Raw genomic sequence first — 144,179 nt, 5'->3', positions numbered from 1 at the left:
CACTGTGCCAGTGCGTGGGGGAGAATTTCGCAGGGGCAGCCGAGAACGGGGAGCAGATTTACGGAGCGGCGGCTGCTGCCCGGGTGGTGGGAAACAGCGACAGCAGAAGAGAACCGCTGAGGTTTCGTTGCACATGAAGAACACTGTCCCCGCCCCAGCGCCGTGGTCTTTTGTAAAAGACAAACCAGCATTGGACTGGTTTGCTTATCATCCCTGCCTATTGCACACCGAGGTGCTTTTTTCCTTTTTTTGTTTTTTCTAAAGTATCTCTTAGAGGAGAGGACTCAGCCAAGTCCTGACAAAGTTTCTCCTTCATTTTGAACAGCAAAGTACTGCGGGGGGAAGGCCATTTGGCCTAAAAGATCTCAATTGATGCTGTTTTTGAGTGAGTCTAGAAATCACCTGGTGGAATCTAAGAAAAAAGCAGCAATACTGAATATACATTTAGTTGTTTGTTTTGGAGGTATCAGCTCACAGTGGCAATTGGTGATGTTGTCTACAGGACACCTTTTATAGATCTTTATAAATATTTAAATAGATCTTCACGTCTTTAAAAAACAAAATAGTACATGTTTATGGAGATCAAACATGAACACTAATAAGATTAATAAAAATAAAGACAAGAGATGTAACATCACACTAACAGGTACTTGCGCCTTGAGGTCATATTCCCAGTGACAACCTCATACTTGGAACCACAAGCCCGGATTTGCCAACTTAGATGGAAATAAAGAGGATGCTGTGGGAAATGATTAAAAGCGTGACTGTAGTCATGTTTTCAGTGATTTTTCTTATTGGGGGAAGTTGGGGATTTCTTTATATCTACATTTTTTTACCTGGAGACATATGGATAAATGTCTATTTCTTTTATGCTTTTCTTTGAATTGACATTGTACATGCACTAAGCCACATTGGGTCTCAGTTATATTCAGGTTTCACAATATATTCTCTAAGGCCTACCTAATACCACCAGCAAAAATAACCCTTTTGTCTAAATTTCATATATGTTTCAAGAGAAAAAAAAATATGGCATTGAGAACCTTGTTTTCCTTGCGAATACTTGTTTTTGTATTTCTTGATATGTGTAGACAATCTTAGAGAAATCTGGGAGATGCATTTAGAGAAAATGCAAGATGAAGTTTGAGCGTGGACAATCACCTATAAATGTGCTTCTTGAGGCTGGCACATGATTTTGTGATATTATTTTAAGTTTCTGAACGAGAGAGTAGAAAAGGAGCCAGAACAAACATTTCTTGACTCCTTGTGTTGATTTGGTCCAGAGGAGTGATGAGGAGTGGGATCCAGTTGTCTGTTGCCCTAGCACTGACCTGGAGGAGAAGTCATGGCCTGGCGCAGCGCGGGTCAGGTCTGACCCACAGACTTGCTTTGTTTGGCTTTGCACAATGTCTCTGGTTTGTTTTAAGTTTTAATCAGTTCCATTTAGAAGGGGTTCACCATAATCACCATATACCCTGCTTGCTTTAGTTACTGCCTTACTGGTCCCTGTGGACTTTTTATTTTATTTTGCAATCCTTGGTGAGAGTTTATAGAAATTAGTTCCATAAGTTGATCATAAAACCTACAAAGCAATTTGGTTATGCATCAGTTACCTTATCGCTTTCAGATTTACTACCAAGGGGCCTCATAAGAAAAGAGGGAGCATGTGGTTGGCTCTCCCTATGGCTTTCGTAATGTTATGCCTCTAGCTCTTTCATAACTTTGGACCTAAAAATAATATTGCTGCATCCTATTCACCCCTGATGGTATTGGATTATTCCCTCTGAACAAAAAGGCCTTAAGTGCTAGAGGATTATGAGATTCGGGTTCCCATGCTCACGAACATCACAGCTGAACTCCCAGAAAGAAAGTCTGTTTCAATAGTAGAGAAAGCCCGAATCAGGCTTTTCAAACCTTTCTTGAGGGCCTAATAAGAATCTATAGCATTTTTCACCTTCCAGTGTTCATTGTGTATTTCTCTGTCCCACTCTGTCCACTCAACAAGTAGGTTACGAAGAAAAGAGTTGATTCTGAAAAGGTCACGTCAATCCCATCAGCGTCTCCTTGAATGATATTCCTGTGTGTTAGAAGCCCTGAGCTAGTCTCCTTCTATTTTTCTAGAAGGAAAAAGAAAATCGGGGTAGCAACAACATGTGTTTAAAAATAACAGCCAGCTGCTCGTCACATTTTCACGGCTTCTTTGCGGGGCATCCAGGAAGCCAACTTTCCAGTTTTATTTCTTTTTAAAAATCTTCTATTGCAAGGCTATTTTCTGTGTAGATGGCTCTGGTGCCTGGAAGTGGGTATTTTAATGCCCTGTTTACCCCTCCCCAAATATAAAATATATTTATCCACTTAGCACATTATCTTGTCTCAGCACTTTTTAGATGAGGACGGACTGGACAACACATACCTTTTGGAATATTTGTGCTATTTCACCAATTAATAAAGCCATGTTGTAAGCAACCATGTTATCTTATTTTTTTTTTTTTTTAGGGGAAAATGTCTAAGAGAGTAGATGGGGTAGATTGATTGCAAAAATGGCCTCAATTCTCCACTTCTCCTCACATCCCAGTCCTTTATACAGTGATGTTTTAGCTCCTCCTGTCAAGAAGTCGATTCTCTTTCCCCGCTCTCGAACCTGGGCTGGTCTCGTGACTTTCTTTGGCCCCGTGGCAGAAGTAGTGATGTGCCACTTCTAAGTCTAGTCCTCCAGAGGCCTCATGCTTCATTCTGTCTTGGAACCTGCGCTGGGCAGCTGGAGGGTGAGAGACATGGAGCGGAACCAAGTCACCCCGCTGAGGCCATTCCAGACCGGGCAGCCCCGGCCGACCGGCCAGCTGGCCACCGGCGCATGAGAGACACCAGGAAACCCAGCCCACATTAGAGGAACTGCTCGGCCAACCCACAGACTCATGAAAACGAATGGAGCATTCTTCTTGAGCCACTACATTCTGGGGTGGTTTGTTAGGCTGCAATCGATTTAAGTGCTACTACAATGTAGTTTGGAATTTCGTATCAGATTCACCCTGTTCAAGTCCTAGCTTTATCACTCACAAAACGTGTGACAAGTTAATGCCTCTACAGTTAGTTTTCTCATTAAACTAGGGGAGACTAGTATATTCAAGGGCTATTGGAAGGATTAGAGATGATATACTTAAAGTACCTGGAAAATAGATGCTCCATAGATGAAAGTTACTGACAAGTTTATGTCTGTATGTCCAATGTTCTGTGACTTGCACCTAGTAAGTTTCACCTTCCTGGAGCCCACAGGTTACAAGTCATACCTGGATGACTGAGAATGGTCTCTCTACCTGGCGCTCACAGGAGGCCTGCCGAAACCCCAGCTCCTCTACGAACTTCCTTCTCCCAGCAGTATCTCAAGGCGGTTCTCCTTGGAGACCTGGGAATTACCTTCACCCTCCAGCCCATGGCATTCACTTCTCCTGGACGTCTGCTCTAGTTCAGGGCGATTGCACTGACGGTGACCCGCCTCCTGGTTTGTTGCTCTTGTTTGATTGCTCCTCCTCTGGTCTTCATGGCTGCGGGCTCACTGACATCATTGCTGTGCTTTAGCTTCTCCAGTCAACACCTCTGTCTTGTTACTCTCTTCATCAGTGCTTTGATTAGGTCCCCGTGGCAAAGACTGGCTAGAGTCCCACCAAGCCCCTTCCCTTTCTGGGTACATAGCTAAACTACATTCTCCAGCCCCTCATATCTGTTGGGGCCAGGTGACTAGATCTCAACCATGGAAATTTGTGGCAGAACTGGTATATAACTTCCAGGATGAAACAATTAAACGTGTGTGCACCTTCTCTATGCTGTATTTCACTCCTTGGTTGGCCGGCTGAAGAGGACAGCTCAGAGGACAGTGGTGGCCGAGGGTGAGAGAAGTCCCAGGAAGAGCCTGGGTCCCTGTGTTACCACCTGGAAGAGAGCCCCCTAGGAGAAGGACCCGACCAAGAACCTCTGCATTTGGCTTTGTAAAAGTTAGAGCTAAATTTTTATTGTGTTAAGTCTCTGAGATCTGAGGAATTGTTTGTTACCCCAGCATAGCCTAACACATCTGACTAATACAACCCCCAAATTTTGTAGCCCTGTTTTCTTTGCCTCTGAAAGTGCTCCTAGTGTAACAGCTATAATTTATCCCATTGCTTCTCACAGATCCTTTGCATCATTGAATCTGGGAAGTTCCCTAGAATTTGGGTGGAAAGAAAACATAAACTAACTCAACAAGGATTTATTGCATGCCTACCATGTGCCAGGTATAGGGCTAGGCTCTGAGGTTAGAGAGATGAAAGACAGAAATGACGTCATAGAGATCACTCAATGTTACACCTCCTAGGATTGAGTTCCCTCTGCTCCCAAGTGTAGACTCCCTACCTACAGTGGTGGGAGAGTCTTATCCCCTCTGCTACGCTCCACAGGCTCAGTGCTGAGGCGGCAGGGCATCTCTGCCATATCTCGTTACTCTTCCCACCTAGAAGATTCATTAAAGACCCCTGTAAAGACCCATTTTTGCCTTCCCTAACATGCCGGGACTTCAGAGGTGACTAGGAAAATTAGGCAACCCCCATAAACATCCTCACTGCAGACATAACATTTCAGTGTCACACTATTTTTGTTGTCGTTGTTCACCCTCTTGCATTGATGCCAAGAAGGATGGATCACAAGATTGTGAATCTGGCCCTGCCTGTGTGGCTCAGTGATCGAGCGTCAACCCAAGCACCAAGAGGTTGCCAGTTTGATTCCCGGTCACGGCACATGCCCAGGTTGTGGGCCCCATCCCCAGTCGAGGACATACAGGGAGTGGCCAATTGATGTTCTCTCTCATCAATGTTTCTCTCTCTCTTTCCCTCTCCCTTCCTCTCTCTCTAAAATCAATAAAAATAAAACAAACAAAACACAAAACAAAAAAACATTGTGAATTTGTGGTTTTCACCCTAACATTGTGTACCAGCTGGAATCTACCTGGTTATTTAAAATGAGGGGGAAAAGTAATTGGTAAAATGATGCATAGCTTTATTTTCCACGGAAAAAGATAAGACGCTTGGATAAAGAGATTCTATTTGAAGAGGAAAGATGAAGCTGATTTGAAAAATGTTTAAAACGTAGTCCCAGCAGTGATTCTTATTTCAATCACAACAAATTTATGTTCCCGGTTTAGTTTCATAGTTCTGCAACATTTCTCCTTCCCATGCTTTTTGGTTTTTCATTTGCTACTGAACATGTTGCTGGGTAATTAGAGAGTCACATTTGGGGTGTTTTCAAGGATCTCTGTGTGTTAGCCGGATGGCATTTGGGGCCAGGCAGGAAAGCAGTCCAGCAGATCATCAGATTGCATTTGCTTGTTATAAAATGTTAAAAGGGGTTTTTTGAATCGAGAGGTGTCTGCTGAGCCCAGAAAGAATCAGAGGAGCCACAACAGCTGGATGCTATGGACACCTCAGTATTGGAGCTCATCTTTTAATCATCTCGCCAACCGTACACAGAATATTCAGCAAAGGATGCTTGCCCTGGAACCATCTGCTTCCCAGTCCGCAGTCTGAGGTGGGCGCGATCGGCTGGCTTTGATACCGCGTGTCGGATGGAGGGAATTCACTCCCAGCCGGTGGAAGCGGCATTTCTGTTTCCCCTCTTTTCCAGTGTTCATCAGGCTCCCACGGGCCTTCCACTGAGCATGTGCACAGGACCACGCACATGCTCTCTCATATGCCGATTAAATCCCTTAGGCCAGAAGAAACCCCCTTCACAGACTTTAGATGGGGTTTTAAAAAAAGGAAACAGTGTTCTTCACTGAGCAGGAACAAAATTCTACTAACTCCTTGGTTCTCAGAGTGAATGCGACAGCTGTGGCGAATCTGGTGTTGATAATACTACACAATACAATGGAATTCTATGTTTAAAATAGTGCCAGTTGAGAACCATCCTTCCGTGGAAACCGTGCAGAAGGCACTTGCTGGAAGAGAAACCCTGTTTCCCGACTGGGCTGCAGTTGGCCCAGGATATTCCACCGATGCACTGGGTTTTCTCTCAGTGTTAAAATGAAAAAAAATGTTAGAAGCCTAGCAAAGATAGCAAGACTAACTTTATTTTTATAATTCTCTGACTATCGAGTTCAAGAACCTACTAGCTAGGAAAGAGCTGGTCACTCAACAAAGATTCGTTGAACTAAAATCTTTACATGTCTGCTCCGTGGAATTGTCTGTTGTAAAACAACTTTTATTTGTTTGGAATGTTCCTCTGGTAATAGTACTATATTCTGACATAGTTCTTTTTTTTTTTTTACTAAATTGAATTGCTGTTAGAGTTTTAGACTTTGAATATGCCCCAGGTGGGACATTTCAACTGCAGATAGCAGTCCTATGCCACTGAAAATTTTAAACTATGTGAAAGAGACATTTTTCTCTTACTTATTCTGGTGCAACCAGAATATTTTTTATCAGTGCCGAAGTGATCAATTTGACTTAATCGGTTGCTCGGATGATTTTTTGTGTTCGTAGTGCCTTTGTTTTTCTTGTAATCATTCTGAAATTCTTCTGTTTTTAACAGGAAAGAAAATGCAGAAGAATTTCCCCTTTGAATTAAAATTTTCATAAAGATAAATGAAAAGAAAGAGAAAATAGGAAATGAAGAGGAAAGAAATGACAAGATGCTGTGACATAGATCTAGCAAAGATCTTGGAGACTTCTATTCTCTGTGGGGTCCAGACATTCTGGCACATTGTTGAACTAGCAGGATGGGTAGGCAGGCCTTCCTGAGGCCGTGGGCATGATTGTTAAGAGTCTCCTGGAGCCCTGGCTGGTTTGGCTCAGCGGTTAAAGCGTCGGCCTGAGAGACCCGGGTTTGGTTCCCACTAAGGGCACGTACCTCGGTTGCAGTTTGTCCCCGGCCCTGGTTGGGTCGTGTGGGAAACAGCCACTCAGTCTCTCTTTCACGTCAATGTTTCTCTCTCTCTCTTCCTTTCTCTCCCTCCCACTCTGTACAAAGAATGGAAAAATGTCCTTGGGTGAGGATAAAAAAATAAATAATAATAAAAAAACACTGGAAAACCACCCAGTTCTGTCCATTGCTGGGATTCAGAAACACTGGACTCGGCTGCAGGCCAGGTGCGGGGCATAATGGAACCTGGGGGAGGCGAGGTTAGAGGGAGCTCATCCTACAGGAAGAACAACACGGAAAGAGACCGTTAAGTAGCCATTGGAGTGGATGGGGCCATGGTCTGAACATTTGCTTCTCCCCATTGAGTTCCTAACCCCCAACATGGTGGTATTAGGAGCTGAGGCTTTTGGGAGGTGATTCGGTCACGAGGGCAGAGCCCATGTGACTGGGATTCGTGCCATCGAAAGAAGCCCCACAGAGCTGCCTAGTCTCTTCTGCCATGTGAAGACCCAGAGAAGCCTGCCACCTGGGAACCAGAAAGAGGGACCCTGGAGAACCCCAGAATCTCCAGAACTGTGATAAAGACATTTCTGCTGTTCACAAGCATCCGGTTTGTGGTATTTCTGTTACAGACAGACGGAGACCCCGACTACAAGACAGGACTGTATCAGCTTCGATCCGTGTCTGAGTCTAAGAGGAAACAGCTGTGAATAAAAGCACAAGGAGCTGCTTTTCCAAACTAGAAAGGGCGACTGGGCGCAAGCTGCGTGGCTCGGGTCACGCCAACCAGGAGGGTCCCCCACTTGCCTACACATCGCTGTGTGACCTCAGTGCCTGGCCACTGTAAAAGTGGGCACTGATGTCCAGCAAAGCCACCAGAGCAGCGGCATGTCAGCTGGTGGGACAGTGAAGAGCAGAGTATGGTGGCCACAGGCAGAGAGGACACCAGTCCTGTGGGATGGAAGGAGGGCTGGCGAGTCAGCAGAGTCCCATGGTCAACGGGGCCACAGTGTACATGAAGGACACCTTCTGGGGACACCCAGTTGTAGTGAGTGGCAGGAGGGTGGCTTCTCAATGGACTAGTGGTTCAGCATGAGAAGGTAGAGGCAAAACATAGGTGTGGCTATGACGTGACCTCATTCATCGCCCAAAAGTGCTGAGGCCTAGAGACGCTTGGGACAGAGAAGAAGGGATCCTGAAGGAGACGTTCTATCAAATGAAACAGGTCAAAGAACATTTGGTTTAAAAAATTAGCAAAACCGATGTGAAGAATTGAAAACACACATGTATTAGGCACCCACCTGTGCCAGCCTCGCTGGGTGCTTTCCGGGCTGTGGTGCCCAGTCATAGCTCCCTCTAGGAAAGGGCATGCCCCGTCCATGTGGCACACGGTTTACAAAGAGCTCAAGGTATTTGAGAACAATGTTTTTTACGACCACAAAGCAAATAGTGGTGAAACCGTTCACTCTGTCAGACGTGTCCTGCTTAGAGCTGCTCCGAACGAGTCCTGGCTTCCCTGTGACTTCATACTGTCTGTGCACCTGGTGCCTCCCCGAAACTTGTGCTTTTTTTTGCCTTAGGGAAGCCAGAGCTGGTTTCTGCTTTTTGCAACCAAAAAAACTTAACTAGTACCAAAGCATAGCACGCAACTGTTGTGAACGCTTATATTAAGTTGCCTAAATGATGGAGTGCGTCTGAGAAATGAAAACTGTGACCTCGAAGGAAAGGTTTCAACGAAGAAAAGTAGTACTGAGATGTGGAGGTGATAACGGAGTATTTTACTGGATGCTACTCACCAGGACACAGGCTTTACATATAGAAACTCATTTCATTTTTACAAAGATGGGATCAGATCGGTGCTACGCTCCACCTCATTTCTCACTTGAGGATTTGGGAAGTGGCCACGCTGAGATTTTAATCTTGGTCTGTCTGATAATCTGGCCTGCTTTAGCCATCACTAAGAACTGCTTCAAACAAAATAATTAGTGTCCCATATTAACCCCCAGCCATAACCCCAAGCCTCTGATTCTCTCAAATAAAAACAAAACAAACAAACAAATGAAAAAAACAAGGAATAAAAATTCATTGGGTAAATAATGAAATAAAATCTGGGTGAAATTTTAAAAATTATATACTGATAATGTCAAGACACTTGAAAGCTATTTGAGCTGGGAATGATCTAATAGGAGAATGAAGAGCGGAGGTGATAGAGGCTCAGCCATTTGTGCTGGGAATGAATAGACTTGACCTGGCTTCCAGGTACCCCTCTGCACCCCTCCCCCCAGAGCTGACACAGGAGACCCCTCCATTTGTGGTCAGTCCAGCTCCAGGGCCACGCTTCTCGGTCTTGGCTGCACATTAGACCCACCTGGGAGCTTTCAAAAATCCTGGGAGCTTGGCCTGCCCCTCAGGCCAATTACATCAGACACCACAGGTGTCGGACTCAGGCTTTGGCAGTCATTACGTTCTCCAGGTGATTCCACTCGGCAGTCACAGCTGAGAACACAGCGCCAGGCTCTCTGCAGACCTCTGAAAGAAGGGCTGAAAGGAAGCCTTGCCCAGCACCGGGCCCTGGGGTCAGTGACGGCACAGAGGGTGTCTGCAGGGAGGGCCTGGCCTGGCCCCCACCAGTTAGGGCTGAGCCTCTGCCTTCCTGATGACAGCCGTGCTGGGGGACCTGGCCAGGCTGCCTATGTTTGCATGTGGGCCCACAGGTAAGAGGATTGCTTTTTCTGATGGATCCTTATAACACGGTTGGCTTCTGGGGAAATTGCAGATGGTCGTGTATATCTAACAGTGATATTCCGAGGTGCTTTTAGTCCGGTGGCTCTCGGTGTGAAGCCTCTGGGAAGGCATTTTGCCTCTTTTCCCTTTAAGCACTAACTGAGCTGCAAAAGGGCCAGTGATGATTCTATTTCTCTCCACCACAGGGTTCTGCTGACTGAGGATACTTTTTATTTTGTTCTAGTAAATATTCCTGAATGGTTAGAATGGCTGAAGCACACACAGAGTTGCACAGCTGGCTGCCGGCCAGCTCACCAGGGGCTCCGGCAGAAAGCTGGTCTTCTGCCTTTATCTCCAGACCCAGGCTCGGCTGGTGCCACGGCTTGAAGTACAGACCCTGCTCATCCCTGAGTCTGGGTTCCTGTTTCAAGAGCCTGCCTCACACTCCAATTCCTACGACTTTGGAGTTTCACCATGTCTCCTTCAACCAGAGTTCTACCGGAAACTTATCCAAGTGCCTGGAGCTTGCAATTCACAGACACTTCCTAAAGTCGTCATCCATTCCTACACCCTGTGCTGCGCTTTGCACACTGACCGCACACTCCTATTGGTGGTCATTAGCTGCCAGACTGGGTCATTATCCTCCTTGTTCTGGAGTTTTCCTAGTCCTGCACTGGGTGTACTCCGCTCCCACACTGTCATTTCCTCCCTGTCTCTCACCCCATGAACTTAGTGGAATCCTCTTGTGACCCAGCAGGAGCACTTATTAAAAGTAAGCAGTCATTGCTTGGCCGGTGTGGCTCAGTGGGTTGAGCATCATCCCATGGACTGAGAGGTCCCCATGAGAATCCTGGTCAGGGCACATGCCGGGGTTGTGGGCTCGATCCCCAGTAGGGGGCATGCAGGAGGCAGCCAGTGATGTTTCTCACATCAGTGTTTCTATCTCTCCTTCTCTATCTAAAACATCAATAAAAACATATTTTTTAAAAACATTGTTGATTTAAAAAATAAAAAAGTAAGCAGTCACTCCCTTTTAGGTATTAATGCATTTCATCCCCAAATAATCTAGTGATGCTTGAAATACTTTTTTAGAGTGTATATGTGTATATATAATTAACATATATATATACTTTACGGTGCTTATTACTCAACATATCAATAAGAGCATATCTATATTTTATATGATTAGAAACATGTTTATTCGTTGAATAAATATTTTTACCTGCCATGTGCAATTCTGGGGGTGTAAGATACAAGACAGACCAGATTCCAGCCCCATGGGACTTACATTCAGTAAGACAGACGTTAAACAAATAAAATATTATTGAGGAATGATAATTGTTATAAAGCAAATAGAATAGGAAGTGATAGAGCAACTCTAAATTGGGAAGTTAATGAAGGTAATTAATGCAGACGTGGTATTTGAACTAAGGCATGAATAACAAAGGTCTAGGCAGTGGTTCTCAACCTTCCTAATGAGCGACCCTTTAATACAGTTCCTCATGTTGTGGTGACCCCCAACCATAAAATTATTTTTGTTGCTGCTTCATAACTAATTTTGCTACTGTTATGTCTTAGGTGACCCCTGTGAAAGGGTCGTTCGACACCCAAAGGCGTTGCGACCCCCAGGTTGAGAACCGCTGGCTAGGGGACCGTGTTCTGGACAGAGTGATGAGGACCGACACCCCATGGTGGGAACAAGCTTGGTGTCCTTGGGGACCAGTAAGAAGACTGGGAAGTGGGTCTGGTGAGGAGAGTGGTAGGGAGTAAAATAAAAAAGGTTGGCACAATCAGATCAAGGTGAATCTAAAGCCAACACATCCGGAGTTTGGATTTTTCTCTAAGTCTTTACATTATAAGACATCACTCACATGTCCAGGCAAAGGTTATAAGAGGCAGGATGGAAGCAGGGAGGCCTGTTTAGAAAGAAAAATGTATCAATCCAGATGCATTTGGTTTGGCTTGAACTAATGGGTTATGATGTGAACAGAAAGAAATGGATGGACACCAAATCTATTTGGGGAGCAGAGTTGGTACCTGGAGGGGTCAGAGGTGTTAGGAAAGTGAAGAAGCGAGACTAACCTGTGAGCTGGAAGTTAAACAAATGGTTACTGGTAGCACCGTTTACGGAGATGGTGGAAACTGGGAGAAAAGAGTTGGTAGAAGAACCCAAAAGATCTGTAGACAAGTTAAGTTTAATATGCCTATTAGGCAGAGTCACTAGATAATTTGTTACACTCAATGTACTGGGCAATTAGACAGCAAATTAAAATGCATAGCAGCCCCACATTTTAAAAGATCTAAATAATGTTTGGTATGAACAACAGTATACTCAGGCTGTCGAATACGATTCTATTTTATTATCACTTTCAACAAATTGGCAAAAAATAACTTTTGACAGTCATTTGGTATTCAGCACTCATCTAACCTGGCGCCCATGTAATTGCAGAGTCTGCCCGTGGTAAACAGTGAGCAGAAGGAGCTGGGGAGCCTTCCTTGGGGGAGCCAAATGGGGCCTCTCACATTTCATCCTGGTTGCTGACTAATGTCTGTGTGTGGGGGAGAGTTTCTGCTGATGGTCTGCTCTCTTTGCACCCCTTACCTCGCACGTGGCCCTGGGAAGGCAGCGCCCTGACACAGGGGTTCTTCCAACCCTGAGGTATCAACTAAAACATGGACTTAATGCATTCACATCAGTGTTGAATTTAAACCACTGTAGGAAGTCGATTATTGCTATTTTTTTTTCCCTGAATTATTATTGTGGAAATTTTGGAGATTATGGTAAAGAAAATAAACATTATTCTTGCTAGCTTCAGCTCAGAGACACCCTTGACCTTTTGATGTATTTTTTTTTCAAACACACACATACACACCACACACACATGCCACACACCACACCATACACACACACGCACGCGCGCACGCACACACACATTTCGATTTTATAAAATTGGAGGTTTCCTGCTTTTTAATGTAAAAATATATGCGTTTTCTCACAGTATTACTTTTTAAAAACAGAATTGTTACTGCAACTATGTGATGTCCCATAATTTTTTAACCATCCCCTACTGATAGATATTAAGGTTCTTCTCCCCTTTTTGCTCATATAAATATGTTGTTATAAACATCCTTGAGCGTAAGTAAATCTTTGTTTATGTATTTACTTCATTTAAGAAGTTTAATTAAGATTATTGACTTCCAGAAATTTCCAAAAAAGTTAGGCCAAAAGGAAAGTATTTTAAGGCAGATTCCCTGCTCCCAACAGCCCAGGACGGCAGCTCTTTGCCCTGCGCTGCGCTGCCCTATGGGCACAAGGCTTTGTCACTGGGGGGGGGGGGGGGGGGCATTTAAAAATTTTAATTTAAAGGAATTTTTTGCATTATACTTTGAGTCTGAACACTTGGAGATGTCCTTTGGGCACTCTCGTGAATTGATGCATTCATAATTCGCCCATTGTTATATTAGAAGAGATTGTTATTGATTTATGGAGGCAATGAATGAAATTCTTTGAAAGCGATATAATTGTGAATCCTTTCCTAGATAATTCCTTGGCTTCTAATTTTTACCTTTTTTAAAAAAGAAAATATCATACTCTTTGAGAGAATTTTGCATCAGAATTAATAGCAGATATTTGAGAGTCAGATCTGGGATCAAATCCTGCCTCTTGCTAGCTGTGTTCTTTCGAATTATTTAACTTCTTTCATCTCAGTTTCCATATTTTTAAAGTAATGTAACACACCAATGTGATAAATTTATGGTAAAGGGTGAATAAAATAGTAATAATATTTATGTCAGGTATTACACACCCTTTACAGGGGTCGTCTCATTTAACCCTGACAGCACCTGATCAGGAAGTCTGACATTAGGCCAAATTACTTATGATAGAAAGTCCCAGTGGAAGACTCTGAGGAGGCCCCCAGTAAAGAAATCTGATAAGTTTTGTTTATTCCAGTGTCTGCCAATTTTTTTAATCATAGGACTCTATACCAAGTAGTACCATTCACTGGCATTTCAAGGACAAGCTTATTTTTAAGTTAAATTTTATTTTGAGATAATTTCAGATCCACATGCAGTTGTAAGAAATATAACACAGTCCTGGCATTTCAAGGACAAACTTATTCTTAAATTAAATTTTATTTTGAGATAATTGCAGATTCACATGCAGTTGTAAGAAATAATAGATGCCACGCGCCCTTCACCCCGTTTCCCCCAGTGGTAGCATCTTGTAAAGCAATAGGACAGTACCACAGCCTGGACCCGGGCACCGATACAGCCAGGACGCAGAGCCCGCCCCTCACCACGAGGATGCACCTGCTGGGCTTCCGCACACACCCGCTTCTCTGCCGCCCTCCCCCTCGTCACGCCAAACTGCTTTGCAGGTGTCTGCACCGTTTTATATTCTCAACAGCAATGTATGAGTGATCCATGCTCTCCACAGCCTCCCAACATTTGGTGTTGTCACTATTTTTTATTTTAGACATTTTAATAGGTATATACAGGCATTTCATTGTGGTTTAATTGACGGTTCCCAACGACTAATGATTTTAAACATCTTTTCATGGGCTTATTTGCCATCTGAATACCTTCTTCAGTACACTGTCTCTCCACGTGTTTTGCCCACATCCCAATTAGATTTTTTTAAAACTCAGACCTTGAGTTATTGATGTGTTCTTGATCCTGGTCCTTTGCTGAATATGTTACAAACAAGTTTCCATTCTGTAGTTTGTCTTTTCATACCCTTCGCAGGGCCTTTCATAGAACAAATGTTTTTAATTTTGATAGACAAATGTAGCAACACTATTTTGTCTAGGTTTAAGATTCTGGGTGACATTTCTTTGCTTTCAGCATTTGGAAAACAGTATTTCTGCCACCTTTCTGGCCTTGATTATTTCTGATAGGTCTCCCCTGTTATTCTACTTCCTTTAGAATAAGGTGCCATCTTTCTCTGATCTCAAGAGTTTTTTTCTGTGTCCATAGTTGTTAGTAGTGTCATCATGATGTGTCTTGGCATGGGTTTCTTTTGAGCGGATCCTTTCTGGGGTTTGCTCATAACCACCGGATAAGCTCATGAGAGAATGTCACATGCGTGAGTCACTGGTGATAGCAGAAGACAGTGGACAGCCGGTCAGGGTGATGGGCCTAAAATGCAAATGTCATCACGCCACTCATGAACGTAAGACTCTTGGTTTTTTTTATCCTCACCCAAGGACATTTTTCCATTTTTTGTTCAGATAGAGTGGGAAGGAGAGAGAGAGAGAGAAACATCAACGTGAAAGGGACACATCCAGTGGTTGCCACCCGCACAACCCAACCAGGGCCGGGGACAAACTGCAACTGAGGTACGTGCCCTTAGCGGGAACCGAACCCGGGTCTCTCTGGACCACAGGCCGAAGCTCTAACCGCTGAGCCAAACTGGCCAGGGAAAACATAAGACTCTTAAATGAGTTCCCCATGTCTACTAAGAAATCTAAACTCAGCAAAACACATAAGCTCACCTGTGAGCTCACCCACCTCCTTCCTACCTCACATTTTACATCCCAACACATGGATCTGCTCACGGTTCCCTTGAACCCCCTGTGTTATTCCTTTGCTCTACGCTTTGTGCTACTTCTTCTGCCTGCGGTACCCTTCCCCACCTGCTCCTCAACCTTCTTCTCAGTCTGGCTAGCTCCCTCTCCTCCTTCCAGACTTAGCATATGGGTATGGGCCATGACTTTGAGGCAGGCTTCTCTGGACACCCTTCCTGGATTCACTGACTCATCTCTGTGTTCAACTTCCCTCATGTATTGTGCTAACTGAGTACTTGTCATATTCTATTGAAATGTTCCCTTTCTAAGTCTGGTTTTCCCGCTGGACTGTGAGTTCCACCAAGAGAGAAAGCCCTTTCTTATCTCACTTTGTAGCTGCCACGCCAAGCACAGGGCATATAGTATTGAATAAATAACATGGCAGATGCTGGTGCTGCCCCATTCATACCTGGGGCCTCACCACGCCGCCCTGGGTGCAGCCTCCTCTGCTACAGGCTCATGGCAACTCTAGCTGTCCCTAAACGTGTTTGTTTCGTCAGACAAATGAGGGGCGGGGCAAAATGCCTTCTATTTGAACTTGATCTAGAAAGAAAATATAGTGGTTTGTATATGCCTGAACCAAATACAAAATGAATTTGTAATTGTTTATGAGGTGAGACTGCTTCAGTCTTAGTGATGAAGGACTCAGCTTTGGAATCAGAGCAATCTGTGTTCAAATCTCCTTTTGTTACATATTCAGCAGGGGCAGAGAACCCGGCCTCTTGGTGACTTCATCTATAAAATGGAACTAATATAACTGGGCTGTTGGGAGAATTCAATGACATAAGTCTTGCAGATGGCATAATACAGAAAACTGTTAGGATTGTTTTCATTAACAAAGGTTATGGCTGGAAACTTGCATATCTGTACAGAACCTGCAAAAAGAATTCTGCAGAGGTCACGGAGCGAGGGATCCCAAGCGCTTGCTGTAAACCTAGGAGTGTTCTCGCACAGAGGCACGGGAAGGTCAAGGTCTTCCATTTCAGAATGTCCGAGACACGGAGATCTCTGGCCCTTTTGCAAGTTAAAAGGATTAAGTGAAAGGGAGCAACTGATCTCTGGAGTTAGAGTTTGGTGGGGCCTCTACTGGAGCGTGTGCGCATTCGTGTTCTGTTCCGAAGCCCTGGAAACTTCTCTGGTCAATGCTCCGTCAACAAGCTCTGCTGGATGACCTGAACCAGCGGAAAACACGTGCCTGGAACCAGAACCGTTAGTGCTGCAGTTTTCCACCCTTTCTTTAGCCTCCTCTGTAAACAGATCCCAGCCAGGCTGCCCTGGCGGGAGAGGGCGCGCTTCCCCGTAACGTGCTCACCCTCTCCCCGCCATGTGGGCCAGGGAAACGGGGAGACCAGAGTCCCAGACCCAACTACCCCATTCCCTGGTTGTGTGTGACCTTGGACAAGTTCCAAACCTCTCTGTTCTCAATTCCCTCACCCATAGCACGAAGAGACACTGTGTTCCCTTCCTGTCTCTGATTTCTGAAGTCTTCCTACCAGTGATTTTCTGGAGCCTGTCTGAGCCACGAAAGCTCCGTTTGGCCTCCTCCTTTGGCAAAGATCATGCTGTTTTCCTTCCCCGATGAGGAGTCAGAATTTTCGAGGTAACTGAAGGATACTGTATCCGGCGCTGCAGATGAGATGATAGGCTATGCCTGCCCAAATCCACACTGTGGCTTGGGAGAGAGTTCAGGAGAAATAAACACTGGATGCGGCGAACGCTAAGAATGCAAAGGGGCAGGACTTCTGTGATGGCATTAAACAAACAATACGCCTATATAGGCAACAATCGGCACTAGTTATATTTGCATCCATGTCTCGACCACTGTTTGCTATAGTGTGAGAATGGTGATGCTCAATTTTGGTTCAGAATTTAAAATTCCCGAAGTCCGCCCACCCCCACCCCCTGTACACACAGGCATCCCTAATTCAGTTGATGCGGGTGGGGCCTCGTTTTCTGTGTTTGGGGAATTCTGAAGTCAGCCAAGGTTGAGAATCATGCATTTAGGGGATGTGCCTCTCTGCTCCTTCCTCCAGACAGATATTTCCACAAACCCATCAAAAGCAAATAGCAAAACTGATTTGCCTGACTAAACCCAGTGTTCAGTGGCTGTTATTGTCTCAGTAATACCTAACTCGGGCTTGGCATGCAACAGACAAAGTTAATATTAATACTGTTTACAAAACAGCTCAGGAAGTCCCGGAAGCGTGGCACACAGGAGAGAATGGGCTGCTTCGCCCTCTCGTCCGAATTCTCCGGTGGTGGTTCCAGGGTCTGTGTGACAGAGGTCAGGGGCTCGGGGCGCTGCAAGCTTCAGACTTTGCGAGTCCCAGATTATGGTTCCTCCTCTTCATGAATGTGCCTGTTTAGAAAAAAGAAGTCTGGGGGAGTGGAGGGTCTCGCTCCTGCCGGCTTGTTCCCTGGCCCTGTGACCTTGTTGACTTGCTCTGAGAGAACTGGCGTCCTGTCCCAGGCCTGTGCTCCTGCAGCTGTCCCGCGGTGATTAATGCGAGCAGGCGGATAAACCCGGGGCATTCCCACACCGCAGACTACCTGCAAGTTAATACTCGGGCTTAACGTTTGGCTGGGGTCGCAGATGTTCTCAAATGGGGGTCGTCTGACATCATCAAGGTGCTAAGGTGGTACTTAGTCTAAATGGTACCTGTCAGGGCAATTCAATCCCCTGTTTGCTTAAGTCAGTCAACAAGTCCTCATTTCCACATATTCCTCCTCAAAAGGCTCTTCAGAGTGGCTTTGGAAAGCGACTGCCTCTTTCTTCCCGGCCACCATGACAAAGAAAACCAAGTGTCAGAAATGGAGAATTTCAATGAAGGGCTCTACTAACTGGATCCTGTCTATGCAGGGTTTTCCATCAGACTCCATAGTGTGTCTTTGCTAAAACACATAATATCTTACAATTTTGAAAGAAGGAGCTCAGTGAATTATTTTTAAAGAAATAGAGATATTTGCCCTGGCTGGTGTGGCGTAGTGGTTGAATGTCCTCCAGGGCACCGAAAAGATGCTGGTTCCATTCCTGGTCAGGGCACATTGCCTGGGTTGCAGGCTCCATCCCCAGTGGGGAGCGTGCAGGAGACAGCTGATCAATGTTTCACTCTCACATTGATTTCTCTCTCTCTCTCCCCGCTCCCTCTCTAAAAATCAATGAAAACATTTTGTTAAAAAAGAAATAAAAATATTCATTCTCTTTGCCTCAATAATTCCACTCCTGGTGCTTTTTCTCTGAACCGCAGGCCGACACTCTAACCACTGAGCCAAACCGGCCAGGGTGCCTGGTGCTTTTTAATCTGCTTTCTTTTCCTCTTCCAACTAGAAGGAAGGAAGGGAAAGAGGGAGGGAGGGAGGGAGGAACGTGTTACTTAGAGTTAAGTAAATTGTGGTGTATCAACTTGATGGAGTACTATAAAATTATAATTATGAACAGTAAAGAATAACACAAAAATGCTAATGTTTATGTGAAAAAAGCAAAATCCAACAATACATCTATACTATGCCTTGTAAATGTGTGAATGTATATGAATAAGAATTATCAAGAAATATGGAAAATAAAAGGTTGATATTTGGTAGCTGTGGAATACTGGGCTTTGATTCATTTAAAACATTTTTGTTAATGCTGGTATAATCATGTTTGAAATAAAAAAGAAACATCAGCATGTCTTTTTTTCCTCTTATAAGTATGATCTAACTCTACAGTGTACTCCAAAGAGTAAAAACTCATTCTGTTCTGTGAAGACTTGAAGCTTTATTTCATGTATCTAACACTTAATATTTATAACATGAATAGAATATATATACCATTATCCCTTGTTTGATAGATGAAGGCTCAGAGGTGCTGGGACATGAATGGTTGGACCAAGGTTATATCATTTATCCACAATGAGTAGGAGTGGAAGGAAGAACACCATAAATCCCTGAGCACTAAAACTAAATCCAGTTCATGACCTGCACGTATTTTTCAAAGAGCCCAGCGGAGCACCGTGTACTCAATGCGAACTTGGTGAACACTGATTTTTGAAGTGCTGGGATGAGTCTAGTAAACGAGACTGTAAGCCAGTCTCTTCCTGACTCCAGCCTCACCTTTGTCTCATGCATCGTCCACACGCACCTGGGAGATGGATCCTGAAACGGAGCTTTCATCATGCCTGTCTCCCACCCGGTCATGATGACAAGTTCATGTGCAGACTGGCGCTGGCTGTGAGGGCCATTCCGAACTCCACTCCACTCCAGCTATACTTTTTGTTTGGAACTACCTGGGTTCTCTCTCTCTCTCTCTCTCTCTCTTCCTCTTCCTCCCTTCCTCTTTTCCTTTCCAACCAAGTTGTCTGCATGGTTGATAATCCCCTATTAGAGTTTTTAAATGTTGCATTTTCATGTTAACCTAAAAAAAATACTTTTTAAATTCTGGGTTCTTTGGATGACCCCTTATGATTGAGTGCTGACCCTCAGTGTCAATTCTGGATTTGTGTGTGCACTGAGGACCACGCTAGCATCAAGGAGAACATCTGTCACTGCTGTGGGCTGATGTATAAAGAGCAGAGGCAGGACCAGAGCACAGTGGTGACGTGCTAGCTCTATGTGGAGGCCTGAGTTTGCCCTGCACAGTGTAAGTGGAGGTTCCCGGTGGTTGGGATGGAGCAGTGTGGTGGGAGGGTTGAGTCTCCACGTGACACACACATGTCTGTCTGCTACACGAACGCTTACACTGTAGCATTTGCCTTTCAATGATGTAAGCATCAATTTGGCTACTGCAAAACATCATCCATCAGAATAAATTAACCCATTTGAGCTGAAAATGACTGGTTTTGTAGTTTTGTTATTTCATTTGTAAATTTGCCTTGTCTGATGAATGCTCTAGTGCTTTCGGTGGTTGTTTCAGTTACTATGGGTAACAGATTCCTCCCAAATGTAGTGGCTTAAAATAACATTTCATTATTATTATTTTATTGTTAGGGTTCTAATGGTTGATTGGGCTCAGCTAGGCAGTTGTCGCTTGGGGTCTCATACAGTTGCTGTCAAATGGTGGCTGGGACTGAAATTATCTGAAGGCTCACTGACATAGCTGATGCCACAGCTGGACATGGGGCCCCTTTGGCATGTGTTGCTGACTCCACGTGGTCTCCCCATGTGGTCTCCCCACGTGGTCCCACGGTGGCTTCAGAATAGCTTCTTACAAGGTAGCTCAGGACTCTGAAGGTGACAGATAGATGGATGGATCAATCAATATACCAGAGTGACAGACACTCTGTGTCACATTTTCTGACGTAGTAGCAGAAATCCCGCAGCCTCACTTTCACCGTATACTGGCCGCTGGAAGCAAGCCGCGAGGCCAGCCCACACTCAAGGGGAGGGAATTCTGACTTTCTTTCATGGGAGACATGTCCAAGAACTGGCAGACGTGTTTCGAACCACCACAGTTACAGTTACTTCTCTTTCCTACGTGCCGTCCAAGTCCCGCCATCCTTTGCAGCCGGGTCAAATGTTCCTGGGCCCCTGGAGACACTCCAGGCTGCTCCAGACCTCAGTCACTTCTCCTTTAATAAAAATCTCGCCGCCGATGGTCTGCACCATAGAGGTAACCCTTTCAGTGTGTTCTGCCTTCTATTGTTTTGTTTCTGATGATGGTAACAAAATATAACAGGCATTACACATACGTGATCAAACTAAATTAAAATCCTCCTGCTAGTTCTGTAAGGACTGTTTTATTAGCCCCATTTCACAGCTGAGTTTATTGCCCAAGGTCATTTCAGCTGGGCGAGGTCAGTGTGCCTGGAGCCCCTCGCAAGCACTGTGCTGTGTGCCGCTTCCTGTCACGTAAGGCAGAGTTGTGTGGTGTTACTGGGAAGCAGGAATGGCAAAAGGCAGAAAAGGAAAAAGCGGGAGGGAACAAATAAAAGAGACACACAGAGACTAATGTCAGAGGATCAGGGACTGCTCAGAGCCAGCACCTGTTAGCTACTCCCCCCTCGGCAGCCCGCAGCCTCCTCACTTTTGAACTAGCTGTGTGCCTGCAGCCACAGCGACCTTTGGAGGACAAAGGCACTTTGCAAATGTAAATGCCAAATCTGCAGGGTGGCTACTCAGGTAAAAGGTGAGTGAAGAGCTGAACTCTTCCCAGAAAGTGCCCGCCACTGATTTATCATTAAGTTCCTGCGGATGGTAATCCCCATATCCACCCCTGGGCACACACAACGTGGCTTTTCGCTCCTCACATTTGGTACAATCAACTTAATGTCGCCCATTTAAATATTTCTCTGAAAGAGGACCTTTGGAAATAGGATAGATTATCAGTGTTATCCTCAGCAAGTGAATTCACATAATATGCAGGACATTTCTGGAGGTTTGCAACGACTTAAATTAGAACTGATAAATACATTTCATACAGATTTATCGCCACTACTAGAATGCTTTACATTAGCAGGGATACTGCAAATTTGCTTTTCATTAACCTAATGAGCAGAATTCAGTAGTGGAACAGGACTTGGAAAGTGCCTGCCGATTAGGTGAGGCACCACAACTTTTTCATTTGGGATCTGCGGCCGATCCATTAGTAAGATTGCACAGTAATGAAAACGTATCTAAGTGTCCAGTCATGTCTTTGGTGATATTTATGACACGCAAACTGGGTTGCTCTGCCAGAAATCTGAGAACTGTCCAGTTCGTGACTGCCAGGGAGCTAAATTTAAAAGCTATTTTTTTAACCAAAGTTATTAAGAAAGATAGAGAGGGGTAAAGTGGGAGGGCGTAGAGGGCTGGAGGAAATACAGCACCGAGGCTAAGAGGGCAGCTTTGGGCATCTCTCTCTGCCCCTGACTAGGCGTAGGACATGGAGCTATAGGACTTCTCTAAATTCCAGTCTCTACATTTAAAAATTAAAGATACAATAGTGTGGGGAAGGCAGGAAGGAGGAGGGAGCGGGGAGGAAGGGTCAATGAGAAAAAAGGGGGATGTCTGTAATACATTCAATAATGAAGATAGGTTTAAAAATAAAAATATAAAATAAAAATTAAAGATATTAATAAGAGTTGGTTCGAAAACTCAATGAGAGTGTCTATGAAAGTGCTTAGAACAGTACCAACCACAAAATAAATGTTCAGTAAGTGATTGTTAATACGATCATCTGGGAATAAGTAAAAATGATGTTCCTTCTGTCTTCTCTTGGCAACAATGGGTTATTTCACCTCTTGTGATTTGCAAATCCCGTTAGGACTCTAACGGAAAACTGTAGTTTCTTTCTCTAGACGAGTGCACATGTGTACAGACTTAACATTTTGCATTTTCAGAGGTTCGAGGACTGTCTGGAGTCTAAAAAACTGTGCTCTCATCTATTTTTTTTCATTCTCTTTTCCTGTTATTTTTAAGTTCTGTGATGATATTTACAACTATGTTATTAGTTTTCCTTAACGGCAGCTTCTGAAAGTAAGAAAACCAACTTTAAAACTATTGGTGTTTATTGAGAACCCTTAAGATCAAGGTAATCAGTCCATCAGAAAGTTACAACTCAACGATAAGAAAATAGACAAATTAAAAAATGAACCAGAGACCTTAACAGATACCTCACCAAAGAAGACACACAGATGACAAATAAGCATATGGAAAGAGTCTCCACATCATATGTCATCAGGGAAATGCAAATTCAAACAGCAACGAGATACTGCTACACACCTGTCAGAACGGCCGAAATCCACACAGACAACACCAAATACTCACAAGGACGGAGCAACGGGAACGCTCACTCATTGCTGGAGGGAATGCAAAATGGTGCAGCCGCTTTGAAAGACAGTTTATAAAATGAAATATATTCTTACCATATGATCTGGTGATCACACTCATTGGAATTTACCAATAGGAGTTGAAAACTTATGTCCACACATAAACCTACACATGAATGCCCAAACTTTATCCATAACTGCCCAAACCCGGAAGAAACCAAGAATGGATGGATAAATACACTTGGCACATCCAGATAATGAACTATTATTCAGCATTAAGAAGAAATGGACTATGAAACCAAGAAAAGACATGGAGGGAAAATATTTTTAATGTTTCTATTCATATTTTAAAGAGAGAGAAACATTGATGTGAGAGAGAAACATCAATCGACTTCCTACTGGAGGCCCTCCCACTGGGGAATGAGTCCTAAACCTGGGCATGTGCCCTGACCAGGAATCAAACCAGGACCTCTCAGTCCATGGGAGGACACTCAATCCACTGAGCCACACCAGCCAGGTGACATGGAAGAAACTTAAATGCATATTACTAAGTAAAAGAAAACGATCTGAAAAGTCTATATACTATATGGTTCTAACTATATGACATCTGGAAAAGGCAAAACTATGGAGACATTACAAAGATCAGTGGAGCCCTGACTGGGTGGCTCAGTTGGAGCATCAACCCATACACCAAAAGGTGTGGGTTTGATTCTTGGTCAGGGCACATACCTAGGTTTTGGGTTCAATCTCTTGTTGGAGCATGTATGGGAGGCAGCCAATCAATGTTTCTTTCTCATATTGATCTCTCTCTCTCTTTTTCTCTTCCCTTCTTTCCCATCTCCTTCTCCCTCTTCTCTCCCTGTCCCTCCCTCTCTCTCCCTCTCCCCCTACCTCTTCCTCTAAAAAATCATGTTAGGATTGGAAAGAAAATGATCAATGGATGCCAGGGGTTGGGGGTAGGGGTAGGGAGAGACGAATAGGTAGAGCACGGAGCATTTTTAAGGTAGTGAAATTGTTCTTTATGATACTATAATGGTAGATACATATTATACATTTATCCAAATCCATAGAGCGTGAAACACCAAGTTCGAACCCTTAAGGTAAACTATGGACTTTGAGAGATTGTGATGTGTTAATGTAGGTTCATCAGTTGTAACCAATGTACTGCTCTGCTGGGGAATGTTCATAATGGGGAAGGCTATGAATGGGTAGATATAGGAAACCTCTCTACCTTCCACTCCTTTTGCTGTGAGCCTAAACTCCCTTAAAAAGTAAAGTCTATTTTAAAATTATAGATTGTTTTAAGCTTATTAGCTCTTTTCCAAAAACAGTGATTGTAAGTTGATAGTATAGAACTCAGAACACATTAGCCCCTACTAACTGTATTAAAAATGACAGTTCCATTAGCAGGACAGTGCTCAGAACACATTCGGCCTATGAGGTTGGTATTGAACCCATTATCTTCAACAAACTCAATCTGCTCTCTACATTTTCCATCTCGAATGGTTGGGTCAGTCATTAATTCATTTACCCATTCAGCAAGTAAGCTATGTCCCGGCAAGGTATAAAAGAACAAATCAGATCTTATCCTTAGGAGCTTGAAGTCTAGAGAAGAAAGATAGCTAAACAAATAAAGGGTTCTTTGGGCTAGACTGAAAAAATGTACCAGGTATTGTGTAGTGGGGTACCTTATATGATTTCCCCCAGGTATTCTGTCCTCTAGAAGGGATAAGCCTCCCTACATCACTGGTATTGGGTTTGGACATACAACTTGCTTTAGTCAATGAAATGTGAGCAGGCATGATGTATGTCACAAGTGAGCAGAAGTTTTAAATGCATCTGTGTGGCCCGGCCGGTTTGCTCAGTGGTTAGAGCATCGGCCCCAGAACCGAAGGGTTGTACATTTCCTGTTTGCTTATTCTATCGGTTGTTGAGAGTCATGGTGAAGTCCACAACTGTAACTGTGGAATGGTCTGTTCTCCTCTCAGTACTCTTAGTTTTGCTTCATATATTTTGCAGATCTGTTGTTTGGCACATACATGCATAGGATTGCTATGTCTTGGTAGATTGACCTTTTTATCATTATATAATATCCCTCTCTTCTTCTGGTAATTTTCTTTACTCTGGAGACTACTTTATCTGATATTAATATAGTTGCTCCTGCTTTCATTTGATTAATATTTGCATGGTCTGTCTTCTTTCATCCTTTTACATTTTACTGCCTATATTTTAATACTTGAAGTATGTGTCTTATGGACAGCATATGTTGGGTTGGGTTTTGAATCCACTGTGCCTATTTCTGCTTTTAATTGGTATATTTAGACTGTTTTCATTTAATGTCATTATTGATATATTGGGGCTTAAATTGGCCTAACACCAGGGAGTATTTCCTGTTATTGCTGGTTGGGGAGGGGAATTCTGGCTCCCCATGAGGTCTCTTCTGGCATTGTAGTGAGGACAGTTTCCTATTATTAAATGATGGTGGGAATCCTGACTCTCCGAGGCCGCTCCGTGGAGAGAGGCAGAGGAGCCTCGTCATTGCCGGGCAGAGACGGACACCAAGGTTCCCTAGATGGTCTCCACAGACACTGCAGGAAGAGTGTGCCTCCTACCGGTGGGAGATGAAAGCCCTGACCCTGTGCTTGGCTTCCTCTGACACCACCCAGTGCGGGTGAGCTGCCTTTGTGACGTGGGAGTCGAAGCTCCCACTTGGCCTTTGCTGGTGTGTGTGGGATGGGGTCACCATGCTGTTTCGCTGGCGTTTGGCTTGAGTAAAGCAGTGACTGTCTCAAAGCTTTGTCATGCTAGACGGCCTGACCTTTTCCTGCCCCTCTTAATAGTAGGGCAGGGGTTTGTTGGGACATTGTTATTATCATCATCATCATCATCATCATCATTATTATTATTGTCTGCTCCTGTTGGCATTTCCAGATGGCAGCTCCAATTCTGGCATAAATGAGGTGAAAGAAAACCCAGAAAACTCCCCACAAGGTCATTCCTGGGGTCCTGGGGTCCTTTACCAATCTGCTGTCCTCTCTCCACCTTCAGCGTCTTGTTATGTTGTTGTTATATATACTGTCTAGGCATTTTAGTTGAACTCGTGTATTAATCATTTTTAAAATTATCTACATAGTATGATGTTTTGATATTTTAAAAACAAAACATTTCTGACTAGGGCGAGACCGCCCCTCCCTGGGCTGGCCACTTCTCAGACAGCCAAGGACAGGAAGGGAACACGCCTTTCAAATGCAAACTAGCCGATCCGGAACCGTATCTCCCCTATCTTGCTTGAGCACCCCAAGAAGGAATATTTCTCTACCTTACTCATCCACGGCCAGGAGTCAGACAGCTAGAAACCACCTGTAAAGGCCAAACCTGCTGGAATTATCCGAACTAGCCAGTCCTAAACGGCTGACCCTGCCCTGCTGGCTGCGGCCTCAGAAAGGACTTCTGACCAAGCTGGTGCTCCTCCTGGGCCCTGCATGCGGGCCACGCCTCTTGTTTCAGGGCAACTGGGAGTAACATTACACTTTGCTTTCAATGGCGCTGACCACTCAGTGACCTCCGAGCTAAGACCAGGGCACAGAACAACTTGGTAGGAGCAAAGTGGCAAACTATGTTCATTCCACCTTCCCGGAAGCAGAAGGCTGAAGTGATTTTCAAGGCAACCAGCCTGACTTCTATAATCACTCCCTTGCAAACACCTTGCCCATTGTGCATCACTGTACTCGCGTGGCAAAACTGCATCATGGGCTCCATCCAACTCTCCACCTGCTCTGTGCCTCTGTGTGCATGCCGCTAAATCTGGCGGGAGTGGAACCAGAGCCACATGGACTGGCCTTATTTTATTTCATGACTACGTACAGTATTTCCTCTGCATCCTCAATACTGCCTGCACCCCTACTACGCTTCCCCAGGCCATTCCATCTGCTCCCTTCCTTGCCCAATACAACTCTGTCGCAACTTTTCCTTTCCCCTCAAACCTCCAGCACCTCCTGTCCCATCCCTACTCTCGGCTGTTGAGAGTAATCATGCTCACTCACATGGGTGTCGAGCCTACTTCCTGTGTGCCTGAGACCACTGAAGTAATCTGAGACGCTCCATAGCTTCCTTACTGCGCATGTACTCACCCACCGCAGCCTCTGTACTCCGTGCCGGTCTTCCTGCCTATTGCTGTCAGTGAACTGTGCACGCGTCCCGTCTGTGCTAGGCAGGTCTTGCTGCATTACAGGTTACCCCTAAACTTAGTGGCTTAAAACAACACACACATATTATCTCACAACGTCTGTGGGTTAGGAATTAAGGAGCCACTTAACTGGGTAGTTCTAGCTCAGAGCCTTCCATGAGTTAGTAGTCAAGTATCAACTCGGGCTGCAGAAATTTGAGGATTGGCAGGTTCTTGAGGATCTGCTTCTGAGATGGCTCTGTCACAAGGCTGTAGGTGGGAGACTCCAGCTCCTCACCACATGGGCCTCTCCACAGGGTTGTTTGAGAGTCTTCCCAGTATGGCAGCTGGCTTCCCCCAGAGTGAGTGATCCAAAGGAGGGCACGAGGGAAGCGACAATGTCTTTATGATCAAATCTCAGAAGTCACATGTCATCATTCTCTTTGTTAAAAGCAAGTCACTAAGTCCAGCCCATATTCAGGGGGAGGCAAAGTTAGGTTCCCCTTTTAAAGGGAGGTATGTCAAAATATTTGGGGACATGTTTTAAAATGACACTCTATAAAGTGAATCCCTTCCTTTATACTCAAAAGACATCACTCTAGCAGCTGTTCCCCTTTCTCCTACATCATCCATTTTTACATCTTTACTTGACCATCTCCATCATCATACAAACATTTGTTATTTTCCTACCTTAAAAAGAAACTCCCCAGATTCAGTGTAATTTTTTCTTGCCTTTGCACAAAACTCAAAGGAGCTGCCATTAATCTCCTCCTCCTCTCAAACCTATTCCAATCAGGCTTTTTCCCCAACAATTCATGAAGACTGTTTTTGTCAAGTCGCCAACAACCTCACTGTTGTTAAATCCATTGATCAGTTCTGAGTTCTCACTTTGACCATTAGGACCAGTGATCACTCTCTCTGTAACCCACTTTTTTCATGTGGCTTCCAGCTCCCCACAGTCTCTTGGGTTTCCTCCTACCTCATTGGCTGTACCTTCTCAATCCCCTCCACTGGTTCCTCTTTTCTCTGACTCATTAAAGGTATAACAGGTGAGTTCTAGGACCCTGATCCTTTTTGTTCTCTAATTACACTCATCCTCTTAGTGACCACATATCATCTCATGGCTTTAAAAACCATCTGTAGGCCATGACTCACCAACTTCTATCTGCTGTGCAGACCTGTCAAACTGAATTATTCAACATCATCTCTTCTGAAATGTTCGGTAGGTATCTAAAATTCAACATGTCTAAAACTGAGATGTCCATCTCCTACCACATCAGCCTTCCTCTGCTCAGCTGATGGCAACTCCATCCATCCTATCTCCACTATCACCCAGTCCTTCATGTCTCTTCCCAGATGCCACCTCATAGAAGCCTATCCTGACCACACTGTTGAAAATTGCACCTCTTGCTTCTGATCAACCTTACCTTGCTTTATTTCCCCTCCCCCCATAGCATACATCACCCTCTAAAATACTAGGTAATATACTTACTGATGTTTCTTCCCTGCATAGAGGTGAGGGGCTTTGCTTTGTTCACAGATGTGTCCCAACTTTGTTTGCTTTGTTCATTGATGTGTCTTGTAGCTGTGTGCATGTAATATGTGCTCAGTAAATATTTGGTTACTGAACAAATCTTGCCAATGTTTAAAAACAGAAAAGTTCTCTCCAGATATTGTGTGGCCATGATACTAGGTGGAGGTGGGGAGAAAAGGTATATCAGGACTGCTTTCATCCACATGTAATAGGAAAACAATATGATTACTTTGTATCAAAGAAGTAAGAGTTATTTTTACTGAGAATATGATAGCTGGAAGTGTGGCTTCTGTATCTAGTATATGAGAGCTAATGATTCTGTGATTCTGGTGCCTTGTCTGTCACGCTCACAGATAGCGGCAGCACCTCCAGCCATGGAATCTGCGTTCTCCACAAGGAGAGGAAGACAGGGAGGTGATGTTGTACCGGCCATCAGAGCACAGTTTAGGCAAAGGTGGAAATGGAGAAATGGAAACAGACTGACAAAAGTATTTTGGTTATAGATTGGGAAGGTGATAGAAAAAACTAATAATTGTTTTTCTGGGTTTTTTTGAGCAATTGTGTGAATGGTAGAGCCACGGTCTCCAACATGGACGTTCAGAGTTAGAGATGGTTGCCCACTATCTAGGCGTGGATGTCAAGTAGGCAGTTGGCTGTCCAAGTCGTGTAGCCACGGGCGACTTTGGGGCTGGATAGACACATCAGGAGCCATGAGCACGTGGATGGCATTTGAAGCCATTGTACTGGGTGAGATCACCAGGGAGTGTAGATGGAGAATGTCCAAAATTGAGCCATGGATGAAAGGGAGAAGGAGAAAGAGTTAGCAAAAAGGCTGAGAAGGAGAAGAAAAGGAAAAATCAGGAAAAATGTGTCATTGAAACATGAGAGCAGAACATTTTAAGAAGAAAATTTACGTAGCCTTTCAGAGTGCCTGCGTTCTCATCTACAAAATGAAGAGAATACAAGTAGCTATCTCCTAGGGCGATTATGAGAATGAGTAGAGTAGCTATCTCCTAGGGCGGTTATGAGGATGAGTAGAGTAGATATCTCCTAGGGCGATTATGAGAATGAGTAGAGTAGCTATCTCCTAGGGCGGTTATGAGGATGAGTAGAGTAGCTATCTCCTAGGGCGATTATGAGAATGAGTAGAGTAGCTATCTCCTAGGGCGGTTATGAGGATGAGTAGAGTAGCTATCTCCTAGGGCGGTTATGAGGATGAGTAGAGTAGCTATCTCCTAGGGCGGTTATGAGAATGAGTAGAGTAGCTATCTCCTAGGGCGGTTATGAGGATGAGTAGAGTAGCTATCTCCTAGGGCGATTATGAGAATGAGTAGAGTAGCTATCTCCTAGGGCGGTTATGAGGATGAGTAGAGTAGCTATCTCCTAGGGCGGTTATGAGGATGAGTAGAGTAGCTATCTCCTAGGGCGATTATGAGGATGAGTAGAGTAGCTATCTCCTAGGGCGATTATGAAAATGAGTAGAGTAGCTATCTCCTAGGGCAGTTATGAGGATGAGTAGAGTAGCTATCTCCTAGGGCGGTTATGAGGATGAGTAGAGTAGCTATCTCCTAGGGCGGTTATGAGGATGAGTAGAGTAGCTATCTCCTAGGGCGGTTATGAGAATGAGTAGAGTAGCTATCTCCTAGGGCGGTTATGAGGATGAGTAGAGTAGCTATCTCCTAGGGCGGTTATGAGGATGAGTAGAGTAGCTATCTCCTAGGGCGGTTATGAGAATGAGTAGAGTAGCTATCTCCTAGGGCGGTTATGAGGATGAGTAGAGTAGCTATCTCCTAGGGCGGTTATGAGGATGAGTAGAGTAGCTATCTCCTAGGGCGGTTATGAGAATGAGTAGAGTAGCTATCTCCTAGGGCGGTTATGAGGATGAGTAGAGTAGCTCTCTCCTAGGGCGGTTATGAGGATGAGTAGAGTAGCTATCTCCTAGGGCGGTTATGAGGATGAGTAGAGTAGCTATCTCCTAGGGCGGTTATGAGAATGAGTAGAGTAGCTATCTCCTAGGGCGGTTATGAGGATGAGTAGAGTAGCTATCTCCTAGGGCGGTTATGAGGATGAGTAGAGTAGCTATCTCCTAGGGCGGTTATGAGGATGAGTAGAGTAGCTATCTCCTAGGGCGGTTATGAGGATGTGTATAGAGTAGCTCTCTCCTAGGGCGGTTATGAGGATGAGTAGAGTAGCTATCTCCTAGGGCGGTTATGAGGATGAGTAGAGTAGCTATCTCCTAGGGCGGTTATGAGGATGTGTATAGAGTAGCTCTCTCCTAGGGCGGTTATGAGGATGAGTAGAGTAGCTCTCTCCTAGGGCAGTTATGAGGATGAGGCAGGAACGCAGGTAAACGCCTGGCATATGACTCACTCTGATAGGCACACATCCAAGGTCTGTGCCCTTCCCTTCTGCGGAGCCTCCTAGGCCACTGTACCAGACCCGTGGGAGGAGAAAACATTCCTAGGAACCTCCTTATACTCCAGCTGTGTGTCTTGACTCGATATGGTAAATAGCCACTTGTCTGGGGAAATATTTATGCAGGTCAAATCGAACAAATATTGATTTTGTTTTATCCTGGTATCTCTGCAACTCAAGGACAAGAGAAACTCAGAACATAAATTTTAGAAACAGTAAATGTGCTGATCATATCTTCAAGTCTGTATGCACACTGAATGAATTAACACTTGTTTGACAAATAAATGAAGGAAGGGATCACGTGACAGGGAATGACAATGCTTATTTCAGGGTGGCATTAAGATGTTTGTGAGTGCGCGTGTGTTAATTATCCGAAGGCGGTTGATGTCGTGGTTTCCGTAGCGGTGTTATAACATCAATACTGCGAGACAACTTCTTGCTCCAGCACCGCACACTGGACTATTGCCCACCCAGCAACGGGTCCGTGGTGAGCCCATCACCACTATAGGAAACAGTAAAAACTCAACTCAAAGCAGATGGACTCTGCCTTAGAGAATGAATTTAGAAGATGTACTTGACCTTCTAGAGAGTGAATATAGAATGTGCATCTTCTTTATATATTTAGGCCAGGATTAGCTACTGGGACCTCTGCATGTAGTTACACCTGCAAGTGTATTTGTGGGTATGTGCAAGGTAAATTCACGTCTTTGGATCTGAAGGGCAGCCTGCCTTGATATCAGGAAAGATTTACCCACTTACAGTCAAGTGAAGGGAAATTAGAATAGAAAAATAAGATTGCTACTTGAAGTGAGGACAGTATTGGGGTTTATATTATGAAAGTAATTCTGAGTTCTTGGAGTCAAACATTTTTTTCTCATCTTTTGGTGACATCTGGGGTGCCCACCCCTTTTTGCTCTCTGCAGCTTGCTTTGAAACCACTTTGGATAAACCAGTGGTAATAATAAAATGGAGGATTTAGATAAAATCTAAAACCAGTCTGATGTTTGGGGTGTCAGGTACCTGGGAACTAACTGTTCAGCAACACACAATATACCAACCTCCTTTTCCTGTCACTGGTGAGTGACTTATGTACAGACTTCAGGGGACATGGTCGAATGGTACAGGACCTAATTTGAACTTGTTTTGAAACAGCCCGAAATGTAGACCAGGCTGAAGAATCCATCTTGCAGCCGCCTACAGCCATTTTTACTTCATCACTCACGCAGCATCCCTGGAAAGCCACCCATTTACCCAACAGAGGGAGCACGGACTCCCACAAGGAAGCATTTCATTGCTCACCGAGCACATATTGGAAGCGCTGTTTTGTGGTTGGAAAATCTTCAATCTGTTGCACCCTTCAAATCCTGGCTGGTGAAGACGGGGCCTCGCAGATCGCATTCCCAGAGTTTTGCCGGCAGTTCCAGCAAAATGAAATAAAGAAGCCAGTGAAATAAAAGCCACACCGCTAGCACGTGGAGTTTGAGAAACTCTGGTCAAAAACGTTTGTTAAATGGAAAGGGAAATAAGAGTCTGTCCTCCAGGGCCTGCTAAACACTTAATGATTTTCCTGGCAGGCTTTGAAGAAAGGACAAATCATAGTTCCAGGTTCAATTTCATATGGCCCCTTGAGAAAAACACCTGAAGGCAGAAAAGAAAAACTCTGATCGGGAGCAAGGTGTGCAGCTGGTTCTCTCTTGAGCCAGTGGAACAACAGCTAATATTAACGTTTCCCCCCTCAGTGCCTGTGGGAGGCATTATGAGCCCAGGTGAGGTACCAAATGGCAAGGTGTGGCCATGAAAGTCACAGTGAAGCAGCAGACAGGTGCTGGAAGACAAGGCTGGCAGAGGCTAGGGTCGACGGTGTTGTTGGGCAGCCTGAATTGGAAATGGATTAGAAGAGAGTAGGTTCTATGGACCAGGGCAAGGTTTTGGGGTGGGGTGGGGGGATTATAATCAGACAATAAAGCTACGCACCAGGCATTATGCCAAGCACACTACACAGATTACTTTTATTTCATAGAGTTAGTTTATTGCTCTTGGTTTACAGATGAAGTAACTGAGGCTTTAATAGGTCGCGAGTCTTTTGCAAGGTTGTCCCACGGTAAGTGGGGGAGCCAGGGTTCCAATCCGAACGATGAGTCCAGAATTCATCATTTGCTGCTGAGTCCGACTTCTGCGACGCAGCTGAGTTCCACTGGGGTGTGACGATGGTATCCTCCTCCTCTTCCTCCTGCCTCACTTCCTCAGGCCTGGCCATCACCCAGGCTCAAATGCTGATGACGAGCAAAGCTAGAGGGACAGCAAAGAGAGACGAGAGAGATGGGCAGGGCAGCCCAGGGACAGGAAGAACATGACAGAGGACGGAAAGGAGGAAAACGCCCCATGTCCCACCCTCGGAAATCTGTTCGCTTTAGCTCCGAGAGACATTTAAACTCTTTCTTTACAGTTGGCAAATTGTATTTTCCAGAATCCAAAATAATGAAACTGGGGCAGAATAATAGCCAAATAGTGGATCAAAATCCACATTACAAAGTAGTATTTCTAAGAGTTTCATTTAAATGATCTTTCGACCATAGGAAGACAAAAGTTACAGTTGATATCATGTAGTATGATGCAAATATCAGAGGGTTTGAAGGGCTAGCCAGTGAACCAGGGAACTGACTGGCTCAGTGTGGCTGTCAAAGAGGCATGAGTTCCTATTAATGCTAACAGGACTGTTCATCACTGAGTGGCCACCCCCAGAAAGCAGAACAGGGGCCCTTCATCACAGGGCACAGCTTAGCAGAAACTAGATTACTGGGCAAAACTTGATTGCACATTACAGTCCCTAGGGAAGTTTTACAATGCTGATCCTGGAAATTGTAATTTAATTGATTTGAGGTGACCCTAGCATTGGGGTCCTTAGCAACTCCACTGATGATTCTGATGTGCAGCAAAGTCTGAGCTGGACCTCTCATCGGGGGTGCTGGGGAGGAGATTCCTGCTCTGCGTCCGTGGCTGGTCCAGGTTATGCCCCTTTCCATTCTAGGACCTTAATTTGCTAAGGAAGGCCCTTCACAGTGTGTTTGTTGTTTATGATGGCTATCAATAATTCTATGATCAGTTTTTAGTGAGAGAGGACTACAATTTTTAACGTGGGGGAAAGGAACAAGCTGTAAGTAACAAAAGGCCACATCCATTCTATTGGATTCCTGCCTCTTCAAAATTATGTTCAAGGAAAAGAAGCTAAGAGAATGCATGATAAATTTAGAAGGCTATTAATCCGAAACCACCCTGTTGCCTGGCCCTGTCCCCTGGCTCACGGTATGACGAGTTTCTGGAGACTAATAATAACCGTGCACACGGATATGCGTACATCCCGGACACCAGTCTCCCTGTTTCATGGGTATAATGATTTGGGATTTAGAAGAATTTTCCAGAGGCAAAAAGGACTGCCAGGTCTGGCTGCCAGTTGCAAAGCAGAGGAAGGGCCGTCTTGTTTCAGTCTTCACTTGATATTCCTACCACTTGCATCATTTTTCTCACTCCAAGATCTAAATATTGTATTTGGCAGTAACTGTCAGGATCCCTGCAAACCACAGTCTGAACTTCACACAGGGCCTGCACTAATCCCACAAAGGGACTTACCATCGTGATTGCCAGTAGACTATTTAAAGACAGAAAAGTACAGGACCGGAGTCAACACAACCCGGTCCAGTAGATGTGAAAAGGCTCCAGGAGTACTGCCTGGCGGCAAGCAGTTCTCGGTCTGATTTTAGCCCGCCCCAGTCCTGCAGCGTGACTTTGGACAAACTGTCCCCCTCGGCGTCTCAGTAACCTTAGAAGTTCAACAAGCACAGGCATGCTGACTCACTTCAGAGGGGGCATTGTGAAGGCCAGAAAGACTCCCGAAGGGGCCCTGCATCAGTAACACAAAAGGAAGCTAAACTGGGTTTTTCTGATCGTAGACTTTTAACTTGATAGAGTTTTGTGGTTGCTGCTGCAGGGAGGACTGTGGCAGACTGCAGCCAGAGTGGAGTTATTCAGCATTTGTCCACAGGAAAATCCCAAAGCTTGGTGTTTGGGATACTATCTTTCCTTAAAAAAAATAAATAAATAAGTATGGTAAACTGTTCTGTTCCTTTTTGGGTTAAGAGTTTAACATGTTATATTGATGAAAAATCTATTTCCAACTGTTCACGTTGGACTTGCTGAGCAGCTTTGGCAGGAGCAGGGAGCAGAAGGGATTGGCAGGCAGACAGCTTCCTCATGTGTGGGGGTAGAATGATCTAGAAATCACTGAGCTCAGATGGGAGAAGTATGCTGGGGGAAAAAGAGATAGAATCTGGGCTCTGAAATGTCCATTCGCATATGAAAGAAAATCTCTACGGCCCCTGAAACATGGACATCAGCTCCTCGGGCAGGTTAAATGAGTGATGATCAGCAAGAACAGAAGGCAATTGTTGATGAGCCCACCACCAGCCTGGGCACGTGAAACCAGGAATATTCTCAGAGAGAGACTGAATTTCATGCAGTGTATTTTCCTGAAAAACAACTGGGCTCCCAATGCACAGTCTTCACCTTTTCTAACTCACCCGTCACCCTGGGCAAGGAAACATCTTTGTGGAACACCTGTCACTCACTCGTGCCTGAAAGTGTCTTAATCTACTTGGCTCCATCCACCTTCACCTCTGCCCCACTTGAGCACCCCACTCTTGCAACCGCACTGGGATCTTGTAACCATCAACTACTCCATCCCTGAGACCTTGAACTCTGATCAGCAACTCCCCAGCTATATCGTATGCAGCTAATTCCCTCTCTCTCTCTCTGCTCCGACTGGACTTGCCTGCTCAGACCGTGTAAGACCTCAGCATAGGTAGCCTGAATCCACTCATTGTCCCAGGCTCATCAGGTATCTGGAAGCTCTACATCCTTTCCTGCAAAGCCTGAATCATATCATGACAGTTATCTAGTCAACCACTCCTCAGGGGCCCTCCTTCCTCACCACCCTTCCATCTCTCATGCTCCTCCCCCTAACCTCCTGCATCCGTGGCGCTATTCAGGAGAAGTTAACACAGACTGTAAATCACAGTCCCCAGTTTGTGGAGCTCAGCTTCTGCTGTGCCCTCAGTGCTGCTTGGTGAGTGTGCCCTGCCCTGGTCACCTCTCAGCAGCCATCTCACATCCACAATGCTCTTGTCAAGCTCCCCGACTCTACCTTAACCCCAACCCATCTCTTACCCACAGAAAACCTTACTCCCACCCCACAGAGACCAAGAGTCAAAATGATGTTAATTCCTTGTCACGTCAGCCTCATGATCCCATTTATCTCCATCTGCATACATCCTCGCCAGCTTCCCCCAGTCTGGAAGGAAGAAGGAACCGGCCTGGATGTTGGAAACCTTCGCCTCAGGTCTTGTCCCTCCCTTCCCCCTGGTTTCTTGCCCTCTATTTCACACATGTGCAATCTCCACTGTTCCAAAATAACAATAAACAACCAGGACCTTTCCTTCAATTCTGCAGTCCCCTCTGGTCATCCGACCTCTCTTCCTTCCTTTCCAGTCAATGTTCTTTAAAATTATTAGGATGTTCATTGCTTCCAGGTCCTTCCTTCAATCTGAAGCTTCGATCCATAGCAATGTGACTTCTGTTCTCTCCACTGAAACTGCTCTTGCTAAGATCATCAGTGACCAATTTCTATATCTGAGGGATAGTTTTCTCTCTTTGGTTAGTGGTTCTTATTTCAGTTAGTGAAGCCCCTTTCTCCCTTGACTTTGGTAACTTACCCTCTTGTGTTCTCCTCCTGTTCCCAAACTGCTCTTGTCCCTTAACTGATGTTTCCTTAACTGAGTTGCTGGATTCTCTCCTCTTTTCTATTTCCCCAAAGACTACCTCACTTTCACTAGTACGTACTTTTCATTTCTTCTCCCCAAACCACCACCATGGCCTTGCTTTTCCCAAAGCCAATCATGACATTACCCTACGGGCGCCTACCCACACCCACAGGGCTGTACACAGGTTCCATCCAGGTGACCTCTCCAGTTTCACATCTTTTTCAGCTCAAAGGCATCCTTTGCTGCAGCCTTTCTGAAAAATTTGCAAGATCCCCATTAAACAAGAACAAAATATGAATAAATATTAAGTCATATTCAATAAGAAGATAGTCTACCAGAAATGACTTACAGAGGGTTTGACTCATGTCTTCTCATCTTAATATTATTCAATATTTAAATGATTGTTTTCCTCCAGAAAAGCTTTCCATACCTCTTCATTTTTTGCAAAGCTGTTTCCTCTGCCTAGAGTGTCCTGTCCCACTTGGTGAATTCCTCAACCTTCAGAATCCAGCCCAAATGAACGTTCTGTCCTCTACAACTAGCCTTGCTCACCTGTTCCCTCTCCTGGTCCAGCAGAATCACAGGCTCTCTCTGTTATCCACAGCGTCTAGTGATACTTCCCCTCTGGCCCTTGTCCACCTGCACTGCAATGTTTTATTCAAGCATTCACTTCACTCCCTGGTCTGGGAGCTCTCTCTCCGAGGGCAGAAATAATGTCTTAATCATCTTTAATCCCTAGAACGGATCCATGCCTGCCATGCATTTTATTTGGTTAAACCATATGAGATTGCCATTTTATAGGTGATTAATTGTCAAATACCAGCAATTTCCTATGGTTCAACCTATTACTGTCAAAGACAACATTTGGTGTCTTTCTCCCTGCAGCCAAAAGCATCTTACAAGCACTGTGTAATTGATCCTAGGGAAATCCCTGTAGAACTTATGATTGTCATTTATAGATGGTTCAGTAGGTCAGTGGCAGAAGTAGAGATGGAAGCAGGTCTTCTTCCAGTCATTCCCCCATCCCAGGGTCCACAGGACGGGATTCATGAAATTCTGGAATGAGAAAGAAATTCGAAAAGTTATCTACCTGGCAGCTCCAGGCAGCAGGCACATAAATCATCCTTAATTGGTTTTCTTTTTTATCATGAGCCCAAAGTTGAAGATGATATGCTCTCCCACAATAATAATTTAATATTTTCCTCTCACACCATCACCAGGCAGTCCATTTCTAACCCATTTCTCTCTTGCTGCAAAATGTCAATTTCAGACTTTATGGAGATAAAGCAGCCATGATGTACCCAGCTTATAATAACCCTCCTACTACTTACAGCCTCTTGTCCTCCCCTCCGTTTTATTTTACTCCTTAAAATATCCCTTCTCTTTTAAATTCTATTCATAGTTCCTTCACCTCATTGTAATCAAAAGATTTCAGGGGCTTCTATAACATTTTCCATTTTCATTGGACCATGTTAAAATGGAATGCCCATTGACCTCCATCTGACCTAATGTTTGGTGGGATAAAATTTCGGAAACAGGGCTCCATGATGTTTGCACATTTCCTTTTTAAATATTAAGATAAGCCCGGCCAGTGTGGCTTAGTGGTTGAGCATTGACCCATGCACAAAGAGGTCGCTGGTTTGATTCCCGGTCAGGGCACATGCCCAGATTGTGGGCCCGATTCCCAGTGGGGGGCATGCAGGAGGTGGTCAATCCATGTTCTCTCTCATTGATGTCTCTTTCTCCCTCTCCCTTCCTCTCTCTCTAAAGTCAATAATGAAAAAAATGTATTTTTAATAAAAAATAAAAATAAATATTAAGATAAAAGCTAGAAGCACTCTCCTTTTAAGGGTATCATTTGTATCACATACAGTATAAAGATGATTTCTCTGCCTTGGCAAGGTCATATTACTGTTTACTTATTTATTATTGCAATTGTCTCTTTAAACACAGACTCATAATACTACCTTATACTTAGAGCACACTTATGCTTTTATAGTCTTGAATAATAATTGAGCTTTTATTTTCTGTCTTACATAGTAATTGAGTTTGGGTTTATTTATTGTGTATGCTGCCTTGATTGGGTTCTGACTATCATCCAATTTTTTTTCCTAATTTTTTTCTTATTACTTTACATTCCATCCTTCTAAAGGCTTCTAAACCACCCCATCCTGTCGCCACCCCCTACCCCTTCACCCTTTAAACTTGGGGTTACTACACAGATTGTATTAGGTTGCTTCCAAATATACTGCCTTTAAAGTTAATTTAATTTTAATTTTAAGTATTAAAGATCTTGGGTGGAAGCTTCCGCGGTGTTGACCGGACACTGCCACGCGTGGAACCCAGTGCTGGTGCTGGGCGGCTTTCTGACGCAGTCGCTGCGAAAGGGTTGTTCATCCGCACAAGCAGCTACCTACCAACAAGAGGTATTACGTGAGCCAAAGAATAAAGAAAAATAAAAAAGTAAGTGCTGTGCAAGTCATAAGAAGAAAGATGTCAAGATGGGACTTGATCTAGGATATGGCAGGTTAGGAGGATTTAGGCATTTAACAGGAATACAGGAGATAAGATGGGTCCCAGAAGCAACAGCAGATGCAGATGTGGACGTTAATGGCCTCTTGCTATGGGAGCCACACAACAGGCCCGTAAACCAGTTCCAGCCCATAGTACTCTGTGCGACCATTGCTCTGTGTGAGTCTGGCATCCTCACTGGTTTACGACTGCAGTGATGGCAGGGACCATGGTGACTTTGACCTTGTGTACCCGGTGATTTTAAGAGCCTGGCCTACAGTACGTCCTCAATAAGTATCATTTAGGGTTGTTTTTTTTCTTTAATTGGTTTGAGTTAAAAAGCAGGCTAAAATGGGGAATGGTGATTGAATTTAGGCTTCTTTGAGAGTGAGCCACTGAGGTCTAGGATAGAAATGACAAGATAATGCGGTGTGTAGGGGATTTACCTGGCAATGAATTAAAGGAGGAGAGGAGGAGCTGGAGGGGAAAGAGGAGTTATTGTTTCACTCTACCTATCACTCTCTCTCTCTCCCATCTCATTCAAGCTTCTAGAAAGATCTTTGACATCTCATTATCTTCAAGCCCCATTTACTTCCCAGCTTATTCTAACTTACCTTCTGTTCCCACTCCATAGTGTTTGACTACTCAATCCCTGCAGTATTTAACATCACAAACATTTTATTTTTTTGAAAACAGCTTTGTTTTTTGAAAATTTTATTAGACTTCTTTTCAGTTTCAGGTTCACAGCAAAACTGAGCAAAAGGAACAGAGAGTCCCCATGTACTCTCTGTCCCCAACATGCAGCTTTATTTTTTAATTACATAATTATTTAATTACATAACTATTATAATTACAAAAAATTTTAAGCAGTACTTAAAATGCAAAGGAGAGTGTAAAATTTGCCCCACATCTCCTCTTCCAGAGATAATCACCATTAACATTTTGGTGAACATTCTTGCAAACATCTCTCTGGTCTGTGCCTACATGTATAAACAGATGGCTATGTGTATAAAGATTTACATAAATTGGAACATGTAATACTTGTTTTTCAGTAACTTGCATGGATTTTCCTGAACAATAAGTATGAATGTCAGTAAGCATAAATCTGAGATTTTTGATAGGGGCATAGTACTCCCATGACTACGTATACCATTATTCATACAGCATCTTCTCTAGAGGATGAATGTCAAAGTTTGTTTCTAGTTTTTACTGTTATAAACAATGTTGTAGTAAACACTTTTGTATTTTTGGTCATTTTACCATTAGTTTTAATAACCCCCACCCCCACCCCCACCTTCTTAAAGTTCTTTGTTATACATTGTACCTTCTTATGATCCATCCGTATGGTCCATTGGCTCTAATTCCTCCTGGTTCCTCCACTTCTCGAATGGTTTCTTCTCAGCCTTCTTTATGGGCTCTTGCCCTGGTTTTCCCTTTAAACATGCATGTGTAACTGGCCTTTCTCCTCAGCTCCTTCTTCCCTTCCTTCTCCATCCTTTTCCCAACCACTCTCATTTACTCCCACAGTTTAGCAACCACTTCCAGATGAACAACTACAAGTTCAGGATCTCTATCCCTGACATCTTTCCTGAAATTCAGACGTATGTCTCTAGCTGCTGGACTCACACGCTCAGGTGACTCAGGACATCCTGTATCCTCACTCTAATTCTTATACACTCAGGCATTTAGACACTTCATACAAAACCCTGTGGTTGTTTCTTATTCTTCACTCTTTCTTATCACCCTACACACAGTCGATCATTCAGTCTGTGAATTCAGGCTCCTAAAAATGTCATGAACAATGCCTTCAGATATTTCTCAGGAAGCTATGGAAGATGCACTGCACCAAAAACAAGGGAGTCAAGCAAGCAGAGGAAGATTTGGAAGCCAGGAGGCAGGGACCCCAAGGTGGGAGAGAGGAGAAGGGAATCACAGGGCGATGGGCATGAGAAATTCCAGGGCAAGGGCTGCTCAACCAGCCCAGGGAAGAACCCACCCGAGGGGAGCAGGGTGACTAGGACTCCTTCCTGCAGGGATGCTGCGACCTGTGATGTGCTGGAACACAATGGGGATGGTATTCTAGTTTGGCAAAGGTTCTGAGATGAATTAGTGGCTGCTTCACAGAAAAATATGTTTATATATAATCTTACATTTATATACATATGGAAATGTAATCATTCAAACTTACATGGCTCAACTCTGAATAATAATTTCGTAATCATAATATTGTCAACACTGAATATTGATTTAGTTGGAAGTATGGCTCTAACTATACCAGAAAGATGGGATAGAGGAAAGTGGTTTGGGTGTATATCAGGGAGGGGGAAGTCCAAGAGAGCCTATTTCTTATCTTTCATTTTAGAATATGAATAAATTACATCTAAAATTGAAAAAAAATTAAAAAATGGCACTTAAAAAAACAGAAACCAGAATTGATGGGAGTCTCCTGAGAGAAGAGGGAGAAGTGGGACAGAAAATTCCTGTTTTTCATCATAAGCCCAATCATGGTTTGTTTGCTTTTTTCTCCAATTTTTATTAATTTATTTTTGTTACAGATGTTTCTTCTTTTTTCTTCCTAGAACCTCCCCCAGCATTGTTGTCTATGTCCACTGGTTATGTATACATGCATATAAGTTCTTTTGGTTCATCTCATGTGATAGTGTTTTTAATTTAAGCACAAGTTGATGAGAAATATGCATTTCTCTGATTTGGAAAAATAACAAAGGAAAAAAAAGAGAGGAGAAAAGTTTAGAAGAATCCAAACATTCATCAATAGATAAATAGTTCAATAAATAAAGTTTAATTTCTATACTAGAACATATGCCACTTTTCAAAAAAATAAGGTAGATCTATGGGAAAATGCAAAAGTGTCCAAAATACATTAAAAATGAAAAAAGCGAGTTGCGAATAGGTATTACCTGATTTTCACCCCACCCCAATATGAATGTGTCATTTACACACTGAAACAAATTAAAGTCATAGCAACCCAGTCATTAATGATCTGGAGGATAACATTTCATTTTCCATATTTGTGTTAAAGTAATATTTGAATTTTGTATAAAGAAAATGGTTTATTTCATTCTGGTTACGGAATTATAACCAAACAGATATTTCTCATGTCCACTATGTCCTCTTCATTCCTAATATCTTTGCCCCAAAAGCCCTTAAGTGGCTTATTGGCAGGCCCAGAATAAAGTCCAAGCTCCTTAGGGTGGCATTTAAGGCTTTCTAGGGAGGGCCCCTGATGATGTGTCCAGCCTCAGCCACTTTTTGTCTTACAATATGGGGACTTCATACACGCCACTCTCGGTCTCACCCTGCTTCTCCTTGGGAGCTCGGTTTCTACACTGCTGTCCCTCCACTGACCCGCTCCTGTCCCCCTCAGCCTCCAGCGCAGTCTGGGCATCACCTGCTGCAGAGCCTCTCCTTAACCCTGAGCTGGGCTGGAGTTCCACCTCCATAACCCAAGGCAGCTTATGCATGACTTACCATACGACTTACCGCATTGTACAGAAATTATTTTCTGCGCCATTCCCCTGTTGCTAAACTATCAGCTCCAGAGAGGCTATGTTTTATTCATTTCTACATCCTCAGCATAGTCTCTGGCATCTAATAAACATTCAGTACATGTTTAAGTTAATTGAATAATTTAAGCACAAGTTGATGAGAATCTGTTATGTGTCCACTTGGATTAAACATCACTATTAATCTCTACTTTAAGGGCCAGAACACTTTGAAAAGCATCTATGCACTGGCATTCGAGATGTGGGAGAATGAGAAGAGAGTGGGTACCACTGTCTTTGTGCCAACCTGCATGTGAACACTGCAGCAGTCACGTGCCAGTTGGTAGACAGGGTGTGGTCAGGCCACCCTGATTGCAAGTGGCCATAACCACTGTTACCTATCACTTTTCTCAGACCCTCTCCTCATGGCATCTTTGCCACACACACAGGACATGCTCCAGAGGGCTATTCTGCCCACTGGGCCAATGTCTGAACCTGTTGTGAATCCACTCCATGGTGATCTGACACGGCACGGGTAGGCATAACTTCTGGTTATGGTTGTGGGGGCAGAACAAATGTCCTCCCTTTGGTCCAGGAAGACCTCATCGGTATCCATAGTTCTTCGACCTTCACAAATCTGTGGACTCAAATAGGGTCACAGTAATGGCAATGATCCAAATCTCATGGACTCTCATGCCTACCTTGACAGACGACAAAGTGTGTCCCCCTACGCCAGGTGGCATGTGGAGTCTGCAGGGTGGTCCAGAGCACCCACGTGTCTTTCCTCTGCTCTGTTCTGGACTGCCTCTTCAACACCACATCCCCGCCAGGCCCTGCCAGCTGCAGGCTCTGCCATCTCCAGGCCCTGCCAGCTGCAGGCTCTGCCATCTCCAGGCCCTGCCAGCTGCAGGCTCTGCCATCTCCAGGCCCTGCCAGCTGCAGGCTCTGCCATCTGCAGGCCCTGCCAGCTGCAGGCTCTGCCATCTCCAGGCTCTGCCATCTCCAGGCCCTACCAGCTGCAGGCTCTGCCATCTCCAGGCCCTGCCAGCTGCAGGCTCTGCCATCTCCAGGCTCTGCCATCTCCAGGCCCTGCCAGCTGCAGGCTCTGCCATCTCCAGGCCCTGCCAGCTGCAGGCTCTGCCATCTCCAGGCTCTGCCATCTCCAGGCCCTACCAGCTGCAGGCTCTGCCATCTCCAGGCCCTGCCAGCTGCAGGCTCTGCCATCTGCAGGCCCTGCCAGCTGCAGGCTCTGCCATCTCCAGGCTCTGCCATCTCCAGGCCCTGCCAGCTGCAGGCTCTGCCATCTGCAGGCCCTGCCAGCTGCAGGCTCTGCCAGCTGCAGGCTCTGCCATCTCCAGGCCCTGCCAGCTGCAGGCTCTGCCATCTGCAGCCCTGCCAGCTGCAGGCTCTGTCATCTCCAGGCCCTGCCAGCTGCAGGCTCTGCCATCTGCAGGCCCTGCCAGCTGCAGGCTCTGTCATCTCCAAGCAGACAGGCCATGTCACAGGGACCCCTTTAAGTGTTACATGCATAGAAAGACCCCAGATCAGGGCTACTTGAGCTGCAATGTCTTAGAGAGGTTTTGGTAAAAATCAGTCATTTTTTTCCCCCTGTTCTACCTCCTCCCCATCTATAAATGGCCCTGGGTCCTTCTTACCTTGAGATGAAGTTGCTCCCAAAAAGCTTTATATTCAAAATATGTCCAGAATCCAACCACTTCTCACACCCTGAATGACTGTCACTCTTGTGCAAGTAATCTCCTCTCCCTAGATCACTAGCTTCCTAACTGGTCTTCTTTCTGTGTCCACCTCCCCGCCCCCACCCCAACCCCAATTTAGTCTCAGCACACCAGCCTGGAGGTCTGATTAAAAATTGAAGTCAGACCCCAGTGCTCCTTTTTCGGAACCTTCAATGCCTCCCAGCTCACTCTGTGTGAAAGCCAAGTTCCTCTCATGTGATTTCACCAGCCTCATCTCATGCTGCTCTCGCCCCTTCTCATTCTGCAGCCATATGGAGCCTCTCTCCTTTGTGACAAATCTGGTGGAACTGTATCCCAGAATGTAGTAATTCCTAAGGTATGAATATTTTATATTGGGGAATATTTTTATTTTATAACTTCTTGGTAAAAATAAAATGTACTCAATCACTAAAATACTAGATTTAAATAATGGATTAAAATGAATACCTATAATGTACTAAGATAGAAAGAATGGGGATAGAAGTTAACTTTTAAAATATATATCTTGCACCCTGCCAGTGTGGCTCAGTGGATTGAGCATCCTTCCATGGACTGAGAGGTCCCGGTTTGATTTCTGGTCAGAGCACATGCCTGGGTTGCAGGCTCAATTCCCAGTGGGGGACTTACAGGAGGCAGCTGATCGGTGTATTTCTCTCACATCGATGTTTCTAACTCTCTCTCCCTTGCTTTGATTTGATTTTTGGACCATGTAAATATTTTACAGAATTATAAAACTTTTTTTTTAATACCTATAAATAAAAATAAAATAAAACAATGAAATTTAATTAGGAGTCTAATTGGTGGCATAACCACAAAGAGAAGAAACTCTCCATGTGGTTTTAAACATAGTAATTTTATTGTACATACCGGTCTAGTGGAATATATCCTAAAAACAAAAGAAAAAAATTTTAAACGGTGTTTAGTGTTGTTATTTTTGGTATAGCATTGGTGTTCCTATTCTGAGACTGTCATATATTATGGAGTTTAAAAAGGGAGAAATTATATTGGTATAATGAAGAACTAATTATTTGTGATATTAAGTAAAAGGAGAAACAGATGTAAGATTCATGAGATTAAGTAAAAAAAACAACCACACAATAGTCCTAAAATTGAATTCCAAGTATTAGTATGAACTCAAAATATTTTGCCATATATATATTTGGTAGCTGTGTCCATTGAAAACAACAAATCTGGTGGCAATGAGCACCTCTAGTATCCAGATTGTTGTCTCTAAATACCATTTCCCAATAAAGAAACCAAGGTTCTTTGGAGGAATGGCTAATTCCAGGCCTGACGTAGGACTAAAATGATTCTGGAACATCTTGTCATAACAGATCATTCAGAATCTGTTGATGACTGTCAGGGTCATAGCAAAAGGTATTAGGAGCCAATTTCAATAGGAAAGTAAGTGCAGTGAATTCAAACACATCAAGTATATTTTAAATTAATGAGTTCAAAATTATACTAAAAGAAGAAAAATTTTATTGGTCACTTTGTAGGATACTAGAGAGCCAACTCATTGCTTGGAAAACTGATAAATAAGGAAAGTAAGCATTTATTAATACTTTTCTATGAGAGCTGTACCTTGGGAAAACTAAATAATTAATGAGAGGACATTACTTTGTTTGGAACTATTTTAGTTAATAAATGAAGGAAGAATAATGGAATTAGAATATCTCCATTTTGCAAATTTGAATGAGTTGATGGATCTAGTCAATAATAATCATAAAAAGACAACCAGTTATTAAGCATTGACCAGTGGAAAAACACAACACCATCTATATTATAGATTCTATAAATTAGTCTTGGCAAAAAAATTAAAATCTAAATCTGATCAAGCATCTAAATCCAATTATAAATTTGTGGGGGTTTTTAACTATTTTTTTTCTCTATTGATTTTAGAGAGAGAGGAAGGGAGAAGGAGAGAGAGATAGAAACATTGATGAGAGAGAATATAGATTGGCCGCCTCCTGCATGCCCCCCACTGGGGATCTGGCCCACAACCTGGGCATGTGCCCTGACCAGAAATCGAACCGGTGACTTCCTGGTGCATGGGTCAACACTCAACCACTGAGCCACACTGGTTGGGCCCAATTATCAGTTTGTAAGAAACTGAGGACAACATTAAATGAACCACAGGATATAATTAGCAAAATCTAAAGTCTGGAAAACTCATCAGAATTTTTTTAAAAAATACAACTTCTTTAAGGAAATTTCAAGAAAAGAAAAAAGACAGGGGCAATATATAGATAAAAGGAAATGAGATATATGAACCGATCACAATGTATAGACTGTCTGAATTCCAATTCAAACAAACTATTTAATTTTTTAAAGATAATAGATAATATGAACACTTACTGGATTATTAATGATAATGAGGAATTGTTAATTTTTAGTGTGAAATTGGTATTATAGCTTTACCTTTAAAAAGAACCCCCCCCTTTTTTTGAGATACATTCTGAAATATTAACAGATAAAATTATATGATGTGTGGAATTTGCTTCAAATATAATCCAGTAAGTGTTATGGGTAGAGATGTAAGTGAAACATGACAATAAACTACAAGTTGATAACAGGTAAAGCTGAGTGACGGGTATTCTGAGCTTCATTATACTATTCTCTCTACTTTTTCATGTTTGAAATTTTCCATGACAAACATTTTTTTAAAAAATAGGTAAACCCTGGCCGGTTTGCTAAGTGGTTAGAGCGTCGGCCTGCGGTCCAGAGAGACACGGGTTCGGTTCCCGCTAAGGGCACATACCTGGGTTGCAGTTTGTCCCCGGCCCCGGTTGGTCGTGCAGGTGGCAGCCACTCGATGTGTCCCTTTCACGTCCATGTTTCTCTCTCTCTCTCTGTTCCTCTCTCTCCCTCCCACTCTACCTGAACAAAAAATGGGAAAATGTCCTTGGGTGAGGATTAAAAAAAAAAAAAAGGTAAGTATGTTATCAAAAACAATGAATCTGTTCTCAAAGAGGTATTTGTACATCCATATTTACATCAGCATTATTTACAACAGCCAAAAGGTAGAAGCAACATAAATGTCCACCTATGGATGAATAAATAAGCAAAATGTGGTGTAAACACATACAATTAAGTATTATTCAGCCTTTAAAAGGAAGGAAATTCTGACACATGCTACAATATAGATGAACCTTGAGAACATTATACTAAGTGAAACAAGCCAGTCACAAAAAGACAACTACTGTATAATTTCATTTATGAGAGCTGTCTGGAGTGGTCTAACTCACAGAGACAGAAAGTAGAAGGGCGCTGGCCAGGAGTGGGAGGGAGTGGTGAGGGGGAGTTGCAGTTTAAGGGGTACAAAGTTCCACTTTTGCAAGATAAAAACATTCTGGAGATTGTTGCGCACCGATGTGTATGTACTTAATGCTACTGAACTGTATGCTTTTAAATGATTGGGTTCGTGAACTTTATGTTATATATACTTTGCCACAATTTAAACTATTTTTTAAAGAACGAGTCTGGGTCAGAAAGGTTCTAGAAGAGCAGGCATGATAAAAAAGAATAAATTATATAAAAAGGCAGTTCTAGGATCATGTAATAGAGGAAGAAACTTAGATGGAATGTGGGTGTTTGAAAGGGGGAAAACGCTGGCGGTCCATGGAAAAGCAGCGGAGTTATGGGGGTGGGAGAGAGGGGGGTCCAAGAAGCCTGTGGGCTCTAGAACTCCTTCAAGTCTGCACTGGTGTGCGTGGGGACCAGAGCAAACAAGCCATGTGTTCTAGGAACCATAATACCTCACTGGTCCTGACCTTGTGGGGCCTGGAGGACCTTTGTAGGTCGTTCTCCTGGGGACCGTTGTAGGTTGATAAGGACTGATGGCCACCGAGCCGGCAAAATCCCTTAATCCTTCTCCCAACCTCTTGCTGTCACAAATAAGCCTCAAGACTCCCGGAAGTGGCAGACTAGGTAAGACAGAAAAGAAAGGGAATTGAAAATTGCCTTTAAAGTTGCTGGTTTCATTTTAATATCCTACTGGGAGATTGTACATGAGCTTCAAGACTGAAATTTCTCCCAAAAGTTAATAAATAAACTTTTATATGTACTTACTGTTTAAAAAATGCCAAGCATTCTTTGAAAACATAAATATTAAGGCCAAGAAAAGGGTGCTTTATATAATTGGAAAAAGCAGACTATCATACAACACTAATTAACATCTTTTAAGACTGATGTGTAGTAACTTTTTATACAATGTAATTAAAAGGAAAAAATAAAGCATTAGGACTAAAAAGTATTAGCACTTCTTTACAAAACATCATGGTGTACTCTATGTTCAGAACAAGTGTGTAAAACGAATAAACAAATATGCATGCAAAGAGATTTGGTAGCTGAGAAGGTTGAAAATGAATTCTGAGTTATTCCAGTTCTAGGTCATCTCTGTCATGGTCCTAATGAAATTAAATTGTGCAACTAAAATAGTAATTTTCATTGGATGACTGGAGGATTATTTTCTAAGTGTACCTTTGCTGCTATAGTAGTTAACTAGGCTAAAAAAGAGAAGGGGTTGATTAAGGAAAAATGAGACAGAAACAGAATACCAAAAATGATAGATGCTGACTAAAAATTTGGGGGAGTCATATCTATCTTTAATATATTGTTAATGGAATGTCTTTACTATGAGCAGTCGTTCATGTTTACACTGAATCTCTACCCCTGTGGCGTTTTTCTGCCAGTGCCAGGACTATGGGAGGCGACAGGACAGGACAGGACAGGCAAGGTGCTGCCTCAGGGCAGGTCTCACAAGTCAGGGCCGCAGGAGGGTCCAGGACAAGTTCTAACGATCAATGCCGAGGCAGGAGTAGGAACGTAGCCTATTAATACAAGTGACAGCTGCTTTCTTTGTATCCCGCTGGTACGCTGGAGAAAACCACGAAGACTGCCCTGAAGGACACTGTATCACAGTTATTGATTTACCTGCTCACTGCCTCTAAAGAGTATAAGCTTCTGAAGAATTGTTCCCTTGCCCGGCCGGTGTGGCTCAGTGACTGAGCATTGCCCCATGGGCTGAGAGGTCCTGGTTCGATTCCCGGTCAGGGCACATGCCTGGATTGCAGGCTCGATCCCTTGGGAAGGGTCATGCAGGAGGCAACCAGTCAATCTTTCTCTCTCACATCAATGTTTCTATATCTCTCCCCCCTTCCTCTCTTTCTCTAAAAAATCAATAAAAACATGTTTTTAAAAAAAGAATTGTCTCTGTAATTTATTCCACTTTGTGATTCTAGCCCCCGATTCAATGTCTTGCATGCAATAGGCGTTAAATAATGGCTTCTTACATATCTAATTGAAAGATTAACTCAATAACATGTAGCTGTCTTCCAAACTACATTCTTAGGTCCTGATTTTTACTTGTGAGTGTTAGACCCGAATTTCCAGCTGGGGTTGGGATGTATGACTTGCCTGCCCCAGTGGCATTTCACACAGTGAATACAAAATCAAATTCACCATCCTTCCCACCCCAACCCATGTAAACCTGTTCTTCCCCATCTTCCCATCCACTCCTTACGTGAGTCCTGAAGATTCAAGCCAGCAGAGTTTAGGAGCGATAACCGGCATCCATGGAAGAAATGTGCTTTTCTGGCCTTCAAATGGAACACATTGACAGTGCAGAAGTGAAGGGACCTCTACACAATCTCAGTCGTTGCTAAGAAAATGGGGTGGGTGCGTGTGGGAGTTTCTCCCTGGCTTTCCTTCCTTGAGCGACCTGTGCTGTCCGAGGCCAGGAGGTTCTGTTGGGGCCGCCTTTGTAGGTCTTCTCTCCTCTTGATCACACTGCCAATCCGTGTCACTGCCTGGACACGGCACATGGACCAAAGACACACAGGCAGCAGTCGAAGCTGAGTCACTCAGTAAGCCGAGCATTTCTCTAAATTCCCAGAGCTGGCCTGAGTCCTGCTCTTCCCAACCCTGAGGGGACCCTCCTTACCCTTCTTTCCTTATGTCTGTGAGCCCCACAGATTTCTTTCAGTGAAACCCACTTTCTTCCTTCGGTCCATTTCTGCAACTGAGAATCAAAGAACCCTGCGACAGAGAAGAGCTGAAGCGTACTCATCGAGTGTGTGCACTGATCATTTGAGTTGTTTTCAAAATCTTCAGAAGAGATAGCTATGAAAGTTTTATAATGAAACTCAACCAGATATGATAAAAGGAAACAATCATCTCACAAAAAGTGGAGAATTCAAGGAAAGAAGTTTCTCTCTGTCTCTCTCTCTTTGTCTCTGTCTCTCCCCCGCCCCTACACACACAATCTAAAAGAGAAAGAAAGGAGAAAACATACATTGAAGATGCTGTGAATATCAAAGTTTTGGGAGTTCTTATTTTTAAAAGATGTGCAAAATGGAAGAAGGGGTCAGCGTCAAGGCCAAATGCAGACCCTGTGTGAATACGATGCCAAAGCGCAGACCAAGGTGAAGCCTGTGAAAACGCTGATGTTTGTAGGGGTGCTTGGAAGGCGGCAAGGAGAATGGAAAGGGGTAGAAGAAACCACTGAGCACTTACTGTGTGCCAGCCTCTGTACCAGCATTTTACTTAGACTGACTCGTTTGTTGTTTTTCTAAAAAAAAAGGCCGGGGAAAGTTCAGGTTTAGGGATGCCAATGGTCAAGTCCACATTTGAGGAAATTAGTGGACCCCTAATAGGGGGACTCCTCTGAACTAGAGGCGCTGTAATGTCTTATCTGTATCCTGACACTCATCGGCTGAGTAAATGCATATAAATGGAAGCCATTTACCATGGCTAAATATTTAAAAGCTGTAAGTTATAAATATTTAAAAGGGAAGCTTTGCTCCTGCCCAGCTCATTTCCACCCCGTGCCCCACAGTCATCCTTGGGGATTGCCCGTGAGACCATGAAACCCGAAGGTGAATAGAGTCCCACCTGGGCCAGGACCCCAGGGTAAGTACTAGGTAGGATGTTGAGGGGCCTGGTCACCCCAGTTGCCACCTCTGCAGTGAGCCCAGCAGTCTACTTCCCTAATCCCAGGGTCCAGCCCTTGCTTTTCTGACTGAGACAGGCTACGTGCTTCCCCAAATTCCTCTGCAAATGAGTGCATCATCTGGGAAACCCAGGGGCCTAGACACCTGCTTTGGAGGAGTTTAAGGGGGTTGGACTGACTAACATTAATCAGCGTAGCCCAGTTCTGTTTCTGGTTTCCAGACAGAGGCTGTGTTTTTGTTCTAACCAAGACCCCCTCTCATACCCATTGCTCCCCCATGATCTCAGCCCAGCACCCCCATCCTCAGGTAGAACTGGGACAGGGTCCAGTTCTGCATGTGTGTCCTTTTCCCCAAATTCCCATTTGACCAATCAATTCGGAACTTTTCAAAAATTTTCTTAGGAGACATGAAGGAAAAAAATGTATTTCTGTATTGGTGTTTGTGACGTGTGGGCCCCTCTCGCCGGCTGTCATGGTGGTAGAGTTTGTATCCATAAACCTCTTAAAATGTAGCATGCAAAGCTGAACACGCCACGAAAATGTCATCTGACCAATGCAGAATATTCTGGGGCAGAATATGTAAGTGTTTCTGTGATCTTGACACTGTTCTAGCTGTGCGGTCCAAGATGATTCACTTTTTTTTAGCAGTCACATCACATTATTGGCTCAGACTAAGTTAAAAATTAGTTTAAACTCTTAGGTCTCTTTCCCAGGAGCTCCTACCAAGCCAGTTCTCTCCAGTTCTATAACTGACGTTCTTTTAATCTAAATACAGGATTTTACATGGGTTGTTTATTACATCCCACCATGTTAGCTTTGCATTTTCTGTATGTCCTTGTGGTGTTCACTGTCCCTCATTTACTTCTACTAGGGGGGAAATGGTACGCTCCTTCCTTACCCTCGCTCAGGTGTTTGATTAAAGCAGTAAGTGGGGTGAACAGCAATTACAGAACCCACGGGGAAGCTTAGAGAGGGCAGGTTTCCACTCAGCTTTTTAGAAATGTTGTTTCTATCAATTAGTTTTCTGACAATGGAATGAACTTCTCAGGAAGATATGAGAAGAATTCAAGCAAAAGCCAGATGATCCTGAGTGATGGAGGCTATAGAATTTTTAATATGTAGACTTCTGAGGACTTCTAATTCTATGATTTCATGATCACATGATTCTAAGTCCAGAGTTAATGGGGGGGTGTCTCAGCATTCCCTCAACCCATGTTAAATTCCTGTAGAAAACCTTCCAGTGCCCCTAGGCTGATGTGAGGACCCCTCTATAAGATGCCCCCTCCACTCCATTCCATTTACTGTTCTTATTAGAGCCTACCTCTGGTTATAGTTGTTGGCATCATGGTCTCACTTTGCCATTAGAATCTTGCATTCAAACACTACATTTTGTTTATCTTTGTTTCTCCTGCACCCATAGAACCCCATTTGTACTGAGCAGGTATTAAACTGCAGGTAGGGGAAAAAAAGGGGAGGGGAGTAGGTTGGAGTTTTGAATCCAGGAGACAGATTGAGCCCCAGCAGCAAGGGACACTGGATTGTGGTCTGCCCTGACGGGCACACCATGACAGCAGGGAACATGCCCCTCTGCCCACTTCTCAGATGCAGCTCAGTGTTTAACCCGCGGCAGGCATTCAGCGAGTGTTTGTGAAATGAAGCTGAGCTGACAATTTCTCCGAGAAGGAGTCCCTTGAATGTGTTTTCTGCTAGGGCTACAAGAGCAGGACGATTGGGGGAGGGACACTGAAGGGTAGAAGCTGACACCGTTTGAAAGCACAACGCAGGCACCGAGGCCAGATTGTCCTCATGGTTCTAGGAGCTCATCCCCAGTCCTGACTTAAGACTCTCCAACTCAGAATAATCCTCTGATTGAACAGCCCTGATCTCTACTGTCTTCCTTCTACTCCCCTTCAGGTCACATCCCTATTTCTAGATTAGGCTTACCAGATTTAGCAAATAAAAGCAAGGCCTCCAGTTAAATTTGAATTTCAGATGGACAACAGTTATTTATTTTTATTTTTAGGATAAGGATATTCCATGCAACATTTAGGATATACTTGTGCTAAGAAAATATTCATCATCTGCAAACTTCGAATTTAACTGTGTGTCCCGTATTTTATCTGTCAATCCTATATTGAAGGCACACTCTGGATTTGCTTTCCATACAAATTGCCTTTTCCTAAATTGTCACCAGCCACATGGCCTCAGCCTCATCCTCTTGCATGTCCTTAAATCCAGGCCTGTGCTTATTATTGTGGAAATGACGGCAAATGTCAAAGCCTCATTTATTAGCAGTCACACAGTATTTGCTGAAACTTCTGATCCGATGTAGCCCTAGCCCTCAGGTTAGAGAGGTAACAGAAAGAAATTGAGTTCCTTCCCCCCATTTGCACAGCATGCAATCATCAGAGCCAGAATTATAATCTAAGATTCTGAATTTGGAGGCTCGCTCGGTTATATTGCCTCTCTCCCTGTGCTGAGGATTTTTTTCTCTTATGCAGTCCTTCATCTCTTCTGAGCCTTCAAATCCCGTGGAAAGCACCTGGGGGGATGCAGCTAGAGTAGAGAAGGCAGGAGGAATGGTGCGGTTAAAAGGAAAGCATCTATTAGACATGAATTTTTCAGTAGACACTTCCTATGACCTGAGACCTCTGATTCTGGAGGGAGCCCACCTTGGCATCAGTAGGCTAACTCCAAGATGTTCCTTTAGACAGCACCTGAGACAAGAGGACGAGTGGCTTTCTCACTGTCTGCTTGTGTGTGTCTCTGTCTTGTTCTTGGCCTTACAGAGATTCCAAAAAAGGAGGAAGAAACAACAAGCCCCTTGGTTGACCTCCCCCCCACACACACACACACACCTCCAGGTCTCTTAAACACTCGAAGTAAAACTCACAAATGACTTAATTTTTTTCAAGTTGCTTTTCTGCTAAAAGGTTGGATGTTTGATGTCTCAACCCTGCAGCTCACTCTCTTCAGCCCAGCCAGGATTAAAATCCTCTTTCAGTAAAACCATCTGGTCTTTAAAACATTTGTATGTCTTAAAATATACAAAATTCAAGACTGGCCTTCTCATCTAGACTCTGAATACATCCTCTTTGGGCTGTGTTCCTTGCAGAGGATGATTCATAAAATATTGCTTCCTATTTTGAAGCAGGTCTGCGGTTGGTCCAATTATATCCTTTGCCTGGCTCATCATTCTAAAACACACAGTTATGGAAACAGGGTATTAGCTTCTTAAGCTTCTAGCTATAATATTGTGCAGAAGTCATTGCATTTCATAGGAAAGACTTTGCTGTAAACTTGTCTGGAAACACCTCCTTCCTTTAACAGCCAAGGTGCACTGACGGACCCTGTGGAATACACCAGGCATCGTGGTAGAGTGATGAGAGCAGTATTTGAAGCCCAGCCTGACATCTTCACATTTCTGCCAGGAAAGCAGCCAAGATCTGAGAAGCCTGACTTCCCAGCTGAGAAGCCCTCTCTCCAATCAGGGACTTTTTGGGGTCAAGGTCCTGCCAGCATTTGCGTCTCAGAGTTTAAAAAAAAAAACAAAAAAAAAACCCACATCTGAACAGTCTTAGACCTTATTCTATTTCGGAAATAGATGAACATTTGATGTTATTGAGGAAGAATTTAAGACTTCCTTAATATAGAGGTACCTGGAGCCTCAGATGTAGACAATGTAGGCTTCTGAGAGCTGTGATGGGCACGGCTGCAGGCAGCGAAGAACGTGTTTGTGAATGAGCCTTGGCAGAGGAAGACTTTCTGTTCAACAGCCCGCTGGGGCCAGAGGTGCAGGCAGAAACTGCAGGATAAGCTCCAGATCTCTTTTCTGCAGTCTTCGGGGGCAGAAGAGAGCAAAGTCAGGGTTGCCGAGGCTGCTATGCTTTCAACAAATGAGCTCCAAATGGATCCTCTAGTGACAGCCCTGTCACAGAAGAACAATCAGATACACTTAAAAATAAACATCTCTGCTCACATTTGGGGGGTGATGCCAAACCTGTTCTGTTCCTGTCCACAGATCAGCAAACTTGAGGGAGGGCCCTCAAGATAAGAGGCAGTTACATTTTTGAAAGGCAGTGACGGCGGGTTCGTATGTGCCTGTGCGATCTGGTTTGCAGAGCACGGCTCGGCTGGTGTGCAGGACGAACACTGAATACAGATGTGGGGCCGAGGACAGCCGGGGAGCGCGGGGCGCTGACATCACCTCCAGAAAGGAAAACCTTGGCAGCATTCTTTATGGCCTTATGTTTACACAGCTCAGCTCAGGGCATATTGATTTTTTCTCTCTTTTTTGTAGTTATACTAAGCAGTTCGGGGAATTTAAAATCCAGACAGCACAAAAATCCCCTTCTGGGTAAGATGTTTTAGTTTGCAAATTGCTGTGAGACAGGCTCAAGCAGAACCCAGTCTTCTGATGTTGTCGGGGTTAATGCCCCACGCTGCCTCTTGATCTCCTTCTAAATGTCGGCTCCCAGCGAGGCTGGAGGAAGGTCTGCCTGCTGAGGCTCTGCGGCCGGGCTGGAAGCGGGCTTAGGCAGGATCGGCGTCTGGGAACCGCACCCCGTGTTTGTGTGAGATGCACTGATCTCTCCTGCAGCCAGGGCTCCGTCTTAAGCGGAAGATTTCCCTCACGTTGCTATTCTGTCTTTGCCAAGACAAATGCTGAATTGTTTGTTCTCTTCGAATGGTACCCTGAGTGCTCAAAACTCCAAGATGAAAACAGATTCCCCCTATTCTGGATTCAGCTCACACACAGCAAGTTGTGCAATCTCTTGGGACCATTACACTTGCCAACAGAAAATTAAAACCAATTTGGCTAGATAATAAGGAGCCAAGAACATAACTCTTTTTTCTTAATTTGCCAGGAATCTGATGCTCCCGCAGGGATGAAAGTGAAGCGTTCAGAGGCTTTTGAATTGAGGGGGGAAGGTATCCTCTTCATTCTCTTCTCCCTGAACAATTGCAACACTTAATTGAGAACTACAGCAAAAAAGATACGTGGACTGAGGAGGTGCAAGTTGTACTTGCTACAAACACACACACCCATAGTGCTGAATTCGCAAAAAAGAGTATTTCAGTGGAGCTGAGGAGACATAGAAGTCCTACCTAACCCTAGGAAATACTTTGAGCTGTAAAGTGATTTTTGTTGCAACATTTTTTTTTAAAGTCTATAATGAAGATGACTGAATGAATGTCAAATGGCAGCAATTCGAATTTGGGAGTAATTGTTTATATTTATTGAGTGCTCCCTATTTGCCATATGTGTTCTAAATGCTTTGTTTGTATTTGGTATAGAAATTCCACTTTACAGACACAGAAATGGAAGATCAGAGAGGTGTGTAACTTGCCCAAGGCCACACAGTTAACAAGTGGCAAAGTCAGAATTTGAACCCATGCAGCTTGGCACCAAAACCTTTGCTCTTAACTTCTAGACTTTACCGCCTCTCAGAAGCCCTTAATCTTGTTTTTTGTTTTTGTTTCTGTTTTTCCACGCTGGCAGATATAATATCATGAGATAAGCATACAAAGCATAGCATTTTGAGGTGTTCCCATTTTTCTACACCTCCTCCTGATTTTATAGTGAAATAAAGCAAATAGTGCCACACACTGTTGTTTTTAACATGCACCTATTAAAATACTTATATGTGAGCAATGAAATCAGCCATTTAAAGTTTTCCAATGATAAATATACCTAATATAACTATTTAATTGAACATTTTTCTCTAGACCGCCATTCCCAAGTTAATCAGTGAATACCACTAAAGAATAAAGATTGAGACACTGCTTCTATTGTTAAAAATAAAAAATTAAAACAACCATTTTAATGTTAATATGAGTAATGTTATTGCAAATTTTACTTGTATCATTGCTCAGCCTTTGAGTCTGTGATCATAACACATGTCATTATTAACGGATATGTTCACAGCATCATTCTTGCTCTCATACATTGTAGACATAGATGTGCTTTATGTATGCCCTCATCTACCCTTGACTTCTTGCTTGTTAAAAAAGTATTTATGGGTAAAATTTAAAAATAAACAGAAGTAGCTAAGAGCACAAGTTGCGCAGCCATTTGCGAGTGTAACTATAACGGCACATCAGGGACTAGCAAAAGAAATCATATTAGAATAGGTGCAGTGATATCATTACAGACATAACCTTGAATCAGCTCCCTGATTTCTTTTAAAAAATAATTTCCCTGGCTGGTGTTGCTTAGTGGTTAGAGTGTTGGCCACACTCTGGAAGTTCTCGGGTTCAATTCCCCATCCAGGGCACATACCTGGGTAGCAGGTTGGATCTCTGCCCCAGTTGGGGTGTGTGTATGGGAGGCAACCAATCGATGTGTCTTTCTCACACTGATGTTTCTCTCTTTCTTTCTCCCCTCCTCCCTCAGTCTCCCTCTCCCTCTCCTCCCTCATTCTCCCTCCCTTCTATTCTTTCTAAAAATCAGAGGAAAAAATATCCTCAGGTGAGGATTAACAAAAATAAAATGAAAAAAAAGAAAAACTCCAGAACCCCAATATTTTATCATTATTAACCAATTAGTTGCTCTATTGTTTGTAACTTGTCACAAGTGTTGTGACTGTACAGTTAAGAACAGCCCAGTTGGATGAATTTTGACACAGTCCAGTTCAGCTATTCATTCATTTTTTCATTCATTCAACAAATGTTTACTGAGTGTCTCCAGTGTGTCAGACTGTGTGTCTCTTGGAGGCAAGCTCATCAGAAATTGAGTTCCTTACACCTTGTGCATTTGTATTATGCTCTGTGTATGGATTGATATAATTTTTATTACATACTTTGGGCTTTTCTGCCTTCTAGCTTTCTATTCTCTACCTGGCAGCCTCCCAACCAAATAAGGGGCTTTCTCTAAGACAGTGATTTTCAACCTTTTTCATCTCATGGCACACACCAACCAGTTACTGATCTTCTGTGGCACACCAAAAACTACATTTTTTGCCTATCTGACAAAAAAAAAAAAAAAAAAAAAAAAGGTCTAATTTTGATTCATTCACACTGGACAGCTATTATTGTGTTGGCTGTTGTCATTGTTGTTTTAATTTGACAGTCTAAGGGAAAAGAGGTCAGTGCTCCTGACTAAATAGTCTGGTACTGCATGGTTTAAAAATTCTTGCAGCACACCGTTTAAAACCACTGCCCCGGGAGATCACAATGGAAGTTCAGGACTTTCATCTTAGTACAAAGCAGCCTCTATGGATTTTGTTTCCCTCCTGAGTAAATTGGAGCTTAATAATTTCAAAATCTCAGTGATAAGGCATCATGAGGCTGCCGCTCATTGTCCCCTGTCCCTGCCGTCTGTTATCAGCACCCCTGAAAACCGGACCGTCTCGTCTGCCATTGTTGGGAAGCAGATGGGGCAGAAACGAGCGGGGATGGTGGCCTTCGTGGAAGGACTGGTCACTCCTAGTGAGAGACAGGCTGCTTAAGAAATGACTGAAGGGTTTTTCACTCAAAAATGTGATTAATAAGTGGCTGTTGACTTCTGACTCTGAGGCTGATTTTGGCAATGGGAAAGTCAAAGTCAGTACAGCAGGGGAAAGTCAAGGCGGTGAACCCTGAGAAAAAAATTATACAGTAGTTCTATCTGACTATATTCCAAGTATCATAATTAGAAACCTCTGAAAACCTCTCTCTCCAGCTATGAATATCAAAAATATGATGGATTTATTCAGCTAGGAAATAACATTCTTAAGAATTAAAGACCCTTGGGAAATCCTAGAACAGGAAATTATCCAACCTCCTCTACAAGGCAATTAGCAGTCAATCAAAGTATATTTATTTGCATTTCATAAAAAAAGACTTCATTGTTTTCGTGGGTGCACTGAATTTTTATGAAGCCCATGATAGAAACTTCCTGACTCATCGACAGAGCTTGCATTTATTCAGAAAATGCTGTAATAAAACCTCAGCTGGGTATTGGTCTTCTCATAGCAGAAGACTTGAGTAGCTCTTTAAAGCAAACCTTGGAAGCACAGTCTATCATTCCAGAGTTTGTTTTTAGCGATCCTGAATTTAGGTCTTCTCCTATAGTTAATCATTTAATGGCATTCTTCACTCTGCCTTGAAATAACAAATAGGCAACAATGCAAATCACAGCTGCAACATTTGTTTGACAAACAAAGAGGAGCGAGTGAATCACAGGACTGTTCGGAGACGGGTTTTTAACTTGTTACAGAAGCACAGGGCAAGACTCGCGTCTAAGCCAGCAGCATTTTTCTTTCACAGATGTGAATGTGGTGCAGGAACTGGTTTGGTCCCATTCAAAGTCACCTGATGTCCTGTTTGAAGTGTGTTAAGGCAATTAGTTTCAATTCCACAAACACTTACAGAGCTACCTCATGCAAGGAGGTCTGTGTGCTAGAGGCAATGGGAGCCACTATGATGCTGAGACAATAGCACACCACCTCTGGATTTAGAAAGCTGGCTCCCAGCAGCAGCAGGTTACAATCTTCTTCCTAATTGGCTTACACCATCCTCTGAAATACTAGGTATTGAACTACCTTGAAATCTAAACAGTTTACTTCCTGGAACTTCTGAGACCCATATATTCCTGATCAAAACTGGGAAAGAAGTCAAGCATTCAATGCACATTTCACATTGGAAGCCCTTTTCTCACATGTCAGGTTTTAGAGCCACGTGATTTGTAGGCCAGTGCATTTTCTCTGTGATAAAAATTGACTAAGTGTTATGAAACTTTAGATTCATTTAGACTAAGTGAATTGTATTTTTAACCTAATAGTTCCAAGTTTTAATTAGAACCTTAAAGTTTTCATTTAATTTAATATCTCTCATAATGTTTTCAAAGCCTAGTAGCTAACATTTACACTTGTTCTGAGACCAGAACAATACAGAGCATTTTGATACATTACATCATCTAACCCTTATTATAACCCTATGAGGTGGATATGATTCTTATCCCACTTTTACAAGTGATAAAATTGAGATTTAGTGAAACAAAGTAACTTGCCTGAAATCGTATAGCCACTGAGCAGCCAAACTGGATGTTAGCTTATTTTTCTTACTCCCCAATTCACTCCTTCCACATTATCCACCTGGTACATTCTCCAGACGCTCAGGCTTCAGATTTATTTGCTTCCTATATACTCCTGTCTCCATATGAACCAACCCGCAGAGCCCTTCCCTGGACTCTGTGAGTCTCAAGCTTCTGCCCAATTCTGAAGTCTCCATCCTCATTCCAGACAACAGTTTATTATCGTCTGCATTAGTAGTTCTTGACTAGGGATAATGTTGCCACGCTGGGAACATTTGGCAGTGTCTGGAGACATTTCTGGTTGAGGGCCAGAAGGTGCTACTGGCCTCTGGGAGGGGGAAGCTAGGGATGCTGCTGAGCATCCTAACAATGCACAGAACAGGTCCCCACAACAAAGAATTCTCTAGTCCCTAATATCAACTTTGTAAGTCTGAAAAAATCCTGATCTGCATGATACACTGAGGTTTAAAATAGGCTCTCTTCACCCTGGCCAGTTTGGCTTAGTGGTTAGAGTGTCAGCCCACCAACCAAAGAGTCTTGAGTTCAGTTCTGGTCAAGAGCACGTACCTCAGTTGTGGTAGGTCCCTGGCCCTGGTTGGGGTCACATAGGAGACAACCAGTCAACGTGTCTCTCTCATGTTGATGTTTCTCTCTTTCTCCCTCACTCCCACTCAGTCTGAAGATAAATGGAAAAATATCCTTGGGTGAGGATTTAAAAAAAAAAAAAAAGTAAAATAGGCTCTCTTCTTTTGTGAATTGTATGTTTTTGACAACCTGTTTCACTAACCAGCTTATCCATAGGAGCTAATGCAATGCTTCTGTATCCCCAGTGGCCAAGCACAATGCCTTGTCCAGAATAGGTGCTTAATGACTGCATCAGTAACAGTGGGCCACTCAGCTTCATTCACTCACTTCCTTCACTGTTCCACAGATATTTGCTAAATATCTATCTGTGGCGGGTGCCAAGCTGGCACTGGGAGTAGGATGTGAGCAGTATAAACACACCTTTACCTTCGAGAAGCTTACATACAGTCCACAGGGAAACTCTAAGCACAGAGCACGTGCTGGGGTGGGAGACATGGCGGTGGGGAGCTGGGGTTGGGGGGTGCACAGCAGGGCAGAGGCCGGCTTGGCAGGGTGGTGAGAGAGGCCTCCTGCAGGAGTGACAATTAACAGATGCCTGAAGGATGAGGAGGAATTTAAACACATGAAAAGAGAAAGCGTTCTAGACTGGAGAAAGAGCGTGCACGAGGGCCAAGGGAAGAGAAAGGAATACAAGTACGGGGGCACCCAGGGGTGAGAAGAAGGAAAGGAAGGGCCTCGAAGCCATGTACAAACATTTGAGTTTTGTATCAGGGATAACAGGAAACTATGGAAAGGCTTTATGCAAAAGAGTGATAGGATCTCATTTGGTTTTTAAAGAATCCTTCTATCTGCACACCCTGTGTCATCAGGGAAATGCAAACTAAAACAACGAGATATCACTACAGGCTATTAAATGGCCAAAATCTAGAATGCTGACCACACCAAAGGCTGGTGAGGATGGAGCAACAGAACTCATTTGTTGCTAGTGGGAATGCAAAATGGTGCAGCCACTTTGGAAAACAGTGTGGGTTTTGTTTGTTTTGTTTTGTTTTTACAAAGCTAAACATATTCAAACCATATGATCCAGCAATCTCACTCCTTGTTTCCCCAAAGGAGCTGAAAATGTATGTCCACAAAAAACTTGAACGTGGATGCTTATAGCAGCTTGATTCATAATCGCAATACCTGGAAGCAACCAAACTATCCTTCAGTCAGTGAGTGGATAAATAAACTGTGATGCAACTGGATTGCAGAATATTATTCAACCCTAAAAAGAAATGAGCTATCAAGCCATGAAAGAACATGGAAGAGCCCAGTCGGTGTGGCTCAGAGGTTGAGCATTGACCTTTGCACCAGGAGGTCCCCGGTTTGATTCCCCGTCAGGGCACATGCCCAGGTTGTGGGCTTGATCCCCAGTAGGGGGCGTGCAGGAGGCAGCCAATTGATGTCTTCCTCATCACTGATGTTTCTATCTCTCTCTCTCTCTGAATCAATAAAAATATATATTTTTAAAAAGACATGGAAGATACTTAAATGCATTTTGCTAAGAGTCAGAAGCCAATCTGAAAAGGCTGCCTACTGTGTGGTTCCAACTATTTGACATTCTGGAAATGGAAAGGCTGTGGAAGATAGTAAAAAGATAAGTGGTTGCCAGGGGTTGGGGAGAGAGAGGGATGAATAGGCAGAGCACAGAGGATTTCTAGGGCACTGAAACTACTATGTATGATCCCATGAAGATAGATCCATGTGTTACACATTTGTTCAAGCCTATAGAATGTACAACCCCAAAGGTGAACCCTAATGTAAACTATGGGCTTTGGGAGATAATGATATGTCATTTTAGGATCATCAGTTGTAACAAATGTATCACTCTGGTGGGGGGTGGGTTGCTGAAAGTGTTGGTAATAGGAGAGGCAATACATTTATGGGGGAAGTGGGTACTTGGAAATCTCTACCTTCCATTGAATTTTGCTATAAAAATTCTCTAAAAAATAAAAGCTATTAAAAAGTTCAAAGAAATCATTCTGGATACTGTGCAGAGAATGGGCTGGGAGAGTAACAGTTATGACAAACACAGGGAAGAATTTCTTTGGGGCAACAAAATGCCCCGACCATTTGATGTTAAGCTTTTGAAGTGAGCGAGGGATAACTGAGGAATCCTCTAAATCAGCGGTTCTCAACCTGTGGGTCGCGATCCCTTTGAGGGGTCGGATGACCCTTTTGCTGGGGTGGCCTAAGACCATCAGAAAACACATATTTCCGATGGTCTTAAGAACCGAGACACAGCTTCTCTATCGGTCTCCAGGTGGGTCTACCCACATGCAGATACGCCCACATACAACATGAGGACCTGTGTTACAGGGTCGCAGCATTAGGAAAGTTGAGAACCACTGCTCTAAATCCTAATCAAGGAAGGTGATCGAAATACACAAAAGTTGAAATCTTTTCAATGGCATTACACTCAGTATGAAGAAAGACTGCATTACTACAAGAGCGTGCCGGCCTCGGGGCTAGAACAGTAGGAGCAGAAAGAGTGAGCATTTAGCAGAGTGTCTACGGTAGCAGCATCCAGGCTTGGAGGTGCAGCCCAGCGGTATAACTGAGTATATTAGTCTGTCATAACTCGATGACACCAGCTGTTAATTTCATCCTGCCTAGTAGACGTTCAATAAATATTTGTTTGCAGCGAATCGGATTAAATTGGATTCCATGCTCACCAAGCAACTTTCTGATCACAATTTGGCTTCCTGTGAATCTTTTCTGTAAGCAGAAAATGTACTGATTAGCTGACACACTCTTTCTAGTCTGGTTTACATTTCTATTTTCGCCACAAATGATGAAGTTGGCCTTATGATTCCCATATCTGTCTCCTTTGTTTGGTTGGTATGATGGACAGTTGTGGCTGTTTTCCGGCCTCTGTCTCCCCTTCTCCCTTCCAGTCAGTAAACCTTTTCCTATTTAATTGCCCCTCACTCCACTATGTTGTCCCTGTGCTTCTGGGCTAATGAGCCCCACCTCCAGCTCCAGGTGGGCCATGACTATCTTATGCCAATCATCATGTCTGACCACCACCACAGTGACTGATTCAGACGTTGGCATGTGACCCCAACTAGTCTACCCCAAACAAAATTCAAGTATCTTTCATAGAAAACAGGTACAGGGACAAAGATGACCTCATTCTTGATGGGAAAGAGGGAATCATGTAGCACCTGGCTGCTGCTGGATGCCACTTTGCTACAATGATGGTTAATTTTATGTGTCAGTAAGGCAAGGCTACAGTGTCCAGTTGCTCGGTCAAACACCAATACAGATGTTGCTGTGAAGGTATGTTTAGATGTGATAAACATTTAAATTTGCAGACTCTGAGTAAAGAAGGTTGCCTTCCAAATGTGGGTGGGCCTCATCCAACCAGTTGAAGACCCTAAAAGAAAATACTGAAGTACCTCAAAGAGGAAGGAATTCTGTCTCCAGACAGCCTTTGGACTCAAGACGGCAACACCCACTCTTCTTTAAGTCTTCAGCCTGCCAGCTTGCCCTGCAAATTTTGGACTTGCCAGCTCATAGAGACAAATCCTTGGGAGGGAGAGAGATTGAGATTGAGATTTCCCATTGGTTCTGCTTCTGTGGAAAACCCCAATAACCCCAATACAGCTATCATCGGGGCACAAACCAGCCATGCAAAGAGAGCCGCACTTATACTGTTACAAGGGACACAGCCAGAGCCTGGATTGAAGCCCGCCTGTGTCAACCAGGGTGATTTCGAAAACAGAAAACCCAACTGCCTTAAACAATGTGGAAATGTTTCTACTTACAAAGTAGAAATCCCAGGGGAAGCATGTTCCTTCCTTTTCTCTGCTCCACTATCCATGGTGCTTCATCCCAAATCTGATACTCTCATACTTATTGGGTAACCGTGATAACAATCAGGGCTACCCACTTCCTCCTTCACATCCAGGAGGAGAGATTGGATTTCCATGTTTCTGTCTCTCAAAAGTGAGGATGATTCTTCTTTCATATCACATTAGTGCAGACTGGGGTAGGTTTGCCACTCATTGTCATTGTCAAGGGAGCAGAAGAAGGGGGAGTCTCGTGATTGGCTTAAATTAATCAAGACCAACCCCCAAAGACTTGTCAGCCCCTCAACTTGCACTGCTGCTACCCAGTGAGGAGTGCTGTGGTGGACGTTAGGCAGGCAACAATAATATCCCCTACAGAGCCCAACTGCTGCATTTTCAGACACAGACGTCCACAAATTGCCTATTTAAGCCGTTTTGAATTGGATTTTTAGAGATTTACTACAAAAGTTATCCTGTTAGAGCAGTCAGTGAACCCATCCTCAAGATCTGGTGGCCCCTGCATACCTTGACAAAATCAACTCCCTGAGTCTTCAGGGTTAAAGAGCAGCCCCTAAATGGAGGTAAGCTCTCTGGGCTAGTCTACATGTCTGCACTACCTGCACCTTCTCATAACCTGTTCCACACTTCAATCTCCCAGGGTCTGTCACTCCCCAGGCTCATTAGCACCCTCTGGATACTAGACTCCATACTTTACCACCACAGGGCGTCCTTTGCTCCCTGACTCTTGACCTCTGTCATGCCTTGTGCACATTCTGTCATGTCAGGATTATACCCATTACTTGCTTCCCTTGCTGCTACTATGGGCTCTGAGAGGAAAAATAGTAACTTGTATCTGTTACCTGACTTAGCACTGGGTGAGATGCTTTCTAATTTAAATCTCATAATAATCTTGAAAAGGTATTCAAATCCTTATTCACAAATGAGAAAACTGACCCAGGAACATCAAGTAACATGACCAGAGTCACACTGTTAGGAAGGAATTTACACCATGGTCGGTCTTCTCCTGAGCTTGCACTGTTTCTGAGGCACCACAGAAAATCATATTGGTCTCATCTGCAATCGAATCTTGTAACCCAGTTTGGATTTGAAACGACTATGCTACAGTCCTTCCAATTCATCTTTGATTGTCTTCCTATCACACCATTCATAGCTGTTTTTCTAGACTTTCACTCATTCCTTATGAACCTAACTACCATGTCTATAATCATGTCTGTATCCCTGACCTAGAGGTGACACCTCTACTTCATGGTGAAATTTAAGCTCATCTGACCGTAAACTCTTTTATGTATCATGCCTTCACCTCAACCCATCACAGCTTTCTTCCCAACCTTCTCCGCAGCCTCAGAGGTTGAGCTGCATCTTCCCTGTAGGGCGGTCTTATTTTTGGACCCACCTCTTTCCACTTCCTGCAGTTATCCACTCTTTACCTGCTGTCTTTAATTCTCAGTCATGTGGCCCTTTCCTTTGCCCTGTTAAATATTCTCAGTTCTCCCCCATTTAAAAAGCTAACAAAGTATTGATTGATCCTCTTGTACCCTTCTGGTTATCAGTTCTCTCTTCTGACTTTTGCTGCAAAACTGGATTTACCCATTCTTATATTTATCTCTCAATATCTGATTTATTTTCCATCTTCTACTCCTCCTCACCACTAACATCCTCACACATAATGAAACAACTCTCAAGGAAGATAAAAATGACCTGCACTGGAGGTAGATGAAAATAAAGGTTAGAGATGCACTTTAGGAACCAACACAGGCATGAGATTGGAGACTAACATTAGATGCACTTTCCCATTGAGGGAGTGACAAGGGTATGGGGCAGGCGGTCAGATTCTGTAGGAGAGGGAGATGGTAAGGAGGCTGAAATGGACCTGACAAGAGAGGAAGCCAATGAGCAGTAAGAGAGATGGAAGAAAAACCAGGAAGCAACACTTACAGAAACCACTGGAGACCAAATTTCAAAGAGTGGGTGGACCATAGTGTTGAATGCTGCAGATGAGTTGAAGAAGATGAAGTACTAGAAATAAAACCATAAGGTTTGAGCAGGAGGAGGTCATTTTTAACTTCCTATTCAAGAACATCTACAATCCCCCTTGCCCACCACAGCAAGCATAACACCTGCTGTCAGAAGTCTCTCTGATGAGGTCCCACAAATCACTATTCTCCAGTTGGGTCTGTCTTTCTGGATCTTACATCCCAAACTGACATTACACTGTGTAAAGACTGCTAGTTCTGCAAATGAGCTGTGTAGGGCTACCAAACAACTTCATCGCAAATATTAAAGGTTTTTAAAATTTTTGCATTTAGCAACTGGCATTTATTGTATTTCTCTGTGTTTCCAAATGCTATGAGAGGCAGGGAGAAGTAGAAAACACTCCTGTGCTCGAGCAATTCACCATCTAGTAGGAGAGCTAAAGGTAAGCACATGTAGATAATAATCACACCATCAAGAAGAGTGGTTTTTAAAAATTAATCACACAGAAGCAGAAATTATTCATCACAAAGGTTATATATGCATATGGTACACATAGGTTTTGATTATCCAAACATTAAACATTACAGAAGTATATAAAATAAATAGGGAAATACCCCTGCTGTTTTGCCTCCTTAATTCTTGTTAAAGTTATATGTTAACAGATAATATATAATGTATATGTGCATATATATGTATATATATGCACATATACACACTTTTGCTTACCTTTAACAAAAAAATAGCATCGTACTGTACATATTAGTCTGCAAAATTTGCTCACTTGATAATAATCTCCTTCAATGATATATCTGATTTTTTTCATGTCTGCATAGTATTCTTTTGAATTCAACAGTCCCCTATAGATAATCACTTAGTCCTCCTATCTTCCTCTATCCCAAACAATGTTTCAATAAGCATTCATTCACACATTTTCAATGGTATTCTGATAAATGTTTTGGTTCTGTGTATTTAAAAAAATTATCAGACTGCTTTGTAACATTTGCCTATTTCCATGGTGTAAATACTCCCACTACTGGTGATTTCCAGTTGCCCTTGTGATACAACTTAAGGTAGAGATGGGAAGAGAGGTGTTCAGGCAGCTCTCTAGAGCTGATCAGTCAGCTCTGGAATACCACTGTATATTTTATTGTGCACATACTTTTGAATGTTTACCACATAGGAAAGCAAGATATTAAAAGGCAATTATCACTTTGCCAGACAGGGGAAACGTTACTAGCTTATTAGCTGTAGTAAAGTTGAACCATGAATTCAGTGCACTCCTTTGGATTCTAAAGAAGGCCCTTTATCTGTTACCTTAAATAGATTCTGTTTAAAAGCTAAGGAAATTTCAAAGTGTTTCTTTTTATTTTGCCACCTGAGAAAATCACTTAAGGAAAGTAGACAAGATGTATGACTAAATATGTTTTAATAATTCAATAGAAGTGCTATTAAATTTACCAATTAGTATATTCAGGCACAAATCCATGTATGAGGGGAGGATGCTGACCTCTCTTCCCTGGGATGCTCATGTTAACAGGGCTGAGTCATACACAAGTGCATAAAAATAGCTACCTCAAACTTGAGGGTGCATCAGAATCACCTGGAAGGCTCTCGCCCACACAATTTCTGATTCCATGGGCCTAGGGAGGGTGGGGCCAAGAATCTGTATGTCGATCAAGTTCCCAGCTAATGCTGCTGCTGTTCAAAGACCTCACTTGAAGAAACACCGCTGTACATGAACTCTGGGCCCAAAGCCCAGAGGATCATCGCCCATGCTCTGGTATTGTGTCAGTTTCTACCATTAGATCAGATTCCTTCACCTACAGACTTTCTCCTGTTAGACCACAGATACATTTAGAAATATAGTAAGTTAAGTTCTTATCAATGATCAAAGCATTTGAGAACAGGTTTAGTACAGAAGAGGGGGGGCACAAATCCTTGTTGCAAAGCATCATGACCTTTGTTTTCTGAACATGAAAGGCATGATTAATGATTACTCTTACAGCCAATAAAAAGGCTAAACTTTCAGAGGAATATCATTGGTTAAGGAGCTCCAAGTTCTCATTCACAGCTGTGGCCACACTGACATCTGGGTGTGAGTGCTGTCCTGCCACTTCACCGACTGTGTCAACTTGAGCAATTTATTTCATCTCTCTGTGACTCAGTTTACTCATCCGTAAAATGGGGATGAGTGCAGTAACGGATAACTCATGGGGTTATTGAGAGGATGCAGTGGGTACAGAACCTGACCTGTGAGAAGCACTCAGTGAATATTGGCTGTTATAAATTGGAACTCCAGTTTTGTACTGAGAAGAAAGCATTTTCTAGGCAACTAAATTTGGGACATATTGAATTAAACAAAGTAAAAGTTTCTTTGTTCCTGCCGGCCGTCTGGGGCTGGCTGACACACGGTTATAAAGTCTTTGGCTTTTACTCTGAGGTGAAAAGCGAGTGGAGGTTTGGGCAGAAGAGTAATACAGTCTGACATGTTTTAAAAGGATTGTTCGGAGTGCAATGTTGAGACTAGACTCTGAAGGGACGGAGAGCAAAGGAGAACAGTGAGAAGGCTCAAGAATTCAAGTGAGGTCAACAATAGAGACACATTTTAAAAAATGAATCCAAGTGAGAGATTATGAAGGCTTGGACCCAGATGGCAATGGTAAAGGTAGTGAGACGTGGTCGGATTCTTCTAGAAGAATTCCTGATGGATTGAATTGGGAATTGGGGAAAAAGGAGAGTCAAAGAGGACCTGACCTGACTGTGCATTCGTTTGCCTTCTGCTGTATCCTTGCACCAGAACTATCCCTCCCCGTGGAAACTCATAGGATTTGGAGGGGGGCTGCCAGGGTACCGACAGAATCCACCCCAAGGATGGATCTAAGTCTTGAGTGCTCAGAGTGGCTGGACTTGGAAATTAAGTGCAAAAGAAGAGAAAGACTGTGGGGAAAAGGCAGGCCTGTGCGTCTGGATCCCACTGCATTGCATGAGCCTTGAGAACTGCCTGCTACACAGGAGAGCGCTCGGTACATATTTGTGTCAGTTGAATGAGGTTGGATGAGTGGAGGCCTCTGCTCAGGTCTCTGGCTTGGTCTAGTATTTTCCCTCCCCTGAGAAAGGGGCAATATGAGCAGAATCGCTTGTACAGACAGGGTTTTGAACAGCACTGCTCAGCTGTTTGCTTTCAAAGAGACTACACAAGTATTCACAATGACATTCTATCGACAGAAAGAAAAACAGCATGAGTGCGTGTGAAGTATTGTCACTGAGCTGTACCTGATTGAGTGTTTATATTGACATTTTAATCATTTGAATTGAACCAGTGATTTTCATTGGAATTATTTCCCTGATTGATTTCAGTTTCTAGTAAAGACAAGATAGGATCTTGGATGGGCTGTGTCTGAATGTTGTGGCTGGAAATTGCCATCATCATCATCATCATCACCATCATCACCATCTCACTTCTCTTAGAGGGGAAGAATTACGGAGATTCTCTACAAACCTCTCTACGATGACCAGTTATATATCTTTCTATTTAAAAAGTGTAACACACAGGGTTTCCATTTGGGGTGATGAAAAAGTTCTGGAATTAGTGGTGATAGTTGCACAACATTGTAAATGTACTGAATGCCACTGAATTGTATACCTTAAAACTGTTACAATGGTAAATTTTAGGCTATCTTTCACCACACACCACACACCACACACACACACACACACACACACACACACACACAAATTTAACAGAAACATATGTTCCCCAGAATTAAAAGAGTTTGACCACTGTCTGCAGCTCAGGTATTTTAGAAATGTGAAAAGCTTCACTCCGCTTCTGAAAAGCACGGCAGTGCAATGCCGTGGAGATTTTTTTCTGCCGAGAAGATGTGGAGCTCAGCGTCTGACAAAGGAATGAAATTCAGGTCATGTGTGACATGACTTTGAAAGTAAGAAGGAGTCTAAGTAACAGCAGAAAACAATCACTTCCCAGGTCTGTATGGGACAAGGGCTGTCTTGACTCTCTCCCCATCTAATTCTGTTTGCTTCTTAAGAGTTGTCTTTGCCCTGGCTGGTTTTGCTCAGTGGTTAGAGCATTGGCCCACAGACCAGAGTCGAGAGTTCAATTCCGGTCAAAGGCACATACCTCGGTTGAGGTTAGGTCCCTGGTCCTGGTTGGGGTCGTATGGGAGGCAACCAGTCGATGTGTCTCTCTCACATGGATGTTTCTCTCTCTTTCTCCCCATCTTTTCCTCCCACTCTATCTGAAGATAAATGGAAAAATATCCTCAGGTAAGATAAAAAAAAAAAAAAAAAAAAAAAAGAGTTGTCTTCATAGAGAATGTAAACTCCCAACGCTATTCAAGGATGTGGTCTATACAATAGTTTTCAGCTTTGTGATTGATAAGAACATGTTTATTGCCCGGCCAGTGTGGCTCGGTGGTTGAGCAGTCAACCCATGCACCAAGAGGGCAGGGCACGTGCCCAGGTTGCGGGCCCAATTTCCACTGGGGGAAATGCAGGAGGCAGCCAATCGATGTTCTCTCTTATCGATGTTTCTATCTCTCGCTCCCTCTCCCTTCCTCTCTCTCTGAAATCAATTAAGAAAAATAAATAAATAAAAAAGAAAAGAACACATTTATTTATTATTTTCCTGCAAGGATTGAGTGTTTTATTGATTATTATTATTTTTAAATGTTTATTTATTTTTGTTACAGGTGTTTCTCATTTTCCCCCCATTGACACCCTCCTTCTAATCCTGTCCCCACCTGCGGCATTACTGTCTATGTCCTTGCTTACGCATACATGCATATAAGTCCTGTGGTTTAGCTCTTCCCTCCCCTCCTTCATTCACCTCTTCTGAGCTTTGTCAATCTGTACCTCACTTCCATGTCTCTGGGTCTATTTTGTTTCTCAGCTTGTTTTGTTCATTATATTCCACAAATAAGTGAGATTATGTGATATTTGTCTTTCTCTGATTGACTTGTTACGCTTAGGATAATACTCTCCATGTCCCTCCATGTCGTCTTAAAGGATAAGAGATCTATCTTTCTTACAGCTGCATAGTATTGCATAGTATATATGTACCACAGCTTTTTTATCCACTCAATTATTGATGGATACTTGGGCTGTTTCCAGATCTTAGTGATTGTAAATAGTGTTGCTATGAACATAGGGGTACATATATTCTTTCTGATTGGTGTTTCAGGCTTTTTAGGGTATATTCCTAGAAGTGTGATCACTGGGTCAAATGGCAGTTCAATTTTTAACTTTTTGAGATAACACCATAGTGTTTTCCACAGTGGCTGCACCAGTCTGCATTCCCACCAGCAGTGAACTAGAGTCCCCTTTTCTCCACACCCTCGCCAGCACTTGTTTGATGATTTGCTGATGGCAGCCGTTCTGACAGGTGTGAGGTGATATCTCATAGTCATTTTAATTTGCATTTCTCTGATGATTAGCGATGTTGAGCATTTCTTCGTATGTCTCTTGGCCATTTGTATGTCCTATTTGGAGAGGTATCCATTTAGGTCCTCTGCCCATTTTTTTTTTTTTTTTCATCTTCACCTGAGGACATTTTTCCATTTTGTTTCAGATAGAGTGAGAGGGGGAGAGAGAGAGAGAGAGAGAGAGAGAGAGAGAGAGAGAGAGAGAGAGATATCTACATGAAAGGAACACATCAAGTGACTGCCGTTCACATGACCCATCCGGGGCCAGGGACAAACTGCAACTGAGGTATGTGCCCTTAGCAGAACCAAAACTGGGTCTCTCTGGAATGCCAGCTGATGCTCTAACCGCTGAGCCAAACCAGCCAGGGCCCATTTTTTAATTGGATTCTTTGTCTTCCTTTTGTTGAGTTGTATGAGTACTCTATATATTTTGGAAATTAGCCCCTTATCTGATGTCTCATTGGCAATTATGCTCTCCAATATAGTGGGTTCCCTTTTCATTTTGATGGTTGTTTCTTTTGCTGTGCAGCTTTTTAGTTTGATGTAGTGTGTTCATTTTTTCCTTTGTTTCTCTTGCCGTAGGCATTGTATCACTGAAAATTCTGCTGCATGTGATGTCTCAAATTTTGTTGCCTACATTTTCTTCCAGGATTTTTATGGATTCACAAGTCACATTTAAGTCTGTTATCCATTTTGAGTTTATTCTTGTGTAGGGTGTAAGTTGGTGGTCTAGCTTCATTTGGTTGCATGTAGCTGTCCAATTTTCCCAACACTATTTTTTGAAGAGGCTGTCTTTACTCCACTGTATACTCTTGCCACCTTTGTCAAATATTAATTGAGCATAATGACCTGGGTGAATTTCTGGGTTCTCTGTTCTGTTCCATTGATCTATATGCCTGTTCTTGTACTAGTACCAGGCTGTTTGGATTACTATAGCTTTGTAGTATAACCTGATATTCGGTATTGTGATCCCTCCTACTTTCTTCTTTTCTTTCAGGATTACTGTAGCCATTCAGGGTTTGTTTGTTTTTTTTTGTTCCGTATAAACTTTTTTTTTTTTATCCTCACCCGAGGACATTTTTCCATTTTTTGTTCAGGTAGAGTGGGAGGGAGAGAGAGGAACAGAGAGAGAGAGAGAGACATCGATGTGAAAGGAACACATCGAGTGGCTGCCACCCGCACAACCGGGGACAAACTGCAGCCGAGGTACGTGCCCTTAGCGGGAACCGAACCCGGGTCTCTCAGGACCGCAGGCCGACGCTCTAACCGCTGAGCCAAACCGGCCAGGGCTGTTCCGTATAAACTTTTGAAGTACTTGTTCTAATTCTGTGAAGTATGCTGTTGGTATTTTGATGGGGATTGCATTGAATCTATAGATTGCTTTGGGCAATATGGATATTTTAATGATGTTAATTCTTACAATCCATGAACAGGGTATGTGCTTCCACTTTTTTTTATTACTTCCTCTATTTCTTTTTTCAATGACCTGTAGTTTTCTGCAAATAGGTCCTTTATTTCTTTGGTTAAGTTTATTTAAAGGTATCTTAATTTTTTTTGCCGCAATGGTAACTAAGATTGTTTTCTCGGTTTCTCTTTCTGTGAGTTCATCATTGGTATATAAGAATGCCATCAATTTCTTGACATTAATTTTGTATCCTGCTACTTTGCCAAATTCACTTATTAAGTCTAGTAAATTTTTGATGGAGTCTTTGGGGTTTTCTACATATAGTATCATGTCATCTGCAAATAATGACAGTTTCACTTCCTCCTTTCCAATTTGGATCCCTTTTATTTTTTCTTCCTGTCTGATTGCTGTGGCTAAGACTTCCAGTACTATGTTAAATAAGAGTGGCGAAAGTGGGCATCCTTGCCTAGTTCCTGTTCTTAAGGAAAATGCTTTTAGTTTTTGCCCATTGAGTATGATTCTGGCTATAAGTCTTTCATATATGGCCTTTATTATGTTGAGATATGATCCCTCTATTCCCACATTGCTGAGCGTTTTTATCAGAAATGGATGCTGGATTTTGTCGAAGGCTTTTTGGCATCTATTGATATGATCATGTGGTTTTTATTCTTCATTTTATTTATGTGGTGTATCACGTTTATTGATTTGCAAATTTTGTACTAGCCTTGGATCCCTGCGATGAATATCTCTTGGTCATGGTGGATAATTTTTTTGGTGCATTGCTGGATCCGATTTGCTAGTATTTTGTTCAGGATTTTGGCGTCTATGTTCATCAGGGATATTGGCCTGTAGTTTTCTTTCTTTGTAGTGTCTTTTTCTGGTTTTGAAATTAGAATTATGCTGGCCTCATAAAACAAGTTTGGAAGGCTTCCTTCTTCTTGAATTTTTTGAAATAGTTTGAGAAGAATGGGTGTTAGTTCTTCTTTGAATGTTCGTAAAACTCCCCCATGAGCCATCTAGACCTGGGTTTTTGATTGCTGGGAGAGTCTTGATTATATCTTCAATTTCTTCTCTTGTTATTGGTCTGTTCAAGTTTTCTATCTCTTCCTGGTCCAGTTTTGGGAGATTATGTGTTTCAAGAAATTTGTCCATTTTGCTTACATTGTCGAATTTGTTGCCATATAATTGTTCATAGTAGTTGTTAATGATCTTTTGTATTTCTGTGGTGTCAGTTATTACTTCTCCTCTTTCATTTCTGATTTTGTGTATTTGGGTTCTCTATCTTTGTTTCTTGATGAGTCTAGCTAAGGGTCCATCAATCTTGTTTATCTTTTCAAAAACCCAGCTCTTTGTTTCATTGATCCTTTGAATTATTTTTTTGGAATCTATGTTGTTTATTTCTGCTCTGATCTTTACTATTTCCTTCCTTCTACTTGCTCTGGGGTTTTCTTTTTGTTTGCTCTCTAGTTCTTTAAGTTGTGAGGTTAGATAGTCTATTAGAGATTTTTCTTGTTTTTTGAGGTAGGCCTGTAGTGCTATGAACTTCCCTCTCAGAACTGTTTTCGCTGCATCCCATAGATTTTGTGTTGTTGTTTGTTCATTTTCATTGGTTTCCAGGAAGTTTTTAATTTTTGCCTTGATTTCCTCGGTAACCCATTCATTGTTTAATAACATGCTATTTAGCTTCCATGTGTTCAAATGTCTTTGTATGATCTTCTTGCAATTGATTTCTAGTTTCATGCTACTGTGATCTGAGAAGATGCTTTGTAGGATTTCAGTCTTCTTGAACTTGTAGAGACTTAGTTTGTGCCCTAACATGTGTTCTATCTTTGAGAATGTCCCATGTGCACTTGAAAAGAATGTGAATTCTGCAGTTTTGGGGTGTAATTCTCTGTAGACATCTATTAAATCCATTTTGTCTAGTGCTTCATTTAGAGTCTCTGTTTCCTTGCTAATTTTTTGTCTAGAGGATCTATCCAGTGATGTCAGCAGGGTGTTGAAGTCCCCTGCTATGATTGTATTGCTATCAATTTCTCTTTTGAAGGCCTCCAGAATATTTTTGATATATTTTGGTGCTCCTATATTGGGTGCATATATGTTTATCAAGGTTATATCTTCCTGTTGGATAGATTCTTTCAATATTATGCAGTGGCTTTCTTTGTCTCTAGTTATGGCCTTCATTTTGAAATCTATTTTATCAGATATGAGTATTGTTACCCCAGCTTTTTTTTCCTTTCCATTTGCTTGGAAGATTTTTTCCATCCCTTCGCTTTCAACCTATGTGAGTCTTTTGTTGTGAGGTGGGTCTCTTGTAAACAACATATAGATGAGTCATGCTTTCTTATCCAATCAGCTACTCTGTGTCTTTTTATGGGAGCATTCAATCCATTTACATTTAAGGTGATTATTGATATGTACTTATTTATTGCCATTTTTGTTTAGTGTGGTCATATTTTTCTTCCTATTTCTCCTGCTAATTACTGCAGTCCTTTTAACATTTCTTGGAGTGCTGGTTTGGTGCTAGTGTATTCCCTTAGCCTTTTTTTTTGTCTGAGAAGCTCTTTATTTGACCTTCTATTTTGAATGATAGCCTTGCTGGGTAGAGTAGTCTTGGATTCAGATTCTTGTTTTTCATGACCTGATTACCTCATGCCATTCCCTTCTGGCCTGTAGTGTTTCTGTTGAGAATTCAGCTGAGAACCTTATGGGGTTTCCTTTGTAGGTAACCTGTTGCTTCTCTCTTGCTGCTTTTAGGATTCTCTCTTTGTCTTGAATTTTTGCCATTTTGATTACTATGTGTCTTGGTGTGGGCTTGTTTGGGTTCTTCTTACTTGGGGCTCTCTGTGCTTCTGGAACTTGAATGCCTTCTTCCTTCACCAAATTAGGGAAGTTTTCTGTCACTATTTCTTCAAATATATTCTCTAACCCTTGCTCATTTTCTTCTTCTTCGGGGACTCCTATGATGTGAATGTTATTACGTTTCCAGTTGTCCCACAGTTCTCTTAAGTTGTTTTCATGTTTTTTAGTTATTTTTTCCTTTTGGTTTTCTGATTGGTTCATTTTTTCTACCCTATCTTCTAATTCACTGATCCGGTCCTCAGCTTCCTCTACTCTGCTGTTTAGACTTCCATTGTGTTTTTTATTTCTGATATGTCATTCTTCATTTCTCCTTGGTGGTTTTTAATTTCCAACTGGTTAATTTTCAACATTTCTATGTCTTTGCTCATGGTGCTCATGTACTTACACATGCTGTTGAGCTTCCTCAAGATCTTGGCTCTGAATTCTAGTTCTGTTAACTTGTTTAACTGAACCTCAATTATCTCATCTTTGGTAGAGGTCTCTTGTTCTTTCATTTGGCTTTTGTTTCTGTGTTTCACCATTTTGGCTATCACAGTGGGCTTTGGAATCTGCCAAATTTTCCCTGGGGTGTTGGTGTTCTGCTGTTTGTGGCTCCCTCTCCTTGGTTTGGATGAGTTTAACGGGAGGACCCACCTTAAACACCACTGTCAAGTCTTAACTTTCCTGGTTAGAGTTGCTAGCCCAGGGAACGGTAGTTATCCTCGCTTTTTTGCCTGGAGGCTATTAGTAGTGGTCACCTGAAGAACCTTGGTTTCTGAGTTGACTGAAAAACTCACTCAGGTGCTCAGTGTAAGAGGATTTCCTGAGGGTGGGGCAGATGCTGGTTATTAATGGGTCTCAATTAGTATTTCAATGGTCACAGGTGGGGTTGAATCTCCAAGGGAGGGGCCACCACCGCCTCTCCCCAGGGCCCTGGGAAGGAGTAAGATGACCACAGTCCTGAGTGGCTGCACTCAACAAAAGCTCTGAGTACCCTCCAAATCCTGCGTGTCCTCACATAGTTCCAGTCCAGTCTGCCCTCCCTCTGCTAGAGCCCAAGGTGAGTAGCTGCTGCCAATTTAGCCTCTGTCCAGGCTCTGTGCTGTGGAGCCGCCTGGGACTTTAACCTGAGGGCTCTGCTCCCAGCTAAGGGCTGTCGAGGCTGAGGCAGCCCCCAGCCGAGGGTGCAGCTTCCAGCTGAGGCCTCTGGTCCCAGCCGAGGGCGTAGCACCCAGCCGAGGCTGCAGTACCCAGCCGAGGCGGCCACTGGTCCCAGCCGAGGCCGCCACTGGTCCCAGCCGAGGCCACAGAATCCAGTCGAGGGCGCAGCTTCCAATCAAGTCCACTGGTCCCAGCCCAGGCCTCTGCGGACCGAGGGCTCCCGGTCCCCTCTCGCATCCTCGCAAGCCTACCAGGATTGAGAAGCCTACCAGGATTGAGTCAGTGGGACACTGGTTATGTGGTCCTCCAAGCTGCCTTTCGATTGCCCCTTCCTGACGATTTGTCTTTATTTTCATTGTAATTCCAGTTTGGTCCTGGGAGATGGTCTGTGTAGCTTCCATTCACTCTGCCGCCATTTTTTCTCTCCAATGTTTAACATTTTAATTATGACGTGTCTAGCTGTGGGTCTTTTTTGTTGTTGTTGTTCAGGTAGAGTGGGAGGGAGAGAGAGGCAGAGAGAGAGAGAAACATCAATGTAAAAGGGACACATCGAGTGGCTGCCACCCGCACGACCCAACCAGGGCCGGGGACAAACTGCAACCGAGGTACGTGCCCTTAGCGGGAACCAAACCCGGGTCTCTCTGGACCGCAGGCCGATGCTCTAACTGCTGAGCAAAACCGGCCAGGGCGTAGCTGTGGGTCTTTTTTAGTTCATCTTGCTTGGGACTCTCATTGTTTCCTGGACTTGTGAGACTTTTTCCTTTACCAAATTGGGGAAGTTTTTTCTTATTATTTCTTCAAACAGGTTCTCTATCCCTTTCTCTGATTCTTCTCCTATTGGTACCCCTATGATGCAAATGTTGTTACATTTTGTATTGTCCCAAAGCTTCCTTAAATTCTCCTCCTGATTTTTAATTTTTTTTTCCATTTGCTGCTCTATTTGGGCGTTTTTTCCTACCTTGTCTTCTAACTCACTGATTCAGTCTTCAGCTTCTTCTAATCTACTATTGAATCCTTCTAAGGTATTTTTCATATCAGCTTTGTCATTCCTTATTTTCTCTTGATTTTTATTCATAGCTTCTACCTCTTTTTTTAAGCTGTTGTAGTTCCCACTGAGCCTTTATAATTCTTATTAAGTTGCTTATAGTTTTCACTGCGTTGTTTGAGCACCCTTAAAATCATTGCTTTGAATTCTTTATCTGACAAATTGCTTTCTTCCATTTTATGTAGCCCCTTTTCTGGTGATTCCTCCTTTTCTTTCATTTGGGTGTTGTTTCTTTGTCTTCCCATTTTAGCAGTCTAGGCCTCGTGCAGGACATTGGGATATATAGGCAGGTCGGTGTGTATCAAGTAAGGCTGCTGTGCCTCCCAGACTGTTTTGGTGTATGGCACCTGTTGCCTGCTATGGGTCCTAGAAGGTTGACAACTGGCAGCTAGTATAAGTCTGTTGTGTTAGGTGCCGCTGCCTGGGTATACATACAGGACCCTGCCACTGGGGTTCTGCTGGGGCATGTGCGGGTCCCTGCTGGTGGGACTCAGCTCCTGATTAGGTGCTGTTAGTGCTGCTGGGGGCAAGTGTAAGGTCCCGGTTTGTGCTGCTACTGCTGCTGCCATTGCCAAGGGGTGCTCTCAGCACCCAATCCTCTGCTGCTGTTGGGGGCTGAGGATGCTCAGCTCCTGAGTCTTAGCTGCTGTTGGGGATGGGGTCCACTCCAACCCAGTCACTGCTGCTGTGGGGGAAGGTGCTCAGCTCCCAGCAGATTGTGGCTTCCGCAGCCGGCACCTTGACAGTGCTGCCACTGTGCGCTGGTCTGCATTGACACAGTGGCGTCCACTGGTCCAATGGTGCAAGGCACCCTAGTGGACTCAGGTCACTTGGCCCTAGCAGCTCCCACTGCCTCCTCCCAGAGAAGACCCAGGATCTTCCAAAATGGCGGGGCCTCCTGCCCGCACAGGGAGAAGCGCCCTGACAGGCTGCTTACTGTGGTAGCCAGCTGTTCCCGTCCATACAGGTACCCTCTGCCCCACGTTTCTGCACCGCTCAAGGTTGCTCATCTACTCTCATGTCCACTCACTCTCTCTCACACTTGCTCACACTCTCACACACTCACCCTTGCTCTGAGCCTGCCCACCGCCATCTTTTCTTGACTGACCTGGATGGAATGTTTCTTTTTTTATCCTCACCAGAGGACACCTTTCCATTTATCTTACAATAGAGCGGGAGGGAGAGAGGGGAGAGAGAGAGAGAGAGAGAGAGAGAGAGAGAGAGACATCGATGCGAGAGAGACACATTGAGTGGCCACCACGCACATGACCCCAACTGGGGCCAGGGACAAACTGCAACTGAGGTACATGCCCTTAGCAGGAACCAAACCCAGGACTTTCTGGTCCACAGGCTGATGTTCTAACCACTGAGCCAAACCGGCCAGGGCTGAATTGAATGTTTTAAACGGTAATGTCAACTAAATAATATCTAACAAACTGCCCTTATTGAATAAATGGATTCCTTTTCTATTTTCTAATGATTAGTTATACAATACATACATACCCACGCATTGTGTCTGATTAACATAAGGTAGACAGTATTATTAAGCTCATTTGATATAACTTCAGATAAAAGCAAAGAATTGACTTGCAGGTTTATCTTTCAGCTTTTTTTTTTTTTTTTTTTTTTAACTATCAATGCCTTTAGATATTTTAAAACAATAAAAATGCATGAAGTTTTTAGACGATCTGAAAAGAACTTGGATACCTTCATTGCTACTTTCCAGGGTCTCTAAGGAATCACCACTCCAGTCGTCAGTGTTCATATCTGTATCTCAACATAGAGGAGACCACCTTAATCAGGCTTATCAGAATCACGTCAGGTACTTTTCCAAGCCACACACTTCCCTGAGCCTCTGCAGAGAAATTGGTACACCTCCGGGTAAGGGCGGTGGGGGAAGGGGGGCAGATTTTTTTCTCTCTCTTGAGTAGTATGACTGCTATAGCGAGCCACTCTTACTGATTAGAGTGTATTGTAACTTTCAAGTGTATTGGGGTCAAGAGAAGGGTGAGAACCAAACTTTGATTTATATAACCCTTGTGCGAGGCTGTCACAGCAAGACAAATTTCTAATGGCAAGACATTGTCTCATTACCTGGACTGAATAACACAGACTAAAAAACTATATACAAAGTGCTCTAATGAACTGATGAGAAAAAATGTTAAAGTTACCATCGAAATGAGCATCGATAATAAACCGTTCGCAGGAGGAGAAACCAAGGTTGCAAACAAATGTAGGAGCAAACTGTTTCAACCTGACTGTGAGCTGAGAAGGGGAAAATGTCCCTGTGAGCTTGACTTCTGCTTCCACCCCAGATGGAGTTACAATGACCAGATTCATCCTTATACCCGAAACAACTGAAAAATGGACAAACTATAGGAAATAGTGGTTTCAAGACACTGGACATTAATCACTGAAGATGGCGATCCTGTGAGAGGGGAAAATGAGGGGAGTCACATGATTGCCCAGCTTCTGCCTCGAGTGTGGGAGGGGGACTCGGGCAGAGCCTGCAGCTCCCTGGGTTGAAAAGATAGAACAATCTAGGGAGGCCAGGGCATCTATAGTTTGGAGGTAGAGTAATGAGGAGACAGCTACACATGGAGAAACTCCCCGAGGGTCCCTGTGCTGTCTTTATCTGAGTGCATGCATGTGAGAAAACCATCAGAGGCCAGAGAAAGAACCCTGTGGAAGGACTGAAGTAGGCAGTGCCGGGCACGCACACAGGGCCTGTCCCATCAGCCAGACTGGAAAACCTCATGATTCACAGGAGAAGGTGAAGTGTTCAGAAGGGTCTTGCCTCACGAGTAGGGAATTAGTCCTTGATTGAGCACTGCCCTGATCCCACCTAACAAATCTTAGATGCAACACCAAAAGGATCAGATTGTTTCCAAGTAATGTAACTGCATTTTAGAACAAAGCACAAGACCATTAGGTGAATACAAAAATATTCAGCACCCAGCAAAACACACACACACACACACACACACAAACAATCTCTATAATCCAATAAAAAATAATGTAAGAGGCACACAAAAAAGAAAGAAAATAAAACTTGTAATGAGGAGATAAATTCATCACAGGGGTTTTTGATCTAATACGGGTGTTAGAATTAGCAACTAAAGACAATAAAAAAGTTATCATAACTCTACTTTATGTATTTAAAAAGTTAGAGACCTAGAAGACATACACAAGACCCATATCAAACTTGTATAGATAAAAACTACAATGTGTGGGAATATAAATACACTAGATGAGATTAACATCAGAAGAAAGGAGAAGAAGAAGAATAGTGAATTTTGAAGACGAAACAATGGAAGTATCCCAAATATAACAAGAGAAAAGAACATTTAAAAAAATAAAAATTTTTAAATCAGCTGGAGATAAAACATATATCACATACAGAAGAAAAGTACTATGACAGCAGACATGTCCCTGGGGAAAAATGCAATTAAGAAGAGAGGATAGCAATATCTTCAGAGTATTGAAAGAAAAAAACTATTAACCTAGAATTCTATACCCAGAGAAAATAGCTCTCAAAAACAAAGGCAAGCCCTAGCTGGGTTTGTTCAGTGGTTAGAGCATCAGCCCACAGGCCAAAGAGTTGTGTGTTCGATTCCGGTCAAGGGCACGTACCTCAGTTGCGGTTTGTGCAGGAGGCAGCCAGTTGATGTGTCTCTCTCACATCGGTGTCTCTCTCTCTCTCTCTCCCTCCCACCCACTCTGTCTTAAAATAAATGGAAAAATATCCTTGGATGAGGATACAAAAACAAAAAGAGCCAAAAAACAAAGACTATTTTAGACATGCGAAGAAATAAAATAAATAAATGAGTTAATCCATAGCAGACCTAAACTACAAGAAATGTGAAGAAAGTCCTCATACAGAAAGAAAATGGTACCAGATTGAAATACAATGGAATGAAGAGATAAAAAATGCAAGCTATGTGGTAAATGTAAAAGATTTTTTTCCACTATTAAATCTCTTTAAAAACTATAGGCTGTTTAAACAAAAATGATAACCATGAACTATGGACTGTATAGTGTTTACACAAGTAAAATGCACGACAATAGCACAGAAGTTGGAAGGCGAGAAATGGAACTATAATACTGTGGTTGGGTCAGAAAAGTTTCAAGTTAACAGCTACTATTATGTCCCCAAGACATGTGGCTGCCCACAGACACTTAGAACCTACTGTGGAGTGTGGGCATTTATGCCAGATTCTTTCTTTCATCAGGTGGCTCTCTCTCAGGAACCTTCAGTCACACACTTAGTCTGGCTTGTTCTAGCTATCCCAGAGTCACCACCTGAGTGAATTCTGAATGCCACTTGCAGAAACCCTTTGGATTCTTCCCCTAGCGGCTTGCCCAGTCCCCTTGCATCGACAGGACTAGATAACTACCAGAAATCTGGAGTGGAGGGGGGATCTCCTTGTTCCATCCACCAGCTCTGTCTCTCTCTCAGCTATGGTCCAACCAGGGAACAAGTTTATCCTATAGCAAAAAATGCAGACTACAGACCAAATCTTAATAATAGACATCTCTGGGTGGTGAAACGTAGGGTGACTTTTTTCTACTTTCTTATTTTCATTTTCTAAGTTTTTTTCTCAGAGACTATAATTACTTGTATAAGAAATTTCATAAGAAGAAATAAGTACTGCTATGATCAACAGAAAGGGTGGGTGGGTACTGGGAGGGTGGAGAAACAAGCTCACATTACTGGGAAGGGAGTGACCTTTCTTTAAAGGCTGTTTGGCAATATCAGTCAAATCTTTATTTACCACGCTCAGTGACCATCAATTTATCCTGCAGATATATTCCCTTAGAACTATACAGATAAATGCATAAGAATATTTAAGGCAGCACCATTTGCAACAGCAAATAACTGCAAACATCTTAAATATTCATTAAAGAGGAATGATTAAGTAGATTTTGATACATCCATATTAGGGCTGTGGTACTTAAAATGATGAAATAGATCTCTACCTACTGATTTGTATTGCATCTAAGATGTATCAAGAAGAGGCAGGTTATAGAATAATTATGTTTAGTGATCCACTTGAGGAGAAAGATGAATAGGTAATTTGAAAATACATCACAAATGTCTGGAAGAATTTGGTGGAATGCTGTGACCTTTCACCTATTATCTTGGACTATTTATACTCTAACCTTATTTGCACTCACCCCATGAATCCTGAGCTCAGGCCAATGTTCCCCCAGACACCAGGCCCTTTAAGGAACCCTTGCACACGTGTTTCTTCTGTATGGAATGCCTCCTCTCTCCTCCTTCCTCGCACAAATTCCTGTTTTTGCCAGGGTTCTAGTTCAGTGTTTCCTCCTCAAGATGCTCTCTGCATAGCTCCTACTCTGCTTTCACTACTTGTCAGCACTTTCCACACACTTCAGTGTCTTTTTTTTTTTTTTTAATGAGCCTACTTCTTTCCCTAAAAGGGAAGCTTTTTTAAACAGAAAAATATGACTTTTATTTGTATTTCAGAATCAAAAGCTAGATCTGACACCTAATAAACACCTGCTAAATGTTTGCTATTCAAAAAAAAAGGGAATGACCTTTCTAAATGTGAAAGTCTAACCTAGAAAAATGAAATTAGCATCAGCACCCTACTCTGTTTATAAATCTGGAATTTCTTTTAAAATAGATTCCTGTTTAACGGGGAGGGGGCCTAGAAATCAGGAAGATATTGAGGCCCAATGTTATTGAAATAAGGTTTAATCAAAATGAATGCTTTGAATTAAGCGAATATCTTGAGTAAATGTGCAGACTCAGGCATTACTTCAAAGAAAATATTCCACATTAAATCTTAAGAATCATTTCCCATTTCAGCTCATTTGTTAACTTTTATTTATACAAGAAAATGATACAAATGCCTGAATTTTATTGGCATTTGTTAGTTCTAATTACAGATTTTTTTAAAGCATATGATCAAAGTGTTGGTTAAAGCTCATATATCCTGTGATCCTTTTTTTATGGTGAAACATCTATCGTCTTGTTCTCTAGTACATTTCAGACATGAGGAAAGGAGGAAAATTTGATTGGTGGCAAACACGAGTGTAAACCAACCCTCCCCAAAGAGACTATGGTGGAATGTGGATAATGATATCAATCATAATAGAAAGTGAAAACCAGTCAGCTTCCACATAGGGCTTGTGCGGCTTGGTTTCCTGAACGCAGGAAGTAGTAGGATGATTGACAGGCATGTGTTGTGCAGATCAAAGTGGAGTGTCTCCCTCACCACGGAGTCCTTTTGTAATGCTGACAATACAGTGATACAGATAAATGACAGTGTGTCCTAGAATTCCACGGGCTGTGTGATTTCATATAGTTTGTCCTATTGTCTCATGAATATACCTTTTATACCATATGCCCCAACTTTTATTTATGAGAACATGGCTTATTAGAGTTACAGACTACTTGTTATGTAAATAATTTATGGAAAATATTGCTTTGTTTGAGGGGGTCAAGATCAGATCTATTAAGTCCTTCAAATAAACTGTGGGACTCTTCTGTAATAAAAAGTGACTCACTTGGAACAGGTGGGCTCTCTACGGACGACTGTGGTTCCCCATCTTTGCATGTGCCCCTTAGTGTTTAGTACCATTCCTTACACAACATAGACTTTAAACAGGTATTAGTTGAATTAATTAAAAGATTGAAATTAAAGAGAAATGTCTTTAAGCCACAAAGAGAAATTAATCCTCTCTTCTTATTCTTCTAAATTGGCATTTGCCTAAGGTTGTGATTTTCTGGGGTGTTGTCACATCCACAAGGACTTAAGCATTAGATCCTGCTCAACCTATTTCAAAGCCGACAGAGAAGTGCCTGGATTTTCTGCATACCACCACCCACAGACTCTGCCCACCCTACTCACTGGGCCTCAGATAATTTCTTCTGCACTCCATTTGTTTGCTTTTGTGGCATTTGTTCTAAAAATTTAAAAGGGTCTTTGTTCATATTTTTATTGGACTTCAAAATTCAGATGTCTGGAATGAGGAAAAATATTGCTGAAAACAAACTTTCTATGCTTTGTCCCTAAATAACCCAGTGATTAAATAGGATCAGTTGAATGTGGAATTTTACTTATCCTTTCTTATAAAGAAATGTTCAGCTTCCTATGAGTTGCGGAAATTAAGAAAATTGTGAATTAAAGATGTGTAATTGAATTTTTTAAAATGTTCTGTCATGATATGCAAATTTGAAAAGTTTTCCACATAGTAGCCACAGGGATCTCTTTAAAAATCTGATCACAGCCCTCCACTGCTTAAACATTTTCAGTGGTTTCCCAGGGACGCCACAATAGCCTAAACTTCTCACCATAGTCTTTAAAGCCTTGTCTGTCCCATCCCCACTGCATTCCTCAGTCTCACCTTGTAGCCTTTCTCCCCAGCCCTGCACCCAGCTGGGTGAACTTCCTGCTGTTAGCCTTCCCTGCACTGGGACCTGCTTCTGTGCTTCTCTCCAGCCTGCAACACTTCCTTCCGGCCAACACCACCCCTCCCCCCACCTCCCACCGCCTCACCTGTGGCTACTCAACCTTCAGGTTTCCGCATAAACCTCTCGCTTGTTTCCATAGGTTAGCGGTTCCCATGGCATCTAGCAGTTTCCCTTCACACCGATTTCTGTAATGTCTGGCTTCCTCGCTGAATTGGACGTTGTCTGAGAGTGTGGACCCTGTCTAACCTTGACACTGATGTATCTTTAACTCACACGCAGTGCTCAGCACATAGTACTGGAACAATGACTGAGGCAACATGATTGCAGATAAAACGCTAGAAATGATCAGGGTTCAAATGTAACATGCCTATTTTTTAATCTAGATCTAAAGGAGGGACAGACACTGAGTACTTTTTTCCATCTGCCCATGACTCAGTGCTTAAGTCATAATGAAGGGCCTTCAGCTATAAAAAAAAAAAAAAAAAAAAAAAAAAAAGAAAGAAAGAAAGAAAGAAAAAGAAAAGAAACAGAGATAAAAGAATAAAATCCTCCCTTTAAAAAATTTGCCCATTTCCCTGGCCGGTTTGGCTCAGCGGTTAGAGCGTCGGCCTGCGGTACAGAGAGACCCGGGTTCGGTTCCCACTAAGGGCGCATAACTCAGTTGCAGTTTGTCCCAGGCCCTGGTTGGGTTGTGTGGGTGGCGACCACTGGATGTGTCTCTCTCATGTCGATGTTTTTTTCTCTCTCTCTCTCTCCCCCTCCCACTCTACCTGAACAAAAGATGGAAAGGTGTCCTTGGGTGAGGATAAAAAAAAAAAAAAAAAAAATGCCCATTGTCTACTTGCTGAGAACCCATGGATTTCAGCATTTTTTTTTAGTTTTTGTTTAAGTTTATGATGAGCTTAGACACTTTACAACATATTGATATTTCAGGGATGAAGAATAGAAGGACGGAAGTAAGACTCCTCACAGTGACTGCTGAGTCTGACTCACTTTTTTTTTTTTATTCTCACCCGAAGACATTTTTCCATATTTTGTTCAGATAGAGTGGGGAGAGAGAGAGAGAGAGAGAGAGAGAGAAAGAGAGAGAGAATCATCAATGTGAAAGGGACACATTGAGTGGTTGCCACCTGCACGACCCAACCAGGGCTGGGGACAAACTGCAACCGAGATACGTGCCCTTAGCAGGAACCGAACCTGGGTCTCTCTGGACCACAGGCTGACGCTCTAACCGCTGAGCAAACTGGCCAGGGTGATTCTGACTCACTTTTAAGTGAAGTTTAGGGACACAGAAGCCGAGGTCTATCTGTTGGATAGGGCTTATCCATGGCTCCCACAGAAGGCCATAAATCAACCCACTGAAGTGCTCTCTGGGTGCAGAGAGAGTGGTCTGTATATCCACAGCACTATCCAGGAAGCATATGGCAAATGTTTGGAAAACACTTTTACTGTACTTTATATCAGTTTTATTAATATAAAAAGAATATATAATTTGTGTAATGTTTAAAGTATATATATATGTGTGTGTGTGTATACCTTATACAGATAAAAGAACAGCTTAAGCTATAACTCACAAACTACCATTGATCTATTTAAGTATATACAATCATGCTCTACTTAATGATGGGATATGCCCTGAGAAATGCATCATTAGGCTATTTCTCGTAGTGTGAACATCATAAAGTGTACTAATGGAAACCTAGATGGAACAGCCTACTAGGATATATGGTGCAGCCTAGGCTACTAGGCTATAAGCCTGTACGGCATCTTACTGTACAAAACAACATGAGATTAAATCAAGCACAAGAGTTGCAGTAAATACAAGATTATGAGGCTGCTCCCAGCATAACATGGCATACTGTTTTACAGCAAACTATTTTCTAGTAACTGGGAAGAGGACACTCTAAAATAATAATAAAAAGTACAGTAAATACATAAAACAGTAACACAGTCATTTATTATCACTGTCAAGTATTATGTACAGTATATAATTATACTGCTATATTTTCATACAGCTAGCAGTACAATAGGTTTGTTTACACCAGCATCATCTACATCAATGCCTTGCACTACTACATCAGGACATTTCCACGGCTACAACTAGGCAATTGGAATTTTTCAGCTCCTTTATAATCTTATGAGACCACCATCATATATGCAGTATGTTGTGAACCAAAACATCATTATTCAGCATGACTAATTCAAAGGTTTTTAGTATCTTCATAGAGTTGTACCACCATCAACATAATCAATTTTAGAACACTTTCATCACCCTACGAAGCAACCCTGCGCAGATTAGCAGGCACTCCCCATTAACCTCCCATCCTCCAGCTGCAGGCAACCATTCACTGACTTTCCGTCTCTTCAGATTTGCTCATTCTGGACATTTTATATAAATGGATTCATATAATATGTGACTGGCTTCTTTCACTGAGCATAGTGTTTCAGGATCCATCCATGTAGTAGCAGACATCAGTACTTTATTCTTTTTAGAGCTGAATAATACTGCTTTGCATATATATGTCACAATCTATGTATTCATTCATCAGTTTGGGGCTGTTCTACTTTTTGGCTATTATAAACTATACTGCTCTGAACATTCATATACTGTCCATGTTTTTGTGCAGATATATGTTTGTATTATCTCTTGGACGCAGGCCTAAGAGTAGAATTGCTGGGTAATGTGGTAACTCTCTGCTTAACTTTTTGAATAACTGCCAGACTTTTCCAAAGAGGCTGCACCATTTTACAGTCTCACCAGCAGTGCACAAAGGGCTCCGATTTTTCTGTATCCTCACCAACACTGGTTATTGGTTGTCTTTTTATTATAACCAGCCTAGTAAGTATGAAGTAGTATCTCATTGTGATTTTGATTGTTTTTTCCTGATGACTAATGATGTTGAGCATCCTTTAGTTTATTGGCATATTTGCATATCTATTCAGATTCATTGCCTGTTTTTTAATTAGGTAGTCTTTTTAAAAAATTATCTTTGTTGTTAGAAGTAAGTAGGTAGTCTTTATATTATTGGAATTTAAGTGTTCTTTATAGATTCCGGATATAAGTCCCTTATCAGCTACGTTATTTGCAAATATTTTCTCCCATTCTTTTTACTTTCTTGACAGTATGTTTCGAAGCAAAAAAAAGTGTGTGTGTGTGGGGGGGTGGTAATTAATGAAGGCCAATTTATCTAGTTTTTCTTTTGTTACTTGTGCTTTTGTTGTCATAGTTAAGAATACTTTACCTGACCCAAGTTCACAAAGTTTTACTGCTAGATTTCCTTCTGAGAGTTTTATATATATATATATATATATATATATATATATTTTTTATCCTCACTTGAGGACATTTTTCCATTTTTTGTTCAGATAGAGTGGGAGGGAGAGAGAGAGAGAAACATCGATGTGAAAGGGACACATCAAGTGGCTGCCACCCACATGACCCAACCAGGGCCGGGGACAAACTGCAACCGAGGTACGTGCCCTTAGCGGGAACTGAACCCCGGTCTCTCGGGACCACAAGCTGACGCTCTAACCACTAAGCAACCTGCCAAGGCTGAGAGTTTTATATTGTTAGCCTTGCATGTAGGTCTTTATTTCATTTGGAGTTCATTTTTGTGCATGGTGTAAGGAAGGGGTATGACTTTGTTCTTTTACATGCAGACATCCAGTTTTCCTAGTACCATTTTTTACCGGTTGCATTATCTTGGTATCCTTGTTGTAAGTGAATTGGTCATAAACCTGAGGGTTTATTCAACACTCTCAATTCTATTTCATTGATCTATATGTCTTTCCTGATGCCAGTACCTCAGTGTCTTAATTGCTGTAGCCTTGTACTAAGTTTTGAAACCAGGGAGTGTGAGTCCTTCAACTTTATTCTCCTTTGTCAAGATTGTTTTGGCCATTCTGGTTCCCTTGCATTTTCATGTGAATTTTAGGATCAGTTTTCAATTTCTACAAAAGGTAATCTTTCATTTCAAGAGGAATTATGCAGACTCTGCAAATCGATTTGGGAATGTTGCCATTTTACCAACATTAAATCTGGGGGCTCTAAGAACGTGGAATGTCTTTCCACTTATTTAGGTCTATTTCTATTTTAACAATATTTTGTAGTTTTCAGCATTTCAGATATATACTTCTTTGTTAAACTTATTCCTAAGTATTATATTCTTTTTGATACTATTATAGAGGAAATGGTTTTCTTACTGTTGTTTTTGTTTGCTTGTTTTTTTCAACTATTGGTTATACTGAGATATATAGCTAAGAGTGGAATGGTGTTAGAGTCCTTATAAAATTATATGATCTTTTTAGTATCCAAAAATGTATGCCCTCATAAAAAAAATGAAAATAAAACCCCCTGGAACTAAATATATTACTCAATGAGAGGGACATAACCACCAGAAAAGACCAGTCTTTTTATTATCAGATAAGATCCTAGAGTTCTAACAACCGTTTTCCAAAAATTAAAAGAGTCCATGAACTAATGGCTCAAAGAGAGAATGGACCACTTCAGGGATGATGACTCAGAATGTTTAGAGACAATAAGTCTTTTTCAAAATTTCTAGATTCTACCCGATTCCTTAGCATGACCTGAACAAGTACCTAATTTCTCTGGACCCTGGTTAATTCATCTGCAAAATAAGAGGATTGGACCAGGTGATCACTAAAGTTTTTTTCTAATCATGTTGGCTATTATTTTATTAAATTTAATGACAAATAGTAATTTCCCTCCCTAAATGGGCACACTTTTCTGAAGAAAACACTGTCTACAAAGGGTTTTGTCTCTCTCAAGGTTATATGCTAATACTTTCCCATTGCTGATGATGCATATGGTCAAGATCTATAAATATACTTTGGCCTTGTTTCCTAATTTTTCTCTATTGTCTGCAAATTCCATGTATTTATTTTGAGCACGAATGTTATATCCTCTTCCTTATCATTTTAGTAGTTAAATACCTTTGGTGTCTAATTTGGCCCCTGACTGTTTTTCAGTTCAGAACATCCTTAGGGGAAGGCAGGGTGGAGTACTGCCTAAGCCGCGCACTGTGGTTTCTAGCAGCTGGAGAGTCTCTGTGGTCCCTAATGTCCCTTACTGCTGCCCAATTCCAGAAAAGTCTTTATCAAAGACTGAGATGACATTGTGTATAAACAAGAAACATTTTTTACTTCAAATTTATAAATCAACAGATTTTTGAAAAATGCGTTGGTGTGGAATTCTTAAAACTGTAGTCTAGTCTGGCTGGTGTGGCTCAGAGGTCACTGGTTCGATTCCCAGTTGGGACACATGCCCAGGCTGTGGGCCCGATACCCAGTAGGGGGCAAGCAGGAGGTGGCCAATCAATGTTCTCTCTCATGGAGGTTTCTATCTCTCTCTCCCTCTCCCTTCCTCTCTCTCTAAAATCAATACAGGAAAAAAAAAAAAAAGAGGCAATTCTCTATTAAAATAAAATAACTGTAGTCTAATAAAAATAGTTATTAAAGTATAAAATTATAATAAAACATAATTTCTAACCATTAAAGGTAGAGGCATTGACTATCTGACATGGCAGGTAGTGAAAATAAATAGCAAAGAGAAGGCAAAATGGACACCTGTGTTATGGGCAGTTAGAAGAAACTTGAAAAAGATATACTCAGGCCCTGAAGATAATCTTTGACCAAGAAACCAAATTCCCTAGGAGACAGAGAGAGAGAGAGAGAGAGAGAGAGAGAGAGAGAGAGAATCTCCTAGGCAAATTGGTTTATATTTTATTATATTAATTATATTATATTAATTTGAATGACAGTAGGAACTATGGAGACCTTTCCTTGGGTACTATATATATAATATCAACACACATCTGCATGTATATGTATATATACATACATATATGCATACACATATATACACACATGTGTATCACCAAGATCATATAAGTATTATTCATTATTCCCGAAGATAGTATTTATAAATGTTTGCTATATGCCAGGCACTATTCCTGACCCTGGGGCTATAGTGGTAAACAGAGCAGAGAGGCTGTATTCTAGTGGAAGTACTGTGATGTTAGAGTTTACTGACCACAGCACCTAGCACGGTGAGAAGCACAAAGGGTACACTTAACGTCTTCTGATTGTAATGTGGAACATTATCTGTATCATTCAGGGTTTGGAGAGTGGAGCACAGCTCCCTGTGTATTATGGAAGAAGGGGCTTCTTCTAGAATTGACCTCACACAGTTGTGAGGAGCTGGGGAATGAGGTCTTAGCGTGGAGCTGGAGTCATTAGCTGGTCAGTGTCAGAAACCGAACTCCCAGCCAAGACGGAGCTGAGAGGAGGGTGACAGGAAGCTGTTGCCTTTGTGCAGCTGTGGCCTCTGTAGGTTTCAGTCTCTGGTGGTGGCCTGGGGCAGCTGCTGGTCAGCAGCGGGGAAGAGGAGCTGGGCAGGGACCAGCTGGAACTGGCCAGGCCCCTCTGCATCTGTTCATCACTGATCTGACCGTGACAACCAGTAGAGACTAATGACCACTTTGTCACTTCTGCCTTCCAATCTCATGTAGCTTAACCAGGTGGACACAGCACAAAACTCCATGTCTGCCCTCAAGACAACAATAGGCTGTGTGGACAGACCGTAGGATGGTCCTCAAGGTTCCTGCCCTCAGGTGTCCACATCTTTGTATAATATCCTCACCTGAGTGCAGGTGGAACCTGTGACTTGCTTCTAATCAGTAGAATACAGCAAAGGTGATGGATGTCACTTGTGTGGCTAGATTGTGCTATATAAGAGACAGTCTTAGCAGACTGGAACAAGAGAGATTCTCCGACTGGCCTTGAAGAAGCAATTAGCTATGTTGTGAACTGCCCACATCTCCATATCATGGAAGAAGATCAATCACAGGCATCCAGGATTCTTGCTTCCAGCACCTAATCACACCTTTTCCTGTTTCATCCTAGTTCAGGGCTTCTCAACCCCGATGCTGTTGACATTTCAGGCTGGATAAACTTGTGTGTGGGGAGCTGTCCTGTTCATTGTAGGAGGTTTAGCAGAATCTCTGGCCTCTACCTACTAAACACTATTATCACTCTCACTACTCTCGCCAGGATGCAGCCACAAAAATGGCTCCAGACATTGCCATCTGTACCCTGAGCGGTACGCTTGCTTGGCTTGAGAATCACTATTCTAGTGTAAGAGCTATGGCAGCACCAAGTTCTGTGTAGCCGAAGGGAAATCTAAAAAAGAGAAACGTAAGTCCTGGGCACAGTTAATTTGCACAGTAAAACATCTGTGGTCTAACCACACCCGAAAAGTCAGAGCTGGCGTTTGCAGCCTGAAATGCAATGGCTTTTTTCAGTTTGCTCACCAGCTAATAATAAAGAAAGTACTTATATGAACACATCGCAGGTACAATTTTGGGGGGGAGAAAAAAAGCGTTTCTTTAACATTGCACGTAGAAGCATTTGACTCAATCGTTAAATAGCAGAGTATAGATGAAAGTCCTGTTCAAACAGCTCCTATTCTGTGGGGGAATCTATAAAAAGACAGACCTTGGAAAACTCTTTGTCAATGACTAAGTAAGCATACAGTAGATATTTCTAAAATATTTGCTTGGGGTCCCAGAGCCTGTTCTCATTATCTTTTGGCATGAGCTGCCATGCTGCATAAAAGGTTGCCGCCCAGGTGATGTTATGGGATATTAACGCTGATGGGAAATCCTCTAAGTGCAACAATTAAGCACAGAATTATTTTGAAACAGATGTCGTGGATACAATGCTACTAGCAAAACACGTTCTCAGGTAACAGAGCTTTTTAAAGTAAAGTTGACCAAAATATGAATGAACGAGTGAGTGAATTCATTCTTGCAACCTGTCTTCATTGAGAAACTACTCCTGTGGTTGCTAGAGTACAGTAGGTAAGGGGGAAAATGTAATGGCTAGGGTTACAGAAAAGGCAGGGTCCTTGCTAAATGAAAGAGAGAAGAACAGATGAATAAATAGGTGTCCGGATGGTGCTAGTGTCATGCACAGGGCATTGTGGGAGCAGAGAGAGAAGGCAGCTAACTCAGTGTGCAAATCAGTGAAGCGCCCCCATCAGAAGCAGAGGACGCATTTCCGTCTCTCTAGTCAAGAAGCCGGAAAAGTGTGCTCTAAGCAGAAAGAATGACAGGAGCGAAGTGGAGGACTCTGACCCAGGTAAGACTGAAGGAGAGAACAGGTGTATCCAGTGGTAGGAAGTGAGGCTGCTGCCAGACGATGATGACATGCTAAGAAATTTTCACTGTACCCTGAAAGTGATGGGAACCACTCTGGGTTTCATGCAGGGCTGTGACAGGGTTGGATTTGCATTTCCAGATGAGCAGGACTCCGCATGGAGCGCAGACTGGACCTGGAGGCAGGAAGACCGTTAGGTGGCTACTGCACAGGAGTTAGAAGAATTTATCCAAGACTGCATGGAGACAGCAGAGATGCAGAGAAGATGACAGAAGGTTCGGGCAAGTTCTCACATCCTCAGAGCTGGGTCTGTAAAGGCTCTCAGAGCCTGACTTTCCGAAAGGTTAGAAAGGCAGCAAGAATCAGCCTGCTTGGGTTCTGCAGGAGGCAATATATATCTAGAACACATTCCTAAATGTCTACGTAAGTACTTATGTGATACAGAGTACAGATTTACTGCCCCCATAAGAAAGGACGTTGTCTGGAACACATATTCATTAAAAGGGAATTATACTTCACAAATCTGTCTGTGATTGTCAAATCATGCCCTTCGCATCTCTGAGGAAAATCACTGATGTAGATGGGCATGTAAATCACACTTCATTTTTCTCAACTACGTCTAGTTTGTAGCCTCCGTATAGCAAACAATAAGTAATCTAGTTTATACATTTTTGCCAAATAAAAACCACTGAATTCAATTATATTTCAAGAGGCAGAGCAATAATAGCCCATAAGCACAGAAAGTCGCAAGATGTTCAAATTAGGGACGTGAGATAACTTTTCGGGAATATATTTATCGTGGATGTCAGTCAAGGTGTTCTGCTGTGATGAAAGTGTTGCTTAGGTGTACTGTGCTACAGACGACACCCTTTTGTCATCTTAAGCAAAGGCTTATTCCTTATCCATTTCAGGCCCAACTAATGGAGTAATTTTTTTGTTTGTTTGTTTTCTTTTTTCCCCCTTCATATTTATTATTGTTATTCTACAAATCAGTACTCATATATATTCCTCTCTCTGTTATAATTATCTGCATGCATAAATATGCATATATATATTCAAATACATACAATTGTATCTAAACAGGATTATACAAATGAATTTTTCAATTTTTGTATTTTATACAGGCAGTCTCGATGTGGTTTCTTTTTCCTTTTTGATTTTAGAGAAGAAGGAAAAGGGGGAGAGAGAAACATGCATGTGAGAGAGAAACATTAATTGCTTGGATCCCACATGCACCCTGACTGGGGAGCGAACCTGAAACCTGGGCATGTGTCCTGACTGGGAATTGAACTGGTGACCTTTCAGTGCACGAAATGGCATTCAACCAATTGAGCCACACTGGCCAGGGTGATGTGGCTTCTTTTCTACATCCTTACTTACATGATTTCTGTTCAGCTAGTCTTCAGATGGTTCCACAATTAAGTTGTCATTTTGATGTGGTCATGGGAGGAGGCTAGTGCAGTGTTTACCTTCTCCACCACCTTGACCAGAGCGTGCTCTAATGGGGTGGTTTTTAAATGATGGGAAGCAGAGATAGAACGAGATAGTTCTTATGTAAATACAGCCCTGAAAGACTCAAGAATTTAGAGTTCATTTGCCTAAAAACCTTTAGAACTGTACTTATTGAAGCCTACATCATTCAAAACGGAATGCACTCTAGATCAAGCCTGAACTGGCAGAATTGCTCCAATTGTTTCTATTTCCAAGTTATCTAGGCTGATCTAAAGTTTAAATACATTTTCAAGCTTAATTAAATGAAACACTTAATTTATACAAGCATTTAATACTTAGTTGGAAATTGAAAAACAGATACCATGAAATCCCTAGGTAAAAAGAAAAATCAAGCAACATCTGCTTGTTCCACTTGGGATGGATGTGTTTATAAAAACCCAAATGTTTAAATAACCAAATGCCTCTAAAATGATTTCTTACAACTTTTTGCATGGTACTGCTGATTGGTGGAAAAGCCTGGAAAGATGTTGCTGAGCAATGTTTCGTGAAGGCATCGGGAAGAAGCAGACCCACCACAGGGTTTCCCATGGTACTTCTTGAAACCTGAAAACTCTGGGAAGGGAGAAGAGAACCTACCTCCTGACTGGGGCTGTGCCAGGATCCAAAGAGCGCTTACTATTTCTGTATGAGTTTTACAGTGATCTATTTATAAAGATTTTTCTCCCTGACCTTTAGTGGTGCTGTTTTATAGTGATAAAAAAGAAAGTAATTTTAATAAGTTATGGAAAAATTATAGCACAGTGTCTTACACATACTCGATACACACTGCTGAATGAATTAATTAATAAGAGCACTCCCATGCCCAAGTAAAGCATTAGAAACAGAATTCTAAACTATAAGAAGTCTTAAAGCTCATCCATCTTTGTATCTCAAGGTACCTACACACACCCAATTTTAGAGATGACTAAACGAAGACCCAGGGACATTAAATAATTTGCCCAAGCTCATGCACTTAATCTAGTAGAGAGAACTAGAGATGCAACACAAATAAGAGGATAGTATTCACTTACTAGAGAGCCTGCTAACTTATTTATATTTGTGTATCAATAGGGCCTCCCTTTAGCTGGCATATGATAGGTACTCAATAAATATCTGAAACTCATTCACTCTAAATACCTGCTCTCTGCCAGGCATCTGGTATATCATCATTTGGATCATTTTCTCCTTCAAATAAGATGTATTAGAATCAAATACTTGTGTTCATTTCTTGAGTAAGAATTAACATTCCTATATCAAATCGCATCATTCGCCCGTCTAGTACTACAGTCCGCCGCCAGCAGGATTCTCCAGCTGTGGTTCTCGTGGGCAGGTTGAACATCCCCGTCCAAAGCTTATTTATGCTGGTATGCAGTGCTGCACATGACCATGAGGTCCTTGACTGAGTGACAAGCTCAGGCTGTCAGTTAATGTGCTGTTTCATGAGATTTGACTACCCTTGTTATGGTAGTTGACATAACCACAGATGTCCCTGATAACTGCAGAGGGATTCAGCTCATTCAAAATGGCTATAGCGTTAACTCATGAACAGCTCACTGAACTCCATGTTGAGCATAACATAGAATGCTTCTGTTTACCCTCATGTTACTTATGACAGGTGCTCTTTATCATCATTACTTCTTTTCTTTTACCCGCCTCCGTCATAATTTGATAAGTTTTCATCCCTGTCCAGTTTCTACTTTTCAAAGATCAGATTAGCCTAATTTAACACTTTATCATCATACATATTATTATTATTTTTTTAAATCCTCACCTGAGGATATTTTCCATTGAATTATTTTAGTGAGAGTAGAAGGGAGGGAGGGGGATAGAGAACAAGAGATAGACAGAAACATCAATGTGAGAGAGACACATGAATCGGTTGCCTCCTGCATGTGCCAGACCAGGGCCAGGGATGGAACCTGCCACCCAGGTAAGTGACCCTGAGACCCTTTGATGCACAGGCTGATGTTCTATCCACCAAGCCACACCAGCCAGGGCTCATCATACATATTCCTGTTTAAAGCAACACATTTTTTTATTTTAAACATTACTAAATACTTTTCATTTGTCACCATAGCATTATACACTGGATCCTTGTAAGATTACTGAAAGCAAAGAGGTATTGTACTTCTCTGTCCTGAGTCATAGGCTTCATACAGATTAACTTGCTGAATCAATACAGCAGATCCTCCAATAACATCATTTCATTCAACATGTCATTATAACATTGATGAAAAGAATAGATTCCTGGCCAGGGCCACTGTCTGTGTGGGGTCTGCACATTGTCCCCATGTCTGTGTGGGTTTTCTCCAGGGACTCCAGTTTTCCCCCACATCCCAAAGATGTGCACACGAGGTGAGTTGACACGTCTAAATCACCCCAGTCTGAGTGAGTGCATGCGTGAGTGTGAGCGGCCCTGCAAGGGGAGGGTGTCCTGTCTAGGGTGGGCTCCTGCTTTGGGCCCTGACCTGCCAGGAGAGGCTTTGGCCACCCTGACCCTGAATTGAAATCAGTGGGGTAGAAAATAATTATCTTACTTGTTTTTATTCATCTTTCTTAAATGTATGAATAACTCACATCTATTTAAATGTTTTGTATTTGAAGTGTTTGGAGCCTTAGTTTAGAAGTTCGGTGATGTTTTTGTGACCGGAAATATGCGATAGGAACTTAACTTTTGTTTATATCAATGAGCCTATGGTAAAATTGGTTTTATTACATGTTGTTTGCTTAAAGTCGGTTTCCAAGAACCTATCAATGATGCCGTGAGGACTCACTGTATAGCTTACTACATTCTATAAAAGAACTCTAGGTCTGTCGAGAGGGCATTAATCACTATGCTTTCCTATTAACCAGTGGTTCTCAAATTTAATCTTATATGAGGGCTTGCTAAAACACAGATTGCCGGGTAGAAACAACCCTAACATCCATCAGTAGATGAATGGAGCAACAAAACGCAATATGTACATTCAATGGAATATTATTCAGCCTTAAAAAGGAAGGAAATTATGGCACATGCTGCAACATGGATGAAGCTTGAGGACTTTATGCTGAATGAAATAAGCCAATTACAATCACAATCCACTTATAGGCGATACTTGGAGTAATCAAATATTCATAGAATTTGAAAGTAGACTGGTGGTTTCCAGGGGCTGAGGGGAAGTAAAATAGAGCTTTGTTGTTCAATGGGTATAGAGTTGCAGTTTTGTAAGATAAAAGGAGTCCTGGAGATGGATGTTGGTGATGGCTTCATGCATTATGAATGTACTTAACACTGCTGAACTGGATGCTTAAAATTGGTTACGATGGCCCTGGCAAGTTTGGCTCAGCACTTAGAGTGTCGCCCATGGATCAAAGAGTCTCGGGTTCGATTCTGGTCAAGGGCACGTACCTCAGTTGTGGTTCAGTCCCCGGCCCAGTTGGGGTTGTGCAGGAGGCAACCAATCATTGTGTCTCTCTCACATCGATGTTTGTTTCTCTCTCTTCCTCCCTCCCTGCTCTAGCTGAAGATAAATGGAAAAATATCCTCCAATGAGGATTTTTAAAAAAATGGTTAAGATGGTCAATTTAACGCTATGTATATTTTAATTCCCACACTCTGCACTGAGTGCTGACACAGCTGATCTGAGGTGGGACTGACCATGTGCATTTCTGACCAGTGTCTAGGTGGTTCTGATGTTGCTGGCTCAGGGTCTCTCCTCCGAGAACCGCTGCAATGAACAAAGTCAGTGGTAGCTCCAGGCTTTCTATATAAAAGGGCTTATGGGGAACAATCTGGTGGGAAGAAAGACAAGGGGACTTGCCTTTTTAGTTTCTATAGCAAGTATTTTTTCTTTAGATTGCATGTATATTTGGGGAAGCTCTCCAGGGGTGGGGAACATCTGGCCCATGGGCTGTATACAGCCTGAGAAATCAATACCAGCTCACATCACACACCTCATCAAATTAACCTGACCAAATACAGCAGGCTAATTTTTAAGCTGATAATTTTGTACGGCCCTCGAATGCTGTTATAAATATCCAAATGGCCCTCGGCAGAACAAAGGTTCCCCACCCTGCTCTGATGGGAGAGCTGAAGAAACGATGACCAGGTACCCTCACACCCAAGGCACCGCTCAGTGACACAGCTGTACCTAATTGCTCAGATCATCTCATAATTCCTAAGCATAAAGGAGCAAATGTAAGAAGTTGACATTTTTGCACTTATCTGATGCATTGTCCTTACTTTCATTTCACAATTTTTCTTTTAAACTGGAAAAAGAACAAGTAGGTATTTTTAAAAGAACACAGAAAAATATGAAATGTTAATCAAGTGTAGAGCTATATAATGAATGCCTGCTATAAACAGAACAGATATTTATCGTTTTGTGCAAATTAAGCATGAAGCAATGTGTTAACCTCTTTCAAATTAAAATCCATTCTACTCCCTGGGGTGTGGTCAAACAGCAGTCTTATCCACGGCTGTTGAGCGTTGAATACTACAAACACCCTGGAAAGACTGGACCATACATGTCATAATTCACATCCTTTCACCCAGTAATCCCCACTTAGAGATATATCCTAAAGAAATAAAAGTGTAGGATATAAGAATATCACAACAGCCCTGGCCGGTTTGGCTCAGCGGTTAGAGCGTCAGCCTGCAGTCCAGAGAGACCCGGGTTCGGTTCCCGCTAAGGGCACATACCTCGGTTGCAGTTTGTCCCTGGCCCTGGTTGGGTCGTGCGGGTGGCAGCCACTCGATGTGTCCCTTTCACGTCGATGTTTCTCTCTCTCTCTCTCTCTCTCTCTCTCTCTCTCTCTCTCTCTCCCCCCCCCCTCCTCTATTAAACAAAAAATAAAAAAAATGTCCTCGGGTGAGGATAAAAAAAAAAAAATCACAACAGAACATATACCAGCAGACCTAGAAACAACCTGAGTGTGAATTTCTTACTGTGTATCCAGATGGAATTTGTAGCTTCTGCAGATGTCTGTTCTCTTGGGGCTGCACTTCAACCTTTCCTTTGGAGACCTCGGCTCTCTTTATTCTGTTTGTTTTTGACAGTACCATCAATTGAGGGACTCTCCTCCCCAAATTTCTCTGACATCGGGGGAGTTTTCATGACTCATTCAGGGCCAGAGTCCTTTTGCGGGGGGACAGATGTAGGTGCTTGACAAGAGAAGGCCTCTTGCCTTATGAGAATGAAGCTGTAAAAGCAAAGAAAAACTGGCATGAAGCCTGCCAGCGAAGACAACACCAAGGAAAGCAGAGCTGAAGGATGGAGAGAGAGAGAGAGAGAATTCTTATCAATATTGTTTGTGTCCCTGGATCCCACTATACCTGAAGCTAGCCAAACTGCCTCTGGACTTCCCAGTTATATAAATCAATAAATGCCTCACAACTAAAAGATTCTTGATTAATATGCTATCATTAAAAACCATATTTTATATAAATATTTAAGAATACACATTATATTATTAACTCAGTTTAAAGACATACACATTTAAGGAACATTAAAGTACTTATGAGGCTGCAGCATTATAGATAACTAAAAATTTTACTTTCAAAGATTCTTCACGTAAAAAAAAAAATTACAAGTGTCTTAGTTCCCTGGCAATTGAATATTCTAAGAGAAAGGGTCTATTGAATAAAATATAGGTACATGTTTCAAGATCACTTGAATGTAAAATAACATAATCTTGACACAGGAGAAGTTGTCAATAGCTAACAAAACTGCACGTTAATTTATTTTTGACACTGTAGTACCAGTACTAAGAATCTATCTCAAAGGTACAATAGCAAAAATATGAAAAGACATACATAAGCCTATTAATTGCAGCATATTTATAATAGGAAATGTCTGGGAACAGACTCACTGCCCATCAATAGGGGACTGATTGAGTAAACAAGGCACATCTGCACAATTGAATACTATGCAGATGTAAAAGGAAATAAAGAAGTTCTTGATATGCAATATTATATAAAGATATGTAGGATATATCATTTAAGTGAAAAAAGTAATGTGCTAAACAAAATACAGTATGTATAGAGATTGCTACCCTTCGTATGATAAAGGGATGTGTGTGTGTGCATACTTTTTTTTGCAAAAAATAAACAGTGGAAGAATAAACCAAAAACGAGTGAAAATTATTAGCCATCAGAGAAAATAATATAAAAGCACACACAGTGAAATACCTACTGGAACAGATAATATTACGAAGACAGAAATTATCCAGCATTGGAAAAGATGAGACACAAATGGAACTCTTACACTGCTACAAGAAGTGTAAATTGGAACATCTGCTTTTAGAAACTCCTTGGCAATATCTACAAAAACCTGAATACATACAGCACTTCTACTCTTAGGAATATACTCACCAGAAGTATATATGTGCATTAAAAGGTGCATATAAGAATGTTCTAAGAAGCACTATTGATTTAAGCCAAAAACTAAAAAGGCTTATCTTCATCCATAGCAAAATGGATAAATAGATTATGGTATACTATGTGTACAATTCAATAGACTACATGAACAGCAATGAAAGAATGGACACTTCTGCTACACACAACAACATGAATGGATCTCATCAACATATTTTTGTTGAGTGAAAAAAGCACAATGAAAAAGAATAAATAGCCCGGGCTAGTTTGGCTCAGCGGTTAGAGTGTCGGCCTGCGGACTGGAGAGTCCCTGGTTTGGTTCCAGCTAAGGGCACGTGCCTCGGTTGCAGTTTGTCCCTGGCCCCAGTTGGGGTTGCGTGGGTGGCAGCCACTGGATGTGTCTCTCTCACATCAATGTTTCTTTCTCTCTTCCTCCCACCCTCCCTCCCGCTCTATCTGAAGATAAATGCAAAAATGTCCTCTGATGAGGATTTAAAAAAAAGAATAAATATTGTATCATTCCACTTAGATATAATTCTACACCTGGCAAAACGAATCTAAAGTGCTGAAGTAGGAGAGCAGTTATCTCTGGAGAAGATGGCAGAGGAGTGGGAAGGGCAATTTCTGGGTGTTGGAAATGTTCTGTTTCTGGATCTGGTGGTGGGTACATGGGTATGTTCAGTTTATAAGAATTCATCAAGCTGTACACTCATGATGTAAATACATCACTGTATATGTATTATACCTTTAAAATTGCTTAAAAGCATATAAATAATCGTATCTGAAGGGAGGGGGAGAAGATGGGATGCAAAGTAAGACTTTATTGAATCAATCTTGCTATATAGCTTTGGCTTTGGAATCATGTACGTATTTTACATATTCCAAAAATAAATTCAAGGAAAAGAAGAAAAATGTATAGATGCACATATCAAATGGAGGTAATGAAAACTGGTTTTGTCCGGTTTTAAATGCTTCCTGGTATATGTGTATTTGGAGTATAAGAATAACGAACAGCAGGCTATTCTGTCTGGATTTAACATCAATTTGAAAATGGACAAAGCCAAGTCCTCTGAAATGCTAGAATGATCATTCTGATTTTGTTCTAAGAGCTTGAAAAACATCATAAATGTTAAAAGCTCAAAAGTTCAAGCCATAGGGAAACAAAGCCAGAAGGTTGAAAATGCACAGCTAGAAAAGCACGCGTTATTATCCAAAACAAGCAGACGGACTGTGGGTAGGCTCAGACTAACCTAATGGCCTTCGGAATTATCAAAAATGTGTTTGCGAAGTGCGTCGTCAAGGCAGGAGGCTCTGTGAGTCAGGCAGTGAACTAAACGCCCAGCCAGAGCCCCCCTCCCCGCCCCGCTTGGCCTGGATGGAATCCGTTATTCAGAACCTTTGATACCGACCACTGCAGACTGTGCAGAATGGTGAGTGAAAATGCTGGTCAGGATGTTCATAAATGCTTTTTGTCAGGACCTTTAGCTGCTTCTTCCAACTGCTTCATCCCGAAGATTTCTCCGAGTGGTCCTAACCTAGTGGAGGGTGGAGGATAATGGGAAGAAGCCTAGAGTCCTCATCCTGGGGAGAGGCAAGAAATGTAATTATACAGATGTATATTATGAGCAATCTGAATCCAATCTGCAAAGAATTCTACCCCCAGTGGATCTTATACCACTAATGGGGTGAACAATTTTGGACACCCTTCTAATTTTGGGATTCAAATCCAGCTCTGCATACTACTAATTTTGTGACCTTGGCCTTAGACCTCAACTCTCCTCATCTGCAAAATGATAAGGAACCCTGCTGAGTTGTTCTAAAATCAAGTCTTAGTTAATCAGATAAAGCACATGAAGTCTTTAGCATGTGTGTTTAAGACACACTAATATTACCATGCTGTCATAATATATAATCGGCTTTCCATATTCGTCCACAGATACAACCAACCATGAGTCAAAAATACTCGGGGCGGGGGGTGGGGGAGAGGGAAATGTTATGTTGTTGCTGATGTGTACTATGTAGTTAGGCCTACAATGTTGTGTCTAGATGAACACGTGCAGACTTTTTTCTTGTTGTTATTTCCTAAACAATATAGTATAATAACTATTTGTATGATATTAACATTGTATTAGGTATTATAATAATTTAAGATGATTTAACGTATGCATGAGGATGTGTGTGGGTTGTAGGCAAATACCACTCCACTTTATATAAGGGACTTGAGCATCGTGGATTTTAGTATCTTCAGGTTCCTGGAACCAATCCTCTGCAGATAGCGACGACTGTATCTTATCTTCATGCATTACTAACTAGAATAAAAGCGAGTGGAATGGATTAACATTTATTCACCATGTATCATGTGCTAGCTGCCTCACTAAACATTTACATTGTACAAAATTTTATTTATTTTATTTAATCTTTAAAGAACATTTATGAGGTTACAAATGATGAAATAATGTTCAATGTCACACAGGTAATGTGGCAGAACAAGGATTTGAACCCATAATACTTTGATTCCAGAAATTATTTTCCTGTGTCTACAAAAAAGCAATCATCAAGATAAAAAAAAGAGCCTTATTGGGAGGGTAGTCTGTGAGCGCCAGGAAAACATTCATCAGTCATTCATAACGTTGCTCCCACACACACTAAGCTCTGAGCAGAAGGCCTTATTCCTCTTAGAGTGGACAGACAGTTCTATTTGGAAGATGGAGGCGGGCTGGAATGGACAAAGTGTGGGCAAACTGGAGTTGGTGGACTGGAGAACAGTGCCCGGAACAAGAAGGGAGTGAATGGGGACATTTAATAGGGATAAAAGGGTGCCCAGTCACCATAAGTCCTCTGGGTAAAGCTGAGGTCAGAATTTAAGAAACCAGGGCAAACCAGAGGACTGGGGCCCAAGAGACTATATTCTAAACCAAAGCCAGGGATCATAGAATAAAACGTTAAATTGTCCTGGAAAATATCCAGGCAAGACTAATGGTTGCTGCAGATATAAGCAGTAAGTGGGTTCATACTGATGTTGAGAGCTCAAGGCTGGCCAGGGGTCATAGGTGGAGGACCATATGTATAAAGTATAGATCAATGCAGTTCAGATTGGACAACAGAATAAGCAGAAAGAGAAGACAATGCAGACTAAACAGGAAGGTACTATCAGCTTTTTCCTGTGGCTCCCAGGATATTGGCTGTTTGCTTATAATTCTTGTTTTAGTTAACTAATGTAATTAGGGTAGGTGTTATTTCATGAAACTTGATGTTAAGTTCTGAATCACCTTATAAAATGTACTTTTTTACTGTGGCCCATGGCCAAACTATTTTGAAATCTGCTGCTTTAGGGAATATGGAACTTACTAGAAAATATAACTCTTGTCAATGGAAGTTAGGGAAATAAGTGATCGTTGAAAAGGAAAGACAGTCCTGCTATGCTTCGAAGAGCAGCCTCTCCATAATAAAATCACCATGTTCCCAGGTCTAGTTCACCGTTCCATAGGTAAAGAAGTTTGATTGCAGGTCCTGTGAAAACAGTATCATAGGACTAGCTGATTTATTAATTCCCAAAGGTAAATATGGCTGCACAAACCTATTTTGAATATGGCTGCACAAACCTATTTTGATCATTCGCTCCCTGTGGGAAAAATCTGCATGGGTAGTCACGTGAGAATGTAGCTTGGCATGCATTGAATCAGACTAATGCTAATTAGTTTAATAATGTAAGTGGTAGTGGCATCTGGGTGTGAAAATTCTCTACAGTAATAAGAATTAATAACAACTAGCTAGCATTTATTGAGAGCTTACCACAGGTGTTGTATTTAACTCTTTATATCTCATTTAACTCTCGCCCTACGAGACTTCTCTGCAGAGACATACATCCCAAGCAGATGGCGCATGAATGTCAATTAGTCAACCTACTTCTTCTTAACACATGCTAACAGATTCTCTCCTTGATTCCACTTTTGCAGACTCTGCTAGTCCTGCTTGCTAACACTGTTTTCCACCCTTGCCTAAGCAATACTCCTAAAGAGACCCAAGGAGGGCCAGTGGGCACACAAACCATAGAACAGCGGTTCTCAACTTGTGGGTCAAGACCCCTTTGCGGGTCGAATGACCCTTTCACAGAGGTCACCTAAGACATAACAGTAGCAAAATTACAGTTATGAAGTAGCAATGAGAATAATTTTATGGTTGGGGTCACTGCAACATGAGGAACTGTATTTTTTTTTTTTTTTTATTCCCACCCGAGGACATTTTTCCATTTTTTTGTTCAGATAGAGTGGGAGGGAGAGAGGAAGAGAGAGAGAGAGAGAAACATCGACGTGAAAGGGACACATCGAGTGGCTGCCACCCACACGACCAACCAGGGCAGGGGACAAACTGCAACCGAGGTACGTGCCCTTAGCAGGAACCGAACCCAGGTCTCTCTGGACTGCAGGCCGACACTCTAACCACTGAACCAAATCGGCCAGGGCGAGGAACTGTATTAAAGGGTCGCAGCATTAGGAAGTTTGAGAACCACTGCCATAGAATAACACCGAGGGTTTTCTGGAGAATCAGTCTTACTTAATGGTACACAATTTCAAGTACTTTTATATACAATAAACTAATATTGTATGAAACACAATGCAACATTTAAATGAATGCTTAGGACACACCTTGAAAAATTTCACCCTGAAGTTTTAAAAATCTTGAGATTTCTCTTTTAGGATACTTGGTGGGAAAGTTTTGAAGTCATAGTCCAAGGGCGATGCAAAACAGCTGAATAGACTTAAGTTTCCTGAATTATAATTATGTCTTTGTCAACCTTCCTACAACACTGCTCAGTTCACCTTGATTGAATTGAGTGTTTTCAATTTTATGAGCCCCATATTGACAATTAGCTCTTAGGATCAGGTCTATAGATAGCTAATTTTATCCATTAACATTTTTTTCAAAAGAGAATCTATTCTCTTTCTCTGACTAAAAAAAAAAAAAAAAAAAGGAATACAATTTTATTGTAGAAAGTTTTGAAAATCTAGAGAAACATAAAGAAAAAGCATGTATGTGCCTTAAGCTCACCAATCAGAAATAAAACTTAATATTTTGACAGGTAAATATGTGGTGAATATCTGCTATGTGCCCAGCAACTATTCCAAATTTTGAAGTTATACTGTGAACTAGATAGTCAAAATCCTTGTCCTCAAAGACATTCTACTTCTCCATTCTTATAGATATAGATGATATAAAGACAGAGACAGAGATATATAGGTAGAGATGGAGACAGACACAGAAATGTACAAATACACATGTATATTTTTATAAGATGGGAATACTACCACACATATTCTTTTATTAGGTGACTTTTGATTTAATAATATGTTATAAACATGATTTTATTTTATTACATTTTCATCTATACCATAGTTGTTTAAAACTGCACAGTAATTTTTTTTTTAGAGACATGATATATATTATCTAATAAACCTCCAACTTATTGTTAGAGTTCAGGTTGTTTTCAATTTTTCATTCTTATACACATACTAAGATGAATATTTATATAGACAAATGTTGTGCATATCTATGATTACTTCCTTTGGATGAATTCTTTTTAGATCAACATGATCCTCTTGCTGGGTCAAATATATGCATATTTTCAGGACTTTTGATGCATTACCAAATTGTTTCCCAGAGATAGTTATGGCAATTTATATTTCCAAGTAATTTATGATAATGTCTATTTTCCCATACCCCCAACATTAGGTATTTATTATTAAAAATTTTAAACCAATTTGCAAGTGAAAATTGTTTTTTTGTTTTAAAATGCATTTTTTATTTTCATGAAGTCAAACCTTCATTGGCCTCTGTGGTTCATCTTTTGTGAATTGCCTTTTCATGTCTATTCTTTGACCATTTTTCTATTGGGATTGTTATTTTCCCCCCTCCTATTTGTAAGAGTGGTTTTTTTGTTGTTGTTTTTTAATAAAGTATATAATTACTTCTTGTCTGTCACATATGGTATAGCTATTTTTCAGTTTGTAACTTATATTTTAACTTGTTTACTGAGTTTTACCCTTGAGGAGTTTTAAAATATTTTGTGGTCATATTTATTAATAATTTTATTTTCTAACTTCTGCTCTGGTTTGTAGCTTAGAAAGCCCTCTCTTACCTCAGTATCTGTTACCTTTTGACTCTTTCTAACTCTAGAGAATGGCATCACAAACTCTGTTGAACTCATTCTGAAAATCTCCCGGATTTGAGAGAATCTCAATTTTCAGAAAGAACTGGGGCGGGGAGGGAGAGAAGTTGAAGAGAGCGAGGAGAGGTAGGTCATGCTCTGAGCATGCATATTGCTGCTCTTTCTTCTCAGAAAGCAACTCCAGTTCAATGTCTTGGGTAGGGCCCCAGAATTTGCATTTCTAGCAGGTTCCAACATGAGGCTTGAAGCTGTTTAATAAGTAGGGACACTAGAATTCCTTCATGAAACAACCTATTTGAATTGATTTATTTCATTTTTTTCTACTCTAATAACTTTTACTAATCTGACACATTAAGATAAACTTAAAAGTCTGAGTAAACTTTCTCTAGTATATGTGTCCTCACTCAGCAGTGACCACTCAAGACCCAGCCCAGTGAGGTAGATGGTGTCTAGATGCTGAGTTTCCAGAAGGTCTCCATGGCTCCCTGAACATCTGGGATGCTCCTGAGGTCACCGACCCAGGTCTGGTTTTGACTGAATGCTGGGAGAGGGTCCATCTTCAGCCTGCACTGCTCTGTGCTTCCTCTCTAAAGGTCACTTTGCTGGCTGCTCACCCTCCCAGTCATTTCCACTGTGCTTTCTGAAATCCCGCGTTGTACCCCAAATCAGCTCCTCTACATCCTTTTATCTTTTCCCCACATCTGGAAGTCATCCCAGACCTTTTCTTCATTCCCCATGTCTAGAAACCAACTCTGGGAGACGGTTTTTTAAAAAAATCCTCATCCATGGATACTTTTGCATTGACTTATTAGAGAGAGTGGAAGAGTGGGGAAGGGAGAGAGAGATATAAATGTGAAAGAGACACACTGACCAGCGACAGCCCCCCACCCCCCGCAAGACCTCTACTGGGGCTGGGGCTCACACTTGCAACCCAGGTATATGCCCATGACTGGAATCAAACCCAAGACCCTTCAATCTGGTGAGCCGATGCTCCAACTGCTGAGCCAAACTGGCCAGGGTGGGAGACCTTCATCTTGACATCTCTCCAACCTGTCCATTCTTTCTGTCGTTGTTGCTGTTGCCTTAACTCAAGCCGTCATGATCTGTGCCCTGGAAAGGCAGCATGATATGGAAATAAACACATAAATGATTCCATGTCACAGAGACTATGCCTGACTCACCGCTTATTAATTAAATTGTTGACCGCTCACGAGTTAACCCATGTTTGCCTTGCATTAGCTATTTCCATTTTTGAAACTCAGGGTAATATGGGATTGATGTATTTGTGACTCTTTGCCCTAAGGGTCGAAGTTCAAAAACAGCACACTGTTCTATATTCTTGAAGTAGCCAGGGAATGGGTACCTGCTGGTTCAAATGAGTGCCGCTCAGAACCTAACGCTTCTGGTCCTTCTAAAAGAGCTCCTTACATTTATTCACCTTTTAGGCTTTCAGGGCAACTAAAGGACCACGTTTTAGAAAAAATAGTCACTGGTATAAAAAAAAAAAACCAACTAGAACGTATAAAGTGTGTGTTTCAAAAGGTGATTGCTATACAGTATACCACACCAAAGAAATTACTAGAATATATAATATGTATAAAATATAATATGTAGCAGATATGTACAGTTTTATTTAAATTCATTATGTATAAATAAAGTATACTGAAGTTTATTTAGATTGTTTCACTTTCATACTCAATTATGAAAAAATAGCCGGTGACATAACTTCTGCGTAAAATTGCCAGTCAACAATGTGTTAATGTCCTGACATTGGAATAATAATGACATTTCCAAGGCTTCCTCCTCTTTAAAATGGGTCAGGTCCATCCCTCAGCTGCGCTGTGAGGGTTAATGAGATAGTCTGTGTGAGAGACTTAGCGTGCTGCTCCATCGAGTAGGTCTTCAACAAAGATTGGTTTCCTCCCTTGCCCAAGTTTTGTTCTTTGGCTTTGATCAATGCTTCCTAATAGATGCCCTAATCTCTAGAAGAACAGCCACAACTACCACCAGACCAGCCTTTCTGAGTCAGAAATCTGATAGTTTAAGAAGTGATCAGTGTCTTGTCATTGTTACAGGACAAAGCCACTCCTCCATCCGCCTTTACAGGACAGATTTCTCTGTCACTCCTCTAGATGCTTCCTGGAGTTGCACACTCCTCAGAACATACCTTCACACCTTCCTGACTTCCAAGTCTGGTCCCTGTGGTGAGTACTCTTCCTTTTCCCGACCTTGTTCACCTAACCTCTGCTGTTCACTTCTGAAGTCCCACCTGTGTTATCTTCAATTTCTCCAAATTATTGGTGTAATTGATCTTACCTTCCTTTTTGTCACTACTGTACTTCATATAAGACATGATTACATCCTTTATAACGCTGTAGTGTGATAATGATTGTATATCTGTCTCTCTACCAGATGATGAGTTCACTGAGGAACTAGGGTCACATACTAGGTTGCCTGACTAGCCAACACCTAACAGAACTATTTTAACTCTAACCTCTCTAGACCTTATCACCCTTTATACTGAATCTATTAAAATCAGCTCACATCTCATAATCAACATAACATGTTTGCTATGATATTTTGAAATGATTTTATAATGTTGCCTGTAAAATTATTTAGCTACAAATAACTGGTTTAATTCTCAAAAGGTTCTGATTTCTAGACAATCATTAATCAGACTCACATTGCTCACAAAAAGTAGGAAACCTGACCTAGAAATTATTTTTAAATATAATGAAATACTAAACAATAATGTTTTGCAAATATTTAATGAAATACTTATTGTTTTAACTTACTATTTCCCCCCCCCCCCTTTTCATCATGTTTTTTTGGAACCAATAAAGTGTTGCAGATCTCCAATATTTTCATACTCCTGAAAAGCTTATGGGCCAAATGGACCCTTCTTATGGTACATAATCGATATACTACTTCTGTTGATACATACTAGGTATTAAGTTAATAATCTGTTTTGGTGAATTAATAAATATGTGGTCTTTTTATATATTTTTACTTTTTGCTACCTTTTATTTTATTTTACTTTTTGCTACCATTTATTTAGCCTTTGCTAAGTCCTGGTACTGTGTTAAGTAATTTTTGTATAAATTAACTCAATGAATGCTCACCCATATCTCCATTTTTACAGATGGAATAACCTGATGCTCAAAGATATCGAGGAACTTGGCCACTTAGTTCATTGATGGCAGAGCCAAGACTCACCAGGCTGTCTCACTCTAAGGCCAGTGTGTTAACTGCTGTCCTCTACCATCTCAGTAAACTCCTTAAACAGTGTGACTAAACTAAAGATAAGTACATAATTCTCAAAATGTGCATATGTTTGAACATAATATGAAGAGTGCCTAGTACTTGGAACATAGTTGGTATTCAATAAGTAATTTAAGTAGTTTGCTAGGGTTTGAGAACGACTTCACCTGAATGAGTGAGCTTGGTACTTGTTCTGTGTGCTCCCAGAGCCGCTGGACCTTCCCTACTGGAGCACCTGCGGTGAGTCTGATACATTTGCTTGTCTCCCTGTCTAGACCGTGAGCTCCATGAGGACAAGAACCATGCCTTCTCAGTAACCTTTGTGCTCATGTTTCTAGCATACTCGCTGACACATATTCTAGGTGCTTGAAATGAATATTAGTTGAATTGGTTAATTTAGCCAGCACCTACCAGGTAAAATAACTGTACCAGGAAAGGGTTAGAAATCAACTTGTTTTTTGTTTTATTTTGTTTTTTGCCTACACTCTAGTTGGGATTTTTTAAAAAAAATCATAGGACAATATTTTCAAAGAAATCTCTATTCAACTATTTACATAGTAACATCTCATAAGACCTTACCACTTTTTTTCTATCACAGAATTCCACAAAGGATATAACATGAAAAATTGCCATTAATTCTGCTAATGTTCTTTGAGCCTAAGATATCATTAAGATGAAAAAAGAGAATTAAAAAAGTCAAGCCCATAACGATATTCAAATGATATTGATCTAATCAGTCATGTTTGCTGTCATAAAGAAGTCCACATGATTATAAAATATTTCACATATTATGTGAACATTTTTATAGACATCATCATTATCATTAATACCATCTGTGTGAGGCACCCAACTAGGTACTATATAAAAAGCTTCATTTAGAACAGGTACAATCCCTACACTTTGGGAATCAAGTTTACTCAAGTAATCATTTTTTTCTTAAAAAAAAAAAAAGTTCTTTGTTTTCAATTTAAAGAATAATGTGAGAAGCTGGATTCTATTCGATTGACACTTTCATAAAATACCAAGTGTAAAGGTCAATACTGAAGAACATTGATTCAATCAAGCTCACATTTGTCATTTATTAATTTAAACTAGATCTGGTTATTTATATTTATATTGATTTTTAGATAGCCTTTATATATGATGACTCAAGACTTTGTAATGAATTTCTATTTTATTTCTAAATTTACCATTTGATTTTCAACTTTGTTTATAGCATCTTTTTCTCCAAATAATTTTACATAACAGTTTTTAATCTTTTGGTTACAGTTTATGTCTTGGTGTAATGGTGTATTTTCTTTTAGTTCTTTATATGGTTTAATTTTTACATTTAAAGCTTTAGTTCATCTGGAATTTATTTTTTGGATGGTATTTTTGAAATCTTTTGCCAGTTATCTTCATGCCACTTTTTTGTTATCTAAACTTTCTCTATAAATTATAAATAATAATTTTGCATTCCCAAATTTCTATGTCTACATGGATGCATTTCTTGACTCTTGTGCCATTAATCTACCCATCCCTCCGATCTCCAATATGGTCTGTTTGAATTATGTTGGCTTTATTTTCAGTTTTGGTATGGCACATTTTTGTTGTTATTGTGAATGAGATATTTCCTTTTTTCGGTTTAATTTTCTATCTTGCTATCATGTCTATGAAAAAGTAACTGCATTTTATGAGTTTTGACCAGATGTGAGTATCTTTTAAATATTTTTAGTTCTATTAGCTCTTTTAGTTGATTATCTTTGGTTATCTAGAGAGATAATTTCATTATCTATAAATAATAACTTGTTGCTCCCTTCCATTAATAACCATATCTTTTCTCTTGTCTATTGCACTGGCTAGAACTTCCTAAGCAATGTTTAACAATAGCGGATATAATGGAAACTTTGTCTTTTTTGAGAGGAAAGAAAATTCAATTAAGAGCATTCTTAAAACTCAGAATTGTACATTAAAGATAATTAGTAAATGGCCATTTGCTGTTCTACAACTATTGTGAAAATAATAGTCAATAATGACTCTCTTATTTGAGCAAGCAATTTTATCAGGCATTTTATAGATTTGATTTATAGCCCTTAAAATATCTTGCAGATGGGCCTATCACTATGCCCATTTTGCAGATAAGAAAAGTTTTCATATATTGAATAATTTACCCAAAGTTACTGAGCTCATAAGTGGCAAATCCAGAAAGAGAACCTAGAGCTTTCTGATTCTAAACTCTTCTTTTATACCATATTACCTGCATTATATAAATACCATAATGACTTAATTCTGATATATGCAAATGGATGTTTCTGATTTGGCAAGTAGGTATAGGTTAAAGTATAAGTATACTTTAAGGCATTTTAAGTAAGTATTCAACTTGTGAAAATTATATATTGACTTAGAATCACATAAATTATAATCGCCACATCTTAATTTAAAAAATATTAATCAAATAAATGTTAAGTTCCACATGTCAATATCTTCATAATTATTTACCTAACTGTACCATATAATCATATATATTGATTGAATTGTGACTTAATATTTAATAAATGCATAACTTCTCTCCCCAAATAGATAGCCTGTAAGTCAGAACTCTGGTGGTGAGAAGTGACAGAAACTCAACTCAATTTAGCTTTAGTTAAAAAGGTTCTTGTGCACTTATGTAACCAGAGAAGGCCAGAAGTAGGGCTGGCCTCAGGCATGACTAATTCTTCCTTTTCTGAGTTTCTCCCAGGTTGATTTGAGGGAAGAAAAAAGAAAACTATCTTTGTCCTTGCTGTAGTATATTTTTAAAATCCCAAATTTTCTTGATATAGGTAACATGCCTACTTCTTGGACCAATCACTGTGGTTGAAGGGATGGGGTCCTCTGATTGGCCATACCTTGGTCACATGGCCACTCCTATGGAAAGGGTATGGTGATTAGCAGCCCTACCAGGATCTAAGGTACATAATGAGTAGTGAGGGAAATATTTCCTCAAAGAAAGAGAAGGGCTGTAATTATCAGAAGAAAAGGGAAGGAATATTAGATAAAAACAACAGGCATCCATCATAGATTGGAAACTCTTTTAAGTCACCAAAATTTCTTTCACCGAGTGGTATCCCTCATAGCAACTAGCAAAGTAATTATCCATATAGATAGAAGACATTCGAACAATACATAAATATAAACATATACATACAAATAAATAGATTCAGAGTCAGCTATGAACTTCCACTGAAACTATTAAATAACCATATATGAATTTATTATGTTTTTTCCCTAACGTAAAGAAATGTATGGCCCAGCCAGTGCAGCTCAGTGGATTGAGAATAGTCCCATGGGCTGAGGGGTCCGGGTTCAATTTCTGGTCAGGGCACATGCCCGGGTTGCGGGCTCGATCCTCAATGAGGGGGTTGCAGGAGGCAATTCTTAGATTTTTTTAACAGCTTGCTCTGATCACCCTCTACACACACACACACACACCTGCTTCCATCTTTGTTCTCAGTCCTCTGATCTTGACCATCTTTCAAAATGACTTAGGTGCCTATATGTAACCTGACTTGGTTTTACCCTCATGACTGCTCTTTAATCTTCTGGAAGAGCCTCAGACTCGGAGTTTTACCCTTTGTCTTGTGCTTAGTCAAAATTCAGATACTCTTTTTTTTATTATAATGCCATAAAACCCTCCTAAAGTCCCCGTCTGCCTTCTAGAACTCCATGCTTCTCTGCCTCTCCAGTGAGCCCAGAATGCCATACTGACACTGTATACATTCACAGTTTGGCTTGATCGTTTGTCTTTTATATTACATCGAGAAAAGTTTTAATGATTCCAAATATAGACACTCAACAAACACGCATACACTCAGGGGAGCAAAAAATAAAAAACAAAGTTAAACAAAATTATGACATGAATGACCACATAGAATTCCACTCAATCTTTAATCAAGTAGGTAGAAATCCCCACTTTAAAAAAAATCTGCAGTTCGAAGGGTAAAGGGAACAGTATAAAAAAGATGAAACTGTATATTCACCCTTCCCCTGTAGATTTTCCAAACCTGTTGTAGCTTGACTAAAATGTTCAGAATGTATAATTTTAAAGGCAAAGAAACTGCTGGCATTCTTAACTAGTGAACAATTATGGCTGAAAAGCCTATTATTCCGAGTCCCAAACATGGTCCGAGAAGCATATTCTGATTGCAGCAACTGACCTGTCAATCCAGATACATTCACAGGTTAAAAAAAAAAAAAAAAATTGTCTTATTTCCGTATCTTTTAAAATCTTCTTCAGTAACTGAGTACATAAAAGGGCTGTTGTTTTTTCAGCTGATGTATAAATGGATGAGGTGTAATTTTGAAGCCAATTTTAAAAGAGAATCCCAAAGGGTTAATTAAGTATAATTAATGGCTGTTGATGGGATAAACCCAACTAGCTCAGTTAGGGTCTCTGACTGAAACATGATTGTCCTTGTAAGAGCTTCTCAGCTGTAACTTGCATACTCAAGAACAAGAGTTCACTTCTAATTAGCAACATTTTTCCCCACTTAATTTTCTCTAATTTTAGAAGTCCACCAACTAACAACTTTATCTGTTCCAACAAATAAGCCTGTAGTGAGAGTGGTGTTGTGCCAAGTTCTGTAGGCATTCCTGCACACCGCACCTGGACTCTTATCAGCGAGTGAGCAAGAAGGGAATGGGGCTAGGAGTGGCGGTGCTGAAAAGAGTGTTAAGATAATATTTAAACACGTAAATAATACTGTTATGAAGCAGAATGGGAAAAGGGCTATAGAAATTCAAAGAAAATGTTGGTCTTTGTTTGGTGTGGGACAGGAAGGATTTCATGGAAAAGAAGAATGTGAGATGGGCATAAGGACTTGGATTTTGACCAGCAAAGATGTGGGGAGGCACTCCTGCAAAAACAGAGGGCAGAAATATTGGGTGGGCAAAAGCAGGTCTACAGTTATAATGCAAATAATACAATAATTATTAAATAAATAATATTACAAGACCAAATTCTGTTATGCATCCTCACAACTATAAGCCTACTTTTGCTCACCCCTGTATAAAGGTGCAAGATATAATTGATGTGTACATCCACACACTGGGGAGTCTTGTAGATCACTGTGTGAATGGCCTTCTGAATGGAGACCCATAAACAATGAAGAGTCAGAGATGATATGATTGACATTTGGCATTAAGGTGCACAAGGGTTTGGGCAAGGAGACTTCCTGTAGGGCCAGAGGAAATTGACAAGAGAATCCACTTCCTTGACCCTGAGAAAGCAGACTTCAAGGGACCTGGGTGCGGGCTATATCTGTTAAGGAGAGAGTAGAGAGGAGAAAAGAGGGAGGAGCAAGGGAAATCTGCAGCAGGCAATAGAGTAGGATGATGGTAGCAATACATTTATTTTAGACATGTTCACTGGAGCTGTGAATGACTTGTCCAGGTGCAGATATTCAACCGGAAGTTGAAAACATGCCCCAGGGAGAGTAGAACTGTAGATATACATGTGGAAGCATTGAAGATAGAGCCCTCAGGGTCCAGGAAATGCTTGAGAGAAACAGTGATCTCCTCTTTCTATACTTGCTCCCTCAAAAATCTCTCCCATTCTTGGTAGAACGTTTGTATTTAAGTGGGAGGAGGTGATACAACAAGTTAAGAGGGCAGTGAAGGAATCATCAAAGAAGGAGAAGGAGTTTCTGGATTGTAAAGTATCATGGAAGTTGAAGGAAAAGAGTTTGAAAAGGTGGGGGTTTGGGGTTTAATCTCAAACACTGCAGGGAAGTTGGAATGCTTGAATCTAAGCAAAGACTCTCCCACTATTCCAATGTGTCTAGTTAAGACTAATAACATAGCACTTATCACGTGATACTTTAATTGCTTATTGCTCTCCACCATTAGGTAGGGGCAAATTGATATGTTGATTATTTTATTCCCAGCATTTACCACTAATAAGTGAGTGAATGAATGAATGAACATGTGAATGCAAATATCAGTTGTGATGCAAAGAGTAGTTTTATTATGGAGGTGGGTGTAGAAACCAAATTCCAATGCCTAAAATAAATGAATGGTGGCAAAGAGAGTCGGGGAGATAATAGTGAAATAATTTTTTCCTTTGCAAGAGACAAACAAACAAAAAAAACGCAAGTACGTAAATCCTTGAAATTATTGGCTTTAATTGTGGTAATTTAAAAAAAAAAAATGAATGGCCATTGTGTCAGGGAATGTAGACAGGAGAAAGTCCTGCTAAGAATGACATTTCTGTTCATTCTGAGATTGTCTGTTGACCTAGTGGTACTTCAGAGAGATTAAGATGACAAGAAAAGCCTCTGAAAGATATTCATGAAAGCGAGATTAAAACAATGATATACACAATCAACTATGGTCCAAGGGCTTGTAAGCCAATGCCAGTTGGAATGCCCAGAGAATTGGGAACGGCAATCTTTAGGCAGCCAGGTGAGACTAATCTGGAGAAGCTTTAGGAAGGAGATAAATTTAAGCTGTTTTGAAAGGGGACTATTCTAGTCAATTGGCAAAGAGTCTTAAAGTACAGGATTAGGTATTTTAATTTGATTACTTGAAGTAATTTGGAGCCACCTCAATATTCTGTAGTTTTTAACTCTGGATGCATATTAGACTTACCTGGAGAGCTTTGAAAAATCCTGGTGCACCCCACAACAATGAAATCTTGAGGTGGGACCCAGCCATCGGTGGGTTTTTTAGTTTTTTGAAGTTCTCTGGATAAGCCAAAAGTGAGAAGCACTGTTCTAAGTATAGGGAAAACTGCAAACAAGCAAGAGAGAGACTTGAATTAGAAAGGTTAGCAAGGAGGCTGGAAATTGAAGTCTGACCTAGCTTTGTGAATAGAGATGAAAGGGATGAAGCTAAATAAAGTACCCTGCAAAAAAGCTTGGTTGGACTTTGTGATGCATGTCAGTTGCAATTTTTCATAAAGCTATATTCCAGGACCATCACTGCTCTTATTATGATGGATTAGTTGGAAAATGAGCAGGTAGGACTTGCTTTGCTAAAAATTGTGGCTTTTGCTATTAGCAAAATGCTCCATTTCTGAAGTAGCAAGGCAGGTCAGAGGAGAAAACACAATCACATTAAAAGTATGTAAGCTCTTGTCCATATTTGAAGGAGGAAATAAAGCCAACAACGGATGCTCCAGAATTAAGACTCAAAATCCAGACTTTAAATTGAGTTATGATGGGAGATATTGGGCTGTGGTAAAATTATGATGCCTTTAGAGTAACCTTGAGGGAAATGAAAAGTCAGACCATTAAGGACACCGAAAAAAGTATTCCCCATCATTTTCAATCATAACATTCCCCTCTCCTGGAATGAAGAATTTGTAACAGGTATTGGAAATGGATGGGTGGTGTCTCAGAAATGATGACATCTCGGAAAGGTGGGCTGGCAAGCAATGATTAGACTCCCAATGTGTCTGTTAAATCACTTTAAATTTATTCTGGCAGGTCCCATCTTTAAAATTCAGAGGAAGGGCGGAATGTCATCAGGTGGTACTATTATTTATAAAAAGAAGTAGTGTTTCATAATATAACCTGTACACGAGTATTTGATAAAATATAGACACTGAAGGAGAAACTTCACTGGCTAGAGCACCCTGAAGAGAAGCAACTGAAGATGGCTGTGGGGCAAAATCATTTTTTTCTGGCTCTGAGGATGAGGCTGAGCCTTACAACCATGATAAGTCTCCATCTAATGACTGCTGTCATTTTTAAGAGAACAAACTTGGAACTGTAAATGAAAGATAATTGTCCCTTTATTCCTGCTCCCCAAAGCTGCATCCCTGGCACATGTAGGGATAAGGGAGTTGGCAGGGTTGGTCATAGCTGTAAATCAAGGTGTACATGGTGTGATTAGAGAGGTAGAGACTCTGCTCTCTCTCCCTCCCACAAACTTCATCAGTTAACTTTATCCTATTTGCAGGGCATGGGGGTGGAGAAGGAGGTTGGGCTATTGTTTCCAGAAGAGCCTTGAGAAAATTAAAGGATCACACCCAGAAGTGACATTCACTCCTCTCCCCGCTAGAGGAGCCCAGGACACTAGCTGGGTAAGACGAGGTGTGATGAGGTTGGGGGTCAGAGAGATAGAGAGAATATAAATTCATGGGCCTGGCAAGGGTTCAGCAGGAATGAGCCTCTGCATAGCCTGTGGGAAGCAAATAGGCCTGCAAAGCAAGGAGGAAGAAAAGAAAGCCCTGAAAAGTTTGCTGACTCTCTGAGAAGAGAAACCTCATTCTTCCATTCTGCCTCTGCTTTGCATCACTCTTGGGCACACAACCCACCCACTCTGCTTCATTTCATCCAGTTGGCCTGACTGCAGGGAGTGGGGTGCAACATGGGCCCAAAGTTACTCTGTACCCCTTGGGATATTCAGGTCCCCTTAAATGCTTCCCATTTCCCTTCCTCAGGTTTGCTGTTCCAGGACAGAAGGTTCTAAATTAATACTCTGCAAACTCCCCCTGAATGTTGGTTTGCAAAATTAATGATCCTAAGGAAAAGTAAATTAATCTTTGCTGCTTGGTTGAGGCTGAGGAGAAAAATCACTGTTTTGGGGACTGGGCCTTCTTAATATACCTCATCCATAGTATCTGTTCCCTCCCTTCCATGCTAAGCACACTCACAGAGAGGGAGCATGATACAGCTTGAAACTCCATCACTGAATCCAACAGACCATGATGCATTCACTCACTCTGCAGACATTTATCAAATGCCTGGTTTGTGCAGGACAGTGCAACGCGCCCAAGAGAAGCCAGGAAAGGCTAGTTCTGGAGGTCACCTATGTTACATGCCTCCCCTGTCAAGTTTTACTTGCTTTCTCCATCCACGGTTTGAAAAGACGGCAGTAAACATTTGTGAAATTTAAACAACATCCTCATAGCTTCATCGGTTTTAGGAAGAAACAGCTTTTCGAAAGCCCTCGTCACAGGTCTGAAGGTTCAAGATCTTTTGGGATTCGGCAGATGTTAAGGGAATCTAAGTTCTCTGATTGCCTTGCTGTGTTTTCTAGCCGGAGCCGCTGCTGCACTGCATTGCCCAGTTCCTTTCCACTGAAAAATTAAATCTGTGCTCTTGTCAAAATGTGTCATCTGCACAGCAGACACTCATCACAGTTCACCACACTCTGGGCAGAGTTAAGGTGAAAGGACGGAGCAGCCCCCTTCTGAGGTCTGGGGAGACCAGATGTTTGGGAGGAGCTGCATAGCGGTGTCCTGGGAGCGTCCCGCAAAGCCGGCTCCGGGAGTTCCACGGGGGCCTCGGTGCTATGAAAGGAGCCAGTGTCTGTCCATTTCCTCGGGTGTGAATCACACTCCCCGGTTGGGTCTTTGGGAGAAAGTTCGTGAAGGACAGCGTCAGCACTGTAAAAACTGCCAAACACACATCAGAACCAGGGGGGGGGGTGTGTGTGAAGAGGGAGGGAGGAGATTTTTCAGAGGCTTTTCTTCCAGGTCTACGAATCCTTTGTGCCCCGTGACTGGGTTCTTTGCATGTAAACTCTTGGAAAGGGCAGGGAGGAGCCTCTTTCATGCCCCCTGGAGTCTCTTGCCCATCAGTAAGGGCTGAATGACAGCGGCAATGAGGCCTGGAAGACCCAGCGGCTGTGGGGTGTGACCGAGCCCCTCGCGGGCGCGGCTCGAGGCCAGGGCCGGGGGAGGCCGCTGGGCGCAGGCGGCGCAGTCAGGCCGGGGCGCGGCGGGCGCCGTCTGCGGGCGCTCGGAGGGGGCTCCACCTGGTCGCCGCGCCGCGGCCGAGGGGCGGGGCCCGGCTTCCCGGAGGCGGTGGCGCCTCCGCGCGCCCGAGCGCGCGCTCCCTGACGTCCGGCGCACGCGCGAGGCCCGGAGGGAGCGCGCCCCGGCGGCCGCGGCGGCGGGAGGAGGAGGAGGAGGAGGGCGGCCGAGGGGAAGCTGGCCGCGCGCGTGGTGGCGGCGGCGGCGGCGGCGCGGGGGACCGGAGCCCAGGCAGAGTGGGGAGCGAGGGAGGGGAGGAGGGAGAAGGAGGCGGAGGGGAGTGAGAGCCGCAATTTCAATTCCCAACTCCAAGCCCCGAGTTTGTAGATGGGGCTGCTCGGCGGCGCCTGCGGCTGAAGGAGAGCAGCAGCGGCGCGCGGAGGGGAGCGGCGGCGGCGGCGGTGGCGGCGCGGAGGCGGCCGAGGTGCGAGTCGGTGAGTTGCCTGGGGTCCCACGTCGCTCGGGTAACGGTCTCGCCGCGCGCCGGGGCCGGGCGGGGGGCGCCCTGTTGCTGGTCGCGGCGCGCCACGCGGGGACCCGAGCCCGCCCCGCCCCCTCCGCACCTGGGCTCGGCAGCCAGGGGCCGGGGCGGCGGGGGCCGTGAGGGCTGCTCGGCGCGCCTGGCCGGGCCGGCGCGGAGCGGGCGCCTTCGCTGGGCCCCTGGCTCCTGGCTGCGGGCGGCGGGCGGGCCGGAGCGCGACAACGTGTCTGGCCCATGCTGCCGGCCGCCGCGCCAGCTCTCCCCACGCGCTCCCCGGCGCGGCCTCGGCGGGGGCAGGGCGGGGGGCCCGGGGCCCCGGGGCCGGCACCCTCTGCGGCGTCAAGCATGAATGGGAGCTGCGCCGGGGCGGGAGTGGCCGCGACTGACACCTTCGGGGTCAGCCCCGAGAGGGGGCGATTCCGCCGGTTCCTGGCCAGCTCCTGGGCTCCGAGTTCTCGGGGAAGAGGCAACTACTGCTGCCACTTCCCGGGCACGAGACTCCAGGATTTTGGCCGAAGTGGTTGTGGGCCGCGCACACGCCGGTCCGGAGGCGTTCGCCGCCGAGGAGGTGCTTTCCCATCCTGGGTACGTTTCTGTGGAACCAGAAAGGTGCCGGGCTTGCTTTATTTTATTTTATTTTTTGCTGGGTGAGGGACAGGAGGGAGTCAGTTGAGGGACAGTACGGTCAGTATGATGACAGGACGTTGATTGGTTGGTGGATCTTTTTGCAGAAGGACTTTTTAACACTTTATTGGGAGTTAAGTCTCCATCTCACCGGCCCCTGGGATTTCATCCTTTAAACTTTCGTCAGCTGGGGCGTCGTTTGTGTGAGGGGGCCTAAGGGGCAGGCGAGGAAGGGAATTGAAGGCTGATGGGGAAGCTCAGAAAATGCGCCGCATGACTTATCAACAGCCTGTTAAGGTCAATCTAGCCACGTTTTACTATTTCCTACGCCTTTAGGGATTGTTTAAATTTTACTTTCTGCTTCCTGAATTAGTCTTCCTGTAATGTGGCTTGGAACATTTGAGGTGAGTTAAAATGCTCTTCAACTGGAGTATGATTTAGCAGCCGTTTCTTCTCATGAAGTCTTCCTGATGGTCGTTTGGAAACTTATGTATATCGAATATATTAGGCGCGGTAACACTGTTATCGATGCAGATCGTTGCGGTGCATAGATATAACACCAGATCTCACAGAATTATTGCTTATTTTAGGCATTTACTGTGCAGTGATAAGGTATCAGGGCTACTTATAGTCATGTATTCTGAGGCCATATAGTAAAGAACTTTTATGGGTTGTGTCACTTTGCGGTCAATTGTATTTGAAATTTATCATATATTTAAATTCATATTTAAATATATGTTTGCACAGTGTGTTACTTTTTAAGGTCCATGTTTATTTTAGACTAGGATTACATAATATACAAATTGTAATAGTTTTAATTGCTGTTTTGTCTTATAGAGGGATTGCATACTAAATATGTGAAAAAACTGTCCTTTCCTAATTGATGCTACCTTAATTCCTTTTCCACTTAAAATTTAAAATAATTTTTTTTTTTTTTTTTTTTTTACATTCCAGTAGATTAAATAAACACTGGAAAAATTAAGGTGCTTAAGCAAGTCTGTTAGCTCCATGTAAGACAATCTTTTTTTTTTTTTTTTTGCTGTTCTCTAGGCCAACTGTTGGATTTTTAAAAATGAATCATATTTTTCTTAAACATTCGAGGGAGCAGTTTGCTTTTTTTTCTGAGTCTCATTTCAGGCTAAAATTGTTCCAGAAGACTACACAGCCTGCTGCTGTCCCTCCCCTTCTTCCCTCATTTTTAGTTTGGGATAACCAAGAAAATCATCATTTTGAGGCGCTGGCTGTATATATTACCTTATTTAAAGGCCTTTTTAAAATTTGAAGTTGTTTATTTATTGAAGTCTTTATATAACTCACCATTTAATAATGGATGGTTAGCAGAAGACAACCTCTATTTTAATTAAATGCATTTTACATTTTTGACATCCAAGCTTTGTTAAAAGTAATATCAACAACTTATTGCTGAGAGTTGCAAATAATACAAGGATAGTGCTATTCGAAGGGTATCTGATTATAAAAATACCAATAAAATAAATATTAAAAGAGTCAGGAGGACCCATTTGTACTTTTGACACCACTTACTTTATTATAAATTACCTAGTTTATCACCTAGGTGGTTTTTGAAAATCAGTATTTTGCAAATTAGACAGTAGGTATATACTACTACTAATAATTTTCTTTTCTAAGGTGACTTATTTGGTAAGTGACTCAGTTTGTATCAGAACTCTACTTCAGGTGGATGTGGTTAACTTGCAAGAGATGTGCTGCTATTTCTTTTGGGAAGGATGAACACCTGCCCATTAGTTAAAACAAATACTGAGCTGGTTGAGAATATTGTTAAGTTATTCCTTTAAAAAATTATACCAAGAAAAATTATGCTAGTTTTCTTCCAAAATAGTCTTCACATTTATGAATAACATAAGAGCAGATAAGTATAACAGATCTTCTTACTGATATAGTGCTAATATGAATGAAAGGTTTTATTTCTTCATTGTAGGGGTCAGGTTCTGCTTAGAGTATTTTTTGGTCAGTCTCACAGAAGCTGCAATGATTTCCCTACTCTTTCTGTTATGTGACCACTGGGGGGAGACTTGACAATTTAGGCAGAAGGAATCCCTCACTCACATAACATGAGCTGCTAATCATCCCTGGGCTCTTTGCCAAACTGCTGGAAATGTGTTGAGGAGGTTGCACTCAGAATTCAGCCTTGATCAAGGTAAGGTGTGTAATGACTTTTATTTTTTTAGCTCACATCACACTCACAAAGTATCTCCCTTTATAGATTGTGTTATTAACAGTCTACTTTTTGGTCTACCGTTAAGTGGGCTAAATATCTAACATAGTGAAAGATGAGATTCATGAATACATTAGAGCTTTCAAAGCTCTGACTTTACTGAGATTAATCTTAGAAGCAGTGTAGGTTTAATTACAAAGTACAGAGATATTGGTTGCCTGGAAAGGTCTGAGAGAACAACACTCTTCTGTGGAGTGTACTATATCCAAACCTCTTTAAACCGATTTGTCTCCTGTTTTAGAAAGCTTTCAGAGGAGAGATGTTGAAACATCCTTGTACTTAATTTCACTACATAGGGGAAGTTGTTCCTTTATCATAGTAATAGAGATAAGATGAAAACTCACAACTTTTTTGACCATTAAGCTGTAGCTATTCTAAAATCGCAAGTCTGGTTTTCACTTTTTCTCATCTGACAATATTTAACCATATTATTGTCCAATTCAGTAATAGTGAACTCAGTTAACAAAGGACATTATGTTTACAGGAGCTTAACTTAAGTTTTTATGTTCTTCGTTAAGACCTTTGTACAGTCTTGATCATAATAGATTTATTCACAGTATAATAAACTGGATAGAATTTAGAGTAGTTTCTATCATCCTACTAGTCTAGATTCTTCTTATTTCCTTTCAGGTGGCTTTGATTTTGTCCTAACATTCTTTTTTTTTTTTTTTAAATTTCATAGTGTACAGAAGAGTTATTTTCTGCTTAGGAAATGTTCATTCCTGGCAAACCTCAGTATTGTATCAAATACTTGGGGATGATGATTTCTAAAGACCTCTATGTTAAAGTTATCACTGATGGGGGAGGCAAAATGAGAATTAAAGATAATATAGTGAGTTTTTCATGAAGCTCAAGTTATTTTAATATCCTTTCCACTGCTTAGTAGTTTCTATACATGATCTGATCCCTGTTTACTTCACCACCTTACACTTTTTTCTCATAGATCTAGTGCTCCTGTACCAATTCTTTTTTTTTTTTAAATACTCACCCGAGGATATTTTTCCAATGTGTGTTTGTGGTTTTTTTGTTTTTTGTTTTTAGATAGAGTGGGAGGGAGAGAGAAACATCAATGTGAGCGAGACATCCATCCAAGGTATGTGCCCTTGACTGGAAATGGAACCTGCTTGTGACTTTTCAGTCCACAGGCTGACACTCTCGCTGAGCCAGACCAGCCAGGGCCCTCTACCAGTTCTTTCACATCCCCCTTGGTCACTATGTTCCAGCTACACTGCCCCCCCCCCTTTTATGTCCCTCAGAAATGTCATGGCTTGTTTCTGACTTAGTACTGTTTTCTGTCTGGAGTTCTCTTCCTAAAACATTACATGACTGGCTTCTTTTTGTCATTTCAGGTTTCCATTCAAATATTACCTTTTCAGACAAGCAGTATTATCCACCCTTTCAGAATGACACTGTTGCCCTGGCCGATTTGGCTCAGCGGTTAGAGCGTCAGCCTGCGGTCCGGAGAGACCCGAGTTCGGTTCCCGCTAAGGGCACGTACTTCGGTTGCAGTTTGTCCCCGGCCCTGGTTGGTTGTGCGGGTGGCAGCCACTCGATGTGTCCCTTTCACATCGATGTTTCTCTCTCTCTCTCTCTTCCTCTCTCTCCCTCCCACTCTCTGTACAAAAAATGGAAAAATGTCCTCGGGTGAGGATTAAAAAAAAAAAGAATGACACTGTCCTCATTTCCCGCTACCCTGTTGCCTTCATTTCCCCCCCTGCAAGCCCTCTATCACAACTGAAATTTATATTATTATTTGTATGTTTTCTCTAGAATGTAAGCCCCATGAGAAAAGAGTGATTTTTAGCTCTTCTGGTTTTTTTTTCTTTATTGATTTCAGAGAGAGAGGAAGTGAGAGGGAGAGATAGAAACGTCGATGAGAGAGAACATCGATTGGCTGCCTTCTGCATGCCCCCCACTGGGGATCGGCCCACAACCTGGGCATGTGTCCTGACCAGGAATCAAACTGGCAACCTCTTGGTGCATGGATCGACGCTCAACTACTGAGCCACACTAGCCGGACCATCTCTTCTGTTTAATACTATATTTCAAGGACTTAGAACTGTTTCTGACACACAGCTAGCATTCAGTAATTATTCCCATTTAAACAAACGGATTTTGGTGTTAAAATGTCCCTTTATGAAATGATATGAGTAGATGGTAGTGGTAGTAAGTAGGCTAACTTTGGCTGTAAGTAACAGAAATCCATCTACCTGATATAAGCAGGAGGAGAAAGTTATTGTAAAGATGCAGGGAGTGTCTAATGGAATATAAAGGTTGTGACTCGAGGGCTCCAGTGCCAGCCTGATTCACTTTATCTTGTCTCTCTGTTCCTCACTGTGCGTTGGCTTCAATTTTGCTCTTGCAAAATAGTCTTCTTAATGGAAAATATGTCACCAGCAGCTACTGAGTTTTCTCTGTACCCACCCAGACAACAGGAAACAGATTCCTCTAGCACTTCTTTCCCTCCCCTTTCAAAAGCTAGGTTGTATTATTAGAACGTGGTTGTACTTGCTATAACCATGTGAAATGGGATTGGAGACAACCCGGTAGGTGTCCAATGATAATTAATGTTCACACTTGACCACTCCCCAGAAAGCAAGTTTCCTTTCTCTTACATTTTGCTGCTATATGAGATGAAGATCTGAAAAGCATGCTCCTGGTGATATTCAAAAGAAATGTTCCTTCTTTCATGGAAGGAATGTACAATTTGATTGAGGACAATAAGACACATACAAAGGAAAGAAACAGGCAATAAAAATAACATGATGATAATACAGGAACAGAGAAAAATATTTGCAACTTGTAATACAGACAAAAGACTATTCCTTAATATGTAAAGATTACTTATAAATTGGTAAGAACAAGGTCAACCATAATGTGGGAAAAAATTATAAATAAATCACAGAGAAGGAAATTCAAATGGTTCTTAAGCGTACATAAAGCTGTTCAACCTTACACATAATATAAATATAAATTAAAACTATGGGATACCATTTTCACATATTAGATTGACAGGTCAAAAAAGTTTGATAATGCTTTTGAAGAGGATATAGACTAACAGGTGCCTTCTCATATTGCTGTTGGAAATATAAATCAACAGAATTGGATGTGATTGAAATTTCTGAAGAGTACTAAGGTAAATAGAAATACCTGGGAATATGTATAAATTGATGTAGGTGTTAGTGGGAGAGGAAAGAACTAGGGTACAACTCTTTTTTTTTGAACACTAACTTATGTTGCTTACTTTTTGGCTTTTGTCATGAAACAAACCCAGGCTGGGGTAAAGGCAGCAAGTCCTTCATTATCCTCATCCCTGTCCTTTTAGGATCCTTTTTCAGACCACCTGGTCTTCAACCCTTGTACTGGTGGAGTTGTGTCTGAATCACTGAGATTCCATATACTTTGTATCTTTCAGAGCCTCCACTTTGTAAGCTACTTAGTAGCCCTTAAGTAAAGATTGAAGTGAAGGAGCTTAGCTTATTAGCCTTTTATAGTGCCACTTCATAATTTTATGCTTTTGGAAATCTGTACAAAGTGATTTAGAATTTCACTTGTAAATGTACTTAGGATTTTATTATACTAAATGGTCAATAGAGCAGTTTTATAAGTTATTATGTAGTATATTAATGGAACTTTGCTTTTACATGGTTCCTTTGTTTTATAAAATATTGTTAGATCTTAGGTTGGATAAATGTTGTGTAAAGGTGGGGAGGGCAGCTGAAGATGAATGGAACTTTTCTAGAAAAAAACATAGGAAACCATGAGGAAAAGAACACTGAGTGGATCAAGGAAAGGAAAAACGAAAGGTGAGGATTAGTTTAGGGAAAGTCTGTGACAGGACCCAGAGGGGCTATGCCTTAGGAGGAGTTTTAACCTAGAAAAATGCTAAGCCAGTTTATTGGATGCATACTTTGAGGATACAACATATATTTTGGAATGTCTTTGTAGGTCATTTTTACCTTGAACTGACTCTGGTACAGGGATTCTCCACTTAAGGGACCATCAGAATCCTTTAGAGTTGTCTTAGCCAAAGGGTTCTCATTTAGGTCTGGTGTGGGTCCAGAGCATATTTATATTTTTAAAGCCCCCAAGAGCCAATATTTGTAAAATAATAAGTCCTATAAATGTTCTGTTTAATAACCAGATCAATCAGCATAGCTTTTAGGGTCCTATATCATTTCCATAACTCTAACCCTAGAACTCAGTTTGTTTCACCATGGTCTCTACTTTAGCCAGGTTGATACCTCTACAAGCATCTACTCAATTCCCATTGCTTTTTCTACTTTCATACTCTTCTTTGCCCCCTGATTCTTCTCTACTAATAAGTGTTGGAGCTTGCCTCCCTCCAGAAGCTGTCATTGGCTGGCCTCATCCACAATTTATCTCTTTAGTACAGGACATATTATAACACAACACTTACATAACTGGTAAGTAGACATCAGACGAGTGACTGGTTTATGTTTTCACTCATATAAACCTTGGGCATATATGCCTGGTTTTACTGTTGAAAGTCCTTATTTTTTTCCCTCTGGATAACAAGGGCTTGGAGCTTAGTCATAGTTGGCTACTGTTGATAATGGCATCACCAGTTTATTGAAAGCTTACTGTTTTTTTAGGAACTATGCTAAATGTTCTCCATAAATTATCTCATTTGCTCATCAACAGGTTTTTAAAATCAAAGTAAAACCCTTATATGATTTTTTGATTTCCCATGGCTGCTATAACAAATTGCCACAAACTTAGTGGCTTATCAAATTTCTGAGATCAAACATCTGGAATCAGAATCATTGGGCCAAAATCAGGGTGTGGAAGGACTATGCTCCCTCCAAAGGCTGGAGAGGAGAATCTGTCCCTTCCTTCTCCCATGGTCTCTGGCAACTGCCGGCATTCCTTGGCTTTTAGTCACATCACTGCAGGATTTCAGCCGTCTCAGCTCTGGTCTTTCATTGCCTTTTTCTGTGTGTGAGAGGAAGAGACCTCCCTTTGCTCTCTCTGACAAGGGTCATGCAATGGCATTTCAGGTTCAGCTGATGATCCAGGGATACTTTTCCCATCACAGGATCATTAATTTGTTGTTGTTGTTGTTAATCCTCACCCAAGGATATTTTTCATTGACTTTTATTTATTTTTACTTATTTATATTCTTATCCTCACCCGAGGACATTTTTTTCCAATATTTTGTTCAGATAGAGTGGGAGGGGGGGAGAGAGAGAGAGAAACATTGACGTGAAAGGGACACATCGAGTGGTTGCCACCCACATGACCCAATCAGGGCCAGGGACAAACTGCAACCGAGGTATGTGCCGTTAGCGGGAACCGAACCCAGGTCTCTCCAGACCACAGGCCAATGCTCTAACCACTGATCCAAACTGGCCAGGGCTCCATTGACTTTTAGAGAGGAGGCGGGGGGAGACACATTGATATGAGAGAGAGACATCAATTGATTGCCTCCCACACAACCCTGACTGGGTCCAGAGATCAAACCTGCAACCCAGGCACATACCCTTGACCGGGAATCAAACCTGGGACCCTTTGATCCTCAGGCCAACGCTGTAACCACTGACCCAAACTGGCCAGGGCAGGATGACTAATTTTTTATATCTACAAGTCCCTTTTCCCAAGTAAGGTGACATTCATAGTTTCCAGGGAGTAAGATATGCATATCTTTTGGGGGACCATTTTTCAGCCTGCCACAGTGATACTTCAAATTGTCCAGAAAAGGAGGGCTGGAAAAGTCTTTTTGCCCCATCCTCATCCCTCTGTCTGAGTGGTTCTCAGTCAGGGACAGTTTTGCTGTCCTCACCTCACTACCCCAGGGAGGGGGTTGCTATTGGCATCTATCAGGCAGAGGCTAGGGATGCTGCAGACAATGCACAGGATAAGCCCCCACAACAGAATTATCCAGTCCCAGATGTCATAGTGCTGAGGTTGAGAAACACTGTTCTGGAGGCAGCTGTTGCCAGTAGTGTTATATGTACAGTCGATACCTGTTTGTTGATTAAACATGTTTTCATTTGCCTTTGCTTGATTCCTAACTTTATTTTCTCCTCTCCTGTATAAGAGCTATACCTTATTTAGTAAATATTTTAAAAATAACTGTGCTTTTAGTGTAGTCCAATAAATTATGTGCTGTTGAATAAATTTAATGTCTTATTTTTACATGACATTTTAGTGTGTTTACAAAAGCAAATAAATATTGGTTGGAAAGATGACTTATGTGACCTCAAAAGGTTCTCCCAACCTAATCTAAAGATTTTATAAAATTCACAGTCATTTTTCTTCCTGCTTCCCTCCCCCACAAAGACTACAAAAGTAAGTAGTATTTTATAATGTAGCATTTTGTTTTGAATGAAGAAAATGACCATGCTTGCTGGCCTGGCCAGTGTGGCTCGTTTGGTTGGAGCATCGTCCTCTACACTAAAAGGTGGCAGGTTTGATTCCTAGTCAGAGTATATACCTGGGTTGTGGGACTGATCCCAGGTTAGGGCACATGTGGAAGGCAGCTAATCGATGTTTCTCTCTCCTTAAAAAAGAAAGAAAGAAAGAAAAAGCCCAGCCAGTGTGGCTCAGTGGATTGAGCATCATCCCAATCAGGGCAGAGTTGTGGGCTCGATCCCCAATAGGGGGTGTGCAGGAGGCAGCCGATCAATATTTCTCTCTCACGCTGATGTTTCTCTCGCTCGCTCTCCCTCCCTCCCGCTCTAAAAAATCAATACAAACATTTAAAAAATTAAAATAGAAAAAAATCAAGAAAAAATTTTTAAAAAGAAAAAATGACCATACTTGTAATATGTTTATATGGTCCATTATTACATACTGTAATAGGAATTATTTACAGTTTTGAATGAAGGTGGCTGTCTTCAAGTGGATTTGTCTTTTTATTTTACTTAGAATATGCATGTCAGTATACAAATAGGTTGGGGCACAAATAAGCTTACAGTTATGAATATGGAAAGCAAGAGTTTATTCTTGTATTATTACTTTTCCTATGAACACTGTGAACCTACTTTTGCCCCACCCTGTGTAATAAAAAGTTTTATGGAAAATTTAGCATTACAAAAATAAAATTTGCCTTTATTCATTTATTAAATAACCTTTTATCTGGGACTTAGGTATAGGAAACTTGGATAACTGAGTTAAAGAAATTTAATTCATTGAAGCTGTTTATTTTAGAAATTGAACAATGGTTATGCATATTTTTATATAAGTTGATTCAGATGTTTTTGTCTTTTTTTTTATCCTCACCCGAGGACGTTTTTCCATTTTTTTGTTCAGACAGAGTGGGAGGGAGAGAGAGAGGAAGAGAGAGAGAGAGAGACATCGGACTTGAAAGGGACGCATCGAGTGGCTGCCACCCACATGACCATCCAGGGCCAGGGACAAACTGCAACCGAGGTACTCGCCCTTAGTGGGAACCGAACCTGAGTCTCTCTGGACCACAGGCCGATGCTCTAACCACCGAGCAAAACTGGCCAGGGCGATTCAGATGTTTTTAATTTTTTTTTTATCCTCATCCGAGGACATTTTTTCATTTTCTACTCAGATAGAGCGGGAAGGAGAGAGAGGAAGAGAGAGAAACATCGATGTGAAAGGGACACATCGAGTGGCCGCCACCCACACGACCCAACCAGGGCCAGGGACAAACTGCAGCCAAGGTACATGCCCTTAGCGGGAACCGAACCCCGGTCTCTGTGGACCACAGGCTGACGCTCTAACCGCTGAGCCAAACCGGCCAGGGCTAATTTTCTTTTTAAAACTAGCAATTTTTGGAATGTGGATAGCTGAAAAAAATTGAAACCACATTTTTTAGGAAGGTTGGAACATCTTGTAAGGCAAATAGGCAAAGTTGTCCCAGTATGCCCATGCTGTCCTTGGCGTTAGGTTCTCAAAAATCCCAAGGTAGAGAAATTTTCCCTGAAGGAATTTAGGATGCTATAGGGAAAATAAGATTAAGTAGCCTGAGATTGTGAATGAACTCTTAAAAACCCTTTTAAATTTTCAATGTTCACCAAATTAATACATTAAGTAATATGTCAAACAGATAATCAATGACATTTTATGCAGTTAAATTTGGAAATACCAGGTACTTTACAGTTTATTTCAATTACCATGACTGTCAGGATTTCCAGTTGGGGGGTGGGAGTGAGGAGTGCTCATAAATCCTAAAAAGCATTTATTAGGGTATCTTATTCAGAGCCTTTCTTATTTTTTATTTTTACTTTTATTTTTTTATTATTTTTTAAATTTTATTTTTGTTACATGTTTCTCCTTTTTTACCCCATTGACACCCTCTTCCCCATTCCCCCCACCCCATCCCCAGCTTTGTTGTCCATTTCCATTGGTTATGCATACATGCACATAAGTTCTGTGGTTTATCTCATCCCTCCCCCCACCACCCCCTCTTCTGAGGGTTGTCAGTCTGTACCTTACTTCCATGTCTCTGGGTCTGCCCTATTTCTCAGACTGTTACGTTCATTATATTCCACAAATAAGTGAGATCACGTGGTATTTGTCTTTTTCTGCTTGGCTTGTTTCACTTAGGATAATACTTTCCAGGTCCCTCCATGTCGTCTCAAAGGATAAGAGATCCTTCTTTCTTACAGCTGCATAGTACTCCATTGCGTATATGTACCACAGCTTTTTTATCCATTTGTCTACTGATGGACATTTGGGCTGTTTCTAGATTTTAGCTATTGTAAATAGTGCTGCTATGAACCTGGGGTACATATATTCTTTCTGATTGGTGTTTCAGGCTTCTTAGGGTATATTCCTAGAAGTGAGATCACTGGTTCAAATGGCAGTTCAATTTTTATTATTTTTTGGGTAACACCATATTGTTTTCCATAGTGGCTGCACCACCAGCAGTGTACTAGAGTCCCCTTTTCTCCACACCCTCGCCAACACTTGTTTGATGATTTGTTGATGGCGGCCATTCTGACAGGTGTGAGGTGATACCTCATTGTTATTTTAATTTGCATCTCTCTGATGATTAGTGATGTTGAGCATTTCTTCATATGTCTTTTGGCCATTCGTATGTCCTGCTTGGAGAGGTATCTACTCAGCTCCTCTACCCATTTTTTAATTGGGTTCTTTGTCTTCCTTTTATTGAGTTGTATGAGCACTCTATATATTTTGGAAATTAACCCCTTATCTGATGTATCATTGGCAATGATGCCCTCCCATAAAGTGGGTTGCCATTCTATTTTGATGATTGTTTCTTTTGCTGTGCAGAAGCTTTTTAGTTTGATGTAGTCCCATGTGTTCATTTTTTCCTTTGTTTCTGTTGTCTTAGGTGATGTGTCAGTGAAAATTCTGCATATGATGTCCGAAAATTTGTTGCCTACATTTTCTTCTAGGATTTTTATGGATTCACAGGTCACATTTAAGTCTTTTATCTGTTTTGAGTTTATTTTTGTTTATGGTGTAAGTTGATAGTCTAGTTTCATTTTTTTTCATGTAGCTGTCCAATTTTCCCAACACCATTTATTAAAGAGGCTGTCTTTACTCCATTGTATGCTCTTGCCTCCTTTGTCATATTAATTGAGCATAATGTCTCAGGTCCATTTCTGGGTTCTCACTTCTCTTCCACTGGTCTATATGCCTGTTTTTGTGCCAGCACCAGGCTGTTTTGATTACAGTAGTTTTGTAGTATAACCTGATATCTGGTATTGTGATCCCATCTACTTTGTCCTCCTTTTTTTAAGATTGCAGTGCATTCAGGGTCTTTTTTGGTTTCATATGAACATTTGAAGTATTTGTTCTAGTTCTGTGAAGTATGTCGTTGGTATTTGATGGGGATTGCAATAAATCTATAGTTTGCTTTGGGTAATATGGACATTTTAACAATGTTAATTCTTCCCATCCATGAACAAGGTATGTGCTTTCACTTTTTTATATCTTCCTCTATTTCTTTTTTCAATGATCTGTAGTTTTCTGTGAGGAGGTCCTTTATTTCTTTGGTTAAGTTTATTTAAAGGTATCTTAATTTTTTTACTGAAATGGTAAATGGGATTGTTTTTTCAGTTTCTCTTTCTGTGAGTCGTCATTGGTGTATAAGAATGCCATTGATTTCTTGACGTTAATTTTGTATCCTGCTACTTTGCCAAGTTTATTTATTAATTTTTGTAGATTTTTGATGGAGTCTTTAGGGTTTCCTATGTATAATATTATGTCATCTGCGAATAATGACAGCTTCACTTCCTCCTTTCCAATTTGGATCCCTTTTATTTTTTTCTTCCTGTCTGATTGCTCTGGCTAAGACTTCCAGTACTATGTTAAATAAGAGTGGTGAAAGTGGGCATCCCTGTCTTGTTCCTGTTCTTAAGGGAAATGCTTTCAGTTTCTGCCCATTGAGTATGATGTTGGCTGTAGGTTTTTCATATATGGCCTTTATTATGTCGAGATATGATCCTTCTATTCCCACATTGCTGAGTGTTTTTATCAGAAATGGATGTTGGATTTTGTCGAATGCTTTTTCAGCATCTATTGATATGATCATGTGGTTTTTTTTCTTCGTTTTGTTTATGTGGTGTATCACATTTATTGATTTGTGAATATTGTACCAGCCTTGCATCCCTGGGATGAATCCCACTTGGTTATGGTGAATAATTTTTTTGATGTATTGCTGGATCCAATTTGCTAGTATTTTGTTCAGGATTTTTGCGTCTGTTTATCAGGGATATTGGCCTGTAGTTTTCTTTCTTTGTAGTGTCTTTTTTTCTGGTTTTGAAATTAGAATTATGCTGGCCTCATAAAACAAGTTTGGAAATCTTCCTTCTTCTTGAATTTTTTTTTTTTTTTCTTTTAATCCTCACCCGAGGATATTTTTCCATTTTTTGTTCAGATAGAGTGGGAGGGAGAGAGAGGAAGAGAGAGAGAGAGAAACATCGATGTGAAAGGGACACATCGAGTGGCTGCCAACCAGGACCGGGGACAAACCGCAATTAAGGTACACGCCCTTAGCAGAACTGAACCCTGGTCTCTCTGGACCACAGGCCGATGCTCTAACCGCCGTGCCAAACTGGCCAGGGCTTTCTTGAATTTTTTGAAATAATTTGAGGAGAATGAGTGTTAGTTCTTTTTTGAATGTTTGGTAAAACTCCCCCGTGAAGCCTTCTGGGCCTGGAATTTTGTTTGCTGGGAGAGTCTTGACTACCTCTTCAATTTCCTTAGTTGTTACTGGTCTGTTCAATTTTTCTATCTGTTCTTAGTTCAGTTTTGGGAGAGTATGTGTTTCTAGAAATTTGTCCTTTTTGCTCAGATTGTCGAATTTGTTGCCATATAATTGTTCATAGTTGTTGGTTTTTTGTGTGTGTGTGTTTTTTTTTAATCCTCACCCGAGGACATTTTTCCATTTTTTGTTCAGGTAGAGTGGGAGGGAGAGAGAGGAACAGAGAGAGAGAGAGAAACATCGACGTGAAAGGAACACATCGAGTGGCTGCCACCCGCACGACCGACCAGGGCCGGGGACAAACTGCAACCAAGGTACGTGCCCTTAGTGGGAACCGAACCCGGGTCTCTCTGGACCGCAGGCCGATGCTCTAACCGCTGAGCCAAACCGGGCAGGGCCATAGTTGTTAATGATCCTTTTGTATTTCTGTGGTGTCAGTTGTTACTTCTCCTCTTTCATTTCTAATTTTGTGTATTTGGGTTCTCTTTGTTTCTTGGTGAGTCTAGCTAGGGTCCATTGATCTTGTTTATCTTTTCGAAAAACCAGCTCTTTGTTTCATTGAGCCTTTGAATTGTTTTTTTTTTTTTTTTTTGGTCTCTGTCACTTATATTTTCTCTGATCTTTACTATTTCCTTCCTTCTACTTATTCTGGGGTTTTCTTTTTGTTTGCTTTGTAGTTCTTTAAGTTGTGAGGTTAGATAGTCTATTAGAAATTTTTCTTGTTTTTTTAGGTAGGCCTGTAGTGCTATGAACTTCCCTCTCAGAACTGCTTTTGCTGCATTCCACAGATTTTGTGTTGTTGCGTGTTCATTTTCATTGGTTTCCAGGAAGTTTTAAATTTCTTCCTTGATCTCCTCGGTAACCCATTCATTGTTTAATAACATGCTATTTGGCCTCTATGTATTCAAATGTCTTTGCAATTGTTAGAACATCTAGTTTCATGCCATTATAATCTGAGAAGATGCTTGATAGGATTTCAGTCTTCTTGAACTTGTAGAGACTTAGTTTGTGGTCTATCTTTGGGAATGTCTGATGTGCACTTGAGAAGAATGTGAATTCTGTAGTTTTGGGGTGTAATTCTCTGTAGATATCAATTAAATCCATTTGATCTAGTGCTTCATTTAGAGTCTCTGTTTCCTTGCTAATTTTTTGTCTAGAGGATCTATCCAGTGATGTCAGCGGGGTGTTGAAGTCCCCTGCTATGATTGTATTGCTCTCAATTTCTCCTTTGACATCCTCCAGAGGATTTTTAATATATTTTGGTGCTCCTATATTGGGTGCATATATGTTTATCAAGGTTATATCTTTTTGTTGGATAGATCCTTTCAAAATTATGTAGTGGCCTTCTTTGTCTCTAGTTATGGCCTTCATTTTGAAATCTATTTTATCAGATATGAGTATTGCTACCCCAGCTGTTTTTGCTTTCCGTATGCTTGGACGATTTTTTTCTATCGCTTCACTTTCAACCTATGTGTGTCTTTTGTTGTAAGGTGGGTCTCTTGTAAACAACATATAGATGAGTCATGCTTTCTTATCCAGTCAGCTACTCTGTGTCTTTTTATCGGAGCATTCAATTTATTTACATTTAAGGTGATTATTGATATGTACTTATTTATTGCCATTTTTGTTTAGTTTGGTTATATTTTTCTTCTTATTTATTATACTAATTACAGCAGTCCTTTTAACATTTCTTGCAGTGGTGATTTGGTTCTAATGTATTTCCTTAGCCTTTTTTTTTTGTCTGGGAAGCTCTTTATTTGGCCTTCTGTTTTGAATGATAGCCTTGCTGGGTAGAGTAGTCTTGGGTTCAGATCCTTGTTTTTCATGACCTTGATTACTTCATGCCATTCCTTTCTGGCCTGTAGTGTTTCTGTTGAGAAGTCAACTGAAAGTCTTATGGGGGTTTCTTTGTAGGTAACCTGTTGCTTCTCTCTTGCTGCTTTTAGGATTGTCTCTTTGTCTTTAATTTTTGGCATTTTAGTTTCTGTGTGTCTTGGTGTGGGCCTGTTTGGATTCTTTGCACTGGGGACTCTCTGTGCTTCTTGAACTTGAATGCCTTCTTCCTTCACCAAATTAGGGAAGTTTTCTGTCACTATTTCTTCAAATCTATTCTCTAATCCTTGCTCATTTTATTCTTCTTCAGGGACTCATGTGATGTGAATATTATTATGTTTCCCATTGTCCCACAGTTCTTTTAAGCTGTCTTCCTGTTTTTTAATTGTTTTTTCTTTTTGGTTTTCTGATTGGTTGATTTTTTTTTTTCTACCCTGTCCTCTAATTCACTGATACAGTCCTCAGCTTCCTCTATTCTGCTGTTTAGACCTTCCAATGTGTTCTTTATTTCTGTTATGTCATTCTTCATTTCTTCTTGGTGGTTTTTAATTTCTAAGAGGTTGATTTTTAACATTTCTGTGTCTTTACTCATGGTGTTGATGTCTTTACTCATGCCGTTGAGCTTCCTCAAGATCATGGCTCTGAATTCTAGTTCTGTTAACTTGCTTAAATCCTCTTCATTTATCTCATCTTCGGTAGAGGTCTCTTGTACTTTCATTTGGGATTTGTTTCTTTGTTTCACCATTTTGGCTATCTCAATTGGTCCTGGATCCTGCAAAATTTTCCCTGTGGGTATTGGTGGTCAGCTGGTTGTGGCACCCTCTACTGGGTTTGGATGAGGTGGGAGGACCCTCATTAAACACCACTGTCAAGTCTTACTCTCCTGGTTAGAGTTGCTAGCCCAGGAATGGTTCAGTTATCCTGTAGCTTTTTGCCGAAAGGCTATCTGTAGAGGTTACTTGAGGAGCCTTGGGTTCTCAGTTGAATGAATAACTCCCTCAGGTGCTCTGTGTAAGGGGATTTCCCAAGGGTGGGGCAGATGCTGGTTGTTAATGAACCTCAATTTGCATTTCAATGTCCCACCTGGGTGGGGTTGAATCTCTGAGGGAGTGGCCACCGCCTCGCCACAGAGCCACCCTGGGAAGGAGTAAGATGACCACCGTCCTGCATGGTTGCAACTCAGCAAAGCTCTGAGTGCCCTCCAAATCCCGAGTGTCCCCACACTGTTTCAGTCCAGTCCGCCCTCCCTCTGCTGGAACCCAAGGTGAGTGGTTGTGGCTATTTTAGCATCTGCCCCAGCTCTGTGCTGTGGAACTGCTTGGGACTTTAACTCTGAGGGCACTGCTCACAGCTAAGGCCGCTGTGGACCGTGGGCTCCCAGCCCTTCTCTCGCGCCTCCGCAATCCTACCAGGATCGAGTCAGTGTTCCTGGTTATATCGTTCTCGCAAGCCGCCTTTCTGTTTCTTTTTCCCGACAATTTGTCTTTATTTTAGTTGTAATTCCAGTTTGGTCCTGGGAGATGGTCTGTGTAGCTTCCATTCACTCTGCTGCCATTTTGGAATCTCTCGCCTTTCTTATTTTCACTTGAAATGTACTGACTCCAACTTATGGTTCCAGCATTTGTTCTGGAGAGACCATAACTTGTATGTTTGAGAGTTTAAAAAAAAAAAAAAGCTTTTAGTAACCTTTATTTAACTCACTCAGCTTGCTATAGCCAAGTGGATATTTATAGTTCTTTTCCACTCATAATATTTTCAGCAGTCCTCACTCATCAGAACATACATAATAGAACACTGACTTGGCTCTGTCTAGCCTTCTCATTCTCATCTCATTTCTGTCCTTCCCAACAGATGAATTTAGATTGAAGGATGGAAATTTGTGTTGTCTACTTCTCAGAGTGCACTGCAAGTATCTTCTGCTCCTAGCCTGCCATCTCTGTTTCCCTTCTTTTTTATCTTCCAGACCTGCTGTTCCCTCTTTTCCAATATATCTCCATAAAGAGCAACTTAGAATTTGTTACATTCAAGTCGAAATTTTCCCCAAAAGTAAATCTATGTATATATCAGAAATTTACATATTAAAATGGTTACTTCGCATAGTTTATTTGAGGAAAGAAAATGTCTTTGTTCCCTCAGCCAAGTATTGTCCCATGATCATAGGCTATGCTTCATACTTACTGGAAATTGGGAAGCAACACACATTAGCATGTAAGTAGTATTTTATTATGTGCAGCAGAGTCTAAGTTCTGAAAGAGTTTAGGAAATGAAATTCTCATCTGTAGGGAGGGACTTGCTGCTCATTTGATAGAATGAATTCGAGATTCCCTTTAGCTCTAAAACTTGGACTCTGAAAAAAGAAGTAGGCTATAAATTGATAAAGCATTGAATAACCAAGGTGGGAATAAAGAATATTTGGAGTAACACGAGTGAAGGCATTTTAGTGGGAATGGGACACTTGGTTGTGCATATAGATCAGTGTGGTTAAAACAGGGAGTTTATATTTTATATTAGAGAGTAGGGGAATTAGGTTGAATAGATAGAAAGCTAGATTTTTATGAGAGAAATTTAAATGTTTCCAAGTGACAGAAAACCGTAAGTTTTTCTAATGCACTATTGTGGTTAAAATGATTTTTAAAAAAAAAATTCTCGCCAGAGGATATTTTCCCATTTATCTTCAGATAGAGGGAGAGAGAGAGAGAGAAACATCAATTGGCTGCCTCCTGTACCACCCGGGCTGGGGATTGAACCACAACTGAGATATATGCCCTTGACCGGAATTGAACCCACGACTCTGGTCTGTGGGCTGACGCTCTAACCGCTGAATCAAACCAGCCAGGCTAAAATGCCCTGGCCGGTTTGGCTCAGCGGTTGGAGTGTCGGTCTGCAGACCAGAGAGTACTGGGTTAGGTTCCTTGTAGGGGCACATACCAAAAAAAAAAAAATGCTATTTTAATGTGATCTGTATATGATAGTCTTATGCTGGGTGGATTACAGTGAAGGAGAGAATAATTAGGCAAAGACTTGCAGTGATAATTTATTCTTCACTCGATAATTTTCTAATTTATCTTCAGTAGAGTGGGAGCAAGAGAAACGGAGAGAGAGAAATATCAACGTGAAAGGGACCCATCGACTGGTTATCTCCTGCATGACCCCCACCAGGGCCAGGGACGAACTGCAACCAAGGTATGTGTCCTTGGTCAGATTCAAACCCATGACTCTGGTCTGTGGGCTGACGCTCTGCTGCTGAGCCAAACTGGCCAGGGCTACCAGCAGTGATAATTTAAAGGCGAGGTAATGAGGACTTAAAAGACTGTGGTTGCAGAAGGAATGGGGAACAAAAGATGAATATAAGGAAATTGTGAATTCACTGAGGCCGGTCAAATGACCTGTAGAGAGATTCTGACATTTTCAAGTGATTCCTCGGTAAAGGAAAGTCCATGGATTTTCAGGGCTCAGGGACCATTTCTGAAATAAATCCTGATCTTGTTGTAAAGGTTCATTTAAATTCTTACTTTTAAAAATAAGTTATTATATTCCCTAGATTTAAGCAGATAGTTTCCAACTATATTACTAAAAAAATAAATTCTTTTGAAATCACTCAGCTGGGTGTTAATGAGTAAGTCAAATTTTATTTATCTGCATGATATACTGTTAACTTTCAGTTTACAGTAATGATGATAGATGATCTTTGTGGGTGTTGTAGTAGAGGAGAGGAACTGTAAAAGTTAGAAAAAGGGAAACCTAGAAAATCAGAAAATCAAAGTTCTGACAGTGGTAAGGAAAATGGTAAGAATATTAAACAAGGAATATTAAAGCAATTTTTATAAACATCCAAATGCATGACATATACTTAAAACAATATTAGATGTTTGAGGGAAATATGAGAAGTATGTGATTTCATTTTTATTATCAGAAAGCATATATAAGGTTTTTGTTTTGTTTTGGTTTTTTAAATTTCACCAAAGAACTATATAGTAAATAGCTCTTGCAACTATAGCCACACTTTTCTCTAGAAAGCTAAATTATTATTTTGATTAGCTGCCTCCTGCATGCCCCCCCGCTGGGGATTTGGCCCACAACCTGGGCATGTGCCCTGCCTAGGAATTGAACCGGGGACCTCTTGGTGCATGGGTCAACGCTCAACCACTGAGCCACACCAGCTGGGCAAAAGCTAAATTATTATGGGACATTTACTAGATGAGCAAGATAAGTGGAATGATTTTGATGCTAGAAACATCGATCTATATTAGCTTGGTGCATCTATTTGCATTATTTAGAGTACACTACTGATTCTTTTTTTTTTTTTAATCCTCACCCAAGGACATTTTCCCGTTTTTTTGTTCAGATAGAGTAGGAGGGAGAGAGAGAAACATCGATGTGAAAGGGACACATCAAGTGGTTGCCACCTGCACGACCCAACCAGGGCCGGGGACAAACAGCATTCGAGGTACGTGCCCTTAGCAGGAACCGAATCCGGGTCTCTCCAGACCGCAGGCTGACGCTCCAACCACTGAGCCAAACCGGCCAGGGCTCACTCCTGATTCTTTAAGGGGCAATTTTGCCTCCCACAGGACATTTGGTTATATTTGATGACATTTTTTAGTTGTCACAATTGGGGTGGTGATGAGGGTGTTGATGAGCATCTAGCACAGCAGTTCTCAACCTGTGGGTCACACCCCCTTTGGGAGGTGAACGACCCTATCACAGGGGTCACCTAAGACATAACTAACAAAATTACAGTCATGAAGTAGCAACCAAAATAATTTTATGGTTGGGGGTCACCACAACATGAGGAACTGTTAAAGGGTCGCAGCATTAGGAAGGTTGAGAACCACTGATCTAGGAGGTAGAGGTCAGGAATACTACTAAAATAATTCATCAGCCCTGGCCGGTTTGGCTCAGCGGTTAGAGCGTCGGCCTGCGGTCCCGAGAGACCCGGGTTCGGTTCCCGCTAAGGGCATGTACCTCGGTTGCAGTTTGTCCCCGGCCCTGGTTGGTCGTGCGGGTGGCAGCCACTCGATGTGTCCCTTTCACATCGATGTTTCTCTCTCTCTTCCTCTCTCCCCCTCCCACTCTACCTGAACAAAGAATAGAAAAATGTCCTCAGGTGAGGATTAAAAAAAAAAAAATTAAAATAATTCATCAGATGGTCCTCCACAACAAGGACTTATCTGGCCCCAAATGTCAGTAGTGCCAAGATTGAGAAACCCTGGGATACAGAGTAGGCAAGTTCTCCCTGGGCATCTTTAGAGATCTGGGTCAATTTATTGTGTCCTATTTTCTAGGCTTGACCAGATACTGTCCGTCTGTTAACACATTTGCGTCCAACAGCTAACAATGAACTTGTTTGTCACTGTTATTTTGTTTTTTATTTTGTTATTATCCTAGGATATATCTTAGACACTTTGATTAGACAAATATTTCCAAATACTTTTACCTACTCTTTCTTAGGGTAGATTTTTTCTGCTAAGTTTATATATCATGTGTTTCCTTTTACTAATTTAGTTCTTGAGGAATCACCCTACTTCCAAAGTCTAAGTCCTCTTGCCATGCTTTTTATTATTATTATTATTATTATTATTATTTTTAATCCTCACCCGAGGACATTTTTTTGCACAGATAGAGTGGGAGGGAGAGAGAGGAAGAGAGAGAGAGAGGGAAACATCGATGTGAAAGGGACACACCGAGTGGCTGCCACCCGCACGACCAACCAGGGCCGGGGACAAACTGCAACCGAGGTACATGCCCCTAGCGGGAACCGAACCCGGGTCTCTCCAGACCGCAGGCAGACGCTCTAACTGCTGAGCCAAATCGGCCAGGGCCTTGCCATGCTTTTTAAAGTACTTTCTTTTGCAAGAGAACTTTTCATGTGCTTCAAGGTGCTTCTCTGGGTTGAGCTAGTTCTTGAATTCAGGTTTTTTCTGGTAGTGTTTGTTCCAGATTTTTTAAGCAAGATTTTTTTCCTGACAATATTTGAATCTGTTCTAATTTTTCTCTATGCAATAATTTTATTTAAATAAAATGCTTAACTAAAAGGAAAGAACATCTAGTAGTTATTTTTTTAGAGTAATTACATTTCTGCTTATCCATATAGATTGCCCTACATATGACAACTACATACAGAAAGGTTTATAATGGTTTCATAATAAGTGAAAAACATTGAAATTCTAGAATGAAACAAAGAATGCAATATGAAACTCATTGGAATATAAAACTAAAAATTGATTGAACATAGCACTGATGGATAAAGGGGAATATTTTCAAAGAACCAGTTTGTTTTTCCTTAACTCATTTTGATATTGATCTAAACATATTGGCCATTTAGTAAAATGTAAGTACAGTAAACCTGTGTAGCT

The sequence above is a fragment of the Molossus molossus genome, unplaced genomic scaffold, assembly GCF_014108415.1.
Source record: "Molossus molossus isolate mMolMol1 unplaced genomic scaffold, mMolMol1.p scaffold_m16_p_7, whole genome shotgun sequence".
NCBI classification, from domain to species: domain Eukaryota; kingdom Metazoa; phylum Chordata; class Mammalia; order Chiroptera; family Molossidae; genus Molossus; species Molossus molossus.
This window is presented reverse-complemented; position numbering follows the sequence as displayed.